At 37.3% G+C, this 144,179-nt stretch overlaps 2 protein-coding genes across 2 annotated transcripts in view; both read left to right on the top strand.

Annotated features, from left to right (window-relative positions):
- Positions 1–26,404: 26,404 nt before the first annotated feature.
- On the top strand, positions 26,405–93,716 carry LOC145999201 (uncharacterized). The gene is made up of 6 exons (XM_083136133.1): positions 26,405–26,556; positions 36,868–37,031; positions 40,501–41,045; positions 81,508–81,555; positions 91,716–92,053; positions 93,652–93,716. The coding sequence occupies exons 2-6, from the start codon at positions 36,951–36,953 to the stop codon at positions 93,714–93,716; spliced, it is 1,077 nt and encodes a 358-aa protein (XP_082992259.1). The 5' UTR covers positions 26,405–26,556; positions 36,868–36,950.
- A 28,591-nt stretch (positions 93,717–122,307) lies between these two features.
- LOC145999200 (uncharacterized) overlaps positions 122,308–144,179 on the top strand; it is a 139,322-nt gene continuing 117,450 nt past the window's right edge. Inside the window, exons 1-3 of the mRNA XM_083136132.1 lie at positions 122,308–122,535; positions 132,574–132,737; positions 136,206–136,750. Of these exons, the coding sequence (XP_082992258.1) occupies positions 132,657–132,737; positions 136,206–136,750 (626 nt within the window). The 5' untranslated portion in view covers positions 122,308–122,535; positions 132,574–132,656. The remainder of the gene's footprint in view (positions 122,536–132,573; positions 132,738–136,205; positions 136,751–144,179) is intronic.

The following is a 144,179-nucleotide window of genomic DNA, read 5'->3' as shown; positions in this document are numbered from 1 at the left end:
TAGCATCGTTGCCTTGTACTCAAGATGTCCCAGATTTGATACCTGGTGGAGGAACATAGTGGTTCGGATCCCACTTTAAACTGTAGGTCCAGTCTCGATTACCCTTACTATGCATAAAGTGGACCTAAAACACCAAAATAAATCAATCCACATAATTTAAAGTAACAAATTTTTATATGCGACACTTACGTCATTACGAATGAGTAATGTTTTAATTATATCTGTCAATGTAATTGTAAGAGATTATTTCATTACATAGCTAGCTGTTCTAGGTACACAGATATTTCATCTGGTTTGCCGGCAGTCGTGATCCTACTTCCCGGCATGCTAGCCACTGCTCCACTGCCACCTCGGATTGAATGGCACTGTTGAAAGCTATAGTAGTAGATGCTGGTACCTGAAGTAAGAAAACGTTCACTGGTGGGATACAATGCACTGACCACACATCAGCCAATAAAACAATTTTTACTAGACCTTGACCTTTTATAACATATTTGAAGCTTGGAGTTGAGTTTAGTTACTTTTTACTACAACAAATTTTATATAGTTGTGAAAATGCATATTTTTTATACCCACAAAACTTGTTTTAATATCTTTAAACTGCATTGCATACCATTCACTTAGTATTAGGGGTCTCCCTGATGGCACAGTGGTAGCATCGTTGCCTTGTAATCAAGAGAGCATGGGTTTGTACCCATTGGGGACACACAGTGGTTCAGATCCTACTTTAAACTCTAGGTCCAGTCCCAATTAACCTTTCTGTGCATAAAGTTGACTTAAAACAAAAATTCAATCAATCAATCAATGTTAGAAGTTTGATTGAATAGAGAAAAGTGAGGTAGACAATGTGTCACTATGGAAGTACAGTAAATGTAATTTTCATTTCTAAAATTTAGGAATATTTTTTTTTCGGTAAAGCTTTCAAAGCCAGGAAATGTCTGTAACTCGTTTATTCTGTAATTGTTGACATTCGTACTTACCTATTCTGCATTGTGAAAGATTGTTTAACAAGGGATTTCACTTTTTTTAACGAAATTAGTATCTATTGTCGACATATCGAGTAATTATTGTTCGATCTTTTATCGCTTCCTGAACACGCAAGATGGCAGGCAAATCTTGACTAGCATTGTCGATATGCTGTGTTTCAAATGGCAAAGCAGTGTTTCAACCTTCTTAACAGAAAAATTCCCGCATAGCCCCACGCACCATCACTGTAAGGTTAGGTTAGATTGCTTTGGGTTGGGCAATATAGTGAAAAAACTGTGTGTTTGGAAACACTTACCGGGGATTACGTCATCAGATGCTCGCAACATCTGGTTCAAGTACATGGATGGAAATGCAAGCAACAGCTTTCGTGCATCGGATGGGCATTATTATAGAAAAATACATGAATTAGCGGCCAAATACATTGAAAAATGCGAGAAAACGCTTCTACGAAATTCCACAGAAACTCAAGTCTGTAAGTACTTTCTCCTGTAAATTTGAAGAAATCATTTTTACCTTTTTTTCTTCAAAGAAGAGTGTTTTGTGGAAGAGATACTGTGAAACTAAATAGAATTTGTGCTTTCTTATAGGTTTCCAGTTCTGTGTTAATTTTCTTGAACATCTCAAAACATTTAATCACAGCTGTATTTCTGATTCAAAATTTGCTAGATTTGTCTGTTTTCATAGATTTAGTGTTTCCTTGTTGTTATATATGTGGATCACAACGATCAGACACACCCATTCCTCTTAGAAATGTTGATATCTTGTTCCTTTACGTTTTAAAGGCACTATTGAGGGCCAGTACAGTAAATGCATTTGAGGTTGTGCATGTTCAGAAAAATTCAAAGGAGGAGAAAGAGAGTTTTCAGCTGAACTCTCCCTCTGCTGTTTCCCCACACACTCTAGGACACAGTGCAGTGTGGATAACTATCAAATTTTATTCTCCATGTTAGAATGAAAAAAATTAACTGCTCAAATTTCGAAGCACCATGACAGAGCCAGGAAGTTACATTGTGCAATTTCTGAGGTCAGCAAACATTAAAGTACAGTCAATTTCTTGTTCCCTTAAAGTTCTCTATACTTGAGATATTAGTAATTATTTTAGAAGCAAACTTACATTTGTATGTTCAATAATTTTTTTCAGGTACTTGAACAAGAGCTACATGGAAGAATAGTTCCAAGATGTTCCAAAGTTGTTTATCTATTTGCCAATACCTGCAAGAAATTTAAGTGAACAAGAGCAACCAAAAGATAATCCAGAATCTCTAATTGAAGAAGGAATAGTAAAGAATGAACTTTCACCAAAATCCTCTGAAACCAAGGGAGACATTGAAGATACCAAGAGTGATAACAGGAGAAAGCAATATATATGTTTCTTCTGCAACAAATGTTTCTCCAAAAAAAAAGTTTTGAATAAACATATGAGAGTTCATACAAAAGAGAAGCCTTTCAGTTGTTCAATTTGCATCAAACATTTTGCCCGTAAAGGTGGCCTTAATGTACATATGAGAATGCACACAAAAGAGAAACCTTATAATTGTTCTATTTGCAAGAAAGATTTTGCCTATAAAGGAGATCTTAATACACATGCGAGAGTTCACACCAAAGAGAAGCCTTTCAATTGCACAATTTGCTACAAAACGTTTGCTCGTAAAGATAACCTTAATATACATATGAGGATGCACGCAGAAGAGAAGCCTTTCCGTTGCTCAATTTGCCAGAAAAAAATTTGCATATAGAAATAGTCTTAATATACACATGAGGACACACACAAAAGATAATCCTTTTATTTGTTCTATTTGCAGCGAAGCGTTTTCTTACAAAGACACACTTAATATCCATGTGAGGAGACACACAAATGAAAAACCTTTTAAGTGTACAATTTGCAACAAAGATTTTGCCTGGAAATATTTCCTTAATATGCATGCTACAGTACACACAAAAGACATAGCTTTTAATTGTTCAAAATGTGACAAATATTTTACCCGTAAAGATATACTTACTGAACATGTGAAAAGGGTACATAGCAAATAGAAACCATTAGTGCCGTAGTGGTTTGGGACCGTGAGTGTTTCTGAGTAGATATCACTGGGAAGAATTGTAGTTAAGTATGGTCCCCAGTCGTTGTTGTGGGTCTCCATGACTGGGTTATGCTACTCATTCATAGCTCCCGAATTTTTTCAGGATGATGGGTGGCCATGGTCCATGCACTGGCCAAAATCTAATGAGAAAAGTTGTTACACTTACCCCAGGAAACTTGAACCACCATGCTTTCCAAACCCTGAGCCCAAAGCCTGTCTTAGACAACACGGCCACAGTGTGGAACAAATGCATTTGCTAGTAGGTATTGACAAAAGAGTATCCTGAAGTTGATGGAGATGGCCATTTTTGAGATTGCCTGGATAAACGTGTGATACTTGTGGATTGATCATTTCACTAAACTGAGAACTTTTTTTAAAAAAAAAAGATGTCACACTAATATTTTAAATATCAGAATACTTTATCCAGAATTTAAAACTCAGGGAGGTGGGGACCGAAATAAAGGATCACGTACAAGCATTTTGAAATCTCAGAAAACCTGAAATATGTGAAACTTCATTTTCCAATTGCCGAATGTTTTAAAAGAGTTTTGCCCTTTTTCTAATTTTACCTGTAAATATATAGAGATATTCATAGAAGCAGTTTGTAATTTCTGTGGCATTCATGTTGGCAAGGAATTACAATCTTGAAAGCATTTGTAAAGAAAGATAAGGGTGAACGGAAACATGTATTTGTGCCTAATAAATATTATTGCATTGAACATAGTGTGTAGCTGAAAATGTCATGTGAATACAACACCTAAATAATTTTCTGAATTATTTGAGGCATCCTCCAATTCCGACTATTGTGAATGAATTACTCTTCCCTCCCTGAAAGAGACTTACAAGAGTGAGGTCTTATATAGGACCAGAGGTTGACCAGGGTTGCCTGCATGGGTGGCTCATGACATGCCTGGATCATGGGAATTTTTTGGGGGGACAAAATTTTATACAGAGTTTAGCTATCTATTTTCACACAAAAATGGGGAAATCTTTTAGTTTGATTGACTTGTTATTGATTTTTAGTTATTAGCTTGTCTTCTTACCTGTAGGTGATCGCAGCAATTGGGTTGAAATGAAACACCACCACAACTTATGCCTTTAAAATGTGTTTGAAAGGGAGGGGCTGAACTGTTTCGCAGCATTAACACAAGGTTAGTCAAGCAGATAAACTGATAAGAATAAAGTTCAGTACACTAACAATGACAGTAAGCCTGAGCAGTTGTTTACGTTTTATGAGCCAGTTATTCACGGAAGCTGAGTTAATTGTTGTTCCTTGTGGCAAAAAGTCCAGTAACAAAACACCCTGCCTGTCCCAAAACACAGTTGCCATGATGCTGCTCAAAGAATGCTGGGAGCCTGCATGCAAACTTATTCCCACGGACAATTTCAAACGGTATTCCCAAACAGACCTTGCGAATAGTGACTACCACCTCTTTTGCCATTTGAAAACTTTCCTGGGTGGCAAGAATTTAGATACTGATGATGAAGTGAAATCGATCGTGAGTAACTGGCTATCATCACAGGCGGCAGAGTACTATGAGGAGGGTATCCAAAAACTCGTAGTTCATTACGATAAATGTTTAAACTGGCAAGGAAGTATGTAGATAAATAGAGAAGTGTATGTAAATTCAGAAATTTTTTTTTTGAAAAACATTTACTAAAAGAAACATTTACTTACTTCATTTTTTTTTTTTTGCAAAAAGGACCTTACTTAAAAAATAACTCTCGTACATTAAATTAGGCACACACAGGAGATGTACTACATAGAACTTTCAACGAAAAATGCAGGCTCGACTAGGACTCCATGTATTCCACACAGGCAAAATAGCGGAAGCGAAAAATCAGGCGAAGCCAGTGCGACTCGGTAGCTCAGTGATAGAGCAATGGCATGAAATGCCAAGAAACCCATGTTCGAGTCATGGTCGAGCCTGCATTTTTTGTTGAAAGTTCTACGTACTATTATACATGTATTTACCTTTCCATGAGTACGTCCCCATCAACAGTCTATTCTCCTCTCCTTTCTTTTCATTGATTTGCACATGTATTCTCATTATTTACTCAGAAAGTGAAACTACATTTGTATCAATTCTTTTTCAGCTACCTGATCAAGAACTATGTGGAAGAACAGGTACAAGATGTCCAAAGGTCAGTTCCACATTTGCCAGTCTCTGCAAGAAATTTAAGAGAAGAAGAGCAGCCAAGAGAAATTGCAGAATGTATCACTAGTGAAGAAAATTTTGAAGCTGTACCTTCACCAAAATCCCTTGCAAGCAAGACATGTGTTGATGTTCCCAAGACTAATAACAGCAGAAAGCAATGTATAAGTCCCATCTCCAACAACACTTTACCGGACAAAGGAGATTTGATAGCCCATGAACCAGAGACTCTTTTTAATTTTTCAGTTTCCAAGAAAACTTTTGTCCATGAAGCTGAGTGTAATACATTTATAAGTGTTCACACTAAAGAGAAAATTTTCAATTGTTCAATTTGCAAAAAATATTTTGCCCGTAAAGGAGATCTTAGTGTACATATGAGGGTTCACTCAAAAGAGAAGTCTTTCAATTGTTCAATTTGCAAAAAAGATTTTGCCCGTAAAGTTCATCTTAATGAGCATGTGAGGGTTCATACCAAAGAGAAGCCTTTCAATTGTTCAATTTGCAACAAAGATTTTACCCGTAAAGATCATCTTAATGAACATGTGAGGGTTCACACTAAAGAGAAGCCTTTCAATTGTTCAATTTGCAACATGGATTTTGCCCGTAAAGGAGATCTTAATAAGCATATGAGGGGTCACACTGGAGAGAAGCCTTTCAATTGTTCAATTTGCAACAAAGATTTTGCCCGTAACGATAATCTTAATAAGCATGTGAGGGGTCACTCTGGAGAGAAGCCTTTCAATTGTTCAATTTGCAACAAGGATGTTGCCCGTAAAGCAGATCTTAAATTACATATGACTGTTCATACTAAAGAGAAGCCTTTCAATTGTTCAATTTGCAATAAAAATTTTGCTCGTAAAGGAGAGCTTAGTGTACATATGACTTTTCACACTGGAGAGATGCCTTTCAATTGTTCAATTTGCAATAGGAATTTTGCCCGAAAAGGAGATCTTAGTTTACATATGACTCTTCACACAGGAGAGAAGCCTTTCAATTGTTCAAATTGCAATAAAAATTTTGTCCGGAAAGGAGATCTTAGTGTACATATGAGGGTTCACTCAAAAGATAATCCTTTTAATTGTTCAATTTGCAACAAAGATTTTGCCCGTAAAGATCATCTTAATAAGCATGTGAGGGTTCACACTAAAGAAAAGCCTTTCAATTGTTCAATTTGCAACATGGATTTTGCCCGTAAAGATCGTCTTAATGACCATGTGAGGGTTCACACTAAAGAGAAGCCTTTCAATTGTTCAATTTGCAACAAAGACTTTGCATGTAAAGGAGATCTTAATGAGCATATGAGGGGTCACACTGGAGAGAAGCCTTTCAATTGTTCAATTTGCAACAAATATTTTTCCCGTAAAGATAATCTTAATAAGCATATGAGGGGTCACACTGGATAGAAGCCTTTCAATTGTTCAATTTTCAACAAGGATTTTGCCTGTAAAGGATATCTTAGATTACATATGACTGTTTACACTAAAGAGAAGCCTTTCAATTGTTCAATTTGCAATAAAAATTTTGTCCGTAAATAAGAGCTTAGTGTACATATAATATTCACACTGAAGAGAAGCCTTTCAATTGTTCAATTTGCAATATAAAAATTATGTCCCGAAAGGAAATCTTAGTGTACATATGAGGGTTCACTCAAAAGAGAATCCTTTTAATTGTTCAATTTGCAACAAAGATTTTGCCCGTAAAGATCATCTTAATGAGCATATGAAGGGTCACACTGGAGAGAAACCGTTCAATTTTTCAATTTGCAACAAGGATTTTGCCCATAAAGGATATCTTAGTGTACATATGAATGTTCACTCAAAAGAGAAGTTCAATTTGCAACAAAGATTTTGCATGTAAGGATATGCTTAATGAGCATGTGGGGGTTCACACATAACGGAAGCCTTTCAATTGTTCAATTTGCAATAAAAATTTTGTCCATAAAGGAGATCTTACTGTACATGTGAAGGTTCACTCAAAAGAGAAGCCTTTTAATTGTTAAATTTACAACAAAGGTTTTGCTCCTAAAGACCAACTTAATGTGCATGTGAGCATTCACACTAAGGAGAAGCATTTCCATTTTTTAATTTGCCTAAAAGTTTTGTCTGGAGGTGTACACTTAATGTACACATAAGGCTTGACAGTCAAGAGTAATATTTTAAATGTTCATTTGCAACAAGGTTTTGGAGATGAAAGACATCTTAATTCGCATATGTACATTCATGCTAAAGAGAAGCCTTTCAATTGTTCAATTAGTAGTAAATATTTTGGCTGGAGAGAGAACTTTAATAGACATATGAGGATATTTGATCTCAAAGAGAAACTGAATTTGTGACAAGATTTTTGTTTAAAGATAACTTCAGAGTACATGTGGGGATACACACATGAAACAGAAATATATTGTTTAATTTGAATCAAATATTTTGTCTGCAAGCATCAAGTTATTATGCATGTGAGGAATTACACACTAAACAGAAGTCATTAAGGAAGTATTGCAAATAGTAATCTGTATTGAATGTGTAGAAATCATACCATCAGTGTTTCAAAATGGATTTCGAAATAGAAATATCTTAGCTGTGTGCACATCTCACATGCTTTAGGATTGTGATGTTTAGATTTTGTAACTCTCGCAAACACCACAGTTCCTATATGAACTTAAGTTTACGAGAATAAACGAAGTTCTCATTTTCATCGTCACGTGCCCTCTGTAGTGGAACCACGAGCAAAACAACTTGCGCAGACCCGCGGCTCCTGTGCACCGTACCCCCGCGAGTAGGAGAGGGGGAGAGTGGACAATGCTTCCTTATGGCTCGAGGTGGAGGGAAGAAGGGAAAGCTGCACAGGGACTTCTCGTCCCAAGGTTTTTTTCCTTGTGGTTGATCTATAGTAGTGTTGAAAGGAACTTCATGCATACACGTGGTTGCAATATTCCTTATCACTACGTACTCAGATTCTATGCAGTCAACATCTAATATTTAATGATCAGCTATTTCGAGTTGTCCGAGCGAGGCAACAAGGACCTTTTCTTAATGGCATTTTTACAAACTTCCTTCAACTAAAATGCTGTTGAATATATTGCAAGGTATGTAGATTTTCCTCGAGTGATAAGAACGATATGTACTCATGTATTACAAAAACTTGTGCTGTGTTTAGAACTTTTCACATTGAGACGTAATCATGTGACTTGAGATACGTTTAATTAATGAATTATTTCTTGAAAGAGCACAAAATTGAACATGCGTATTGTGACACAATTCTTCGGCGAATCTTGTTTATTCAAGAACTAACAAAACTTGAAATTACACGTTGAGCAAGTTGAAATACGGAAAATGAAAATGGCCACCACTTTTTGCCTTGCTGAACTGAATATTTAGATGTGACCGTATGATTATTGCCAAGCCTAAATTCATCGAACACGATACTAGTGAAAATCTTGCTTGCAAATTTTTGTGATTTACGTGTTGTTTTTCGCTTCACCAAGAATAGCAAATTACCAAGTGCTAAAATGAGTCAATTGAAAGGTTATGTAAATGCTCAATCGTTGACCAAATCCCACCTGTAGCATCAATTAACTGTAGTCTAAGAATACGTATGTGTCAGTAGCGTTATTTAGTACAAATAAGAGTAATGAAATTTATGTGAGGTTAAAAATGAAATATGCATAGTTGTGGTTGAAATACCATATATGCGGATTTATTGAATATTCCTCATTTATCAATATTCACTAACACTAAACGGAAAATGGAAGATTTGGCTTTTTTAATTCAGTAGGTATTTGACTCTTTTTATCATAAGTCGCATTGGTTACAATAATATAATGGTTTTAATTTTGTTTTACTCCCATAACAAATAAAATAATTTTCCTTCATGTTAGGTGCTTTAATTTTTCCAGCATTAGTAGAGAGAATGATATGTTTGAAAATATTTATTTTGTATTTATTCATTTTGCCCCAATTTCAGCTAATTTTCCAAGGGGAAAATATCCAAAAAATCCAAATTTTACTATTTTTATAGCATAAAAAATAATTATGTTTTTTCATCAAAGTTCAATTACTCAATTATAGTGATGGGCGATATAAACATAGATTTTTTAAAAAACAGTCCGGAAAAAAATGAACTAAATACAATTCTAACCTCCCATAATTTGATTGCAGCAATAAATTCACCAACAAGGATAACGCCAACAAGTAAATCATGTATTGATCAAATAATAATTAACCAAGATTGTTTTGACTACACCACATCTATTTTACCTTTAGCCTTGTCCGATCATGAAGCAGTTTTCATAAGTGTCCATATACCAGAGAATATAAAAGAAAAAACTGCAAAACATATCACTACTATAGAAAAAAGAAAATTCACCAAGGAAAATATAGGAAACTTTTTATATTCATTAAAGAAAGAAAACTGGACTGATGTGCTCATGGAGGAAAATTTAAATACGAAAGTAAGCTTATTCACAAAGACAGTAAAATATCATTTTGAAGTAGCATTTCCATACAAAACATACAGACAACCCCTAAATCAAACAAAATCAATTTCCTGGATAACTAAAGGGATAAAAAAGTCCTGTGAAACAAAAAGAAAATTATATAAAGAAATCCAGAAAAACAAGAAACCCATACTTAAAGACCACTACAAAAAATATGTAATTATTCTCACGAAGGTAATAAACAATGCTAAGAAATTGGCCATTGCAGATAAAATACGCAAGTCTGCTAATAAATCAAAGAAACTATGGGAAATTGTTAATGATGAAACTGGTAAGAAAACAAAGAATGTGAATGAAAAGATAGAAATTATGGCTGATGGAGAGAAAATAAGCAATCCCCTTGATGTAGCACAAATTTTTAATACATACTTTGTGAACATTCCCAATACCGTAAATAAAAATGTAGTAATCTCTACACCTAGATTAAGAACATATTTCAACAGTCCCAGAAACACAAACACTATGTTTCTCACACCAGTAACTGAAGGACAAGTCGAGAAGGTAATTATAAATTCAAAAAAATAAGTATTCATCAGGGACAGATGAATTTTCAAGTTCTCTACTAAAAAAAATGTGCGAATAGTATTTTACAACCACTAGTAAGTATTTGCAACACATCTTTAGAAACGGGTATTCTTCCTAGTGAGTACAAAATAGCAAAAGTGAGACCATTATTCAAGAAAGGCAACAAACAAGAATGCTTAAACTATAGGCTAATTTCTCTTTTATCGGTCTTCTCTAAAGTAATAGAGAAAATTATGCTAAATAGATTAGTAACTTTCTTAGAAAAATACGACATTTTATCCAAACATCAATTTGGATACCAAAAAAGTATGTCAATATCAGAAGCTATTTTTGAATTTACAAATAACATACTAAAATCGAGAGAAAAAAATGCATGTGCATGGATTATTTTTAGATTTCACCAAAGCATTTGATTTGGTTCAGCATGACATTTTACTAGATAAAATGGACCATTATGGTACCAGAGGTTTAGCAAAGAAATGGTTCACCTCTTATTTAAAAGACAGATGTCAGTATGTAGATATTAACAAAATCAAATCAGACCAACTGTTCCTCAATACAGGTGTACCGCAAGGCTCAATTCTAGGACCAGTTTTACTTTTACTCTACATAAATGATCTTCCAGAAACCTTATCAGAGTCTCAAACAATACTTTTTGCGGATGATACAAATATCATAGTAAAAAGCCTGGAATATGAGCAACTTCAAAAGAATTCCATTTCAACAACAACACAACTAAACACCTGGCTAAACAACAACGAGCTTTCCCTGAATGTTAATAAAACATTTCTAATAAATTTTAATCCCGCAAAACAAATAAAAAACTTAAATGTGATTATTAACAAAGAAGTTATCAAAGAATGCAATGCAATAAAATTCTTAGGAGTATGGATAGACACAAACCTGTCTTGGGACATGCATATTACTAATTTAACTCAAAAGTTAAGCAGGCTCTGCTACATGATGAGAATTTTGAGAAATGTTTTAACTTTGAATGATTTAAGGACAGTATATTTTGGACAGATTCAACCTGTACTCACATATGGTATCTCTTTCTGGGGCAGTTCACCCAAAATGCAGAAAATTTCTATTTGTCAAAAACGCATATTAAAAATTATGAAGAATGTATCCCTCTCAAACCCAACAAAACAAATTTTCAATGAAATTCAAATATTACCTCTTCCATGTTTGTACATATTAGAAACGTTGTACTTTATGCATACAAATTCTAAAATCTTCTCAAAATATCTGGACATACACAAGTACAGCACTCGTATGCATAACTCGCTCCACCTTTCTACTGTCCGCACATCCAAAACACATAGTGGTCTAGGATTTCAAGGTGTAAAACTCTGTAACAAGCTGCCAGAGGAATTCAAGAATCATATTCCAACCAAATTTAAAATAACAGTAAAAAGCTTGCTTATGAAGTATTTGTTTTATAGCACAGAGGAGTACTTAGATCATATTTTTCATTAATAGACATAACCTTTGACTTTTCTTGTATTTTTATGTTCACTAATAGTCATAACCTTTGATTTTTCTTCTATTTTCTATGTTATTCCATACTCAAGGTAAAAAGTTAAAGTGCTCCCCTGTGCAAAGCACCATGCCATGAAGGCGTATAGGGGGTGTGGGGGTAACGCCCCACACTTTCTTGACCCGGTCGTGATTGGGGGTGATGTGATCAGCATCATGCCCCTGACCGCCTTTACCCCCCAGGGTTTCCCCCAGGTACCCATGTTATTCGACGCTGGGTGGGCGCCGGGACCGCTTCCATCGTTAGAAAAGTTCCCGGATATGAACCGGCCGGGGATCGAACCCGGGACCTTTAGTATGGTAGTCAGACGCGTTACAGACTGAGCCACCGTGGCCACCTTATTCCATACTCTCTTATACTTTTTAATATGCATAAGTATGTGTTAATTCCTTTGTACTCAAAATTATACATGTAATTGACCTATCTCATATCATAGTGCTATTTGTACTCATATGATCAAGTGGATGGAAATAAATCTTATCTTATCTTATCAATTCTATAGGCCAAAATTCACCCCACGAGCCTAAATAAATATATTTTTATACATACATTTACAATTATCCAGATTTTAAAAGTTAATTGCAGTATAGTATATATAATTATCTCCAACATATATTTTTTGTGAATTTTTTTAATGTCTGAAAATTATATATTTTTTAAAAAAGAAACTTATAAAAAATATATACGTACCTCGGATGTAAAGCATTCAAAATTGTGTGTAGTGATAAGCTAATTTTAAATATATACATATGTATTGAACAATAAGCAAATTGCGAAGCAATCAAAAGTTTTTTTTTTTAAAAAAAATAGTATTAGTGCATCAAAATTGTTTATCTTTAAAATATCAAATTTAAGTACCAGTATATATCAAAGCTACCTTGAAGAGGTTTTTAAAATTTGAAAGATTAAGAAAATCTTGTAGAAAATTTTGAAGAATCTTGAAAGTATTACAAGTTAAAGCTGGTAAATTTTAATCACACACACAAACCAGCATCAAAGAAAGAAATTCACAAGTCAAAGAGTGCATCAAAATTGTTGCTCTTTAAAATATCAAATTTTAAGTCCCAGTATATATCAAACAACCTTGAAGAGGTTTTTTTTAAATTGAAAGATTAAGAAAATTTTGCAGAAAATCTTGAAGAATCTTGTACCCAATTGTATAAAAAAGTTAGTAAATAATTATGTAAATTATTACAAGTTAAAGCTGGTAATATAATATTTCAAACACACAAACAAACCAGCACCAAAGAGAAATTTCACAAGTCAAAAAGCTTAACTTTCAGCTTCATGCTATGCTGACAAAAGCTCGGATAGAGCTTGTTCTTTGCTCTCATGGAGACTCATGCTCTGATGGAGCAAGTTGTTGAAGCTCTGAACTGTCTCTAGTATATATATATGTATATATTTTTAACATGCATTTTTAGTTTTAGCAAGCATATCTACTCAAGAGTGCATACCAAAATAAAATAACGGAGATAAGCACATGCAAATACCTTTATACCCACGAACACAATAAAGCAACAGGTTTTTCCTCGTTTAAAAAAAGCTCTTCGATTGACTGCTTATGATGTCATGAAAGAAGGTGAAAAACATGACTGAGAAATATGCGTCTTTCCCCCATGGTGTCAACCAACTTTCTGACGTGGGTTTGTCAATGATTTGTTGCAATCAATGGTTGACGGGTGAATACTCCTTTACTGAGAGGTTGCTCTTGTGGTGTCAACCAACTTTGTGGCGTGCCAGTAAGTCTGGAAAATAACTGCGGCGAATACCGCATTCTAATCAATAGTTGTTACAGTAAACAGTACATTGTTTTGCATGACACGCAACTCGCATGATTCTCTGAACTCATTTAATATTCTACCATGTATAGATTAACTCCATGTGTGACAGCTCATGAAGGGCTTTTGGGTCACATACAGAGTGGCACTTTCCCTCCTATGCTTTCTTCGTCACTTTTAAGTGTGGAGATTTTGAACTGGTGCTGGAAATAATTGGGGGTCAGCCAATGTATCCCCCCACCAATTATAGTAAGTTTTTACGACCAGATTACTGTTGCTACTGACCCCATATACAGGTCGTAATTTACCGAGACTAAACCCCCAGGGATCGAACCCATGCCATCCTGCAGCCCTCGTTCAAAGCAAGGTGCCTAAGATCGCACGGCTATGGAGGAGGAGCACCTGTGTATGGATTGCAACATTGTATAATAAATAACCCAATAAAAAAATGCCTATGAATCTCTTTGCATTTAAGAAAAATATTCAACTTGTAGAAATAAGAACCCCAATAAACATGGATGTGATTAGGGAGATTCATCGCCAATTAAAAGGTGTAATTATTATTCATCTTAATAGTATCTGGTATCAAGTGGATGAAGATACAGGTAAACAATTGCTTGTATTCAACAATAATTTATCGTCTTATAAAATTCCCGTCACAGGGAAAATTCATATATCTGTTTCTCCCTCTGTCTCGCTTCAAAGGGGGAGGGGGCAATTGTACACATAGGACGAAATTTGTACAGGATTAAACATAATAATATGATTCCCAACCCAACATACGAGATAGAAAAAGGGGATTTTCTATATGCTGAAATAATTGGGAAGTATGATAAATTAATTCCTCTTTTTATCGAAATAAATATAATTTATTCTCTCATGAATATATAAAATACATACAAAAAATAAAACAAATCAAAAATTTAAAAAAAATAATGGATATATTTGGAAATAGAAGGCTACAAGAGATACCAGATAATTCCAGCGACATTGCCAAATTAGACGAGCGTCTTAAGAAACTAAAAGCTGATTTATTAATTTTACAAAATTCACAAAATTCAAATATACAAGCTGAGATTACAAATCTCCAAACTGAATTAGTTAATCCCATTGTTAAAATTGATGGCGAACTTAAATCCCTACTCCAAAAATATACCAATTTAGCTTCAATTGACAATGTTCAAAACTTGGAGGAGGGTATAGCCAAGTTAAAAAATGATCTTGAGAAATTCCGACAAATCCAAACAAGCACTTCAGAACAATTAAAACAAGATTAAACAATCAAGCAAATACTATTCCTAGCGAACTGCTTTCTATTATTCAAAATATCAAAACGCAAGAGCAAAACGAACAGGTCAATGCTAGTATTCACGAATTACGAGAGCAAATTCAATCTTTCGAAATTCCTACACTAGAAAATATTAAAACTGAATTGCAAACAGATGAGTTACGCAGGGCCACAACAGAAATTCAAGCCAAACTACAAACGTTGGAAGATTTTATCAATAATTTACCTTCATCTTCCGAATAAAAAACGCCATCGCACGCAGTGTTACCAGTATCAAATTATAGTTGGAGACATGAAGATTTCGGGAAGATACAGGGTACCATAGCTCATATTGAAGACACTTTGACAACCATGAGAAATGAATTGACAAATGTACAGGAAACTCTGGAATTCAAGTTGCCAAGCATAATAAACATAATTCAACAACAGATTACCAAATTAGAAAATCTGAATATCGAATCTGAACTATCCCATTTTCATCATCTCATAGATGATATTCAGAACAAATTACAAATATTACAACAACCTACGCCTACACAAGATGACATACAACAACTTAAAAATGCTTTGAGCAATGTTGCAGATACTACGGAGTTGGATGCTGTCAAACAAGCTTTGACCATACTTCAAAATACTGTAGCTAATTTACCCACTTTCCAGGAGTTAAGATCTGTAAAAAAAAGCAGTAAATCGAATACTCAAGTCAGAGGACATCAAGAACATTCAAGCGGAAATTTCTGTAATTCAAGACACCATCACTACTTTGCCTACCAACCAGATAGTTAAGGAACTTCATGCATTGTTTGATGTAATCAGAAGTCAGGTACACGATCTTGCCAGCTAGAGTACTAAATTGAAACTTGTAGAAAGTTTACAAGAGATTATTTCTAACATTAATCTACAAATTAAGGTGAGAATCATAGAACTTAAGACCTTCTGTGAACAAAAGCACGTGTACCCTAACAGTGTTGCAAACTTATGGAAAACAAATAATCCACATAGCATACAAGGTGTAAAAACATTCCATTTGTCAACAGATGCGGAATAAGCAGTGTATCACTGAGTGATGACCTGTTGAAAGTTATTGAATGTATGTTAAAAAAAAAGTTTAAAAAATGTACATCTTGCCTGGTGGCCGATTTTCAGACTTATCACCGAAATTCCCTGGCTCGAATCCCGGCATGGGTGTTATTTGTGAGTATCCATTCATCAATTTCATCTGACGATCACTCATTCTCATCGTCGGGATTAGCCAAAAGTGGAAGAAAAGCAACGCTAAATTAAAAAAAATCAAATACAAAATGTACATCTTATCCCCCAGAAGTAAGACGGTTCCGTACCAAAGGATTAATTTTCTCCCATATTTTACTAAAAAAAAAACGTTGCTAGAAGAATCTGACACACTGAGATAAATTACGTTTTGAAACCGGGGTTTCTTCATTAAATTTATTTGATGTTGGAAAGTGTTATGATTTATTATTATAGATAATGAAAGTAAGCTAATACATATGATTTGTTTGACTAAATTAATAATTATGCGGCAAAGACACCAAAGGAAACAAAGACGGCAAGTTAGAGAAGCATAAAAGTGGGGAAAGAAGACTGTAGAATACAGAAATATTTTGAGGCAGTCACAATATATTGTACGCTACATATAAAATAAAATGCATATTTGGGGGTGAATTTTTAAATATTGTCACATTTTTCTTCTCTATTGTTGTGAGGTGTTCATTTTAAATCAACCTCCCTCGTCCTACGGCCTGCCCTCCTTCACCCGCAAAAGTATTCCGGAGTGTGAGGATGTCACCATCCGGATGGTAAACACCTCTGTATTATAGATCGACTCCTGCGTCCCACCCCCTTCCCCATCCCCGGAGGATCGTCACTGCCAATGTGAAATCACACTATCATATGCCGACAATCGACATACCACTTCCGTTTCTGTACTTGACTTAGTGAGAAGTATTGTGGTTGGAAAAAGCCTAATAACGGATTTCTTCTGCATCATGTAGTCCGTTCTATGAAAGTACGCTAATGGAAGAAAAACGTGTAAATTACATTGGATTATACATTTTAAAATATATTTTCATTAAACGTTTCTGTTTATAATAATAATACTTGATTATTGTATAAATTACAATCGATCACGTGAACAGCTAGAAAATAGCGCCAGTTTCGAACATGGCGACTTCCATGCGTGCAGGAAGGTCTCCCGTGTTTTCAGAGTAGTCTTTCGGAAATACAGCCGTTTGAAAAGTGGCAAGAAGCAGGTTAGTGAAGTTGGTGTCCAAGTGTAATTGTGTGTCTACGTCTTTGTGTTTTCGGTGTGGTGAAAGAAAGGAAAACGACCGGTCAAGTTGTGAGTCCCGCGAAAAAAACACGTTGTTGCTCGTATAAACAAGTACAACGATTTTGAGATAAGCGCAATACAACGCAAGGTCCTTTCGTATCCTTTCAATCAAAGAGCCGCCCTGTGGAGAAGATGTCCCAAATTTTAGCAGTCGACATTAAATCGCCTCTTGTGCCACGTTGAATTCCATTTTGGCAAGCAAATTTGACAGACCATACTCTGACAGGATGATATCTAGCGCCGAAAATACCTCAAGTTCAAAAAGGAAGTACTGAATCAAGGTAAGAAAATACAATACTTGCATGAGACGTGCGTAAATAATGTGCTTATTATCGTCTTCTTGTTTTCTAGTGCACGAGAAACCAAGAGAAAGATAAACAATCTCTTTTTATTCCCCGGCTTATCTTTGTTTAGTTTCTGCTAAAACTGGCGGTATATTTGTTGCACAAAGGAGAAAACAATACTCCACATGTCAACAATGTTGGGCAATAATTTGGTGGAAATAAAACCAAAAGGCTTGAATTACTGAAACGAATCTCTCTCTCTCTCTCTCTCTCTCTCTCTCTCTCTCTCTCTCTCTCTCTCTCTCTCTCTCTTGTATAACTCTGGCGCTGTCATACTGAGAGAGGAGGGAGGAAGGGGGATCTGTTAACCCATTGTCAGATAAATTGAATTTTTTGCGTAGAAAAATATGTTCATTCTTGAACAAGAACACGTATTTAATCACTTGTAGAAAATTTATTGTACTTCAATGTGTAGATTATCAGTTACAAGAAGGATACGTTTTTCCATGTTACGTAAAATTAAAGGTTGCGAGTGAGCAGCATATGATGGCCGCACCATTCTCGAACAGCTGGCGCGAAGTAATACGTTACTCGAAGTGAGACGGTTGTTTACAGAAGGTCGGAAGGTTCGTGATTCTTTAGTACCCTCGAAACAAGTCAAGAATCTGCTTTATCAAGTTTTACCTCACAACTTCATGATCTCGAAGAACAATCTAAACAATTCAATGTCGATGTGAAAATCAAACCTAGCCACCATGAAGTGGTACGCACCATAAACGAATATCAAGAATCAGTATTAAGCAGATTAGACGATCTTGAATTACGTCAATTTTTCACTGTTGAGATAGTTAGACTTGGAGTGTAGCAAATGTACGAGGGCACTGGACTTATGTTAATGCAGGTAATGTTTACAAATTGTATCCCTACAGTCAGTCTCATTATTTTTTTCTTGATGGTAATATTAGGTTTTTAAAATTTGGCTATGTAAAGAAGGGAAAACACTTCAGATACCTATTGCATATTGGGATGAATCTGCAAAGAAATATAAAATACATGAGGATGAAGAATTATCTGGTTTTCATGTGAGAACTGGTGACCAATTATTCTTTGAAGTGAAACAATTATACCCTGAAAATAATCCATTTTATGTCATATTTTCTTATAGCACCCGATGTCAAGACAAGATATAGTTAATGAATTACATAAAGCAACACGTCGTTGTGTGGTAACGAAAGGTGTAGATGATTTGTTTCAAACTGATCTGATAGAAATGAGCACAGGAACTTTAAAAAATTTACATAAGATAAATCATGGTTACAAATATATGCTCACAGTTATTGATAGGTTCAGTAAATATGCATGGGCTATTCCTCTAAAATCCAAGACAGGTACTTGTGTTACTGAGGCTTTAAAGTCGATATTTAGTGAGGGTAGGATACCAAAATATTTACAGACAGACGGAGGAAAATAATTCTATAATTTTAATTTTACCAAGTTAATGCAACAATATAATATTAAACATTATTCTACATACAGTGATTTGAAAGCCAGTATAGTGGAACGATTCAACAGAACATTAAAAAATCGCATGTGGGACAATTTACTCTACAGGGTAACTATAAATGGGTACAAATTTTACCCGAGCTAGTTCATAATTATAATTATTCAGTACACAGAACTATTCACATAAAACCTGCTGAGGTAACCAAGTCTGATGAGTCTAGGTTGATTTCTACTGTTTATTGTCAAAAATATAAATACATTACCAAGAAACCAAAATACAAAATAGGAGATCAAGTGAGAATTAGTAAATTTAAACATTTATTTGAAAAGGGATTCACTAAAAATTGGAGTACAGAGTTATTCACTGTAGTTCAAGTTTTACCAGGGAAGAGAAATACATATATCATAAAAGATAATCATAATATAACATTGAAGGGGAGATTCTATGAAGAGGAACTCAGTAAAATAAAATAACCAGATACATATTTAATTGAGAAAATATTACGTAAGAAAAATAAATTGTATGTTAAATGGCTAGGACTAAAAAAAAATTGGATAGAAGCAAACCAGGTGATTCTTTGACACCAACATGGAATGTGGTACAGCGTTTACCAGATTTAGTAGAAACTAGTAAAAAAAATGGGGAGTTGTTGCCTGATAATATAAGGTGCCTTATTGTAGGTCCCTCTGGTGGTGGAAAAACCGCTCTGCTGGTAGATAATTTCCTGCTCGCCCCTAATTGGATAGATTGGGAAAATAGACACTAATTTGAAACATGTATATGATGATTATGTAGGGGTGACTTAAGTTATAATCAATTTTCAAAATTCTGTTCATCTTGTTGGAACAGTGATGATTTTGGATTTGTTACCATTGACATGACTAGAAAACCTAACAATGGAAAATTTAGAAATAAAATCAACGACTTTTTGAACGTTGAAATGATATAAAATAACCTCTAATCAAAAAATAAATATGTCAAAACACAAAATTGAAGGCAATTTGAAATTATGTGATTACCTGACCAAACGATTTAAAGGCTGGAAATCACAGAATCGAAGATTCTATGAACAACACAAACGTCAAGACCAACCAATTATCGATGCAATCAGTGGTCTCGGTAAAGAGATTAAGGGTGTCACAGAACAAAATAAAAATCTCATAAATGAATTGGTACCTCTTAGTGCTAAAAATTATGCAGATTTTCCTCCTACACCATTATCTAGTATTCACACATGTCTCACCCTCCAACAACCACCTAAAGCAGCCATAGAAGAACCAGAGAAAATCGAGTTTAGTCCCTCGGCAAGAGATTACCTAAGTACAGCCAAATTTGAAAAAGATGAGGTCTTTGGCTAGTATCCAACCATGCAGCCCAATGAAGGAGTGGTTTTGAAAATTGGGAAATCTAGAGTAACATTCGAAGGGGACAACATAAAAATCAATTTAGGTGGGAAAAATAGATGGTCCAGATATCCTGGCTTTCCTGGATTATGGGAGCTCATCACCAAGAAACAACCAAAACATTTTACAGAAGAAGATTAACAGAGTTACTCAGATATTTTGATACTATCTGATGCCTTATATCAAAATAACGATGTCACGCAAAATCGTGTTAAATCGAGCAGTGGGGACAAATACAAGAATCTTATTAAACCTCTCTCGAACCAACTCAAAACTGGTAGTGGTATCAAACAATACAATACTTTACCTAAAGAATTTGTGTGGGTAGATGATGTGAGAAAACTCATACATAGATTGCTGGTTATAGCAGGATAGGAAAATGCTGGAAACAACAACTTTTACAACAAAAGAATGGGTATTGTAGACTTGATTAGCAATAAACTAGCTCATTTTATTGAAAATGATCCCAAAGGTATAGGATACTTAATTGATATTATTAATACTCTACCCCCTAAATTTTGGAATGTAGCGGAAGGTCGAGGTTTGGTAAATGATATTATTAATAAGGTCCCATTTGAGTTACACGTACCTGGTTACCAATACTGTGGTCCTGGGACAAAACTTGAGAAACTATTAAAAAGAGGGGACAGGGGGATCAATTCTCTTGATGCAGCTTGTAAAGAACATGACATTGCATACAACACACACAAAGATCTGGATGCTTGTCACGTGGCTGATCAAAAATAGGAAGAGACTGCATTTGGAAGATTAACCAGCAGAGATGCATCATTAGGTGAACGAATAACAGCATTGGGTACAACCATTGCTATGAATACAAAACAAAAATTAGGATGGGGTCTGTAATATATATATAAATATGAATACCCTGAAATAATAATAATAATAAAAAAACAACAACATGGAACCTAAAGGAATTGTGTACCAAATTCCATATCATGATCTTAAAAATTTAAAAATGAATCCAATTTTAACTAAAAAACAACATGAAAAGAAGAGACAATGTATAGCCAAAGGAAATGGAATGAAATTATTAAATAGTACACCACAATTAAAATGTTTGCAAAATACAAGAATAAATCACATAGTGGAGGATTTATATTTAGCATTCCAGCGGCTTTAGGGGCAGTGGGGCTATTGCCAAAACTGTAATTGATTCAAAAAAGAATAAGGCAGAACTAGAAGAGCAGAAGCGTCATAATCTTGCAATGAAAATAAAATTAGGCAGTGGTGTGAAGTCCAGAGCACTCAGAAAATTAAAAAAAGAAAAGAAAAGAAGAAGCACTCACAAACCAAGACATTGAATCTTTAGTTAAAATATTTAAAATTCGACATTTCAAGGGGGTTTTCATGTCTGATTCTCTCCCTAAAGATAGTCCCCCTTTCTCACGAGAATATAGCGTGGTGAATTTGGACATGTCGAAAAATATCGGTACCCACTGGATATGTTATTATAAACAAAATAACAATGCTTTTATTTTCGATTCTTTCAGAGGGGTACCGCCTACAGAATTGATTCATTATTTAAAACATGTTAAGATTTATTACAACGACCAACGTATTAAAGATTTCGATCAAATTATACGTGTTCATGTTTGCATCACGAAGCTTAGAATATTAAATAAAATGCATAACATCAAGTTACAAGATTTTCAAAAAGCAGTGTGGAATATTAAATATGGGAATTTTTCATCTCTCCAGCAAGACTTCGGTCTTGAAACTACATCTCCACGATGATATTATCTATCCAAAATCCATAGCTCTGAGAGCCTTCTACAGTATGTATCTGATTCCAAATGTAACTATAGTGCAGGAGGCCTTAGAAAGATCGCTTCGCGGGCTTACAGCAGACGACAATATGGGTGTGTGTCTGCGAGAACCAATCAGGTCCGCGAATGAGCGAGCCCGGTTGCCACAGCTAGCTCGCTGCACCCTTCTGGAAGGGGTGAATGGCCTCTGCCTCTTGCTACCTCGGCCTGTTTGTTCGGCAGATGAGCAGACGACACGAGAGTATTGGCAATAGTGTGCGAGCGACGTCTGCTGTTAGCCCGCGAAACGCTCTTTCTAAGGCCTCCTGCACTATACCTACAACAATTCTATATTTGTAGGCAATGAAAAAATTATTATTCCTCTTGGACAATATAATTTATCTACTTTACAATCTGAACTTCCTAACACTGTATTGCTATCTCAAAACTCTGTAACACACAGAGTGGAGATCGTATCTACCAGAGAAACAGTAGATCTATCTACCATGGGCGAACTTCTAGGTTTCCCCAACAATAGCAAATTAGAAGCAGGTATTAGGCACATAGGTATATTTATACCAAAATTCGTAGCTATAGAAACAATAAATATTCACTGTAATATTGCCAAAGGAATGATTATCGAAGCTGAAGAAAATTCAGTTGGTAGCCACAAGGAGACAGGTATCTATCATTGCTACATTTAAGCCAAATTCAGAATTTATGGAACCTATCATCTATTCCCCAATCCCACCAGTCTATTTCCCTGTTTCTCTTGATAAAGTTAATTACATAGAGATAACAATTACAAATGAGAAAAATGAGATAATCGATTTTGCCGGTGCTAATACCACTGCAATAACAGAAATTAATATTTAAAATAAATAAATAAATACCAATGAAAAATATCGAGAGTTATGAGTTGCAGTCATTCCCTCCAAACAGAAGAACAGTTGCTAATCTTAATGAACCGAATAAGGAAATTCAATTTGATATTACAGTAGGCGATGGTTTTATTCATCCACATAGATCAGATCTGTATATAAAATTTGATATTGTAAAGAAAAATAATAGTGTAGAATATCAAGTTACTGCTAATGTAAAACTTATAGATAATTTTGTTCCATTTTTATTCTCACAAATTTAAATCAGAAAGCATGGTACAGTCATTCATAGAATTGATTTTCCTGGAATTACATCCACTACAGTGGGGACATTAAAATTATCCAAATCAGAGAGTGTGTATTATAAAGTTGGTGGATTCGAGGCTGGAACAAAAATCATAACAAAAAATCACAAAGTACTGTTTCCCATGAGATTGCTATTTGTTTTTTTTTCTCTGATTATAAAGTAATTATGTGGAAAGGTGGTTTAAGTATCATATTTAGCAGATCACCCAATGATCATAATTCAATAATGAGATACAAAACTTTGAATTCAGATGGAACAGCCAATGATGCTAGTTTACCCGAAGCTGCAAAATGTGTGATTCAGTCCATGGAGTTACACATGCCTATAGTTGAATATGAATCGTATTAGGCTCTCAAATACAAAGCCACAATTTTGAGAAATCCTCAAATTCCGATACAATTTTATACATATCAATGGATACAGAGGCCAGTGGAGGGTAAATTTTTTGAATTCGATATTACTAATCAGTTTCAATCTCTACAATACGATATCCAGAGTTTGTAGCTGTATTGTTTCAGACAGGGAGAGATGGCAATCAGGAAAAAGATAGCAGCCAGTTTGATAATTGTATAATTAAAAATTTATATCTGAAGAATGGTCGAAATGAGGCATTCCCACGTGAAAATTACAATTTAAACATTGCAGATCAAGATTATTTGAAATTATATGATGTTTTTTTGTTTTCTCACCAATCGTGGTAGATTCTGTATGAGAATAATGTTTTTTGTTTCCTTTTGTAACATACAATAATCTAATAATGTATGCACCATCTTCTGGTATATAAATTCCATCTTTTTTATTAATACCATAAACGTGCACAGCTATTGGTCGATTGTAGTGTTGTTGATATTGTTTTTCAAATTGATTGATAGCTAAGATATCTACTGGAAAGTTTATGCCTGACATAGGTTTTTTTAAATTTTGCTATGTATTCAGAATAATTGTAATTAGATACACGATATTTATTGTCAGAAACTGGATGAAAATAGGCTATGAGACACCATAAAAAACATTTATTGTCATTATTTTGAATATTTATTACAGCATTCTTGTTTTTGATCTGGTTGGGTAATTCAATATAACTAGATCCACCCCCAAGAGGGACATATTTTACTATTTTTAATTCAAGTTTATGATTTGTGTCACAAGGTGACCAACCCGAACCTCTATCTTGGAATTCTTGTTGTTTTAACTTAAGTTCTTCACAAATTTTATCATAAATATCATACAAACAAAGAATACCATCAAAATGTAAAATTAACACATGGGTACGATGAATATATTGTTCTTGTTCACTATGAGAATTTATATACATTGAGAATAGATTAAAATATACTTTGAGAGAACATATTTTAAGTTTTATTTGAATTGCATCTATAATTTTTTGTTTCAGTTTAGCTAGAATATCTGGAATATACTGATTTAGGCTCTTGGGGTGAATTTTGGCCTATAAAATTGAGTAATTGAACTTTAATAAAAAAACATAATTATTTTTTATGCTATAAAAATAGTAAAATTTGGATTTTTTTGGATATTTTCCCCTTGGAAAATTACCTGAAATCGGGGCAAAATGAATAAATACAAAATAAATGTTTTCAAATATATCATTCTCTCTACTAGCATTATTATTCTGAACACCAGTAGCAAGAAAATAAATTATGAAAAACGCAAAAAAATATATTATCTTGCAATGGGTAGATATGCACACTTTGAAATTTCAACTATATTTGCAACCCATTGTTCAAAATCCAAATATTCTTTTGAAATATGGTTCGTATCGAATTTTGAAGCGCAGATGCTTACTTTAGGTAACATAAATTTGTACTTTGGATAGATAAATTGATCTGGAGAATCAATTAAACACTGCAAGTTGTTTTCTCCTATATAAACTGTTCAGGCAGCAGGAAATATTTCACCCTGATTTTTCCACGACAAAGATAGCAATTCTACAATATTTAGTTTCTTGAAATTTAGATGGAATATGAATCCTAACCTACTTCAGCAGTGGCGGGAAAAGGAGGGCTATTACTCCCTACATTTGTCCCTGAAGTAGAGGTGAGCGGGATCCTGAAAAGTCGGGACCGGGAAAATAATTCCCGTCCCGATCCCAACTTCTGGAAATAACTTCCCGACTTTTAGAGGTCCCAAGCAGTAGGGAAATACAGAATAGTCATTTTAAAAAGTTGTCAATTCTCGACATTTTCTTCATTGTAAATGTATGTCTGGAACGTATAGGAAATTGTTAGTTTTTGTACCAAAAGTGCAAAAACCAGCACTTAAGATAAAAATTATGTGTAGAATTCGAGATGTGAAGAGCTTCGAGAAATTTCGAACACACCCCTATTTTTTTCTTTAACGACTTTAACTATAATTTACTGGGTAAAGGTTGCCTTACTTTTGTTTAAAACATGTGATTTGTTACATACAACATTACCATGATATCAGTACAAATACATCCACTTGATTACTTATTTGGGATGCAGTAAAATTAAAGTTACAAGTATATATTATTACATATCGGTTTGATTACATTCATGCATGTAGCAGTTATGGTTACAAATATATATTATAATACCCTTGATAACATATTTGGGATGTAGATCAGCATAATTGAGTTACAAATTTATATTATATCCACTACATTACATATATGGGATGCAGGTCAACATAATGAAGTGTAGAATTAGAGATTTCCATAGCTTCGGGAAATTTCGAACATTTCCCGTCCTGAACATTTTCTGACTTTGTGGGGAAATTGAGAATTTTCCCCGTCCGAATGTCGGGATTTAAAAAATGTCCCCTCCCGATCCCGTTTCGACCCAAAAAAATCTGTCCCGCCCATCCCTACCGGCCACAGACACAGGCACAGCTTCAATCGTGTGACGTCATATCCAGAGGGGAGGACTTTTCTAATTTTGATCTGGCAACACTGCAGCCATTTTAGATCTATGGTTAGTGTTTTGTTTCTTGTTTACCTCGTTGGAACGCATGGAGTTGTGTCAGGTTGGTTACCTTGTTCCCGTGTAAGAAAATTAGTACCTTCAGTGTATCCGTGCCAGGGGTTTATGCAGAATTTTTCACCTGTGTGCGTTCTTTAGAGGGGCGAAATTAACATTGAATTCAAGCTTGAAGAGAGCGAAGCCTAAAACTAAGGGGCCCAAGTTTCTTTTGTTTTATTCTGATTTCGTCATGGTACCAATGCAATTTTTGGTAAAATGTAAGTATCCCCGAAACGCATTTCTTCAAATTTACAGGAGAAATTACTTACCCAATGCAATTTCTTTAGTATTGTGGAATTTCGTGGAAGTGTTTTCTCGCATCGTTCATTCAATTTTGCCGGTAAATCATCTATTTTTCAATATAAATATGTGACTGATGCACGAAAGCTCTTGCATCCATATACTTCCAGGTGGATGTAGCCTGTGTGTGATGAACGTAATCCCGGTCAGTGTTTCCAAACACTTGTTTTTGTAACTGAAAATGGTACGTTTCCGCAAATGGTTTGTGTGGCTATGTGTCAATGGTTCGTGGGGCTATGCGAGAATGGTGTGTAGAACTACGCAAATTTTTTTCTAAACCCAATTTGGTACTATTATCGTATGAGGGAAACACCTACGAATCATATATTTCGGACTTCTTTATATTGTTAACGTGTTATTTTCGAATGCGGAACATGTCTTAAGGTGAAATAATGCATTTCTAACTAAGATAATGTCTATTGCTTACTTGTTGTTTCGAATCTGTAACACATTATGGCCGTGATAGCATACTGATATAGGGGTGTTTTGTCGATTTATGCAGTGTTGCAAGCTCGTTAACCGGAAAATATCTACTTTCGTGCCCGGATTTGAAATTATGCTAATATGTCGCAAACCATTGACGTTAGCCTCACAAACCATTGACGTTAGCCCCAAAAACCATTCACGTTAGCCCCAAAAACCATTTTCCGTAATGTTAGGTTAAGTTAGGTTAGGCAAGCATAGTTAAAAAAAAAAATTAAAAATACTCGACGTCATGTTCTAGTGAAAATATAGATTATTTCCGTGAAAAAAACGATGGCACCTTCAAGAATCTTTAGGAATGCAGAATACGTAAGTACCAATGTGAAAATGAAGAAAATAAGGAATTTCAGGTGTTTCGGGGATACTTAAAATTTAATCAATTTTTACATGGTTCAATTGTGATTTACGTCTGTTGACATCAGTGACGTGCGGTAACCTCGACACTTGAGGTAGCGTTGGTATGGATCATAAAGCCTTCCTACCACCCACACACGCACACACACTTTAACGCCCAGTATTCCTGAAAATTGAACGTCAAGGACAAGAAAAGATTGCAAAATGAGGTATGACTACTAAAAAAAGTACAGGTAACACCAATCCCTTTCAAATATCAAAAACAATTTGATTTGACCACTAAGCCAGGGATCCTGGTTTCGAATCCTGGCTTGACATGGGTGTTATTTTTGTGTGTGAGTGTCCCTTCACAATTTTATCATATCATCTTGGCGATTAGCCAAATGTGGCAGGAAAGTGAAGTAAAATAAACCAAATCAAACCATGATTTGATTTTTGATTACTACTTCGATATTGCCCCAACACCTCTCACTCGTTTATTTCGTCATTTTGGCCCAAGTTCCTTTCGTTTTATTGCGATTTCATCATCCTACGAATGCAATTTTTACATGGTTCAATTTGGAGTTATTTCTGTTAACACATACTGCACAGTTTTAGCAATAACGTACTGGGTTTTTGTTGACACAGGTTTTTCACTTCCGTATACTCCTATGTAATCTATGGTTGACAACAGCCATTTGATTACTATCGTCTTTCAGATGAACTTCTGCTTCTCTGTGGGTCACATCTGTGAGGTACAAAGGGGTTTTCGTCATCGGTTCACTGATCCTAGTCGTTTACGTGCAGGGTTTGAATGTGTACTTTCGTCTGGCAGGGAAAATGTTCGGAGATACATGGAACCGGTACAGGTTTCATGAAACTTTTTCAAACAACTCTATAGCTTTTCAGTGGTGTGTCGACAATTGTTTCCTGCACAAATGTCGTTCTTGTCCACACCACAAAACACCGATGAAGTTATACAGTCCCATATCGAATTGAGGATTCTGGAAATTTGTATGCCAAAGGAAACATCCAGGTGGGGCTAAACATATATTTTTCCAGGGCCAAGGGAACGTGGCTCGAAAATGTGATTTAACAACTGTGTTTAGTCTTATGTATAGTTTCACGAACGATGAGTGCTACGAAACTGCTATTCAGGGAGCCCGAAGACCTGGTTCTAACATGCCTTTAAAGGGAATCTATAGAAAAAGGTGGGGCCAATTACCCCAGGGACGGAGCCGGGAATTAGTGGGCATTTTGGGTCAATTTTTATGATTTTTTTTTGTTTAGCCCTGAAAAAATGACTGTTGTATATCCATCAGTACGGGTGGGGGTGGCTGCTGGAAAATTTTCAATGTTGCCCGTCTTGTCATGAATTTGCGAATTTTTCCCGTTCCAAATGTCGGGATTTTAAAAATTTCCCATCCCGTACACCCCTACTTACTACTAGATATTGCTACTGCTTCTCTCAAACACGAAACCCCTTTAGACATGCTGCGAACATCCAGGGAGAGAGGAACAGCTAGCGGTTGTAGTCAGTGTCATGCACGAAGTTTGCGAAAAGGTGAGTTTTTGGCAAGGTACTTTTAACATCATATTTTTCACATAATTTGTGTTTCCTTCAGGAGATATCTGTGCTAATTAGCTTCCGTAAAGTTTAAATTACCTCAGCAGTACTTTACGATGCTTCCTTTCGCTTCCATGAACGGAGAATGCCTTGCATATCGGGAGGAGACAATTGTTGTGTAAGGAATTTTTAAAGTATTTTTTTCAAGAATAACAAGTACTTTTCTGATATCGAAACACTGCTAAATACTTTAAGAAAGGTTCAAATTTCGTGTGACGATGATTGCCAAAGTCCTACGTTAGTTAGTGTTTCTGCTACAAGATTTTGAAAAAGAGCATAACACAATCGGAACCGTTACCGGCGAGACAACCTGACTAGCATGGTAGATCATCTGTGGGTATGAAGTGTTTCCAACCTTCTCAACCGAAAAATCCCCACGAACCATGCACGGATAGCCCCAATTCTTGAATAGCCCCACAAACCATGTACGGATAGCCCTACAAACCGAAGAATCCCCACATACCATGCATGTGTAGCCTTACAAACCATTCACGGATAGCCCCAATTCATGAATAGCCCCACGAACCATGCACGGGAAGGTTCGGTTAGGCAAACATAGTTAAAATTGTCATCTTCTTGTAAAACAACGGTGTGGTTGGAAACACTGACAGGGGGTTATGTCATCAAACGTACACAACATCTGGTTCACGTAGTGGAAGGAAATGACAGCAACGGCTGTTGTGTGTCGGAGAGATATTTCTGTTGAAAAATTCATAGATTCCACTATGAAAGAAAATACCTCCATGAACTTATATATGCTACACAAACTCATTTCCGTAAGTAGTTTCTTCTGTAAAAATGAAGAAATCCGTTGGGACAATATCGAAGTGTTACCGATTTTTGTTACTTAGCATCGCCTTTTTTCACATTCGGTTAATTGCGAAGATGATATGATGAAATTAAGGGAGGGACAAACACAAAGAACACCAATGCCCAGGTGGGGGGTTTGAACCTGGAACTCCTTACATCATAGTGCACTGTGATAACCACTATCCCACGGTTGGTTGATTCGGTGTTTTAAGCCCACTTTATGCATAGAAAGGCTAATCGGGACTGGCCCTACAGTTTAAAGTGAGATCTGAACCACTATGTGCCTCCTACGGGTAGTGATCCAGGACCACTTGCATTCCCCCACGGAGGTCGGCTAACAACAAAGACTAGATGAAAGGGCTAACCATTCGGATACGTGGATATTGGTAAAGCAAACTGCATTTTCCCTCAGTGGTAATTTTCAATTGGATTTTTTAAACACCATCTTTGTGTATGATTAACGTTTTTTCAAAAATTTTGCATTGCTTGATTTCCCCTAATTTCTCCATCTTACGATTTCATTACTGAAGGGTCCGAGTTCAAGCCCTGGTCTGTGCATAAGTGTTTCTTTGTATCCACCCTTCACCCATTTAATTTAATCAACGTTCATCGTTATGACAGAAGTTAGGTAAAGTGATGGAAGAGCAATGCTAACATTGTCGCGATTAAATCTATACAGCTAGAAAAAGTGATGGGAGGTGGCAAAAATTCAATATATTGAAGGGATAAACAGGTAACGATACGCACCTTTTTGTAGTTTCTTCAATAATATTCATTTGGCAATTCTGGAAGAAATTTTTCATTCCAAATGATTTCATTATTCACTGCAGAGTCAGTCACGGACACTGCCAGCTTGTAACGATTCCATTGAAAGTCAAGGTAGTCATGACAAACTGGCAGTGTCCCATTACAACACACAGGAACAAGATTCACGTGTTTGAATCCCAGCCTTCATCAATTCCATCATATATCACTCTCATCCCCATTTTCGTGATAACCAAATGTGGCAGAAAAGGGAAGTAAAATAAAGCTAAACAACAAGAATGGATGTTCTCTTGCCTAAATAAATATGTCTGTAGTTATGACTGTTTAGCTTACCCAATTGTTTTCATAGGAGGCCAAGAGATTAGTATATTTAAATTAAACACTACTAAAACGAGAGTGAGAGAGAGAGTGTGAGCAAATATTTGTTATTTAATCATTATATATTCCATATTTGAAAAAAAAAAGAAAGAAAGCATACCATTTTTGTCTGCACATAATAAGTTCCCATTTCATAAATATTGAAAATGCATCCCATGTTATACATACACATTGTACAACATGTAAAAATTTGTGGTGTAAATACAGAGAACATAAGTACTGCACAAATTTCACCCTGCCCGAGTTCTTTAGAGGATTTACAATGGAATCAAGGATAAACGAATCCCCTATCTGTTCATATAGGAGATAGACTGGAGCACTTGAAACCATGCCCTTTCAACCACTACAGGGGGGGGGCAAGGAAGGTAGAGGTAGAGATATTCCCTTTCCCTTCCGTTGTCTGTTTCTACATGGAACTGGTGAGGAGGAGGAAAATCCAGCTGTGTGTGTGTGTACATATGCCATTTAAGAGGGAGAGGGACAATTTCCCCTAGGTCTTTTTCACTGGGGCAGCTGCCGATTACTGTTTGCCAACTTCGCTCTTTTGGAACCAGGTCTGGCTCTTTCGTGCACTCGTTTGGCTGTGAACTGTGGCACTCACCCTCTGCCCCACTATGATGCCACTACTGGCTCCGGCCCATAAAGACCAACTTTTGCCATTAGCGGATGTGATATACATATATAGGCTGCGTCACCTGACCCCTCAAATGAAATATACATATATAGGCTGCGTCACCCAACCCCTTATATATATATATATAAGATGAAGATGACAATATTGTTATCCGGGAATCCTTTATTTTTGATTTTATATGAGCATTAATGGATTATTGCGATGGATGATGGCTGCCAAATCTAGGTGGTGAAGACTAAGAATAAATTGTCATCACTTTAAAGCTAACGGTAATAGCAATGCCCCCATCCCTCTGACACCTAAAATTACCCTAGGAGGCACTTTATGCAGCCTTCGTTAATCTATCTCCTTGAAAGTCATCTTTAGCTCTTTTATGCACATCAGGTTTGGCAAGACTGACAGGATGACCGTAGGAGGCAAGGAGAATGCGTTAGGTTTATGGGGCCATTATTTTTTCGGGAATATCAAACATCCAATGACGTAGAAACATCATGTCTAGCTTACTAATCAACTTGAAAACAGTTTTCACTTGCAACATGGAGAGAAATTCATACTCTCTTTCATACTAAACGCTTTTTTTAAATAGGAGTGCCCAATCCAAATGTATTGAAATAAATGCACAACTGGTGCGTAATTGTCCTCCTTCGCCTTAATAGAATTATGTAGTATTTTGTGGATGCATTGTTATCACACAGACCCTTTATATTGTTATTATATACATGGGTCATTTCATAAATAATGCACACTAATTATATCTCACCCATATGTTGCTGTGGCAGCGATGTCTCTTCACAGTCCTTCAATGTAGTGTCCCTGCTTGGCAATGACCAAATCCCAACTCGAAGCTTTTGTATGCCATCCAATACGCCATCTTTGTTCAGCTGTTGAATGGCTTGGATAACGGCAGTAGAAAGCTTTTTCAGAGAGGAAAAACGACGTCCATGCAAAGGCAGTTTCAACTTTGGGAAGAGGTGAATGTCAGGGGGACTCATGTCTGGACTATACGGAGCATGGGGTATCACATCCCAACTGTAATCACCTAGTTTTTCATTGACAACATACCTGATATGCGACCGAGTGTTGTCTTAAAGAATGAGTGGACCAGCCTCGAGTAGCTGAGGGCGTGTTTTGTGCATTTTTCTTTGCAGATTTTACAAGAAATCATGGTAATACACTGCTGTGACATGTGTGCCACATGGATCTCTCTCTGTGAGGATTACTCCCTGATGACCATAAGCAAAAATCATCATTTGTTTGAAATTTGATTGTGCATGCTGAATTTTTTTGGGTCGTGGTGAAGATGCAGTCCACTCGTTTGACTGCATTTTCAGTTCCGGTTCAAAGTCCCTGATCCACATTTCATCAATAGCAACAATCCGATGCAAGAATGCCTCTCCTTCAATGTTGAATCTTTGTTTCAGCACGGTTGCATTGTCCAGGCGTGTCTTTTTCTGTGCAGCTGTCATGAAGTGGGGGATCCAGCGTGCCAAAATCATTGATCAAAATGCTGTATACAGATGTTGGTGGGATCCCTGTGGTGTCTGGAAGTTCTTCACAAGTTGCACGACGATCTTCTTCTAGAGCTGCTGCCATGAGTTGCACAGATTGTTAATCAGTTGTTGTTTTCGACCTTCCTGGTCTTCCATCATCTGTATACTCGCACGACCACTATGAAAATTATTTGACCAACGAGACACTGTACTATATGGTGTTGACTCACCACACACTTCCAGTAACGCTCTGTAGATTTCTGTCTGGTTTTTGCCACGTAGAGTTTCAATTGTAATAGTATCCAAGACATCTGCAGCCTCCATTTCCAATCCATCTCACAGTCACACTATGTAAAGTAAAGTCTAGAGCTCATGAACATATGGCTGGCTGCGTCATGCCCTCTATGTAAAATGATGCCAGTCTTACTTCGGTTGCATCATCCACTCTGCAGTGTTGTTACACTGTGCATTATTTATGAAATGGCCCATGTATTTGTGTGTGTGTGTGGTGGGGGGGGGGGGGATGAGAGGTGGTAATATGTAATGTTGAAATACAGAAACATCTGCTTATACCCTTGAATTTTTATGGAAAGTTCTCCTGAAACCAGAAATTATACTTGAATTTTATCCTGGTCCAAGATTGGCCACCCTGAATAGGAAATGTGAATGTAGCTAGAGAAGTGAGGAAGTGCAAGTTGCACCGGCTTATGGCGATGCGTGACAAAGCATACACCAAATATAGGAAGGGGATCAAGGTTGGTGATCATAACACATCCATCTTTGAAAATTACAGAATCCTGAGGAACCGTTGCACCCAGGAAGTACGAAAATCAAAGCGCTGATTCGGGTCTGAACTACTAACATACGAAAGCACACTTGACGTCCTCTGGAAAAAATTGAAAATACTGGGAGTGGGGAAGCGGAGAAACCACAAATCCATTAATAAATTTCCACCGGAAGTATTGAACGATCGCTTTTGTGATCTTCCGATCGTCGATGATAATGTGAAACACGAAACGATTCGTAACATTGAAACATGCTCCACAACTGGTCCAAAATTTTGTTTTTCTTATTTTTCGCCAGAACAAGTAAGAAAATCGTTACAGAAGATAAAGTCATCGGCCGTAGGAGTAGATGAAATTTCTATCCTCATGATTAAAAAAATTCTCTACCAAGTACTTGCTCCTATCACTCATATTTTAAATTTTTCTTTAATTACCGTCGCATTTCCCTCATCTTGGAAACTCGCCCTTGTACGCCCTATACCTAAAACAAACAACATAATAAACGTCAACGATTACCGACCAATCAGCATCCTCCCAGCCTTGTCTAAAGCCCTAGAGCATCTCGTCAGCAATCAAACCCGGGACTTTCTAACGCGAAATAATTTAATAGATCCTCTTCAGTCTGGCTTTGGAAGTAACCACAGCACTGCACGGCTCTTGTCAACGTAACCGATGACATGAGGCTAGCCATGACAATAAACAACTTACGATTCTGGTACTTCTAGACTTTACAAAAGCTTTTCAGACAATTGATCATGAAATTCTACTCGCTAAATTATCATCGATATTCAATTTTTCTGACTCCGCGGTTAATTGGTTCTGCTCCTATCTACAAGAACGTCGACAATGTGTCGTTGACCTATATGGAAAATCGTCATGGAAAACCATTCCTTGTGGTGTCCCCAAGGCACTGTACTCGGCCCCCTCTTATTTGCTCTGTATATAAACGACCTCCCGACGGTGCTTAACTGCTGTAAATACCATATCTATGCCGACGATTTTCAGTTATATTTCTCTTTCCCCCCGCAAGAAATACTGCATGCAATAGAAATTGTGAACAATAACCATAAACAAATAAGTACTTGGTCTGCACACCATGGCTTACATCTAAACCCGACTAAAACCCAGTGTATTCTTGTAGGTTCCCCTAGAATTTTGAGCAAAATAGATAAATCTAGCCTCCCTAGACTCAACGTAAATGATATTCATCTGCCCTTCTCCACTACTGTTAAGAATCTGGGTGTGATACTCAACCACCATCTCACCTGGGCAGAGCAAGTTAACTCTGTATCTAGAAGAGCTTTCGGTGCATTGCATTCACTCTATCGGCTCAAAAGCGTCCTCCCTGAATGCATAAAAATTAAACTGGTCCAATCTCTTGTATTTCCCATTGTTGACTATTGCGACATTGCTTTCTTGGATGTCAATCACGAGCAAGCTAAACGACTGCAGCAAATTCAAAATGCCTGCATTCGTTTCGTTTTCGATCTAAAATATTCAGAGCATTTGACATCGTACTTTGCGAAGGTTGAGTGGCTTAAATTAAGCGATAAACGTAATTTTCATAAGTTAATTTTACTGTACAAAATACTCCAAATAAAAGACCCGCAATATCTCTATAACCGATTTCAACATCTTTCCGACTTTCACAGCTGCAACACCAGATCGCGCGAAAGGTCTTTGCTGTCCATTCCACTCCACAAATCCAACGTTTATGCAAATTCTTTTACTGTTACCTCAGCAGGCCTTTGGAACAAGTTGCCACCTGAAATTCATGTCTCTTCCTCAATTGTGACGTTCAAAAAATTGTTAAAGTTACATATATTATACAATGAAAATTAAATGTTTGATTTCCCTAATAATATGGCGGGTGCAGAGAATGATAGAAGGACGTAAGGCACAAAAATTATTTAGCGTAATAGTTAAGATGAATTATCGTCAAAGTATATCGTTTTGGACTGTTTTTTAAGTATGTGTAATATTGGACTGTGCTTAAGAAAGTGTAGTGTTATGTATTTGCTTGTACGTGTGTAAGGGCAAAAATATGTATGTGTGAGTGTGAGTGTGTGTGCCCGTATCTATAGGTTAGATTACCTTTCTTATATGTAATTTTTCTTTGTATTTTTTATTTCTCTGTAATTTTTATATATTTTTTCTTTTTTTTTCAATATTTTAATTATTTCATATTCAATTTTTTTTGTAAACATGGTCAAGTGGAAGAAAAGGCTCCACAGCCTTAACTTCGCCATGTAAAAGAAGACGAAATAAATAAATAAATAATACTGGAATCACCAAAATATAATAGGAATAGAAATATACAAAGCTTTGTATAATTTAAAAATACATTGTACAGTAAATTTTACAATTCTGGTATGGATTCCAGATGTTCAACTGTAACAGTTGCAAAGAGGAATGTTTATATTTTTATCTCAAGACAAAATATAAAGGGAACATTTAATTTGTAATAAATATCTACTTTTGAGGTAGATAACTAAAAATGAAAGAAAGACAAAGTTATCCCTGTGTATTGTGCACACATGCTGTGAAGGCACATGGTGTGATGTGGAGTTATAGAGCTCCACATATTCTTGATCGTGGCCATAGTTGTGATTGCCTGACTACCTTTACTCTCCAGGGTTGCCTTCCAGGTACCAATTTATACGAGGCTGGGTGAACCTTAGAGCCATGCAGAAACAGGGAAATGACTGGAAAATTTCCTTGTGCAGATCACCTGCCATGAGATGAGCCTAGGTCTTCCGAGTGATAACCAGATGCTCTACGAACTTAGCTATGGCGGCTCTTGGTAGATAACTAAATGTTTAATAAATACCCAGTATTTAACCAAATTTTATTTAGCTACTCAGTGTCTAAATACCCATGTCCCAACCCTACCCTACTTATGACTTCAGTTTTCTTCATTCTAGGTTTCAGAGGATGACAGTGTGCCAAAGTTCGTATGCTCTTCATTCATATACAAGCTAGATGATCTAGGCAGGACTTCCATAACATGTCTTCTGAATCGGAAAACCTTCTGAAGGAAATCCCATCATCTGCAGAAGAGAAGCAGAGAGGGGAGATGGGCTTTGAGGTAAAGTTAATTTTTTTTACTTGAAGTTGTGACGTACTAAAATATGCAGTCAAATCTTATTTGTTCTTGGGGTGGTAATAGATGTATTTGTAATGAATAGAAAGTATTATTTTTACATTACTAATAATGGAATCCTGTATACTTTCTTGAAGAACTACTGTGACAGGGATATGTAAGTATCAAGGTTCTTGTGAATAAAATTGTGTTTCATATTACACTATTCTCTCCTGTTTTGCACAGCAAATCAATTTTGTGTGTGGCATTGACCTCATTGTAAAACTACTTTCAAATTCATGAGGAATGGTGTATGTAATCATCAGAACAAGATATTGCCTTGTTTAAAGAAATATTTAAAATTCAATTGAGTTACATAATGTGTTCATTATATTTTACCATACACTTTTGATAAAAGTATGTGTTAATGCACTCATCATAATAAAATAGGGTAAGACTGCAGAGTAGGGCTGCTTAGGAGGAACACAGTTCATAATTTTTTGGTAATGTTTTGTTGTTAGTAATCGGGAAATGTAACTTTGAAGGTGCGGAAAAAAATTTTCTTAGAAAAAAAACGAGAAATACGTATCCAGGTTGGATGCTCTTGGAAGAAAAAAGTGACATGGTGGCTCACATTCCTGTACAACTCTAGTGAAAGCAAAAAATGCCTACGTTGTTAGGTAGCTATGTTTAGTTCTCTCAGCCTGAATAATAATTTGTCATTGTATTTATGCTAATGAAACCTAACCTAGCCTTGTAGGCATTCCTCGTCGAAATAGTGAATGAATAGAGAAATGCATTATTTTAGTAGCAGGAAAAACATTTTTCATTGTATTTATGCTATTGGAACCCACCTTGTTAGCATTCCTCATCTGAAATAATGAAAGAAACTGTGTGTGTGTGGGTGGGTGGAATCCGGAGCGACAAATCAACTCTAATTAAGGGAAACGAAGAGTCTCACTTATCGCACAACACTTGAACAAGCATTTTTATTTTAGGCTAGCTTGATTTAGTTCTCTTAGTCCAAAGAATAATTTTTCATTGTATTCATGCTAATGGAAACTAACCTAACAGGCCTAACTTAACCTCGTAGGCATTCCTAGTCTGACGTCGGAACACAAGGTAACAAAACTCTTGTACGGAGAAGACCACGAAACAAATGACAGCAACTGTGCATAAACAATATGGATGTGAACAAATGGAGATATGCATTGGTTTTAGCAGTAGGAAAAACATTTTTTACGTGCAATAATATAATAGTAATCGGAAAAGTAACACCGGATAATGGAAGTAGAAGGTACGTACTTTCAGGGGATATAAATTTTGTTCGTCTATTTAGAGGAAAAAAGCAGCCCATGTTCTGCAGTGAGACCTAAAATAGTATAATAAAAGCTGTACCTAGAGTGGGTAATAAAAAACACCACATTCAACTTATCAATCTTATAACATGAGTGTTCATCTGGAACTTTGTAAAATGAGGAGGTTGAAAGGCTAATTGTAGGACAAATGTAAGTTTTTTTATATAACAACAATAACAACATTCCTGATGGAAACCTTTGTCTAGATCAAAACACTGCATTTTATCTTTTAATAACCAGTCCTAGAAGGTCTTTCATAGCTATTTTATATTTTATATAGTAAAATCAGATCACACACACACTGGAACCCCAATTTTAACCTTAGAACACTACCGTACGTAAAATTTACGTATGCTTCACGCTCAATTCCCTCCCCTACCTCCCACATCACACCCACCTACCCCTCCGCCTATGGTATTCCTCTATCATTCTGTCAGGTGCGTGGCAGCACTGTGGTAAGGAGGGTGGAAGCAGTGAACGTCTTTAGTTTGTGCGTTATGTGAGACTGTACGTCAATAATACGTAGCGATAGTAACAGAAGAAAAATATTGCACGTAATTTTGACGTGCATGTAGTAATATCGCCATTTGTATTCACGTAAGATTTGCGTGAATTTTTCTATAATATCTCATTTTTCTATAATATGATCAACATCGCAGCGATCAATGGATACATTATTCACTCTCACAACTTGTACAACAATCAGGGCAACTCAGAAGAGAGACCATTCTCACGAATTCAGTCCATGCTTCACCTCCATGAGAACTTGACCAAGATCTGGCAGGAGCAAAGACTAATAAATCCTGGAGTGTCACAGGAGTTAAGAAAGTTAATTTTGAAGGTACTGGGGAAGGAAGAGACAAGAACAGTAGCAGCCACGTCACAAGGGAACTGAAAGTATTGCAGTTTCTGCAACTACAAGAAAAGGAGGATGACAACTACGTACTGCTCCTGTGGGAAGCCAATTTGTGGAACACTACCGTATGTAAAATTTACATATGCTTTGTGCTCAAATCCCTTCCCTACCTCCCACCTCGCACCCACTCACCCCTGCCTAGCAGTGCCTCAAGTTGTCTGTCAGACATAAGGCAGCACTGTGGTAAGGACGGTGGAAGCGCTGATCGTCTTGATGTCGTTTATTATGATGTGCACTGTACGTCAATTTTACGTAGCTGTGTAAAACGAGAAGTATCTTCCACGTAATTTTGAAATTTGTAAATTCGATTTGGATACTTAGATTTGGAAAACAAAAGTTTATAAGCATGCACTATTTTCTTGTAAGACTTTAAAATTACATTTGTTCCTTATTTACAGCGTTATGAATAATTATTATTGTTTGCTTTTCATTGTTCGAACTTTTCGCCTTCATTCTTAATGTACGAACGGGCTTGTCAAGCAAGACGTTCTCTTAAAATATTCTATGTTTAATAAAACCATGCTTATGCATTTTAAAATGAAGAATAAAATTCCAATATAAGGAAAAATAAACAAAATAATGTTCACAATGAATAGAAATTTGTTTCATGATGTAGAGGTTGTTTTAAAAATAGATGTCTTCATTTACGTAAAATTTACGTAGCGGTAGTTACACTGTAATATTGGAACGCGGTAGTGTTCTAGGGTTAAGTTCCTCTGTATTATTTTTTTCCTCAATTTTAGTTTAGCTCTGTAGCTACTGCCCCCTGAGGAATATTTATTCTAAGTTGTACTGCAAGTGCAATTACTGTTATGCATTTTCTGTCTTGGAGCACCATGAAATATTCAGATGCAGCATGGACAAAATGAACCAAAAAAATATTTATCACTGTTATATTAGATTGCTCTATTGGAACATTCTGACTGTCTTCTGTATTATTTCAAGTATTCTGCCGAGGTGCTAGATCTGGTTATAGCCAATTTTCTTTGTCCCTGTATCCGCTAGCATGTATCAAACCTCACATCCGCCCTTTTTTTTTAAAGTCTAAGGCTTACAGTGTGCAGAAGTTTGTGGGGTGTTTTTTTTAATGACCTGTGATTTAAATATAAAAATCTGACTATTTTTTCTTTTAAAAAAGTAAAAAAAAAATTTAAATTAGAGATCAGGATTTTAATCCACACTGCGTGTGATTGTATTTCAGAAGGCTTCTGCATCCTGGGCTGATGATAGTCAAGAAAATTTGTCTGCTCCAATGTCTGATACGTGTTTCTCTCCAGTGGAAGTGCTCATAAAGTCTGAAGCAGAAAGTGCTGATCCATTAGTTTGTGAACAAACATCTGTGGAGAATGTGTGGCTTCCGGATGAGTCGTGTGTCAAGACTGAAACAGAATCATTCGAGGAGCCTCCTGATGTTGATATCTCTGTTGACATCAAACCATCTAATGAGTGCATACAGGATGCTTCTGTTGACATCAAACTATCTACTGAGAACATGAATGAAACTTCAGTTTGTAAAGTGGAAAGTGTGAGTGGTGATAGTTGGATTCATTTTGAAGACCCAACTCTGGAAGTATTTAGTGGAAAAAATGTTCCTAAAAGTGCATGTGACCATGGACAATTTGTTAATGAAATGCCAGCTGAGGACGGTGACAATAGTGAATTAATTTTAAGTGAAGATAAAGACATGAAGTATAGTGTAGAGAATCCTGATGAAGTGGAAGGCAAAGTGGCAGATTCTGGAGAAAGGTAGGTGAAGGAAATTTTAGTACAAGGATTGAAAATGAGCATGACAGTACTATGGTTCAAAATTGGACCTTATTTCGTGTAGGTTATGATGCTTATAATTTACTGTATTGTGTCACCAGTGCTGCAGGGTTACTGGGCATACCATACAAGATTGTCCAGCAGTGTCCACCACCAGGTCAGATTAGGATGAAATTTGTTACATGATATCCTTGGAGAAATATAAGAAAAAACATATTTTTTGCTTTGGAATATCAACTCTAGTTTGGAATTTATAGTCCTTTGAAATTTCCTGCCATGTGGTGCATTTATTTTGTGGATCAATCCATGTATAGAGTGGCGAGTCCAGGATTTTCGAAGAAAAAAACGGGGTGTTACGTTTGCTCTTTTGGTAGTCAGCACTCATACCAGGTGTGCCGGTTAATAATTCTTAATTTCGTCACTGGATGGTGCTGGAAGCAAGGGTTGGTGCATAGTCCCAACTGTTACGTCAGTGTGTTGCCAGGACAGTACCTGGCAACACACTGACAGTACCTGGCAAGTAATCATGGTATTGGGTTTGTGTGGTAAACATGTCGACCTTCAAACCAAATAAGGAGCATTTGCGGCACGTTCTGCTTTTCTTGTTCAATCAAAAAAACAACGTGAGTGAAGGCCATTGTATCCTTGTGGAAACATATGGTGACAATGTCCTAATGCAAGACACATGTGTGTGTTGGTTTCGACGATTCAAAAGTTGTGATTTCGACTTGAAAGATAAAGATTGGCCAGGGCAGCCAAAAAATTCCAAGATGCTGAATTGCAAGCAATGTTGGATGAAGACGATATGCAAACGCAACAACAACTGACAGAGAAGTTAAATGGTGGTCGCCAAACCATATCTGATCATCATCATGCCATGGAAAAGATCCAGATTGGGCGACAACACATGGAAGAGTGATTTTGCAGCACGACGTCTCATCACAAACAGCGAAAGGCGTCGGACACACCATTTCTGCACTTGGCTGGGAATTTTTGCCCCACCCGCCATACGCACCAGACGTAGCCCCTTCAGACTACCACTTGTTTTCATCGATGTCTCACTCACTTTCCCAGCAACACATCAACAATTACGAAGATGTCGAACAATGGCTTGGTGACTCGATTTTTCTGGTAGGGCATCCACAATTTGACGGACAGATGGGCAAAATGTATAGCTAGCGATGGCGCATACTTTGAATAAAGCATTTGTTACCATTTGTTTTCTTTTGGATCAATTAAGAATTATTAACTGGCACACCTGGTATTGTCTTCTTTTCCTGCCTTTGATTTTTTTTTTGGTACTATTATAGTATAAGGGAAACACCTATAAATCATATATTTCGCACTTTTTTACATTGCTAACGTACTATTTTGGAATGCTGAACATTTCCTAAGGTGAAATAATGCATTTCTAACTAAGATAATGTCTATTTCTTACATTTACGAGTACTTACTGTTACTTGTTATTTCGATTCTGTAACACATTATGGTGGGCGATAGCGTACTGGTTCAGGGTGCATTGTGCGAGTGTTTTGCCGATTTATGCAGTGTTGCAACCTCGTTCACCAGAAAATATCTACTTTCGTGCCCGGATTTGAAATTATGCTAATACATTGCAAACCATTGACGTCAGCCTCACAAACCATTGACGTTAGCCCCACAAACCATTGACGTTAGCCCCAAAAACCATTCATGTTAGCCCCAAAAACCATTCACGTTAGCCCCAAAAACCATTTTCCGTAAGGTTAGGTTAGGCAAGCATAGTTAAAAAAAAATAAAAAATAAAAATACTCGACACGTCATGTTCTAGTGAAAACACGGCGAGGCTGAAACACTGACTAGGGTTGCATCATCTTAACACACAGAACATTGTACTCTCGTGCAGAAAGCAAATGGCGGCAGCAGAAACTGCTTGTGGGACAGATTTTCGCAGAAAAAGACATGTTTTCGCATTAAAATGGATCAAAACTAGATTCACGAACAAGGTGGGTTGTGACCCCTGCCAAGGCCCCCCTCCTTTCCTCCTTGAGATTACACAGCATATGAAAATATTCTGGTTGCCTGACTGTGGATTTAGACACTTGCATGATGAGATGTGACGTGGCATTTCCCCTTATACTATTTCAAATAATTAAAAAGATAAGTTTGACGCAGCATGCCTATCACCATGCCCAGGGCTCGAAAAATCCCAGTCACCAGGTCGCCATGGCGACTGTGATCTTTTGCTGTAATGTTGCCGTTCTTTTAAGTTTGCATGCACGAAATTTTGAAGATTCTAAGTTCAAATTGCAGTATAGGAAGTTAGCAAATAATTTTTTGAAAAACTCAATATGCTGACCAAGGCAGAAATATATTTTATTTTAAAACATAAACTAAACGTAACGTTTCAACCGTCTTACAAGGTCTTCTTCAGACTCTGCACCAAGAAAAGTCAACGGCAAAGATAATGGTAAGCAAATTGTCCACCGCTATTTTATATACTTTTTTATTGTTGTTTTAAGGAATGAAACTATGTTGGTTCGAAGCACGCATTGTTCTTTGCTTATTGAAGTTATTATTTCAATTCAGTGTCATCATGTCGTGTAATTCAGACCGAATGAAAATGGTGGTGGACAATTCGCCTACTGTTTCTTTCGCCGTGTATGCACAATTGCCAGTAGGTGGTTTCCAAGCGTCTGAATTTCAGAGCTGGCGCCTAGCTCTGATAAGATTTTTCGAGCACTGACCATGCCAAACAACAGAAATGTTAATAGCACTGTTTTAAGCAAAACGGTGCACACTTGAGATGAGATACCACATTGTGGCATTACGTGCATAGTTTTGAACACAGAAATGGCATTGATGATGTAGTCTTGTGCATTCTCGCAAGTTTCATTTTGTAGACATTTATTCCTATGTATTGTTTACATTATAATTTTACCTCATGAAACTAACCTGCTTTCTTCTCCCTTGATGTGATGGTTATAACCAAAATCTCATCAGAGAATTCAAACCACCTTAACTATTAAGTAAAGTGTTCCCCTGTGCTTAGCACCATGCCATGAAGGCATATAGGGGGTGTGGGGGTAATGCCCCACACTTTCTAGATCCGGTCGTGAGTGGGGGTGATGTGATCAGCATCACGACCCTGACTGCCTTTACCCCCCAGGGTTTCCCCCAGGTACCCATGTTATCGACGCTGGGTAGGACTCACATTTTTTCACTTAATTTTTATTTAATTTTCCAATTCTCAAACAGAGATTTTACATATTTGTTGTGCAAATGAAATAAGGGACATGTTTTTAGTAATAACTCCTGTGACCAGACTGAAGCATATAATTTGACTTTACAATTTTGACTAGTAATTCTACCTTCCATCCAAAAATTACTGATATAGAAGCAAGCATGGACCCAGTTGCCTACATGTATATGTGTGTGTGTGTGTGTGTTAAACAAGGGAGGTGCTGCACGAATGACAGAGCACACTGAAATACATTGACCAATATGATCCACAATTTTTGTTTTGCACTTCAGTGGGTTTTTTTTAATAATAATAATAATGTTTAATCTTCCAGTACACTTTATTTTCATGTTCTTCTAGCACTGATTGTTGTAATCACTGAATTTTAGCAGTAACACAATAAAGAAACATACGGTCCAGACTCACCTTGAGGGAAGGAGATAAAGTTATGCACTAATTGTGCATTGATTTCAGTATTACCCGAATGGGCACTGCTACTGTGTCCAAGAGTATGAATTTCTCTCCATGTTGCATGTGAAAGCATTTTTTTATGTTGATTGTTAAGCTGGACACCATGTTTATAAAATATGATGAATAAGAATTTTCGGAATCCCATGTATTCCTTAAGGAAATCAACTTCAACATCAAGTTACGGCTAATCAAGTGGAAGTTTCGACTTTTCCGCTGGTGAAAAGCATCTTCAAACTGCCCTCTTCCCTTTGATATCTTTCTCTATTCCATCGGAAGTTTGATATTTGCAAGAGAGCAAATCAAATAATGCTCTCCATAATGTCAATGCATTTCTCTTTGCCTCCTATGGCTATCCTGGCAGTGTTGCAAAACCTGGTGCATATAAAAGAGCTAAATTTCACCTTAAATGGAGTTGAAACTGACTTTCAAGGATCTAGATTTACAGAGTCTGGATAAAGTGCTTCCTAGGGTAATGTTAGTTGTCGATGGGGTGGGGTGCTGATATTACCGTTAACTCTAAATTTATGACAATTTCAGTTTTCACCATGTAGATCCATTATTTAGTTATTCTTAAATTAAGAGAATGACTCTCAGAGATAAATCATCAATAACAAAATCTAAAAGTTCTAATATTTAATACAGGAAAATTTGCTGATGATAGAATTAAGAAAGATTATCAAATTAAACTGTCAAATAGACTCAATATTTTCCAGGATTTAAATGATGATGAAAATATAAATGAAACAGACGTAAATAAGAATTGGGAGCACATACGTACTGGAATAGAATCAGCAGCTAAAGAAAGTATAGGATACCATAAACCAAGGATAAGTAAGACATGGTTTGATAATGAATGTCATAATGTAATACAAATAAGAAATTAGGCTAGACTTAGGTGATTAAATAACTCTGATGATACAAATTTAAGCAATTATGATAGAATAAAGCGAGAAGTTAACCACACGTTTAGAAGTAAAAAAATAGATTACTTGATAAGCAAAATTAACGAAATTGAAACAAACAGCAAAAATAAAAATATCCGAGATTTATATGAAGGTGTAAATTAATTTAGAAAGGGGTGGCAACCTAAAGTAAGCTTGATAAAAGATAAAAACAGCAATTTTTTGTCCGAGTCAAGCGATATTTTAAAAAAACGGAAGAACTATTTTAATGACCTTTTAAATGTTTATGTAGGAGATAAATCAGAAGTAAATGAAGTACACACAGCAGAACCTTTAGTTCCAGAACCTAACTTGACTGAAGTTAAAGATGCTATTACAAGGCTAACGAATAACAATGCACCTGGCATTAACTTAATACCAGCTGAGTTAATGAAATATGGTGGAAATTTGTTAATATGTCAAATTCATAAATTAATGTGTTTAATCTATATACAGGGTGTTTCTAAAATAACAACCCATTTCTGTGAAAACACCCTTTAATGAAAGAAAGACAATCACAGACAGAATGTACAGTCCCACTAGATCTACGTTCACCTCAGTTCAACATGGCTACCCTGCATGTCAACACAGAAACCCCCACCTTTTGACATTGCCCCTAAAAACCCTGTCCAGCATTTGTGCTGTAATGTTATTCACATTCACTGCATGAATAATTTGTCCCTTGAGTTGTTCAACGGAGTTGATCTTGACTTTGTACACTTGCGATTTCATAAAACCTCAAGCAAAAAAGTCCAAGGGTGTGAGATCTGGTGATCTTGGTGCCCATATCTGTTGTGAACCTCGTCTAATCCAGCGGTCTGGAAATGTTTCGTCAAGATAATCTCTCACAATGTGAGCAAAGTGGGAGGGGCACCATCTACTGTTGGTAGAACACAGTACCCCTTAGCAACTGAGGTTCCAAGAAGAGCTAAGCATGTCCAGGTATGCATTGGATTAAATTGTGTCCTCTGCAAAGAAGAACGGCCCGTACACCCTCCCTTTCATGATCCCTAACCACACATTAACTTTCGGCGTTGCTCCTTTCCTACTCCGTTGTTTCATGTGGCTGCTCATCTGCCCAGATACGGGTGTTATGTCGGTTCACCATCCCTCAGATGGAATGTTGACTCATCGCTAAAGAGTGCATTTGTCCATTAGTTTTTCATTCGCAACACTGTCAAGGAGATCCGCGCACATCTCCTGCCTTGTGGCTTAGTCCTCAGGTTCCATGTGGTGCAGTACCTGCACATGATAGGCCCTTTTTTTAAGGGTATAACGAAGTATGCACCACACACTGGTGTGGGAGATCTCTGGATGCTCCAGACTTAGCTGACGAGTAGATGCAGTAGGGCTCCTTTCAACGAATGGTCTGGATATGTTCCTGTGTGTTTGGCAGATGACCTGGATGTTGCACATCGTGGATGCTTCCCATCGTCTTGAATTTGTTAATCAGAAGACGGATATTCTCCCTCGTTGGTGCCTCCTTGTTTTATCGTTGCCGAAACCTTTCCTGGACGGCTGCAAAGGTTTAGCCAGCTAGTCTCCAGCATACAATACTGGTCCTTTCTTCTATGGTGAGCATCTTTCCATTAGACCTAAAAGCAAAAACAGATGTCAGGTTTTTCCATGAAATAGTTATTTTAGAAACACCCGGTATATAAAAATGGATGTATGTGTGTGTATGTTTGTTCCGGCATAACTCTCGAACGTCTGGAGCGATTTCAACCAAACTTGGTACACATATCACAAATATCAGGGAATTTAGCTTGTCAGGGAATTTTGCAGAACATCTGGAATTTACGTACATTTTGGAGTCTGCAAGAGAAAAAGCTGCAAAAAAAAAGTCAGTTTAGAAACTTGTTTCTTTCATTCTTATCATTCTCAGTCTTGTGCAAATTTATGGCTCCTCTGTAAAAAATTTCACGTTTCTAATAATAGATATTAGAAAGAATATCAAAGTAAAACTTGCAGTCCAGATATCTGATTGATAACTAAAGTACATGACAATATGATCATAATTATCTGAAAGGTTGGTGAAGATGAATTTATCGTCTATTATTTTATAGATCTTAGTCTTGTTGGCATTTCGTATAGAAGTCCTATATGCAACAAGAAATTCTCCAGATGCTGTGTAATGTAATGTAAGCAAAAAAGCAGCATTTTCTACAATACTATAAATCCGCCAGAAAATTAAACATTGTGTATGGTTTATGAACTTTTTCTGTTGTTTTTATATTGTGGAGATCTGTTAATGGTGAAAAATGTACCTCTCTTATTTTTGCCTGAAGGCTAGTTACATGTGATTGTAGCATCCAATACATTTGATGCCAATTGTAATTTTACGTTGTACTCTTCGAATTTTCACATGTTCTTGTGTGTGTAGAATGAAATTTGCTAAAAAAAAAGCTGTGAAAGTGAATATTCATAATAATTAACGGATTATGTATTTAATTGAAAAACACAAGGTTCAAAAGAAAAGATCGTGATGATATACATGACTGGAAGAAAAATCATTTTTGGACTGGAAAACCTTGAAGTGTCAGGGAATTTCATAATCAAAAAATCATAGCAACCACGGAGAAGGATGGGGATGATTTGTTTTCTCACATAGTGACTGGAGACAAAACCTAGATATCTTACGTCACTGGTGAGTCAAAGCAGCAATCCATGCAATGGTGTCACTCCGGTTCACCAAAACCGAAGAAATTCAAGCAAACACCATCACATCGCAAAATCATGGCAACCGTGTTTCGGGACCAAAAAGGTGTAATCTTCGTGGAACTCCTGGATACGGGACGAACCATCACAACAGATGTGTATTGCCAAACACTATCTAATCTGCAATGTGTCATCCAAAACCGGCGAAGAGGAATGTTACGGTCTGGAATTCTGCTCATTCATGACAACACCCGGCCACACACAGATGACCTTACTGTTGCGACATTTCACAAATTCCGATGGGAACGTACATACCATACAGTCCCAATCTTGCCCCAAGTGATTATTTTTTGTTCCTTTATGTCAAAAAGTGGCTTTTTCGCAACGTTTCATGATAGTGAAGTTCTCAAGAAATCAGTTCTCGACTGGCTGAGACCCCAGGCGGCAGATTTCTACACAGAGGGTCTATGTAAACTTGTTCCACGGTACCACAAATGCTTGGAGCATCATGGCGACTATGTAGAAAAATAGCCAGGGCATGCACTGGTGTAGCATCAAAATATAAATTTTCTTGATTAATTTTATTCTCTGTAATAACCAATTGGCCCATTTTTTTACATGCCCCTCATATATTAGTCGAGTTTTGAATACCTAAGAAGCTTGTTAATATGATAAAAGTATGCACCAGTGAAACAGAAAGTAAAATTCGTGTGGGTATAAATATGTGTGACAAATTTACAATTCATAGATATGGAGAAACTAGTACTCACTTTATCCACGAAACTGTTCCTCATATCTCTTTTCCCAATTATGAATTACAATTCATGATGGGTTAAAACAAGGAGATGCATTATCTCCATTGCTCTTTAATTTTGCCTTAGAATACGCTGTTTGGAAGGTAAGAGAAACTAACGAAGGACTAAAATTAAATGGTATGACTCAGCTGTTAGCATATGCAGATGATGTAGACTTACTGGGGGATGATGTAAATATAATTAAGAATAATGCTAAAATATTTTTGAAAGCAGCTAAAGAGATAGGTTTGGAAGTTAGCAAAGAGAAAACTAACTATATGCTTACAGGCCGAAACCAATTGTTAGGTAATAATCAAAATCTAATTAAAAGATGAAGTTTCCGAACTGTTCCAGAAATTCTTCAGCCATTAGACAGCTCCATTCAAACCAAAAACAGAACAGGCACTGGTACCGAAATACTAAGACTTCCCCATCGCTGACAACTACATCAAAGGGCTGTAAAAGTTTTACAGAGGTCTCTCTTTCATATCATTTGTAAATTAATAGTTGCCACTATTAAATTTCCAACCCACGTATTATGCATTAATTTGTGGCATTTTTTTTAGAAGGGTTGTATCATGTGGTTGAGCCAACTTCAGCTGACTAAAATATTTGTACAATACAGTTTATGTGCAGCTTATGGAAAATTGTTTTTTATATGCCATCTTGACATGCCTCATCAAATTTTGCTTGCATGCAATACCATTGCAGTTCAGCAAGTATTTTAGTTGAATAAAAAATTATCTAAATTTTGATAAATTTACGGTAGTTATTGTAGTTACTAAATAGATGATGTGCAGCCAAAGTTCCCACATGAGGAAGTGATTGGTAACCAAACTTCTACCACACAAATTATCTCAAAATTTTAACTCTGTTCAACCTTATTCTGGAAATATATACCTTTTTTGTTGTTATTGAGAACAACCCATTTTAGCATGATTTGAAGAAAATTGCCTAATGGATAAAACCTTCTGATTTGTTGACTTTCACTATCTTAATTATTGGGAGTGCTGCAATCTCTGCTAAGTCTTTTTTTTTCTCCCTCTAACTGTTGACAATCATTGATCCTCAAAGCATTTAAAACAAGAAGACCCAGCCAACTCTGAGATCCACGAGGAAGAGCATACAATTTACTAAGAAGGTGAAAAAAATTGTGGATATTCACAACCCTTCCTTGATTACAAACTTAACATGTCAAATGTGATAATAGTTTTTTTTTTTCAACAATTGCCCCAGGTTGATATTCTTTTCTTGAGTGATCTGCATGGATTGTGAATCAAATCTCAACCCTTGCCCCCCTCTCCTTGCTGGCTTACTTGTTTAAACTCAGCAAATTTTGCCAAGGGTGATTCAGTTATAATTACTGAGAAGCTTTTGTTATCATCTTTTCATCATAAAGAAACCAGGAAGATGGTATTTAGTGAGATTTTACACTGTAACAGTCCACGTATGCTAGAAGAGCTTCCTTAAATATAAAAGCAAACCTACTTTCATACTGCCATGCTCACTTTTAGTCTGTTATTTGAGGTGTTGTAATGTTGATCTTTTTCTCTTGTTTGATGTGTCTGATTGGAAAGGGGCCAATAGGATCTCAGTGGCCACAGTGCAGACTAGGGTAGTGGGTGGAGTAAGTCATCAAGCAATCGGTGACATTGATCTACCCCCAAACATTGTGTAGCAGCAGCCAATCGTGCCCATTTGTAGCAGGTAGCAGATAGGAAATATTGTGGGCTGTTTACCCACCATGCCCCCCCCCCCTCAAGAATTACGTTGACATTTATATTACTCGACAGATTTTGATGTTTTGCATAATATAAAATTAGTTCCAGCACACGGAAAACACAAATAGCTGAGATATTCGATCACAAAATATGACCTGCGTAAGCAAAAACGTGCCATTTCGGAGTGCTTTCGCTGCTTTTTATTATTAAAACCCTTTGTATGGACACTCAAATAGCAAAACAACACGTCAATAGTAACTATTGGTACCAAACCTAACAATCCTAACCTAATTATTATCTAATACTACAGGGTATACACATGTAATAACTTTATGACTGAAAAGAGAAACTTGAAAACATTAATATCACATGAACTTTTGGATATAGAAATAGGGTAATCTGAAATGGTATAGTTGCAAGGTGATCCTTTTATTTCCACATTTACGGTAATAACCATGTATTTTGAACATCATTAAATTTCCAAATTACCAAGTATGTCTCAATATCAGCAGAAATTGGTATGAGCAATATTTTTATTGGTTCAAATTGTTATTATCTCAACCCTAGTACTTTTACTGTGCTGTATACGAAGTACTTATGTAGGATGGAATTCAATGGGTTTGTCATATTTTCTATATGATTTTGTCAAATAGGTGTTATTCTGTACAAGAGTAGCAGTTCTGCTAAATTCATTGACCCTGAACTAAAACTCATTTTATTATTAAATTAAAATATCTGAAATAAGGACTGTCAAAGGAAGGAAGTCTTCTATACAAAAATTGAGAGGAGTAAGTTCTTCACGATTGACTGTTGTTCACTAGATTCTATAATGGCACTTAGGTTACTCCACCACTTATCATTTAGTTTCCAATCTACCCACCTGCACTATGCCCTTAGACTAAGGCATGGGCTTGTCTATAAGTAAATAAATAAGGGTGTTTGAAAAACTTCATTTCATTTAAGGTAAGTCATGTGATGAAAAGGAGAAATTTGATTTCCATGTTAGTCTATAATTTCATGACAATATCACTTTTGTTTGTGAATGCACTTTACTATGAAGATGTATCTGTAATGCTGTATTAACTGTAGTGACGAAATTGGGTAAAAGGTTTGCAAGCACAGGATTCAACTTCATACTATTCGACACTCAAGCACTACATGGGATGTGAAAATTTACTTCCACAGTTTTATTTTTTATCAGGTAGGCTACATATTATATTCCTTTGTAGATTTGCAATTTTAATTTTTATGCATCTTCTTGGGATTTTTGCATATGATTTTACAGTCACATATTTGCATTTTATAACATTTGAAAAATTGACCCTGTAAGTAGTAACAATTATGAACTTATGCCATAATTCATTTTAATGAATTTAGAAATTCTACCCATCACACATGTATTTTTCATTGCTTAAAAGCAAGACATACTCATTTACATTATATATTTGTTTGCATTTAATATGTATACACATAGATGGCACTCATAGCTCCACCTTCTACACCATACTAGTGCAATCTGGAATGGGGATAGCGAAATCTGGATAAAATTTTCTCTGGATATCAAATATTTAGGTATCGGACATACTGATATTGAGATATATGTCCAAATATCTGAATGTGTGCATTATCCAGGCAGTTTTACCATTTATCAATTTTACGGGCTATCCAATTCTTTTATTCGTAATATTCATATGTCACTATATGGATTTCCTAGAAATTGCTCATCACATGTGTACTATCCAAATCATCTGGATATTTGGATATCCAGATTATTTGTTGCATCCAAAATGGATCTTAGATTACACAGTGCAACAAATTTGAACTTTGTGTCTTGCTGCGAGATGAAAGAAGTTCTTTACTAAATAAAATACGCTGATTACGGAAATGAAATCGGAAATGTTCCATCACGTACCAATTTTCCTGGAAAAGATATGCTACATGTACCACTTAGCCTATATTTCATATAGTAAACAATATATTGTAAGTCATGAAAAGCAAAGTAACAACTTTCACGACACTTGGGAACAACTCCATTACATTACAGGAGGAACCTGTAGCTGGATAAAATACAGATCATGGAACAAAATTAATTGTTTGTATTACAAAACAAAAAAAGGTATGAGAAAGCTGCAAAAAGCTTAAAATGTATTTATAAGTTAGAAACATGTCCTGGAAATTTTCCGTTTGTGGGTGGATGGTGAAACTTCTTGTAGGAGTATCCAGCAGTAATCTGCCAAAAGGTCTGGTGACCATCTTCCCTTATATCGTCTTTCCATGGCATATCTTGGTGAAATCGCTCACCATATTCGTCACTCACATCTCCGAGATTAGGCAGGAAAAAATCCAAATGACGATGCAGGAAATGTATTTTGAAAGACATGTTGCACCCCATAGCCTTGTAACAGTCCAGCATGTGTTCCATCAGTTCCCTGTAATTGTCAGACCTGACGTTACCCAAGAAATTGTTACATATATCTTTGAAGGCAAGCCAAGCTACCTTCTCAGTATCTGTCAGCATCTCTTCAAAGGTTATGTAATTCATCAAGCCACGAATCTGAGGACCAATGAAAATACCTTCTTTAATTTTTGCAGTACTAATCACAGGCAATTTGGACAGTAAAAATTAAAAACCCTGCCATCTTTGTCCATTGCTTTCACAAAATTCTTCATGAAGCCCAATTTCAGATGGAGCAGTGGTAACAGCACACTGTCTTTGTCAATAACAGGTTTATGCCAATTCTGCCTGTGACGATGGCTGTGGTTGGGGCTGTGATGTAGATGGCGTGCTATCAAGATCTTCGTGATCTATTGGTTGGTCACTACCAGCATCTGTTTCATCTTCCAGTGTCCATTCCATTGGTGGTTTTGGAACTGGGAGAGAATTGGAATGCGGAACTGGCCACACTGCAGTTTCCAAATTTGGATATGAAACTGTGTGTTTTGATTTACTTGATTCCAGTTAGTTTCATTAAACAAAAGTAGCAATCTGTTATGTGGTCTCTAGGTTCCCTCCACAACTGTGGTACAGCAAATGGCATAGGTGGGTGGGTTCCATACAACCAGCCCCTTAAATAGCAAGAGTAACGTGAGCAACAGTTCTGTGGTGCCCTCATCTACCTTTGATTCAAAATACAACTCATATGCCTTTTTGACAAGTGTGGAAATGGGATGTCTTTGGGACTTCGTCGTAAACTCACCACACACATAACAGAAAAGGTTTGATAAATTAACACACTTCCTAGCCATCGCTGAACACAAGAAACACATAACACGCACATAGTATTCTTCACGTTAGGGGTTTTGCATGACACACAGTGCAGGAACAGACACTGCGTGATCCCACTAGCAACTGACTGATGCAAATAACTGCAACTCCATTATACCTTACTATACCTCAGCCAAGTGGCTATCTATCCCTTTTCTATCCACCCCCTCCCCTATGCAGCCTGTGCTGATAAGTGCCGCGATAACAATAACATGCAGTCGTGAGCTGATAAAATTGCGTTTCCAGAGAAAAGTTTAGGTGATAGCGAAAACCGGTTTTCGCTATTGTCATCAGGGCACTGAACTCCATAGGAATCACATGTTTTTGTTCTGCGGCAATTTTCATTGTCGCACAGTGTTATTTGAAATATGTATCTCCATTATCTGATTTATGTGGCCATCCCTGATGTGGAGGTAGGTCGCAAACTTTAAAGAATTTGAACTATCAGACAAGTTCGTGTTCTCACTCTGAATTAAATACATCACAACCACCTCTGTGGTTAGTTACCTAAAGCCGGCCTGCCTATCGGCAACATTACACTTTTTCCGAAACCAATTTTGGCACTGTCTACAACCCGATGATCTGGTATTATTAAACTTCACACTTCTATGCCAAGAATTGCATCGCTCTTTGTTCAGCCCATGCGTGAGTCTACCTTGACACTTCCGTCTGCATGCCGAGGAGAAGCAAGTTGCCAGCTGCCAGCACTACAATTGTTCTCTAATCAGTGAATTGAAAAGACAATGCTGACTTGTTTCCCATTTTTTTCTATCTGAAGACATTTTCCACAAGAGGCTCAACTTTGTCTAAATATTTCAGGTAACTTAGCTTCATTATTTTTAATTTTTAGTTGTTGCATGGAATTTTATTACTTTGATTCTCTGTAAAAATCCTTTCCGTGATGGTCAAAAATTTTGACAAAGAGCAACTTTTCATAGTTTCTGAGATTCATAGTATATCTGAAGTGACTCAAGGGACAGGAAGTAAATGTCTTGTGTCTTGTAATCTCTCTTCTTGATCCCCTGCTTATGTTCAGGTCATACTTACTATGGTCTAGCACAGACTGAAGAGTAACTTCAATATCTGATTTAGTTTTCATGAACTCCTTCTTGATAGCACCTCTTCTTGGCTTCCAGAACCTGTTTATATGAAGAGTGCATGTTTTGCTGAAAGATTGCTCAAGGTGTTAAATACGAACAAGCAGTTTTCTTGGAAAAATATCATGTATTCAATAACATTTTCCATTTTATTACAAAGAGCAAGAATGAATGAATCTTGAAACTTGAAACATTACGCTAACATTCTTAACTTCTGGTTGTTTGTTGTTTTGTTACTCTATTCACAAACTTGAGTTATGGCATATTAAATATGCAACACTTGATAAACCAGATTATGAAAACATCACTTTAGAATTAGAGCCTAGAAGTAGAAAAACTAAGTTTTAAACTATAATTGTCATCAATAAAGGTTCATAAAGACATGCGGCTAACTGGATGAAAAAGTCTATACTATTACAGATTAAAATAGATCACATCATCAGAATATGACTCTCAGCTTATAACCACAGGTAGTTTTCAATTCTAGGATTCTTATATTTCAATAGCTTTCTGTTCTTGAACCACAAGTGTACTGAATCTATTTTCACAACTTCTAGTTAATGGTGAATTTCCTTGGATCACTGTGCAATGCGTGGCCCTGGAGAAAATTTTACTTACTGTAAGTTTGTGTGTGTGAATTTATGTCGTCGTATAATAGCTTATTAACTTTCTATACCAATTTACAATATTAAAGAATAGTTGAACAAATCAAATGAGTAAAAATAAATTATGCAATCAGAGCCACACATGTCATCAAAAGATTTCAAAACCTGGCTTAAATTCTGTCTTCACACAGCAATCTTCTTTATTACAAAACTCAACTGTAAATATTTTTTTTATGTACATTCCCAGAAAATGTGCACATTCCACAATTATCTGATTATTCAGACATGCAGTACTATCCATAACAAAACACACAATATTGTCATATAAATTATTTTATTCATAATTGGGAAATGAGAGATGCGGTAGTAGATAAATACAGAGAAACTAGTATTCACGTTATTCGCAAAACTGTTTTTCCTATGTTCTATTAATTTTAGTGGCCACTCCCACCATCCTCATTGGAACTTGTTGTACTCTTGCTTGGCGTGCTTCTTTTATTTGTAGTTCTCAGACTGCCGCTAGGTGCGCTGTTGTTAACTGTTCATCTGCGTCCATGTCGTCCACTATTTCCAAACGCTAACTGTTGTAGTTGGAGAATCCAAGTGTGGTGTGCCTATCCGCTATCTACATGAATTTGCATTTAATTATTATAATGTAAAAATATTGAAATTTATATTCAAATCTATGACTTTGGATGTTCAAACTCTCTCAAATATAATAATAAATAAGTAATAAAATTCAATCTGCTACCACCTGAAAAAATGTAACTTTTCATGCAAAGGATTTTAGAATTAATTATAAAAAATGAACAGAATTGAGTCATCACCAGAGGCCTGCATGAAACCTGGAAGACTCCTGTCTACAAGAAGTTGCACCTACTATCCGTGACAAAAATATTGAGCCCTCAGTTTGCATGCGTGTAAAATTGTACTCTGTGGGAGGAAAAAAGTGAAATATACCTCATTGGATAGCTACAAGTGTCTGCTTTTAGACAAAAGCAGGACACAGTAATTTTAACTGTCTGTTTTCTATTCAGATAAAAATGTTTGTAAACGTGTAGTTTTTTCAGGTGTTTGTTACATAAGTCTAATTTAATTGTGTGTAGCTTCGTGTAAAACCGTTGTAAAAATATGATTTTTTTTGTGATTGAATCTTGTTTATGTGGAAATATCTCAGCCAAACATAAGGGTACTATCATCTTTGGAACAGTCACAATGAATTGTTAATTATGATGTTGCAACCTCGGTAATTGTCAGCCCAGTGGTCATGAAGGTGTCCACGGTGGCTCAGTCGGTAACTCGTCTGACTACCATGCTAAAGGTCCCGGTTTCGATGCCCGGCTGGTTCAAATCAGGGAACTTTTCTAACGGAAGCGGCCCCGGCGCCCACCAGCATCGAATGACATGGGTACCTGGGGGAAACCCCGGGTGTAAAGGCGGTCAGGGTCGTGATGCTGACCACATCACCTCCACTCACAACCAGATCAAGAAAGTATGGGGAGTTACCCCCCACACCCCCTTTATGCCTTCATGGCATTTTGTTATGCACAAGTACCTTTACCTTTGATGGACAAGAAATGCATATCAAAATGATGGCTGTGGAATAAAAATAAAACTTTCATATCTCATTCTTGCACACTGTGTGAATTGAAAGCAACTATCTTGGCAACCGGTTCCCGGGCAATTCACATCGTTGCTAAGAAAGCATGTAGAGTGTTGCCAGGCGTTCTCGCTTGCCCTTTAAACTCCGCATCCAAGCAGCTTTCACATGGGAAATGAGCCGAAGCAATGTGTTGTGCAAAGGAAAGCATTGTAGAGATGCCGAAATTTTCTTTTGCCACTTCTGTGTTTACATTCCTGCCATGAATTATTGCCTGAACTCCCACATAGCCATAATAATTCTTACTTATGTGCATTCTATCCAGGCAGTCGGTCTCTGACAAGTTCATGTGTTTGTTCGTACGCACTGTATTGAGTGATGGCGGTTCTGTGAAGTGATTTTTTGTTGCATGAAAATGGGAAGACTTTAATATCATAGTTGTGCAAAAGAAATTATAGTCAGTGCCAAGAGATATTTTGACGAGAGGAAATGAATAGGCGCATCTCACGACATAAACCGAGCTGTGAAATGTACGGCGGAGTGTTGGGGGATTGCGTCAGCACAGTGAAAAAGGTATCTAAAGGAAAAGGGAACAACAAAAATATGTGGGCGAGTATTTCCAAGGTGTGGGGAGAAGAAAGATACACTACTTTTATTTTAATTATCAAGTTCAACAGAATCCATTATGAACAGCATTTTATACTTTTACCTTTCACTCATTTATTGAAAATTTATTAATGTTTTTAGTCCTTTTGTCTCCCTTAATGAACCCACAACTGCTTGCTTATTACAAGAGTTGCAGCTGTGAAACAGACCAAAATATAAAAGCAATATTTCAGGTGTGTTAAATGCTGAAACCACCACCAAAACTATATATGATGATTAAGTGAATTTTGCAAGATAAACACAATTTACAAGCGTTTTTGCTCGAAAGAGATTTTATTAAAATGTTAGTTGGTGTGAAGGTTTCAAATGCGCAATTTTCTTAATATAATTTCTATGCGCCTTGCTCCGTTTCCCTTTCTTATGAAATCGCTGTACACAGTAGGTGCGTTATTTTTGTATACAGAGAAGACTGGATCTCTCAATGACTTCAAATCATCCTCATCGAACATCGTTTTACTCAATATATCTGTTTAAATGTGCGACATAAAATAATACTGGGATAATTATGTTCTCTTTAAGTCCACTTCGGGTACCGAAGGAAACTATGTTCATATGAAGATAAAAGCTAGAAAAAAATGGGAAAAAAACCTGCAGTACATCAGTACTCCATTTGCAATATGATAAATATTTCATTCATTATTTTATGCTGCAACAATACTTTGTATCAGCTCGACTGAACACACTTGTGCAATTCTCGCAGCGAAGTGGCAACACTGCCTGAGAAGTCTGAGATTGGCCGCACTCTGCCATACATCATGCACCCATTTACCATATTAGGAGTGCGAAAGAATACATAATATCGAACCATATTTGATGTACACATGCCAAACTTCTCAGATTTGATCAAATTGCGTTATATCAACATTTTTTGCAATTTCATTGAATTTGTAATTACGCACTTCAAGTTTGCACGTTTCTCTAAAATGTCAATTTTTGAAGTACCTAGTGAAAATATGCATTTGATTTTTTCTACAAAGGTGCAAAAATAATCAAATTTCGAGTACACAAAATCTCAAGATTATATGGACAGTCAATTATGAACTGTATGGTGTTAAGTTCCCCGTTAAGAAGAATTTTCAGATAATGCTTATTAAAAAGTAGATACTTGAAGCTTTCCAATGAGGTATATTTTACTTTTTTCCTCCCACGGAGTACAATTTTACAAGCTCGTAAACCGAGGGCTCAATATTTTTTTCACGGATAGTAATACAAGGGTCGTTCAAGGTTGACCGGGATTTTCGTACGTAAAAAATCGATGGATAGCCGGATCATGATTAAACGTGCGGGTGACGTAATGTATTCCTTCGCGAGTAACTAGCGCCCGGCATGACGTATTTCACGCATGCGCAGCAGTTGCAGCGAACATGGCGGCAAGCAGTGTGTCTGTGGCTGTGGAGCAGCGGTGTGTAATCAAATTTCTCGTGAAGGAGAAAGTGAAACCATCTGAGATTTTCAGACGATTGCAAGCACAGTATCGTGAACAAACGATGTCGCGGACAAGAGTTTACGAGTGGTGTGACCAGTTTCGCGAAGGACGAGAGCTGGTGACAAATGAAGTGCATGGACACATTCGCCCGACTTCAGTCACACCAGTGAATATCGTACGTGTTGAGCAAATCATTCTTGAAAACCGGCGAGTAACAGTGCGGGATATTGCTGCCGAGGTGAATATCAGTGTCGGGAGTGTTGAGACAATCATTCACGACCACTTACGCTTCCGCAAAATCTGTGCAAGGTGGGTTCCCCGCCAGCTGACATTCGATCAGAAGTGGACACGCAGGACGGTCTGTGAACAGCTTCTGAATTGGTTTTGAGCAGAAGGTGATGAATTGTTGCAATCCATCATCACGTGTGATGAAACATGGTTGCACAATTCAACCCCAGAGACCAAAAGACGCAGCATGGAGTGGCGGCATAAAGGTTCCACGCCCCCCAAGAAAAGCAAAACGCAGCCGTCCGCTGGAAAGATCATGGCAAGTATCTTCTGGGACATGAAGGGCGTTATCCATGTGGAATTTCTGGACAAAGGGAGCACGATTAATGCCCAGTATTACTCCACATTGTTGAGTGGTGCTGTACGAAAGTCCATTCGCAAGAAACGACCTGGGATGTTGTCTGGAAATGTCATTCTTCTCCATGACAATGCCCGCCCTCACACAGTCAATGTGACAACAACAACTCTGGCCGACATGCGCTTGGAAGTTCTACCCCATCCCCCCTACAGTCCGGATTTAGCCCCAGTGATTATAATTTGTTTGCACCCCTTAAAGACCATCTGGAAGGGAAGAAATTCACGACAGACGAAGCACTGCGGAGCGTTGTCCTCCAGTGGCTACCACAACAACCAAGTTCTTTTTACGCCAAAGGAATTCGGGAGCTGCCAGAACGATGGTAACGGTGCCTCGGCGCGCACGGAGAATACTTTGAAAAACTGACATAGTTTGGTGTTTCTTCTGCTACCTATTTCCTCTGCAGAAATAAAAGTCCCGGTCAACCTTGAACGACCCTTGTATAATATGCAAAATGCATGTCAAGCAAGCTGTTGACAATTGTGTAAGCAATCTACCCTACACAAGAATCCACATCCCTCGAGGAGTGCCAGAGTTTTCCTTTTTACATGGTAGTTACAGGACTAGGAAGTCATTTGAAACTTGATGGTGTTTCGTCAGTCCAACATTAGAACCTCTGTTAATGTGGCCGATGTGAATTAGTTTCACATACCATCAAGAAATTCAATTTATGTAAGTCACAGGGACCTTGAGATTATTAACGCTTATCCTTTTGTAACATTTGCGACTATTTTACTCACGAAATCTTACATGTAAGTAAATTGAACGTCTTCACCTACTGAACACAAGATGTTCACTTTACGGCCATCAGATGGCATCCCAGTCTGACAGCTCTTTGCTGCCACCTAATGGCGACATTATGCACTAAGTCTGGTTGGAGTGAGTCGTAAGTTTTTTAATTTACTTCGGTCACAGGAATCGTGCAGACTACTCCACTTTCACTCGTACTCCAGCTTTCCGTGTCCAGCCAAGCCACGTACCATGCAACGGTCTTTCCAACCTGCCTTGACGTGAAGGCAGCCATTTGCATTTCATGAAGGACCTTATGCAATTGATTATGTGAGGTTAGGAATTTGGCAGTTAATTCAGTTATGGTACGCCAAGTTTCATGTAAGAAACCCAATGTAAGGTACATAAATCTCCACTGAGAGTTTTTGGAACTAGAAAGTGATTATATAAGAACAGTACAGAACATATGTTTATTTTTGAGTGAATTACTATGATTATGTAATTTTTGTAACATGCGAAATTTTGCTTAAAGACTTTGAATTCTTGCACGAATAATGTTCGCAATTTAAAATAAACGAACCATATTCAACGATCATACAAATCTTTCAACATTCTTTAGACGTGATTGAACTTAAATGTGTCTTTACCTAGAAGACTATGAACTGAATTTGAAAATGCATAATTTTGACCACGTAGTATGCTTCAAATAAAAGAATAGTGAATTTTTGACAATGCAACTTCGTAGTGTGATTAAACTACAATGAACCTAAGCAAGAAGTATACGTATAACGCAAATTTTGCCTTTGCAATTAGCATTAATATTGTGCAGATCTGAATGCGAAGTTATTGCCAAGTAAGGTTCATGAATATGATATAAATGTGCAAGGTAGGTCAAGAATTAAAACCCAAATATAATCTTGGTTGATTTAAGAGCTAAATTAAATATTCTTGATTCACCAATCTTGCTGGCAAGATCCACCAAACAATACGTACGTCATCACATGAGTAAAGTTGAATTAAATTATTTTGTAAGATTGTTTCTTGTCAAACCTCTAACAAATTGTTCGTGTGGTAAGTGTTTACTGTCTCCTTCATTATTTGTATTTATCCGCCCTTCTGGCATCATTTCTAACCCTATTGCTGTGTGTATATATATATATATGGTTACGTGTACACGCTGGTCGTGTGTGTATCTGTTCGATGATACAAAATATTGAATGTTAATGAATGTTGTGTTTTGCAATGTTTTGGCATTAATTGTGTTGATGTTTATGAAAGATTAAAATGTTCCTGTTTACGAAGAATAAATTGCATGTTCATTGTTAAATGAATTCCTTGTTGCAATTTTTATAAAGCTATTTGCCTTATGCCAGTCAAGTGCAAGGATTAAACTAAGTACATGCGTCACACACAAGAAAGGTATCGACGTGTGGTTGATGCAAAACATTAAGTGTGCTTTTCACACCCAACCTAGATCAATCGCTACGAAACAAGAGTGAATGATAACCACAAAAATTGAATTGTGCAATGGTTATTTTAATTAGCAGTAGACTATAATAATACATACAGTGTGTATGAATACAATTCTATTTGTGTTGTTTATCTGACAGTACAGCAAATGGGGAAACGTTAAATTAACCAACTGTTTAGTGATGATTACAATGGAGAAGGTGTAATTGCTATTCATTGTCGGACCCTTTACAAGAGATAGGGCTTACCTCGTGCTTTTCATTAATTTTCCTTGTAAACTCCTGTGGAAAGTACATCGAAATATGTACATTTGTGATTGCTCGACCAGGTTTCTACCATGTTGAGTCATTATCACCAATTGCATGCTTAATTGTATATTGGCTGACTTCAACCAAACCCAAGTCCAGCATTTCACTTTGTAACTTTAACATTCACTATTTTTCCATAAGAATGTGTCACGATTATAACAAACTGACTACCACATATTCTCCTAATTTATTTTGATAGACTTGAAATATAGGTTTTTGTGTTTAGGTTATTGTACATCACTTTTCTGGCCTTAAAAATCATATATCGTCTCTTGGTTTCATTTTGACTATTTTTTTTCTTCCACTTCCACCTGTTTATTAAAATGTGTGGGTGCATCGGGAGTGCCAGCTATTTGCATCCATCTCGAAGATACTAACTAACCAAAATTTATTTTCCATCATGTTACTATCAGTGCAGTCTCTAGAACTAGATAACTTTGCAACAATTTGGGCAAATGAATTGTTGAAAAGAAACTTCACATTATTCCCAGAATTCAGAGAATTCCCGTTCAGTATACAACCTCTTCTGTATTGGTAATTACACAATGCCACCTTGATGATTGAGTGTGATGAGTGACAAATGATCTCAGCACAGAAGGTTCCAGGCTTCATTGTCTTGATATCCAAAAAGAAAACAAACCTCACATTAAATAACAAAAATTCATATACTTATATAATGCGGTTGTTAACATTTTATGCTAACATTTCCCAAGAATTTACCAATCATTCACTTTCTGAATATTCAACTGTGCAGTGGTATCCATTTAGAGAAATGCCTATTCATGTTCAAAGAATGTTATTACAATGATAATAGAAATTAAATACAAAATATAAGTGTTGTTTACTAATACATCATAACTAGAGCTGAGCCGATGCCGATACCATGACCTATTCCTACTGATGCCGATACTTGTATAATTCCAGTATAAAATAACAAAGGCTAGTTACTGAGTCATACTAATTCTTCACATCACTAGGCACATACCTAAAAATATAATTTGGGGAGCCAGTCCGAGTGTTTCTATTTATACGTTAAAATAATTATAGGTCGATTCATAATAATACGTAAATTAATGAATTAGTACTTAATTTCTCCGATGGATATGTAACCACAGACTAAGAAACTGAGGAAAGACAACGCTAATACCTATTTTGTTCTTTGTTCTTGACTAAAAAATATTGTTATTACATAAATAGTAAAAAGACGCTATAAAATCAGAGATGAAACAGCAAATATTTTCCACCTAGCTTACGTGTAATTGACTGCTAAAATTTGTGTACTGACAACTGTCATGGCAAGGAAATTAATGTCAAAGAAGTAAAAAATTGAATATTTATTGAATAAGAAAAAGACTGATGGTACGTCCATTTGATGAAAAGTAAGGTTTGTCATATATATATTTTACGTACATTATTGTAAGTAGTGGTGTACATAAATCTTTATAGGTAATAGTGGTAACTCCGTCACCTTGTAATCAATAGATCCTAGGTAAGATACTCAGTGGAGGCACATAGTGGTTTGGGTCCCACTTTAAAATGTGGGTCAAGTACCAATAAACATATCTGTGCATAAAGTGGATTTGAAACAAAAACACAATCTTCCTTAGTACTATCATTCAAAGTCGTATGTTCCCAATCTAATCTCGGCAAAATAAATAACCCTCATTGGCCGACCTGTAGTCACACAAAAGACTGACACAGATGGGAAGTTGACAAGAAGAAATGGCTGAATCCCCTTAATGACATTCTGTTCTACTATGCCTTCTTCTGAGTGATCTGTAAATATCTCTAATTCTTTTTTTTTTTCCTTCAGATATCTGAACAAGAACTACATGGAAGGACATAACCAGGATGATCCAAGGTCAATTACGCTATTACCTTCAGGAAAATTAATTGTACAAGAGCAAGCAAGACACAATACAGAATGTGTCAATAGAGAAGGCAACTTTGTACCTGAACCTTCACAAAAATACTCTAATTCCAAGGCAGATATGGAAGATACCAAGCACTGTAACACGAAAAAACAACATATATCTTCAATGTTCAACCAAGTTTTCTCCAAGGAAGGAAATTTCATTACTCATTCAAATGTCCATGCAAAGGAGAAGTTTTTTAATCACTCAGTTTGGAAGAAAAAAAATATTCCTGAAGATAACCTTTACACAAAGGTTCACACCAAAGATAAATATTTTAATTGCTCAATTTGCAACAAAAATTTTACCCGGAAATCAAGCCTTAATATTCACATGAGGGTTCACACGAAAGATAAACCTTTTAATTGTTCAATTTGCAACAAAGATTTTACCTGGAAATCTAGCCTTAATATTCATATGAGTGTTCACACCAAAGACAAACCTTTTAATTGCTCAATTTGCAACAAAGATTTTACCCAGAAATCAAACCTTAATATTCACATGAGGGTTCACACGAAAGATAAACCTTTTAATTGTTCAATTTGCAACAAAGATTTTACCCGGAAATCTAGCCTTAATATTCATATGATGCTCCACAAGAAAGAGAAACCTTTTACTTGCGCAATTTGCAAAAAAGAATTTTCCCAGAAATCTTATCTTAATCTGCATATGATGGTCCACAACAAAGAGAAACCTTTTTGTTGCGAAATTTGCAAAAAAGAATTTACCTGGAAATATTACCTTAATATACATATGAGCCATCACACTGAAGAAAAACCTTTTAAGTGTTCTACCTGTGGCAAAGATTTTGTTTGTAGAGGAAGTTTTAATCGTCATGTGTTTGTTCACAGCAAAGAGAAGCCTTTTAAATGTTCAATTTGCAACAAAGATTTTTCCCGTAAAGCAGACTGTAATGTGCATGAGAGGTATCACAACAAAGAGAGGCATTTTAAGTGTTCAATTTGCAACAAAAAATTTACCTGTAAAGAAGATCTTAGTGTGCATTTGAGGGTTCACATAAAAGAGAAACCTTTTAAGTGTTCAATTTGCAACAGAGAATTTGCCTGGAAAAATAACCTTAATTTGCATATGAGGGTTCACACCAAAGAGAAACCTTTTAAGTGTTCAATTTGCAACAGAGAATTTGCCTGGAAAAATAACCTTAATTTGCATATGAGGGTTCACACCAAAGAGAAACCTTTTAAGTGTTCAATTTGCAAGAAAGATTTTGGCCGGAAAGATTATCTTATTACACATATAACACTGCACACCAAACAGAAACCTTTCAATTGTTCAATTTGTAACAAAGATTTTACCTGCAAATCTTCGTGTAATATGCATATGAGAGTCCACACTAAAGAGAGTCTTTTTAAGTGTTCAATTTGCAACAAAGAATTTGCTCATAAAGGAGATCTTCGTGTACATGTGAGGATTCACACCAACGAGAAACCTTTTTAAGTGTTCAATTTGCGAAAATGGTTTTGCCCAGAAACAAGATCTTAGTGTGCATGTGAGCAGCAGCGTAGCAACATATCGCAAGGCCCTGGGTGAGATTAGAATGCGAGGCCCCCATCTATTCTTTAAATTTGAAATCTCAATGTGGATCGATACAAAATCTTCAGGGATACATCAGCAATTTATCACATTAAATAACAATAAATTACTGATGACTATTATATTTATTATATTTATTATAATAATTTCACTCACCCTAAAAATGCCTTTGTCTGTTTTCCGGGATTTGAAATCTGAAGCTGTAGGACAGGCCCGTACCCAGGGCAGGGCCCATGATCCCCCTCGAACCATGAAAATTACGAAAATAACATTGACGATTTTTCAGATTGTGCAAGAATTTCGATTTCGTCCTTTCATATATAAATGAGTTTTTGAGGAGTGAGGGAGGCTCTAGAAGTCTGCAGTCTTTAACAATGAGGATTTTTTGTTTTATAACCATTGATGTAAGTCTACAAGACATCCCGATTTAGTCACTCACATTAGACATGTTCTTTATTTTAATAACCATTATGAATACGAATAAGTGTTCTCGGGTTACCAGCCAGATTAAATTTGAGTTGGCTTCCAACGTTTCGAGGGCATACATTGCTCTCATCTTCAGGGAATGTATATACAGCAGAATGGATACCACATCAGAGATATCAACAGAGCCATCAACAAGGCAGTTTCATTTCAGCAGACCAAGCACGGACAACAGTGTGGCCCTTAGAAGGGCCGATTCTTCACAGCCAAGAGAAGCTGAGCATGAGGACGAGCCCCTTACAAGCCCCTCTACCAGTAGCAACATAGGACAGGATCACCCTACTGTAACAGTTCTACCATTCATAGGACACACCTCTGGGAAGTTAAGAAAGAATTCTAGCCAGGCACGGGGTGAAGATCATTCACAGGCTGCCACTGAAAACCAAGGCCCTACTCCATTCAGTCAAAGATGACCTGGAACTCCGTATTCCAGGATTATAACGAATACCCTGTGAGTGTGGGACACCATACATAGGCCAAACAGGCCGCACCATTGAGCAGTGGCGGAATGAACATCAACATAATATCTGATTATTCCAACCGGAAAAGTCAGGACTTGCGGAACACAGCATCACCTAGGGACACAGAATTTTATTTGCCAACACCAAAATAATAGCCAAATGTGCCGGTTACTGGGACTGACCGGTAAAGGAAGCCACGGGAAAGCACCAATCTCAACAGGGACGTGGCACTCCAGCTCATTCATGCCTAGAACCCACTCCCCCGTAAAAACAAGACACCAACCAATGTGAACACCAGGATCCAGAGAGAGTCAATAGGAAGACAGAATCCAAACTCCGCCACATTATAGTAATGTATATTAACCTACACTGGTCTCCATGCATGCCCTCGAAACGTTGGAAGCCAACTCCAATTTAACCTGGCTAGTAACCCGAGAACACTTGTTCTAATCACGTCAGAAAGCTACAATTCCCATTACGAATACATAGGGTAAGCCGGCAGAATTGGGAGGTATGTTTTTTAAAACGAAGCATTGTAGATTTTGATACTTGTTTTAAGACTTTGGACCCAATTTATTATCTTGAGAACCTTCAATTACCATCTCTTAAACACACTTTAATTTTTTTACCTCCTTATTTTATGCATTAAAAAAATTAAAAAGGTAATTTACAACCCAATTACCCCCATGGGGGTAATGTGGAGGTATACCTAGAACTCTCAAAATCACTGCTCTACAAAATGAAACTTTTTGCGAGCTGTTTTCCGGTTAAGAGGTGATATGAGATATTTCAAGTACGCTGATCACGAATATGTTATTGGTTTTCTTCTATCATGTCAGAATTTTTCACAAAATAGAAATAAAATTTCAGTTCGAGAGCGGTATTTACATACGAAAATCAAGTTACAGACATTAGGGAAATATTACGCAAGGAATGTAAATCTCACAACAAATAGTCATAAAAAGTATACGAAATGTATAATTTGAATTAGATATTTACCTCATTTCTTCTTTTTCCCTATTTGGAAGCTTCGAAGATTGGATTTTCTCTTGTGAACGGTGTTTGGTTCCTCACGTAGCAACGTCCAACAGTAATCTGCCATCATTGTTGTACTCCATCTTCCTTGGTATCAGTGCTCCATGTCGCTAATATCTTGATGGAAACACTCTCCATGTTCCTCACTGACTTCACCTAAGTTAGGAGGAAATCTGTCCAAATGCGAGAACAGGAAATGAATTTTAAGGCTCATGTTGCATCCTAAATTTTTGAACTTGAGCAGCATATGAGACACGATGCTCTTGTAATTTTCATGTCTGTTATTACCCAAGAAATTTTCACATACGCTTCCGAAAGCTGTCCAAGCTTCCTTTTCCATGTTGTTCATGCATTCTTCGAAACTGGAATCTTGAAATGACTTTCGTATTTGAGGTCCTATGAAAATTCCCTCTTTGAACTTAGCATGTGAGATACTTGGAAATTTTTTGGTGAGGTATTTGAAACACTCTCCATTCTTATCGAGAGACTTAACGAATTGATTCATGAGACCTAATTTTATATGTAATGGAGGTAATAGTATCCTCGCAGGGTCAACTAGGCTGGGGTTTCGCCACATTTTTACTGCCCTGGATGCGTTCGTGTCTTAGAGGCCAATTTTTTTTGTGTCCTGTGTTTCTCTCTATCTCTACTGTCCCATTCGCAAATATAACATGGATATTTTGTGTATCCTAGTTGATGTCCCATCAATAAACAAATAACTTTTAGGTCACCACACAAAACCCAATTCTGTTCTCTTCTGCAAGAGCAGTGACATATTTTGGTAATTCTCCTTGAGGTGTACGGAATATGCTAATGGCACAGAAGGGTATTGTTTTCCATTGTGTAATACGACAGCCTTTAAACTTAACTTGTTTGAATCTATGAATAACCTCCAATCCTGTGCAGAATAGCCATTCCCTGTAAGTCTCATCATGAGTTTGGTCGCATCATTACAATACACCAAATCTTCTTCCGCAGAAAAGTATTCCTGTTCCCGATGCCTAAATAATGTTGAAGATGTCCCTGCAGCAAGTAAATTTTTCTCTTTCAATCTCGATCCTAAGAGTTCAGCAGCTTGCTTTGATAAATTCAAATCTCTCACCAAATCATTAAGTTCTGCTTGCGTAAAGAGCTGGGGCTCGTTTCCCTCCTGAACGCAGTAATCATCATCTTGTGTGTCGCTCATGGAATTAGAATCCGAACCTAGCTGTAAACCATTTGGTGGATCAGGTACCGGGACATCAGGACCGTGAGGTACAGGTCGCATTGCCGATCGCACATTACGATACTGTATTGTTTTTTTTTTTTTTGTTCTTTGCATTAAAACCTTTCACTTCACAAGAACAAAAGTAACAATCACTGCTGTGATTAGTTGCCTCCCGCCACTCCATAGGGACACCAAAAACCATAGCTTGCTTCTTACCTTTTGTCCAGTTCCTTAAATCTTTTACACAAACTCGGCACACTGTGTGGGGTGCAAATGATTTATCTTGATACCCTAGTTTAATCCCGAAATAAGCATGATATGCTGCCTTAACAAATGACGTAATTTTTTGCCTTTGCTTCAACACCACGTAACTTCCACAGATGTAGCAAAAATTATCGGGATTGTTTTTGCACTTCCTACGTTCCATTTTCCTACATGTACACTCAATCAACCGCGCAACAACTAGAGATGACAACTAATGTCACATTGGTGGGAAACTTTTGTCGCATCCACCAACTACTGCCATCTAGTATTTCGCACTTCGTGATACTGTCTGCTGCTGCCATCTGCTGTGAAATTCATGAACTAAGTACACTAACAGGTTACTCTGTGTATGTCGCATGAGCTGTACTGTTTCATTTGCAAAAAAGAAGATATATTTCATAAATATCTGTTAAAAACGAATACGTCCATATTGAAATATTGGCATTATTCAATGTAAATATCAAATTTCTGAACTTCGAGTTTTGTGCAAAAACTGTACGTGATGGAGCAAAACAAACATCATTTCCACATCGAAATCATTAAGAAAATGTCAACATTTCCCAAACAGCAAAATCACTGTAGAGCAGTGATATTAGTGCTACAGTCTGTGGACACAAGGGTGTTAAAGAATAATGTAAAAACTACATTTTACACTCAGTTTTAATAGGAGAAAAAAATTAAAAATACTTTTTTAAATTACAAATGTTTTTAAGAAAACTTTGCAATTTTCTTAAAACTAAATAAAACAGTATTATCCCAGTATTCTAGGCCTTTAAAAAACCCACTGCTTACAGTTTATATATGTAGGTAAATGATAATACATAAAGTAAATTTTTTGGTACAACCTAGAACTTTTTAGAGTATCTCAAAACTTTGGAAAACATGTGGGTAATTGGGATGTAGTTTTCTCCCCTCTTTAACCCCCTCCCCCCATTTAAAGTGCATGTGTTAAGGTTTTTAAAAATACTTCATACTCCTTGGAATATATTTACTTGTTTTAAGGCTAAAAATCAAACAATTCCCACTTGACAGGAAACTAGTGTTACATTTAGTTAGGCAGGACAAACATAGTTTTTTTTACTTTTAAAGTCAGAAAAGTGCAGTAGTCGAAACAATATTTTTTTACTTGCTAGAGAATTGAAGCAAAATGCTGAAAAAATATAATTAGTGCCAAATGAATAAAGCTATCATTCCATGTACTAGTTATTGTTTTATGACAATACAGGAAATAAATAAAAATAAAATAACATGATACCACCCAGTTACCCCACCCACCCAATTCCCCTCGCTTACCCTACCATTTAATTTATTTATAAATATTTATAAATATATTGTTTCCTAACTCTTCTAGGTGTGATTATTATGACTGATTATGACTGTTCAATGGTGCCGGTGAGTTGATTTTTTTGTTACTTTAGACCATAACATTGCAACTCTACAATTGTACAGCCAATCACACAGATAATAAATAGTAGGCCAATTTATCATCACTATTTTCATTATGTTTTACTCTAAATCTTGTGTTGTTATAAGAGATGAAATTCTGTTGATGCAAAGCTAATGTTGACATCTGCTTAGTGACCGTTTTATTTCAACCCATTAACGCCACACTGTGGAAAACACAGTGAGTGAAAATAGTAATGGACATGTTACTTTTGCCGTTGTGTGTACACTTAGCACTAGGTGCAATACTACCATAACATTGGAGGTCACATCTAATACTCAACAGCATTTTTACGACCTCCGTGATGGAGTGGTTAGCACAGCGTGATATGATACCATGGGCACAGGGTTCGAATCCCGGGCTGGACATGGGTGTTCTTTGTGCGGGGTCCTTTATCAATTTCATCATATCATCACTCTTTCTGATAGTAGTGATTTGCCAAAAGTGTCAGAAAATCGACGGAAAATAATCAAAATCAATTCAAGAGCATTACGGATCTTCCCTTTGTTCCACATTTTTGGATCTCCCTCCCCGCTGCCTCAAAAAATCCTTGGTATAGGCGTACTGTAGGAAGGACGGAAACAACGCAAGCATTTAAATGCCTCACACTTGCTTCATGTAGTGCTTTATTTTTAACTTATTGTAATTCAGAGTGCAAGGTCAAGAGAAGGAAGAAAATACAAGAAAAAGTGCATTTTATTCCATAAAATAATAAATGAGTAAAAATGTCCAATCAAGTTATCGTGAATTTTTGCGTAAATGTTTCACTTGAGAAAGACTACGATAATTTTTATTTCTTTCAGGCCCCCTTAGGCTTAGGTGCCGCCAGCTTGTTGTTACGCTTCCTGATTTGACGTATCCATTCAAATTTTAAGGTTTAACTAGAAATTAAACCAGATAAAAACATAATGTTTTACAATTATTGCCCACAAAAATTAGGCTTTTCTATATATATTTTTTTCTCACTTCTATTTATTACATGTTTCATATCATCCCCATGAACGTGAGGGCCCTTAAGGTACGAGGTCCTGGGCAGTCGTCCACTTTGCCCACACCTTGCTCCACCACTGCATGTGAGGATTCACACCAAAGATAAACCTTTTAAGTGTTCAATTTGCAGTAAAGATTTTGCCCATAAAGGTAAACTTGCTCTTCATATAAGTTCTCAATGAGAAACCAGTAAGGCTATGCTGTCAAGGTAAAGATTGATTTTTTCAAACTGCGCAGTCTTAAAGGATTTAAAAATATCTCATGGTAGTGTTCCTAAATGTAAATTACATTGAAATGTCTTAAATTTGTATGCATCTCACTTGCAGTAGGATGCTGATCTGTGTGTTATAAAAATCAGTTGTTGCCATCTACAAGTCGAGCTATATTTTTTTTATCCAGCAGAGATCTCACCTATCCTTTCAAATGGCACCTTGTAAATTAGCAGTACAGGGTGGCTCAATAAGTCACTTAACACCCTCAGTACAAGGCCACTGCGGCATGGAATTTGAAATTGGCGATGACCAATCGTTATCTGGCCAAGGGGGAACCACATTGACGCCACCCACACGGTCGGCGGCCATCTTGAATTCAACTTCAGAATTTTAAATGGGAAGGGGGTTGTGCGAAATATCAAAATGGGCTAGAATTTCACGAGAAATGCAATGGTGAAGGTTTTTTCGACGTATCTTTAACCAGTAAAAAGTTATGACTGAATTCTTGTACCAATTTGCTCCTTTTCGAGTTGTTAGAAAAATGCCTTAAAATTTGTTTAGCGCTTCGGTAATGCATCGAGATCAAAGTGACGTCTATGGAGAGACGTTCGCATGCCATTGCACATTATTTTAATCGGATACATCCATGAAGAGCTGTGCATTATGAATGGTTGTCGCGAACAATTTACAGTGTGACGCTTCCATTGAATTAAAAGTCCTTCACAGTGACAAGGCTAATGTTTATGTTCATAAGGAAGTTCATAAACAGAATATTCGATGCTTTTTATCTGATAACCCATTTTTGACAGATCAAAGCTGAATGGTTATTGCTGGTAAGTTAATGGTGTGGCGTGCTGTGTGGAACACGATTGGTTAGTCAATTTTCCATCAACGGAACTTTAAATGCTTTGGGCTACTTGGATTTGTTAAATAAACAGTTTTTTTCATCCTTGCTTATGGAAGAAGGTACTTTTTACAGAGTTTTTTCAATAGGGAAGAACACCAGAACACTTATGGGAATGTTATGAACCAGTTTTTGTCCAAAGTTAGTTATCAGATGACAAGGGTCACATATTCTGTTTATAAACTTCCTTATGAACGTAAACATTAGCCTTGTCACTGTGAAGGACTTTTAATTCAATGGAAGCGTCACACTGTAAATTGTTCGCGACAACCATTCATAATGCACAGCTCTTCATGGATGTATCCGATTAAAATAATGTGCAATGGCATGCGAACGTCTCTCCATAGACGTCACTTTGATCTCGATGCATTACCGAAGCGCTAAACAAATTTTAAGGCATTTTTCTAACACCTCGAAAAGGAGCAAATTGGTACAAGAATTCAGTCATAACTTTTTACTGGTTAAAGATACGTCGAAAAAACCTTCACCATTGCATTTCTCGTGAAATTCTAGCCTATTTTGATATGTCGCACGACCTCCTTCCCATTTAAAATTCTGAAGTTGAATTCAAGATGGCCACCGACCGTGTGGGTGGCGTCAATGTGGTTCCCCCTTGGCCTGATAACGATTGGTCATCACCATTTCCATGTTGCGCGCTGCAGTGGCCTTGTACTGAGGGTGTTAAGTGACTTATTGAGCCACCCTGTAGTTGTAAAATAGAAGTCGTAAATTGCATGCTGCTTGCTTTCTAACAGGAAGTGATTTTTTTACACCTTTCCTGATCCAAGATACAAAACAAGGAAGGAAAATACCACGTCAGTCAACCTAGATTATGTAGACAGTTCATTGTGATTAAGGACTGTACATACTGCCAGTTTGATACCATGTACAGTCACGGACACTGTCTGCTTGTAATGAATACAAGCTGACAGTGTCCGTGACTGTACACAAAGCCTTAGATGCAACATGAAACTTTTGAAGAGAATTGAATAGTGAAAATTCAAGTTGGATTCTTTCCTCCATTAATCAGGCTTGTTATGCATCTGGAATACAGAGAAATGTCAGGGAATTTGACTTGTCTGGAAAAATCAGGAAAATGTCAGGGAATTTTGCAGATTGTCTGGAATTCACATGCATTTTGTAGTCTGCAAGAGAAAAAGTTGCAAAATGAACAAGCAGTACACTTCACTTCTGGATTCGGTTCTTGTGATTCCACTTCCAAATGAGATTCAGTTGAGAAACTTGTTTCTTTCGTTCTTGTGATTCTCAGCTTGTGTAAAATTATCGTTCCTTTGAGTTTCTGTAATAAATGTTTACTTTTATAATACTAGATATTAGAAAGAATATTAAAGTAACACTTGCAGTCCAGATATCTGATTGATAACTAAAGTACATTGACAATATCATAATTATCAGAAAAGGTTGGTGAAGATGAGGTTATCATCTATCATTTTATAGATCTTAGTCTTGTTGGCATATCCGATAGAATTCCTATATGCAACAAAAATTTCTCCAGATGCTGTGTACTTATAAATGTAAGCAAAAAACCAGCATTTTCTATGACATTATAAATCCACCAGAAAATGAAAAGTTGTGTATGGTTCTAGATGCACGTGATTGTAACAGCCAATGTATTTTATGCCAATTGTAATTTTACATTTTACTGTTCGAATTTTCACTTGTTCTTGTGCATGTAGAATGAAATTTGCTAAAAAAAAATAGTTGTAAAAGTGAATAATGGATTATATATTTAATTGAAAAACACAAGGTTCAAAAGCAAACATCCTGCCTGGAAAGAAAATCATTTTTTGACTCAAAAACCTGGAAATGTCAGGGAATTTCATAATCAAAAAATCGTAACAACCTTGATTAATGCACTGACAAAAAATACTGAATATTGAATCATTTTGATTATTTTCTGAGTACATTTTCTGTGTACCTTGTAATGATTCACAAAATCAGCAGTGCTACAGAACCTAGTAGACAGTTTTTGTTGTAAGAGGAACAAATCATGAAAGTAAGTAGGTTTTCTTGGTTTCACACAATGGTACTTGGAAAAGGATCTTGTGACATTTTAAACACTTGTCAGGGTGTCTACCAGTCAGGAAAGATGGGTAAAGGTCACTGTGGAATTCATTTTGTTTCATCTACATTCAAGCAGTACAGATTGAACAATTTCTTATTGTACTCTTCCCTTTTGTGTAAGTCTTTTAAGAAGGGAAACGTGTGTGACTGTTGGTATTGGCCGATACCTCGGAGACTTATTTTATTGCAAATGACAGAGAATGATGGACAGTATTGCATAAACATGTGTCATTTTAATAACTGCATTAGCATATAGTAAAACAAATCTGAAAAAATTATGCGTGAAAGTGCATCATTATAACACCAGAAGACATCATAATGTAATTGCAACTACAGTCTTGAAATCCAACACTTGGATGGACAAATTGCTATCGTTAGTGCAGGTGAATGTCCCAATCTATGGAAATTAAATTTGATAAAAATGTAAGCTATATTAAGAACAATTATGTTTTAACTTTTATATATCTTCTTTTTTTTAAATTTCTGATGTATATATTGAATGTACTGTATATTATTGCAACCCTCTTTTATGTATTCTAACCTTATTTTGTAAAATAGTTTTATGCATATGTGTTAAACACACAGTGTTCTATTAAGGTTAATCTGTTAACAACACTTAAATAAATACATTTCAATTCAATTCAATATATTTTTACATTGCTATTCTCCATGTCCAGGTTAACCCAAACAAGAAGAACGAATAGTGTTTACATGAAACTGAAGAGGAGACACAATTCATGTTTTTTTTTGTTTTTTTTAACTGCAACATTTCAAAAACCTCTTTCTTTGCATCCTCTGGCTCTATAGAGATGTTCAAAAATTACCAAATGTCACAAGACATTTTAAAGTGTTACAATGCTAAATGATATTAATTGGGAGTTATTTAATGTCATTAAAGGAATGTGATGTGATGAGCAATAAAACCATTTCATGTTTTGGATTTACCCATTACAAGAACTTTTATAATGTAATTAATCTGAGGTAGAAAAATATGCCAAGTTGCAGATCCATATCTTTTGTTTAACCGAAATTACAGGGGTCCAAAATGTGCAGTTTAGATCATTTTTTTTCAACATCTTGTTAACTTTAAATTCCAATATTTCGTTCATCAGAGTACCTATAGAAGTGATTCAGGTGGTAGCCATTTTCTCAAAAATGGGTCTTTTTAACTATTAAAACAATTATATTTCATACATGCACTATTAACACAAAGCTGTACCAAATTTAGAAGTGGGATTTGGGGTTATGTTTAACTTCGTATAGAGTAGGTTAGGTAATGCATAATAACTAGGGGCAGATTTTTAGGTTCTGAGAAATAGGGATTTAGGAATTCATAAACTCCATTTTAGGACTGTTAGGTGCTTATAATCTATTAATAGCTACAATTATTAATTAATAATAATTTTGTGAAATACCTAATATTAGATGCAATTTGTATAGAAGAAGCACTATTTTCATGCAGTGAATTTTATTCTTTGATTATAAAAATATACCATTGTCCAATATAAAATCTTTATCATATTTTGAAGTGCTGTAGCACCATACCTAGACCTGTGGTACAGTGTCTATAGGGTTTTTGAGTTATCCAACATTCATTCATTCCAGGCCTCCCTGATGGCATAGTGATAACGTCATTGCCTTGTAACCAAGATGTTCTGAGTTTGATACCCAGTGGAGACACATAGTAGTTCAGATGCACTTTGAACAGTACGTCCACTCCTGATAGTCTGTGTGTGAATAAAGTGGATTTAAAAGTACAACTTGAAACCAATATTCATCCGTCACCATGACCTATCACATATTCAGCCCAGGAAATCTGGCTTGCTTAATGAAAGCCAATCTAGGTGTGGAATGAAAAAAAAATTAAATTAAATTTTTTTTAATACATAGTACGATTGAACTATGGTAGATATATGTGTAGTTAGAAAGCCCATGGTGTCTGGGGCAGAGGGGCATCTGACTGCCATGTGGGAGACTTGCTTCAGTTTTCCCAGAAATATTTCCAACAATGTCCATGCAAAAGGTGGGCTCACCTAGCCTAATACGAGGGTCACTATTTATATTTTGAGCCTAACAATGAAAAAACAGGAATTTGGCATTGAAAACTGCTTTATTGTTTTTCGAAGTATTCTCCTTTATGGTCAATACACTTTTGCATTCGTTCGAACCATTTGTGAAAGCAGTTTTTCCAATCTTCTTGAGACACCTCCATAATATGGTTTTTGAACGCATCAACAGCGTCTTCCGCCGACGAAAATCGTTGTCCACGCAATTTATTCTTGACATTCGGGAACAAGAAGAAGTCATTGGGTGCCAAATCAGGACTGTACGGCGGATGACCCATCAATTCGATTTTTTGACTGTTCATAAAGTCGGTTGTTAGACGAGATGTGTGACAGCTGGCATTGTCTTGATGAAGAATGATCCGACGGTGTTTGTTTGTTTTCCGTATTTGACCGAAGACCTCTGGCAAACAAATTGTTGTGTACCATTCAGAGTTGACCGTTCTACGTTCCTCTAAAGGCACAGTTGCCACATGACCAGTTTTCCCGAAAAAACAGGCGACCATTTGTTTCGATGTGCTTCGAGCACGAACAACTTTTGTTGGATTGGGTTCATCTTGAAACACCCATACAGTCGACTGCTGTTTACGTTCCGGCTCATATGCATATATCCATGATTCGTCACCTGTTACAATCTTATATGCGTCTTTTGAAGCACCACGATTGTATTTATTGAGCATTTGTTTGCACCAATTGACGTGAGCGTCTTTCTGAGTTTTTGTCAAATTGTGTGGGATCCAACGAGAACATACCTTTCTCACAGCTAAATGATCATGTAATATTTTATATATGCTGGTGGAACTAATGCCTATGGTTGCCTCAATCTCACAGAATGTCACATGACGATCTTGCAGTATTAGGTTTTGCACAGCATCAATGTTTTCTTGAACAACAACTGATTTTGGACGACCTTCGTGAATCTCGTCGGTGAGCGAATGGCGGCCACGATTAAATTTGTTATACCAGCATTTTACAGTGGCAAAGGATGGGGCTTCATCGCCAAATGTGTAAGTAAGTTGATCGATGCACTCTTGTCTTGATAATCCACGTCAAAAATCGTAAAAAATCATCGCACGAAAATGTTCAATCTGGGATTCTGGTTTGGCATTCACAAAAAAAGTAAAAATTGCATTAAGCAGTTTTAAATGTGGAATTTCTAGAGTTTTAAAATATTATATAATTTACGTTCAATATTGTGGATCTTAGTGTTGTGAATTTATACAGATTATACCAATCAATTTCCCAATATTTTGTTTGGAAATCACATAATTGTGTGTCAAAATAGACAAGGATTTGCTGAAAGACCTGTTCCCTCAAGTTCTGAAAGCTGTAGGATTTTCCGCTTGTGCTGCTGTCATTTCTCAACATACAACCATCTTACGTGTAGGACGTCCATTTGTGGCTTATTCTCTCATGTCCCTCCCAGCGGGGATAAGTTTCACCAGGCAGTTTGTAAGCTTATCTTGGTTTGCTGTGTGTGTGTATGTTTTTATTATTATTATTTTCCTGGCAGAGACCTTGGGGAAATCATGTAACTGCATTCCTTCAGTGGCTTCTTTCAAAATACAAGACAGGCAGTCTTGTTAGTCGAAGCCGGAATTGTCAGCAATTATTGTAGTTTACCCAAATTACACTAGTTTATGAATTTGATCCGAGACAAGAAGACAGGTAGCGGAGTTCTTGGAAAACAGGGATGAATGTCACTGTGAAATTAGCTTTGTGTTATCTACGTTTAAGTGGGATGGGGAATCAGCAATTTTACTTATCCTCTTCACTTCTGTCTAGCGTGTGACCTCTGCCGGCATCGGCCAATGAGGGTTGAAGCGCCTCCAAAGATTTATGTACTCCACTACTTACAATAATGTACATAAAATATTTATCAGGAACTTTACTTTTCATCTAATGGACATATCATTATTTGTTTTGTTATTCTATAAATTTTCAATTTTTTACTTCTTTGACATTAATTTCCTTGCCAGGACAGTTATTTTTACACAAATTTTAGCGGTCTTAACTACATGTAAGCTAGATGATGATTATTTGCTGTTATATCTTTAATTTATAGCGTCTTTTTACTATTTATGTAATAATAATATTTTTTAGTCAAGGTAGAAAGAACAAAATAAGTATTAACTTTGTCATTCCTCCGTTTCTTAGTCTGTGGTTACATACAACAATACTCCATTCACATCGGAGAAATTAAGTACTAATTAATTAATTTACATATTATTACAAATCGACCAATAATTATGTTAACATATTAAATAGAAGCACTTTTATTATTATATTTCTGAGACACTTGCCTCAGACTGGCTAGCCAAATTATATTTCTAGATATGTGCCTAGTGATGTGAAGAGTTAGTATGACTCAGTAACTAGCTTTTGTTATTTTATACTGGAATTATACAAGTATCGGTATTGGCATCGGTGGGTATCAGTATCGATATCAGCAAATGGTGGTATCGGGTCAGCTCTAGAAACAACCAAAATTTCCTTTTGTTGTGGGATGTAACGAATATCATATAATTGTGAATGTGAGAATTGTGATGGTAAAATTGTTAAAAATTCTGACATGATGCGGGAAAATGTAGTATATTTCCATGATCAGCATTCAAAATACTTCCAGAAACAGCTATTGATTTTAAAACATCTGAACTTTTTCTCAAAATGTCAACGAGTATAATTATTGACTAACCCTAATATGTTTGGTCGAAGTTGGGAGAAAAATCTACTATCTATAGTGGAACCACAAGGAAAGAAACCTGCGCAGACCCCATCGCGCTGGCAGGTGGGGGAAAAAGACAGGAGGAAGAAGCCTTCAGAGTCGCCAACGTCAGTGTTGCCAGACCTATTGATTTCTCGGTAGGATTCCATAATAAACTATTGCTATGGCACCTCCGACGGCCAGCTCAAAAACACGTTTCCTGCTCATCTTTACTTGAACATGGAGGGGAGATGTGGAGTGGAACTCCACTCAGCCCTGAAAAGTGCTGTTTGAACTGTGAAATTATGTCAAACGCTACTCAATTGTGCTAGGACATTATTTTATTACTTTTACTACATTACTATTTTTAGATGGTTGTATTTTATCCCACCCAAAAATCTATTTCTATTTTAGTTATTTTACGTCGCTTTTGTGCCTCTACAGGTAAGTACAACAATATGGATGAATGAAAAACTGATGAAATGGATGAAGTGACACAAACACAGTGAAACGTCCTTGCCTTACGAGGTAGAAACACTGACTTCGTAGCGTGGGCAAATTATGTTATACATGTATGTGTTTGTGGGTGTGTGTGTGTATTTCTAGCAGATGGGAGGATGGGTGGCACCCTAGCATAAGCGTTGCTATCTTGAATTATTGAGGAAGACATGCTGTCTAATTCACCAAATATATTTCACATACGTAATGCATTTTTTCATTATGGTGCAGGACGCGTGCCCACCCCTATCGATAGCTGCACACGAACACCATCAGAAGGCAAATTGATTTGTTATTGTTAGCATTCGACTTGAAAGATTGTGGAAAATCGCTGACAACGAAAGGCGGCACGTTAGCTTCATCTGTGAACACAACTTTCTACCATTTCCTGTCATAAAAATTCCTCGCGATAATAGAGGCATCCCAACCCCTTGTGTCAATGCTGAGAAAGGGCAAATTTGAGGGTGTTTTCCACGCACCCTCTAACCGGAAAATGCGAAAGAGATGAAAGGTGTTGGTCGGTTCCTTCGGGCGGTTTACTTTCTTTTGTTTGAAACATGTCCACTCCTGAAATGGAGATCTTCGGTATATTTTCGCCGAACACAGGGTGCTGGGTTTAGCACCATTGTTACAAAAGTATCTGTGACGTTTACACCGTAAACAATGCGCGCCACTCCCCCTTGCCCCCCCCCCAGTGCGCACAACTATGCCCCCCCCCCCAAGAACGTCGTTCATCCTCTTCTATTAGATCATCGGATTTTGTAGCAGAACTTCTGGTTTCCAAGGAACAATCTCCCGAATTTTTCAAATCTGACCTGGCAACACTGCCCCGAACACCGATAACGGCAGGGAAGTTGCGCGAACGCTTTGGACGGAAGGTTTTTTTCCTTGTGGTCGAGCTATACTATCTATCTACAGTCTAATCTACTATCCTTTCTTTTCAGTCATCTCCGCATCTTGGTAATTAGGAAGCAAAACTACATTTGTAAAATATTCATTTTTTTTTTTTCCAGATATCAGAACATAAACTATGGGGAAAGGCAGAGCCAAGATATCCCAAGGTCAGTTCCTCGTCTCCTAATATCTTCACGAAAATTAAGTGAACAAGAGCAGTCAAATGGCAATACAGAATGTGTCAATAGCGGAGGAAATTTTGAGCCTGAACATTCACTAAAATATTCCAAAACCAAGGCATATATTGAGGATTCAAAGTGTGTTAACAGCAGAAATCAGTGTGTATGTTCCATGTGCAACAAAGTTATTTCTGACAAAGGAAATTTCCATGCAAAGGAGAAGCTTTGTAATCACTTAGTTTCCAAGAAAGAAATTATTAATCAAGATAATGCAAATATGCATAAAATGGTTCCCACCAAAGAGAAACATTTCAAGTGTTCAATTTGTGACAAACATTTTACTCGTAAATATCACCTTAATATGCACATGAGAGTTCACACCAAAGAGAGGCCTTTTAAATGTTCAATTTGCAACAAAGATTTTGCCCGGAAAGATAACTTTAACATTCATATGACGGTTCACACCCAAGGGAAACCTTTCCTGTGTTCATTTTGTGACAAACGTTTTACTCGAAAATATTACCTTAATATGCACATGAGAGCTCACACCAAAGAGAGGCCTTTTAAGTGTACAATTTGCAGCAAAGATTTTGCTCGGAAAGATATCTTGAATATTCATATGAAGGTTCACACCAAAGAGATACCATTCAAGTGTTCAATTTGTGACAAACATTTTACTCGTAAATATCACCTTAATATGCACATGAGAGTTCACACCAAAGAGGGGCCTTTTAAGTGTTCAATTTGCAACAAAGATTTTGCCTGGATAGATAACTTTAATATTCATATGAAGGTTCACAACAAAGGAAATCCTTCCAAGTGTTCAATTTGTGGCAAACATTTTACTCGTAAATATCACCTTAATATACACATGAGAGTTCACACCAAAGAGAGGCCTTTTAAGTGTACAATTTGCAACAAAGGTTTTGCCCGGAAAGATAGCTTTAATATTCATATGAGGGTTCACACCAAAGAGAAAGCTTTCATTTGTTCAATTTGTGACAAATATTTCACCTGTAAAAGTTACATTTATAAGCACATTAAACTTCACAACAAAGATTTTGCCCAGAAAGGAGCCCTTAGTGATCATGTGAGGCTTCACAACAAAGGGAAACCTTTTTAAGGTTGAACACTTTTTAAGTGTTGAATTTGCAACAATGCTTCTGCCGAGAAAGGTTGAATTTGTGACAAGGATTTTGTCTGTTTAGGAGGCGTTAATATGTTTCTGAAAGTTCTTCACACCAAATACAGACCTTTCAATTTTTGAATTTGCAAGAATAAAGATTTTGCCCTTAAATGAGATCTTTATGTGCATTTGAGAATTCACTCTGAAGAAAGGCCTGTTAAGTGTTCAATTTGCAGCAGAGATATTAAGCAGAACTGGATTTTGAATGTGCATTTTATGCTTTACAGCAAAGAGAAGTCTTTTCATTGTTGAATTTGCAACCAAATGTTTGCCCATTGCGGTAACCTTAATAAACATATGAGCTTCATAAGCAAAGAGAAACCTTTCAATTGTTCAATTTGTTACAAAGATTTTGTCTGTAAAAATTACTTTAATGCACATGTGAGGACACATGCAGGAGAGAAACTCTTTACATGTTAAATTTTTGACAAACATTTTGCCCTATAATACACATATGAGGAGACACACAAAAAAAAGAGAAACCTTTTAAGTGACTAATTTGCAACAATGATTTTGCCCATAAAGATAATCTTTCTCTACATGTGAGGAGAATACACCTCAAAATGAAACTTATATTAGTAATTAAAGTTTTTAAAAAAAACTTATGCCTTTTGAAGTTTCATGTAATTGATATCAAGAAGTTTTTTTTTACATAAGTATGTATTACTATTGAAACATGAAAGTGTCAACAAAACACAAAATAAACTTTATTAAAAATGGACAAGCAACCAATAATGGATGGGGAACACTTTAAGTAGAAGGCAAGAGAGTGCCTTCTTGGCTAAACCTGTTTGTGGAATATTTTAAATGCTTCCATCATTTTGAAGTATATTTCTATCGACAATCCACTAAGAGAGATGAATCCAGAAGCACTTTTGGTGCTGTACCAATTTTTGGCTTTATTTAATCTGCAGGGTACCTGATAATTCAATACCCATTTTGAATTTGGTAATACATAATGTAGAAACCATTGTATGATGGCCACTATATCAGGGAATGAAAATTGATTCAGTACCATTTACATTACTGGTGACTGACCATGCCACCAACGCTTAGCACAGAAGAGCAAGCGAAAATTGCTGCAAGGTACGAGGTATGCTAAATCTTCAGAAGTTTTATACTTTGTATAAACATTGTGTATGCTTCCTCTAAGAATATGTATAGCTCTGATAATACACTACTTCCCCTACAAAAACAATGCTAAACATTGATTACCCTTGAAAATTGAATCAGGTTTGGTCCTAAATTCCAGCCATTTGCATTAGAGATGGTGAAAAAAGGCACAGAACATAAAATGTAGCTTGAAATGTAATGAAAGCAATGCTTTTTATCACATATTTCTGTCATTTTTCGTAGATGAGTTATCATAATTTTCACAACTGCCTGCACAGGACAAAAATGTGGCAAGTCATGAAGCAAAAATAGCCACTATTTTGAAACTAAGCCAAGTTTTAGAAAAAATATGTCTGTTTTGAACTATCTTTACATAGGGTTTACCACAACAAAAAAATGAAAATTTTAAAAATGGCTGTGAAACCAGTGCTGGGTTATTGGGTATGGATAGACCTTGAAATTTTCCACAATGTCCAAACAATGTAAAATTTTATTTACAAGGAGTAAATTTTATTCTTTGGGGGGAAAGAGCATGTCTTTGCAATGATTTTCAACATCAAGAAGTTTCAAGAAGTTTTGGTTCCATCATGCCCACTTGCTGAAAATTCAGGTTTTCATAACCAAGTTGTCCACCACAAAAATTACGCTATAAGTAAATTATTAGTCTTTTTTGAGGCTTTTATAAAAAAAAATATTGCTGATGCATTTTTTTTTTTCTGAAATCCTCATTATTTCATTGAACGTTTTGTAAAATTTCAAAGAGATTTGATCATTGGTAAAGGAGGAAAAAAATAAAATGTAAGCAATGTTGTCTTGTGTCGAGTGTCTCAAGAGTGGCAGACAATACTAATTTAATTAAATTTTAAAGTACTGTAAAATGAAAACAGTTTGAGATAGAGTGAAAACATTTTAGGAGGTTTCTTTCACCGATAATTGAAGAGTGTACACCAAATTTCATCAAAATCTTAGATGGTGGTGACAAAATCTTTGTTTTTTTGAGTTGCTTTGATGTGAAAATTGTAGCACAGATTTTGTCTCATTGTCCTAGGACTTACCAGAGCTGAGATAAAAGAGTCGTAGCTGATGCTTACAAATGGAGAAAATGACACGTGCCATGATAAAGTAAATGTCCACCATCTTGAAATCAGTGATAGTAAAAATAAAATAACAGTGGTTCCAAACTGTCAAGAAAACACAACTACCATGCTGAAGGTCCCGGGTTCGATCCCCGGCCGGTTAAAATCCAGGAACTTTTCTAACGTTGGAAGCGTCCCTGGTGCCCACCCAGCGTCGAATGACATGGGTACCTGGGGGAAACCCTGGGGGGTAAAGGCAGTCAGGGGCGTGATGCTGATCACATCACCCCCACTCACGACCGGATCAAGACAGTGTGGGGCGTTACCCCCACACCCCCTATATGCCTTCATGGCATCGTGCTCAGCACAGGGGAGCACTTTACTTTACTGTACTTTTCAACCAATATTTTCTCTTCTGTACCACTTGATATGGATTGACCCTTTTGTAAGGAATCCAACTTTGTAAATTAAGTTGCATTCTTTTTTTAGAGTTTTACATAATATGTGCAATAAGTATGCTCTGATATGCTTAGCAAATATCAGTGTAAAAAATGTAACATCTTGATATGTATTAATCTTTCTTTTATTATTTAAAGGTATGAATAATTGAGGTAATTAGTTAAAGGCTCAGTGTTTTTTCTTCATTTTTATAGGTAATTAATGCTTCAATTTGGTGTATTAATGTATCATTTTTGTGAATGATAACCTGCATTTATTTGCACAGAACTTTGTAAGCAAGAAAGTAACATTATATTTAGTGACTTCCATGTTTCAACATTCAGCATCATAATATGAAACACATAAAACATATTCAAAAATATGTTTCGTTGTATTTTACCTTCTGCATGGGATTTCAATTAATTTTGTAATAAGACAATCCATATTTTTGAGTAGTTTCTACATTTAGTTTGTTAAGACGAGGTTTGCAAATGCTGTACTGTTCAAGCTTTTGATGCAAACACTTCTTTACGTATAAATGTGGTGAAAAATGTTGAATATATTATTTTTTATTACATTACTTGCTCTTTGAGTTGTATCTAAATGGAAGAATTGTGTAAACAAAATTGGAAACATATTTTAGAGATTTTCATGTTTGAACATCCAATATCATATTTTTGTATATAAATTGTTATATTAAAACCATTTATACAGCAATATTTTGTGTTTTATTAAGAATATAACTGTACTTGGAAGATTTAGATTCATGTGAAATATGTAGATTCTAGGGCTAGCGGTATCAGCATCGGTGAGTATCGGTACATTTTCTTTTACCAATACCATCCAATACCAAAGCTTTTCAGTGGCTAGCAGGCAAAGGCAAAGGCAACGCTCGTCTCAACATTTGTCCTTTTTAGAAGTTCGTTCACTCTTCCTTGTGACAGATTGGGAGACCAGCACAAGAAGTTCCATAGATTTTCCTAGAAACACTGACTGAATGAACCCCCACCCTCCTGGGAAGCAGATGGCAAGATCAAAGGTATGGGAAAGTGAAAGCTGAACCCAAACGTGACCATAAAGGCATGTAACTGCTTAGTTAATACTGTGAGAAATAAAGCATTCATTGCTTGAAGATAGTGGTCGTAAGATAGGTGGATGTTTTTAAACCCCTCGCAGCACTAACTCCATTTCAGGTAGTTGATACCTGTTGGAGAAACATAGTGGTTCGGATCCCACTTTAAACTGTAGGTCCAGTCCCGATTAGCCTTACTATGCATAAAGTGGACCTAAACACCAAAGCCATCAATCCACATAATTTAAGGTAACAAATTTTTATGTGCGACACTTACGTCATTACGAATGAGTAATGTTTTAATTATATCTGTCAATGTAATTGTAAGAGATTATTTCATTACATAGCTAGCGGTTCTAGGTCAACAGATATTTCATCTGGTTTGCCGGCAGTCGTGATCCTACTTCCCGGCACGCTAGCCACTGAAGTAAGAAAACGTCACTGGTGGGATACAATGCACTGACCACACATCAGCCAATAAAACAATTTTTACTACACCTTGACCTTTTATAACATATTTGAAGCTTGGAGTTGAGTTTAGTTACTTTTTACTACAACAAATTTTATATAGTTGTGAAAATGCATATTTTTTATACCCACAAAACTTATTTTGATATCTTTAAACTGCATTGCATACCATTCACTTAGTATTAGGGGTCTCCCTGATGGCACAGTGGTAGCATCGTCGCCTTGTAATCAAGAGGGCCTGGGTTCAATACCCATTGGGGCACATAGTGGTTGAGATCATACTTGAAACTCTAGATCCAGTCTCGATTAACCCTTCTGTGCATAAAGTTGACTTAAAACAAAAATTAAATGAATCAATCGATATTAGAAGTTTGATTGAATAGAGAAAAGTGAGGTAGACAATGTGTCACTATGGAAATATGGTTAAAGTAATTTTCATTTTTAAAATTTAGGATTATTTTTTTTCTTAAAGAAGAGAGTTTTATGGAAGAGATACTGTGAAACTTAATAGAGTTTGTGCTTTCTTGTAGCTTTCCAGTTCTGTGCTAATTATTTGGAACATGTTAAAGCATTCGATCACAGCTATATTTCCGATTCAAAATTTGCTAGATTTGTGTGTTTTCACAGATTTAGTGTTTCCTTGTTGTTATATATGTGGGTCATGATGATCAGACACACCCATTCCTCTTAGAAATGTTGACATCTTGTTCCTTTACAGTTTAAAGGCACTGTTGAGGGCCAGTACAGTAAATGCATTTGAGGTTGTGCGTATTCAGAAGAATTCAAAGCAGGAGAAAGAGATTTTTCAGCTGAACTCTCCCTCTGCTGTTTCTCCACACACTCTAGGACAGAGTTCAGTGTGGATAACTATCAAATTTTATTCTCCATGTTAGAATGAAAAAATTAACTGCTCAAATTTTGAAGCACCAGAACACAGCCAGGAAGTTACATCGTGCAATTTCTGAGGTCAGCAAATATTAAAGTACAGTCAATTTCTTGTTCCCTTAAAGTTCTCTATACTTGAGATATTAGTAATTATTTTAGAAGCAATCCTACATTTGTATGTTCAATAATTTTTTTTTCAGGTACTTGAACAAGAGCTACATGGAAGAACAGTACAGTAATGAGAATGCACACAAAAGAGAGACCTTATAATTGTTCTATTTGCAAGAAAGATTTTGCCTATAAAGGAGATCTTAATACACATGTGAGAGTACACACCAAAGAGAAGCCTTTCAATTGCACAATTTGCCACAAAACTTTTGCTCGTAAAGATAACCGTAATATACATATGAGGATGCTCGCAGAATAAAATCCTTTCAGTTGCTCAATTTCCCAGAAAAATTTTGCATATGGAAATTGAGGACACACACAAAAGATAAACCTTTTATTTGTTCTATTTGCAGCAAAGCGTTTTCTTACAAAGACACACTTAATATCCATGTGAAAACACACACAAATGAATAACCTTTTAAGTGTACAATTTGCAACAAAGATTTTGCCCGGAAATATTTCCTTAACACATTCGGGTCTCTCCTCATAATACAGCATTTTTACCTCAGGCCTGTGATTTTTGGTTGTTTTTAAAAAAATCATAGAAAAAATATTTTTAATTTGTTTTTATTTACCACACATTTCTCAAATCTACAAAGCTTCCTCTTTTCAATGAACAATAAATTTTCTTTTCATTTTCAGACATTTTTGAATATTTTTTTCAGCAATGTTTTGTGAAAAAAGAAAAAGTACAACATTGTAACAAATGTTAATATAGAGATATTTTAAGTTCGTAATCTGGAAATTTCAATAATTAACAGTGCAAAAACTACATGAACTATCAATACATCTTTTGAATTTTGCATAAGAATACTTCTGATGTGCACATAACAAAAAATAATTACAAATTACAGGTAATTAGCTTTTGTATGAAAAAGTTCGAAACATTCAGGAATGCAGAGAGCAACATCACTGCTGGGGCAGTAAAATGTTGTGTCTTTTCTTGCCCACTTGCCAGTTTCTTTTTTGTGCCTGTCTCCACAAACTTTACATGACCTACAGGGCCTTGACTTTTTCTCTGTAGGGGGGATTTTCCTTGGAAAATGGTGGCCTGTTAGCCTATCTGCTGTAGTTGACATTGATGTTTGACCTTGAATATCTTCGCCTGCTTTGATGAGTAGCACTTCCCCTACTTGGATGATGAACTGTTCCAGAGACATATTATGATTTTCCCTGTTTACTTTCTTATAAATTACATACGCATTCACCACTGACCTAAGGATGCCATTCTAAACAATGCAACGTACATCAACCCGACAACAAACAGTCGCAGGTGCGAGATAAAAATAGGACATGAGTCACCTAACGGTCGGAATTTCAACCAAGACTCTTGAAGGAACATGCACATGAGACGAACTACGAACATAGCTCGTAGTTCAATCGGCAAAGCGATTGCATACCGCAGGATGGGCTATACCCGTCTTTCGTCCACATTGACTTTAAGTGCACTGCGGGCTATGCCCGTCGTGAGACCCCAATGTGTTAATATGCATGCAACAGTAAACACAAAAGAGATAGCTTTTAATTGTTCAAAATGTGACAAATATTTTACCCGTAAAGATATACTTACTGAACATATGAAAAGGGTACATAGCAAATAGAAACCATTAGTGCCATAGTGATTTGGGACAGTGAGTGTTTCTGAGTAGATATCACTGGGAAGAATTGTAGTTAAGTATGGTCCCCAGTCATTGTTGTGGGTCTCCATGACTGGGTTATGCTACTCATTCATAGCTCCCGAATTTTCTCAGGATGGTGGGTGGCCATGGTCCCATGCACTGGCCAAAATCTCATGAGAAAAGTTGTTACACTTACCCCAGGAAACTTGAACCACCATGCTTTCCAAACCCTGAGCCCAAAGCCTGATGTCTTAGACCACACGGCCACAGTGTGGAACAAATGCATTTGCTAGTAGGTATTGACAAAAGAGTATCCAGAAGTTGATGGAGATGGCCATTTTTGAGATTGCCTGGAAAAACATGTGATACTTGTGGATTGATCGTTTTACTAAACTGAGAACTTTTTTTTTTTAAAGAAAAAGATGTCACACTAATATTTTAAATATCAGAATACTTTATCCAGAATTTAAAACTCAGGGAGGTGGGGACCAAAATAAAGGATCACGTACAAGCATGTTGAAATCTCAGAAAACCTGAAATATGTGAAGCTCCATTTTCCAATTGCCGAATGTTTTAAAAGAGTTTTCCCCTTTTTCTAATTTTACCTGTAAATATATAGAGAATATTTATAGAAGCAATTTGTAATTTCTGTGGCATGCATGTTGACAAGGAATTACAATCTTGAAAGCATTTGTAAAGAAAGATAAGGGTGAACGGAAACATGTATTTGTGCCTAATAAATATTATTGCATTAAACATAGTGTGTAGCTGAAAATGTCATGTGAATACAACACCTAAATAATTTTCTGAATTATTTGAGGCATCTTCCAATTCCGACTATTGTGAATGAATTACTCTTCCCACCCTGAAAGAGACTTACAAGAGTGAGGTCATGTAAGACCAGAGGTTGACCAGGGGTGCCCGCATGGGTGGCTCATGTGGTGCCTGGATCATGGGAATTTTATACGGAGTTTAGCTATCTATTTTCACACAGAAATGGGGAAATCTTTTCGTTTGATTGACTTGTTATTGATTTTTAGTTATGGTTATTAGCTTGTCTTCCTACCTGTATGCGATCGCAGCAATTGGGTTCAAATTAAACACCACCACCATTTATGCCTTTAAAATGTGTTTGAAAGGGAGGGGCTGAGCTGTTTCGCAGCATTAACACAAGGTTAGTCAAGCAGATAAACTGATAAGAATAAAGTTCAGAACACTAACAATGACAGTAAGCCTGAGCAGTTGTTTACGTTTTATGAGTCAGTTATTCACGGAAGCTGAGTTAATTGTTGTTCCTTGTGGCAAAAAGTCCACTAACAAAACACCCTGCCTGTCCCAAAACACAGTTGCCATGATGCTGCTCAAAGAATGCTGGGAGCCTGCATGCAAACTTATTCCCACGGATAATTTCAAACGGTATTCCCAAACAGACCTTGCGAATAGTGACTACCACCTCTTTTGCCATTTGAAAACTTTCCTGGGTGGCAAGAATTTAGATACTGATGATGAAGTGAAATCGATCGTGAGTAACTGGCTATCATCACAGGCGGCAGAGTACTATGAGGAGGGTATCAAAAAACTCATAGTTCATTACGATAAATGTTTAAACTGGCAAGGAAGTATGTAGATAAATAGAGAAGTGTATGTAAATTCAGAAATTTTTTTTTTGAAAAACATTTACTAAAAGAAACATTTACTTACTTCATTTTTTTTTTTTTCAAAAAGGACCTTACTTAAAAAATAACTCTCGTACATTAAATTAGGCACACACAGGAGATCTACTACATAGAACTTTCATCGAAAAATGCAGGCTCGACCAGGACTCCATGGATTCCACACAGGTATAATAGCGGAAGCGAAAAATCAGGTGAAGCCAGTGCGACTCGGTAGCTCAGTGATAGAGCAATGGCATGGAATGCCAGACATCCGTGTTCAAGTCATGGTCGAGCCTGCATTTTTTGTTGAAAGTTCTACGTAATATTATACATGTATTTACCTTTCCATGAGTACGTCCCCATCAACAGTCTATCCTCCTCTCCTTTATTTTCATTGATTTGCACATGTCAGTCATTCTCATTATTTACTCAGAAAGTGAAACTACATTTGTATCATTTTTTTTTCAGCTACCTGATCAAGAACTATGTGGAAGAACAGGTACAAGATGTCCAAAGGTCAGTTCCACATTTGCCAGTCTCTGCAAGAAACTTAAGAGAAGAAGAGCAGCCAAGAGAAATTGCAGAATGTATCACTAGAGAAGAACATTTTGAACCTGTATCTTCACCAAAATCCCTTTCAAGCAAGACATATGTTGATGTTCCCAAGACTAATGACAGGAGAAAGCAATGTATAAGTCACATCTCCAACAACACTTTACCGGACAAAGGAGATTTGATAGCCCATGAACCGGAGATGCTTTTTAATTTTTCAGTTTCCAAGAAAACTTTTGTCCATGAAGCTGAGTGTAATACATTTATAAGTGTTAACACTAAAGAGACAATTTTCAATTGTTCAATTTGCAAAAAATATTTTGCCCGTAAAGGAGATCTTAGTGTACATATGAGGGTTCACTCAAAAGAGAAGTCTTTCAATTGTTCAATTTGCAACAAAGATTTTGCCCGTAAAGTTCATCTTAATGAGCATGTGAGGGTTCATACCAAAGAGAAGCCTTTCAATTGTTCAATTTGCAACAAAGATTTTGCCCGTAAAGATCATCTTAATGAACATGTGAGGGTTCACACTAAAGAGAAGCCTTTCAATTGTTCAATTTGCAACAAAGATTTTGCCCGTAAAGGAGATCTTAATAAGCATATGAGGGGTCACACTGGAGAGAAGCCTTTCAATTGTTCAATTTGCAACAAAGATTTTGCCTGTAAAGATAATCTTAATAAGCATATGAGGGGTCACACTGGAGAGAAGCCTTTCAATTGTTCAATTTGCAAATAAAATTTTGTCCTTAAAGGAGATCTTAGTGTACATATGAGGGTTCACTCAAGAGATAATCCTTTTAATTGTTCAATTTGCAACAAAGATTTTGCCCGTAAAGATCATCTTAATAAGCATGTGAGGGTTCACACTAAAGAGAAGCCTTTCAATTGTTCAATTTGCAATATGGATTTTGCTCGTAAAGATCGTCTTAATGAGCATGTGAGGGTTCACACTAAAGAGAAGCCTTTCAATTGTTCAATTTTCAACAAAGACTTTGCATGTAAAGGCGATCTTAATGAGCATATGAGGGGTCACACTGGAGAGAAGCCTTTCAATTGTTCAATTTGCAACAAAGATTTTTCCCATAAAGATCATCTTAATAAGCATATGAGGGGTCACACTGGATAGAAGCCTTTCAATTGTTCAATTTTCAACAAGGATTTTGCCTGTAAAGGATATCTTAAATTACATATGACTGTTTACACTAAAGAGAAGCCTTTCAATTGTTCAATTTGCAATAAAAATTTTGTCCGTAAATAAGAGCTTAGTGTACATATAATGTTCACACTGATACAAACTAAAGGTTAAAAGATTAAAAATCAGTAACTTACGTGTGTGAGCATGAGATTTATCAAACTACGTTTCGAAGGTTATACTACCTCCTTCTTCAGGTTGAAACGATGTTTTCAGACACCTGACATGGTGCCTCGTCGAGAAAGTGATGGTTGAGGATTTAGGTTAAAATGGTATAGGAAAGACACTTTCTAAAAAAAGAATGTAAAATACTTATACTAAAACCGCGCAATACTCTATAAAAACAAAAGAACGTTCAAAGCTGATGACGGCGAACTGCCGATTGGTGCTCGGGGTAGGCGAATGCACGGTGTCAGCTCATACCTGGAGAAGGAAAACTCCTCCCTCCCAGTCTTTCCTCAACTGGGGCTCGTGAGTCACCAATCCAAGGTGAATTCAACTTCCACCTCGGCAGCTTTCCTAACCTCAGGGGTAACATGGAAGCCCATCTCGTCTCTACTCCCGGCAGCTTTATCCCATTTTTTAAAAAAGTTTATCCAGCCGTCTTCCAAATTCCCATCATCCCTATTGAGTTTATTCCTATTATCCGTGCATATATAGGCTGCCTCATACACATTCCTGTCACACTGAAGAGAAGCCTTTCAATTGTTCAATTGGAAATATAAAAATTATGTCCCGAAAGGAAATCTTAGTGTACATATGAGGGTTCACTCAAAAGAGAAGTTCAATTTGCAACAAAGATTTTGCATGTAAGGATATGCTTAATGGGCATGTGGGGGTTCACACATAACTGAAGCCTTTCAATTGTTCAATTTGCAATAAAAATTTTGTCCATAAAGGAGAGCTTACTGTACATGTGAAGGTTGACTCAAAAGAGAAGCCTTTTAATTGTTAAATTTACAACAAAGGTTTTGCTCCTAAAGATCAACTTAATGTGCATGTGAGCATTCACACTAAGGAGAAGTGTTTCCATTTTTTAATTTGCCTAAAAGTTTTGTCTGGAGGTGTACACTTAATGTACTCATAAGGCTTGACAGTCAAGAGTAATATTTTAAATGTTCATTTGCAACAAGGTTTTGGAAATGAAAGACATCTTAATCATCGCATATGTGCATTCATGCTAAAGAGAAGCCTTTTAATTGTTCAATTAGTAATAAATGTCTTGGCTGGAGAGAGAACTTTAATAGACGTATGAGGATATTTTATCTCAAAGAGAAACTGAATTTGTGACAAGATTTTCCTTTAAAGATAACTTCAGAGTACGTATGGGGACACATGCTTGAAGCAGAAATCTATTAATTGTTTAATTTGAATCAAATATTTTGTGTGCAAGCATCAAGTTATTATGCATGTGAGGAATTACACACTAAACAGAAGTCATTAAGGAAGTATTGCAAATAGTAATCTGTATTGAATGTTTAGAAATCATACCATCAGTGTTTCGAAATGGATTTCGAAATAGAAATATCTTAGCTGTGTGCACATCTCACATGCTTTAGGATTGTGATGTTTAGATTTTGTAACTCTCGCAAATGCCACAGTTCCTATATGATCTTACGTTTACGAGAATAAACAAAGTTCTCATTTTCGCCAAAGTTCTCATTTTCATCGTCAGGTGCCCTCTATAGTGGAACCACAAGCAAAACAACTTGCGCAGACCCACGGCTACTGTGCACCGTACCCCCGCGAGTAGGAGAGGGGGAGAGTGGACAATGCTTCCTTATGGCTCGAGGTGGAGGGAAGAAGGGAAAGCTGCACGGGGACTTCTCATCCCAAGGTTTTTTTCTTTGTGTTCGATCTATAGTAGTGTTGAAAGGAACTTCATGCATACACGGAAGTGGTTGCAATATTCCTTATCACTACGTACTCAGATTCTATGCAGTCAACATCTAATATTTAATGATCAGCTATTTCGAGTTGTCCGAGTGAGGCAACATACCTTCTTATTCGTTCCGAATGCATTATGGGCAATGACCAGGAAGCCATTATGTGTTAAGGCAAAAACCATGTGCTTAGGAAAGAAGGACCTTTTCTTAATGGCATTTTTACAAACTTCCTTCAACTAAAATGCTGTTGAATATATTGCAAGGTATGTAGATTTTCCTCGAGTGATAAGAACGACATGTACTCATGTATTACAAAAACTTGTGCTGTGTTTAGAACTTTTCACATTGTGACGTAATCATGTGACTTGAGATACGTTTAATTAATTAATTATTTCTTGAAAGAGCACAAAATTGAACATGCGATTGTGACACAATTCTTTGGTGAATCTTGTTTATTCAAGAACTAACAAAACTTGAAATTACACGTTGAGCAAGTTGAAATACGGAAAATGAAAATGGCCACCACTTTTTGCCTTGCTGAACTGAATATTTAGGTGTGACCGTATGATTATTGCCAAGCCTAAATTCATCGAACACGATACTAGTGAGAACCTTGTTTGCAAATTTTTGTGATTTACGTGTTGTTTTTTGCTTCACCAAAAATGGCAAATTACTAAGTGCTAAAATGAGTCAATTGAAAGGTTATGTAAATGCTCGATCGTTGACCAAATTCCACCTGTAGCATCAATTAACTGTAGTCTAAGAATACGTATGTGTAAGTAGCATTATTTAGTGCAAATAAGAGTAATGAAATTTACGTGAGGTTAAAAATGAAATATGCATAGTTGTGGTTGAAATACCATATATGCGGATTTATTGAATATTCCTCATATATCAATATTCACTAACACTAAACGGAAAATGGAAGATTTGGCTTTTTTAATTCAGTAGGTATTTGACTCTTCTTTATCATCAGTCGCATTGGTTACAATAATATAATGGTTTTAATTTTGTTTTACTCCCATAACAAATAAAATAATTTTCCTTCATGTTAGGGGCTTTAATTTTTCCAGCATTAGTAGAGAGAATGATATGTTTGAAAATATTTATTTTGTATTTATTCATTTTGCCCCAATTTCAGCTAATTTTCCAAGGGGAAAATATCCAAAAAATCCAAATTTTACTATTTTTATAGCATAAAAAATAATTGTTTTTTTTATCAAAGTTCAATTACTCAATTCTATAAGCCAAAATTCACCCCACGAGCCTAAATCAGTATATTTTTACACATACATTTACAATTATCCAGATTTTAAGTACCAGTATATATCAAAGCTACCTTGAAGAGGTTTTTAAAAATTGAAAGATTAAGAAAATCTTGTAGAAAATTTTGAAGAATCTTGAAAGTATTACAAGTTAAAGCTGGTAAATTTTAATCACACACACAAACCAGCATCAATGAGAGAAATTCACAAGTCAAAGAGTGCATCAAAATTGTTTTTCTTTAAAATGTCAAATTTTAAGTCCCAGTATATATCAAGCAATCTTGAAGAGGTTTTTTAAAATTGAAAGATTAAGAAAATTTTGCAGAAAATCTTGAAGAATCTTGTACCAAATTGTATAAAAAAGTTAGTAAATAATTATGTAAATGATTACAAGTTAAAGCTGGTAATATAATATTTCAAACACACAAACAAACCAGCACCAAAGAGAAATTTCACAAGTCAAAAACCTTAACTTTCAGCTTCATGCTATGCTGACAAAAGCTCGAATAGAGCTTGTTCTTTGCTCTGATGGAGACTCAATTGCTCTGATGGAGCAAGTTGTTGAAGCTCTGAACTGTCTCTAGTATACAGGGTGATTCTAAAGGTATAGTACAAACGAAAACCACAGATACCTCCCATGAAATAGAGACGAAAGTTCCCCTTCCACTTTGCCGAGAGATGCCTCCGTGAGGAGCTAGACAACGCCGAAAACGTGTGAAAATGAACTTCACACCTCTGTACAGCCAGTACCAGTGAAGATAGAAAGGCGGAACAAACGAAGTCAAAAGGAACACCAAAGTCGCCCATCCGAAAAACACTAGGCGGCAGCTGCGCAACGCATGCACATGGGGTTCCACAAAGGAAATAGGAGTGTCCCGCAAGACAAGTGAAGGGAAAGGGTAGCGATCGACAACGGTAGGGAGAAAAGAAGCAATGAAGCATGAAGTAACAATTGCACAGTGGGAAACAAACACATGCAGTGCGTGGGGAGTCCCCAAACACAGTGGGGAGAGACAGCAGCAAGAACAGAGCACGGTGCAACAAAAGAGAAAGAGGACCGGACGGGGAATGGTACCTGCCAAGGAGACAACAAATGCGGGACGAGGGATTCCCTGTAGCAGCACCGAGGGGATGTCACACAGAGGTCGTGCGCCAGCAGGACAAATGCAGCAACTACGGGCACAGGAGGTTTATTGCCACTCAAAGGTGCACTTACAGATAGGAATAGTACGTAGTACGTAGTCGTACCCCGGACTGACGTTGTTACAAAAGTTGCTCAAATTGACGACCACCACATTCAATGCAGGCATTGCAGCGTCGCAGGAAATTCTGGCGAACCCTATCAAAAATCCCTGGCATGGTGCACACCTTGGCCGATGCTGCAAGTATCCGCGCTACCAATGTTTCCTTGTCAGGCACCGGGGTCTCATAGACGAGTGTTTTCACATGGCCCCACAAGAAGAAATCCATTGGTGTGAGGTCAGGCGAACGGGCGGGCCAGGGGACGGGGCCCTCTCTGCCGATCCAGCGCTGTGGGTAGGTATGGTGCAAAAAGGGTTCGCACTGTGCCATCAAAATGTGCAGGCGCTCCATCCAATTGAAACCACATACGATGTCGCACGTTGAGGGGTACATCTTCTAGCAGCTCTGGAAGGACTGATGCAAGAAAGGTGCGATAGAGGCGACCATTTAAACGTGGTGGCAGCAGGTATGGACCGATAATCTGTTCATCGATGATACCTGCAAAGATATTCACTGCAAACTGGGTCTGATGGTGCACCTCGACTGCTGCATGTGGATTTTCATAATCCCACACATGGCTGTTTCGGCAATTGAAGATGCCCTCACGGGTGAATGTTGCCTCGTCCGTGAAAAGCACATGGCGCAAAAAACGGGGATCGTCGGTACAAAACTGCAACAGTCGTTGACAGAATTCCACACGTCGTGGGTAATCCCCAGCCTGCAACGCGTGGACTCGCTGTGGATGATAGGGATACAGCAGATCATCATGAAGGACACGTCGACTGTGACACTCCCACTGCATGTGCAATGCTACGGGTGCTAGTGGACGGTGTGTCGTCCACGCGAGCAAGTACGTCCTCCTCGACCGCTGCGGTGCGCACATGTCTTGGGTGACCGACATGATGACCTGCACATAACACACCCGATTCACCAAGGGTACGGTGCACGCTCGAAAACAACCTGCTGTCGGCTTGTCGCCTCTCCGGATACCGTCCGCGATAAAGGTGTGCAGCTGCTCGGCCATTGCCATCTGCAAGGCCGTAGACAAAATGCATATCCCTCAGTTCTACAAATGTGTAACGTTCCATGGTACGGTGAGGATAGTGCCAATTATGGAATACTGTACTGCAGTACACAGGGTACACACAAACACACACTGGTCACAACGGCTTCGAAACAACGTACTCAATTGTCGTACATCAAGCACACCACCACCGCACCGGCTCTTTCACTGACACGCTCCCTGACGCTGCACTTCCAATCAGCCCACACGTCCACACGGCGCTGTGGTACAATCAGCTGACGTTCCTGATCCACCCGTGCCTGTGATCTTCACTACCTGACCACTGCCGTCAGGTGGGGCCATGTACTCTGGGGCCTTGTCATCGTGGAACACATGTAGCGTCCCTCATTCTTGCCCCATTCACCCACAACACGTACTTCGTCCGTCTTGCTCGAGCCGACGGGGAGCACTACGTACGATCGTGTGGTGTTTGTGTTCACCAATGTGGGGTAACCCAGCAGTTGAACAGACGTGCATACCCCCACGTAGCTTCATTACACGATTGTCCCACGCAGTTTATCTGTCCAGCCTTGCTCGACCCGGTCTCACACCCACGTGGCAGTGTGCTGCTGCGGTGGTGTGAGGCCACGCTTGGTTTCGGAGCGGAAGGCTGTGGCCGAGGAGAGACTCGAGTTGTTCGGCTGGGGTTGCGCTCTGAAGCAAGCAGCTGCGTCAGGTCTGGGAACGGTGGACCTGGTGATCGGGATGGAAACATTCCGACCTCGTCCATTAGTGTCGTCCACCGTACGGAGTGGTGGGGTCCATACGACACTCCAGCAGCCTTTTGCCCGCTCCCACCCAGCGATATGCCTCCGGCTTCATTTCTAAGAGGCCGATTGGGCCCCATCACGACGTTTGTTACAACGTCAGTACGGGGTACGTGGTCCTATCTGTACGTGCACCTTTCATTAGCAATAACCTCCTGTGCCCGTAGTTGCTGTGTTTGTCCTGCTGGCGCACGACCTCTGTGTGACATCCCCTCGGTGCTGCTACGGGGAATCCCTCGTCCCGCATTTGTTGTCTCCTTGGCAGGTACCATTCCCCATCCGGTCCTCTTTCTCTTTTGTTGCACTGTGCTTTGTTCTTGCTGCGGTGTCTCCCCACTGTGTTTTGGGGACTCCCCTTGCGCTGCACCGCCAGCGCCGCCATTTCTGCCCCAAACCATGTACGCGTCTGTTGCCCGTCGAGTGTCACGGACCACTTTGCTTGCATTCTCAGTGTGTTTTTACATCCTACGTCGTCCTCCCGTGGTTCTGCAATCCCGCACTACTTTTCTCGACTGCACTGCTTCAGTCATGGTGTTTGTTTCCCGCTGTGCAATTGTTACTTCATGCTTCATAGCTTCTTTTCTCCCTACCGTTGTCGATCGCTACCCTTTCCCTTCACTTGTCTTGCGGGACACTCCTATTTCCTTTGTGGAACCCCATGCGCATGCGTTGCGCAGCTGCCACCTAGTGTTTTTCGGATGGGCGACTTTGGTGTTCCTTTTGACTTTCTATCTTCACTGGTACTGGCTGTACAGAGGTGTGAAGTTCATTTTCACACGTTTTCGGCGTTGTCTAGCTCCTCACGGAGGCATCTCTCAGCAAAGTGGAAGGGGAACTTTCGTCTATTTCATGGGAGGTATCTGTGGTTTTCGTTTGTACTATACCTTTAGAATCACCCTGTATATATATATATATATATTTTTAACATGCATTTTTAGTTTTAGCAAGCATATCTACTCAAGAGTGCATACCAAAATAAAATAACGGAGATAAGCACATGCAAATACCTTTATACTCACGAACACAATAAAGCAACAGGTTTTTCCTCGTTTAAAAAAAGCTCTTCGATTGACTGCTTATGATGTCATGAAAGAAGGTCAAAAACATTACTGAGAAATATGCGTCTTTCCCCCCTGGTGTCAAACAACTTTCTGACGCTAGTTTGTCAATGATTTGTTGCAATCAATGGTTGACGGGTGAATACTCTTTTACTGAGAAGTTGCTCTTGTGGTGTCAACCAACTTTGTGGCATGCCAGTAAGTCTGGAAGATAACTGCAGCGAATACCGCATTCTAATCAATAGTTGTTACAGTAAACAGTACATTGTTTTGCGTGACACGCAACTCGCATGATTCTCTGAACTCATTTAATATTCTACCATGTATAGATTAACTCCATGTGTGACAGCTCATGAAGGGCTTTTGGCTCACATACAGAGTGGCAGTTTCCCTCCTATGCTTTTCTTCGTCACTTTTAAGTGTGGAGATTTTCAACTAGTGCTGGAAATAATTGGGGGTCAGCCAATGTATCCCCCCACCCATTATAGTAAGTTTTTAGGACCAGATTACTGTTGCTACTGACCCCATATACAGGTCGTAATTTCCCGAGACTAAACCCCCAGGGATCGAACCCATGCCATCCTGCAGTCCTCGTTCAAAGCAAGGTGCCTAAGATCGCACGGCTACTGAGGAGGAGCACCTGTGTATGGATTGCAACATTGTATAATAAATAACCCAATGAAAAAATGCCTATGAATCTCTTTGGATTTAAGAAAAATATTCAACCTGTAGAAATAAGAACTCCAATAAACATGGATGTGATTAGGGAGATTCATCGCCAATTAAAAGGTGTAATTATTATTATTCATCTTAATAGTATCTGGTATCAAGTGGATGAAGATACAGGTAAACAATTGCTTGTATTCAACAATAATTTATCGTCTTATAAAATTCCCGTCACAGGGAAAATTCAAGTATCTGTTTCTCCCTCTGTCTCGCTTCAAAGAGGGAAGGGGGCAATTGTACACATAGGACGAAATTTGTACAGGATTAAAGACAATAATATGATTCCCAACACAACATACGAGATAGAAAAAGGGGATTTTCTATATGCTGAAATAATTGGGAAGTATGATAAATTAATTCCTCTTTTTATCGAAATAAATATAATTTATTCTCTCATGAATATATAAAATACATAACAAAAAATAAAACAAATCAAAAATTTTAAAAAAAATAATGGATATATTTGGAAATAGAAGGCGACAAGAGATACCAGATAATTCCAGCGACATTGCCAAATTGGACGAGCGTCTTAAGAAACTAAAAGCTGATGTATTAATTTTACAAAATTCACAAAATTTAAATATACAAGCTGAGATTACAAATCTCCAAACTGAATTAGTTAATCCCATTGTTAAAATTGATGGCGAACTTAAATCCCTACTCCAAAAATATACCAATTTAGCTTCAATTGACAATGTTCAAAACTTGGAGGAGAGCATAGCCAAGTTAAAAAATTATCTTGAGAAATTCCGACAAATCCAAACAAGCACTTCAGAGCAATTAAAACAAGATTAAACAATCAAGCAAATACTATTCCTACCGAACTGCTTTCTATTATTCAAAATATGAAAACGCAAGAGCAATACGAACAGGTCAATGCTAGTATTCTCGAATTACGAGAGCAAATTCAATCTTTCGAAATTCCTACACTAGAAAATATTAAAACTGAATTGCAAACAGATGAGTTACACAGGGCCATAACAGAAGTTCAAGCCAAACTACAAACGTTGGAAGATTTTATCAATAATTTACCTTCATCTTCCGAATTAAACGCCATCGCACGCAGTATTACCAGTATCAAATTATAGTTGGAGACTTATGAAGATTTCGGGAAGATACAGGGTACCATAGCTCATATTGAAGACACTTTGACAACCATGAGAAATGAATTGACAAATGTACAGGAAACTGGAATTCAAGTTGCCAACATAATTCAACAACAGATTACCAAATTAGAAAATCTGAATATCGAATCTGAACTATCCCATTTTCATCATCTCATAGATGATATTCAGAACAAATTACAAATATTACAACAACCTACGCCTACACAAGATGACATACAACAACTTAAAAATTCTTTGAGCAATGTTGCAGATGCTACGGAGTGGGATGCTGTGAAACAAGCTTTGACCATACTTCAAAATACTGTAGCTAATTTACCCACTTTCAAGGAATTAAGATCTGTAAAGAGAGCAGTAAATCGAATACTCAAGTCAGAGGACATCAAGAACATTCAAGCGGAAATTGCTGTAATTCAAGACACCATCACTACTTTGCCTACCAACCAGATAGTTAAGGAACTTCATGCATTGTGTGATGTAATCAGAAGTCAGATACACGATCTTGCCAGCTAGAGTACTAAATTGAAACTTGTAGAAAGTTTACAAGATATTATTTCTAACATTAAGCTACAAATTAAAGTGAGAATCATAGAACTTAAGACCTTCTGTGAACAAAAGCACGTGTACCCTAACAGTGTTGCAAACTTATGGAAAAGAAATAATCCACATAGCATACAAGGTGTAAAAACATTCCATTTGTCAACAGATGCGGAATAAGCAGTGTATCACTGAGTGGTGACCTGTTGAAAGTTATTGAATGTATGTTAAAAAAAGTTTAAAAAATGTACATCTTGCCTGGTGGTCGATTTTCAGACTCATCACCGAAATTCCAAGGCTCGAATCCCGGCATGGGTGTTATTTGTGAGTATCCCTTCATCAATTTCATCTGACGATCACTCATTCTCATCGTCGGGATTAGCCAAAAGTGGAAGAAAAGCAACGCTAAATTTAAAAAAATCAAATACAAAATGTACATCTTATCCCCCAGAAGTAAGATGGTTCCGTACCAAAGGATTAATTTTCTCTCATATTTTACTAAAAAAAAACTTGCTAGAAGAATGTGACACACTGAGATAAATTACGTTTTGAAACCGGGGTTTCTTCATTAAATTTATTTGATGTTGAAAAGTGTTATGATTTATTATTATAGATAATGAAAGTAAGCTAATGCATATGATTTGATTGACTAAATTAATAATTATGCGGCAAAGACACCAAAGGAAACAAAAACAGCAAGTTAGAGAAGCATAAAAGTGGGGAAAGAAGACTGTAGAATACAGAAATGTTTTGAGGCAGTCACAATTTATTGTACGCTACATATAAAATAAAATGCATATTTGGGGGTGAATTTTTAAATATTGTCACATTTTTCTTCTCTATTGTTGTGAGGTGTTCACTTTAAATCAACCTCCCTCACCCTACGGCCTGCCCTCCTTCACCCGCAAAAGTATTGCGGAGTGTGAGGATGTCACCATCCGGATGGTAAACACCTCTGTATTATAGATCGACTCCTTTCGTCCCACCCCCTTCCCCATCCCCGGAGGATAGTCGCTGCCAATGTGAAATCACACTATCATATACCGACAATCGACATACCACTTCCGTTTCTGTACTTGACTTAGTGAGAAGTATTGTGGTTGGAAACAGCCTAATAACGGATTTCTTCTGCATCATGTAGTCCGTTCTATGAAAGTACGCTAATGGAAGAAAAACGTGTAAATTACATTGGATTATACATTTTAAAATATATTTTCATTAAAGGTTTCTGTTTATAATAATAATACGTGATTATTGTATAAATTACAATCGATCACGTGAACAGCAAGCAAATAGCGCCAGTTTCGAACATGGCGACTTCCATGCATGCAGGAAGGTCTCCCGTGTTTTCAGAGTAGTCTTTCGGAAATACAGCCGTTTGAAAAGTGGCAAGAAGCAGGTTGTTCTTAACGTTTATGTGACGTTGTGTCTGTGCTATCCTGAGCAAGCAGTGAAGTTGGTGTCCAAGTGTAATTGTGTGTCTGCGTCTTTGTGTTTTCGGTATCGTGAAAGAAAGGAAAACGACCGGTCAAGTTGTGAGTCCCGCGAAAAAAAATATGTTGCTCGTATAAACAAGTACACTGATTTTGAGATAATCGCAATACAACGCGAGGTGCTTTCGTATCCTTTCAATCAAAGAGCCGCCCTGTCCACTGTGGAGAAGATGTTGATAGGGATGATTGATGACGATCTCCCCAATTTTAGCAGTCGACGTTAAATCGCCTCTTGTGCCACGTTGAGTTCCTTTTTGGCAAGCAAATTTGACAGACCATACTCTGACAGGATGATGTCTAGCGCCGAAAATACCTCAAGTTCAAAAAGGAAGTACTGAATCAAGGTAAGAAAATACAATACTTGCATGAGACGCGCGTAAAAAATGTGCTTATTATCGTCTTCTTGTTTTCTAGTGCACGAGAAACCGAGAGAAAGATAAACAATCTCTTTTTATTCCCCGGCTTATCTTTGTTTAGTTTCTGCTAAAACTGGCGGTATATTTGTTGCACATGTCAACAATGTTGGGCAATAATTTGGTGGAAATAAAACCAAAAGGCTTGAATTACTGAAACGAATCTCTCTCTCGCTCTCTCTCTCTCTCTTGTATAACTCTGGCGCTGTCATACTGAGAGAGGAGGGGGATCTGTTAACCCATTGTCAGATAAATTGAACTTTTTGCGTAGAAAAATATGTTCATTCTTGAACAAGAACACGTATTTAATCACCTGTAGAAAATTTATTGTACTTCAATGTGTAGATTATCAGTTAAAAGAAGAATACATTTTTCCATGTTACGTAAAATTAAAGGTTGCGAGTGAGCCGCATATGATGGCCGCACCATTCTCGAACAGCTGGCGCGAAGTAATACGTTACTCGAAGTGAGACGGTTGTTTACAGAAGGTCGGAAGGTTCGTGATTCTTACTTTAGTACCCTGGAAACAAGTCAAGAATCTGCTTTATCAAGTTTTACCTCACAACTTCATGATCTCAAAGAACAATTTAAACAATTCAATGTCGATGTGAAAATCAAACCTAGCTACGATGAAGTGGTAAGCACCATAAAAGAATATCAAGAATCAGTATTAAGCAGATTAGACGATCTTGAATTACGTCAATTTTTCACTGTTGAGATAGTTAGACTTGGAGTGTAGCAAATGTACGATAGCACTGGACTTATGTTAATGCAGGTAATGTTTACAAATTGTATCCCTACAGTCAGTCTCATTATTTTTTTCTTGATGGTAATATTAGGTTTTTAAAATTTGGCTATGTAAAGAAGGGAAACCATGTAGAAGTGCCAAATTTCACCATACAGAGAAATGATTGTGTGTACAGAGCACTTCAGATACCTATTGCATATTGGGATGAATCTGCAAAGAAATATGAAATACATGAGGATGAAGAATTATCTGGTTTTCATGTGGAAACTGGTGACCAATTATTGTTTGAAGTGAAACAATTATACCCTGAAAATAATCCATTTTATGTCATATTTTCTTATAGCACCCGATGTCAAGACAAGATATAGTTAATGAATTACATAAAGCAACTCGTCGCAACTACAAACGATTGAGTGTGGTAACGAAAGGTGTAGATGATTTGTTTCAAACTGATCTGATAGAAACGAGCACAGGAACTTTAAAAAAATTACATAAGATAAATCATGGTTACAAATATATGCTCACAGTTATTGATACATTCAGTAAATATACATGGGCTATTCCTCTAAATTCCAAGACAGGTACTTGTGTTACTGAGGCTTTAAAGTCGATATTTAGTGAGGATAGGGTACCAAAATATTTACAGACAGACAGAGGAAAAGAATTCTATAATTGTAATTTTACCAAGTTAATGCAACAATATAATATTAAACATTATTCTACATACAGTGATTTGAAAGCCAGTATAGTGGAACGATTCAACAGAACATTAAAAAATCACATGTGGGACAATTTACTCTACATGGTAACTATAAATGGGTACAAATTTTACCCGAGCTAGTTCATAATTATAATTATTCAGTACACAGAACTATTCACATGAAACCTGCTGAGGTAACCAAGTCTGATGAGTCTAGGTTGATTTCTACTGTTTATTGTCAAAAATATAAATACATTACCAAGAAACCAAAATACAAAATAGGAGATCAAGTGAGAATTAGTAAATTTAAACATTTATTTGAAAAGGGATTCACTAAAAATTGGAGTACAGAGTTATTCACTGTAGTTCAAGTTTTACCAGGGAATAGAAATACATATATCATAAAAGATAATCATAATATAATATTGAAGGGGAGATTCTATGAAGAGGAACTCATTTAAACAAAATAACCAGATACATATTTAATTGAGAAAAATTACGTAAGAAAAATAATAAATTGTATGTTAAACCAGGTGATTCTTTGACACCAACATGGAATGTGGTACAGCGTTTACCAGATTTAGTAGAAACTAGTAAAAAAAATGAGGGGTTGTTGCCTGATAATATAAGGTGCCTTATTGTAGGTCCCTCTGGTTGTGGAAAAACCGCTCTGCTGGTAGATAATTTGCTGCTCGCCCCTAATTGGATAGATTGGGTAAATAGACACCTGTATGTATTCTCTAAAAGTTTAGAACAACCGAAATATCAACAACTCATGAAGCTGTACGAGGGACTTAACATAGCTACATTTGCATCAAAAATAAAACCTCTCAATGATTGTTTGAAAAATTCTGTTGTAGTTTTTGATGACGTCATTCTAGAAAATCAAAACGAAATCCGAAATTTCTTTACACACGGTCGTCAAAAAAAAATAGACTGCTTTTATTTAGCTCAAACTTATTCCAAAATTCCTAAACAATTACTACAAGATAGATAATACAAACCTAATTTGTTTGTTTCGTCAAGATCACACTAATTTGAAACATGTATATGATGATTATGTAGGGGTGACTTAAGTTATAACCAATTTTCAAAATTCTGTTCATCTTGTTGGAGATTATTTTGGAATTGTTACCATTGACATGACTAGAAAACCTAACAATGGAAAATTTAGAAATAAAATCAACGACTTTTTGAACGTTGAAATGATATAAAATAACCTCTAATCAAAAAATAAATATGTCAAAACACAAAATTGAAGACAATTTGAAATTATGTGATTACCTGACCAAACGATTTAAAGGCTGGAAATCACAGAATCGAAGATTCTATGAACAACACAAACGTCAAGACCAACCAATTATAGATGCAATCAGTGGTCTCGGTAAAGAGATTAAGGGTGTCACAGAACAAAATAAAAATCTCATAAATGAATTGGTACCTCTTAGTGCTAAAAATTATGCAGATTTTCCTCCTACACCATTATCTAGTATTCACACACGTCTGACCCTCCAACAACCACCTAAAGCAGCCATAGAAGAACCAGAGAAAATCGAGTTTAGTCCCTTGGCAAGAGATTACCTAAGTACAGGCAAATTTGAAAAAGATGAGGTCTTTGGCTAGTATCCAACCACGCAGCCCAATGAAGGAGTGGTTTGGAAAATTGGGAAATCTAGAGTAACATTCGAAGGGGACAACATAGAAATCAATTTAGGTGGGATAAAATAGCTGGTCCAGATATCCTGGCTTTCCTGGATTATGGGAGCTCATCACCAAGAAACAACCAAAACATTTTACAGAAGAAGATTATCAGAGTTACTCAGATATTTTGATACTATCTGATGCCTTATATCAAAATAACGATGCCACGCAAAATCGTGTTAAATCGAGCAGTGGGGACAAATACAAGAATCTTATTAAACCTATATCGAACCAACTCAAAACTGGTAGTGGCATCAAACAATACAATACTTCACCTAAAGAATTTGTGTGGGTAGATGATGTGAGAAAACTCATAGATAGATTGCTGGTTATAGCAGGAGAGGAAAATGCTGGAAACAACAACTTTTACAACGAAAAAATGGGTATTGTAGACTTGATTAGCAATAAACTAGCTCATTTTATTTTAAATGATCCCAAAGGTATAGGATACTTAATTAAAATTTTGAATGTAGCGGAAGGTCGAGGTTTGGCAAATGATATTATTAATAAGCTCCCATTTGAGGTACACGTACTTGGTTACCAATACTGTGGTCCTGGGACAAAACTTGAGAAACTATTAAAAAGAGGGGACAGGGGGATCAATCCGCTTGATGCAGCTTGTAAAGAACATAACATTGCATACAACACACACAAAGATCTGGATGCTCGTCATGTGGCTGATCAAAAATTGGAAGAGTCTGCATTTGGAAGATTAACCAGCAGAGATGCATCATTAGGTGAACGAATAACAGCATTGGGTACAACCATTGCTATGAATACAAAACAAAAATTAGGATGGGGTCTGTAATATATATATAAATATAAATACCCTGAAATAATAATAATAATAATAAAAAAAACATGAAACCTAAAGGAATTGTGTACCAAATTCCATATCATGATCTTACAAATTTAAAAATTAATCCAATTTTAACTAAAAAAAAACAACAGGAAAAGAAGAGACAATGAATAGCCAAAGGAAATGGAATGAAATTATTAAATAGTACACCACAATTAAAACGTTTGCAAAATACAAGAAAAAATAGTGGAGGATTTATATTTAGCATTCCAGAATATACAAGATTTTTTGTTTTTGGTTTAATTTAATTTTTTGTTATTCATTTTTTATGATTTGTGTGTGTGTGTGTATATATATATATATATATATATATATATATATATATATATATATATATATTTAAATGTTAGGTTTTATATATTTATTTATTTTAAAAAAATGTTAGAACAATTTATACTTAATAAAAATTAATTACAAATTTATATGTTATTAGTATTCTACACACCGAGGTGCGTACATATATATTTTTATATAGCTTTCCTTCTAAAAATATTATATACATATTAGACGTAAATTATTAGAATACATTTGAGAAATAATTATATATACTGCACTGCAAATAACTCAAATCACTATTAACACATCTATTTTCTTTTAAAATCTGGAAAATTGTAAATGTATGCTTAAAAATATACTGATTTAGGCTCTTGGGGTGAATTTTGGCCTATAAAATTGAGTAATTGAACTTTAATAAAAAAACATCATTATTTTTTATGCTATAAAAATAGTAAAATTTGGATTTTTTGGATATTTTCCCCTTGGAAAATTACCTGAAATCGGGGCAAAATGAATAAATACAAAATAAATGTTTTCAAACATATCATTCTCTCTACTAGCATTATTATTCTGAACACCAGTAGCAAGAAAATAAATTATGAAAAACGCAAAAAAATATTATCTTGCAGTGGGTAGATATGCATATTTTGAAATTTCAACTATATTTGCAACCCATCGTTCAAAATCCAAATATTCTTTTGAAATATGGTTCCTATCGAATTTTGAAGAGCAGATGCTTACTTTAGGTAACATAATTTTGTACTTTGGATAGATAAATTGATCTGGAGAATCAATTATGACACTGCAGGTTGTTTTCTCCTATATAAACTGTTCAGGCAGCAGGAAATATTTCACCCTGATTTTTCCACGACAAAGATAGCAATTCTACAATATTTAGTTTCTTGAAATTTAGATGGAATATGAATCCTAACCTACTTCACCAGTGGCGGAAAAAGGAGGGCTATTACTCCCTACTTTTGTCCCTGAAGTAGAGGTGAGCGGGATCCTGAAAAGTCGGGACCGGGATCGGGAAAATAATTCCCGTCCCGATCCCGACTTCTGGAAATAACTTCCCGACTTTTCGAGGTCCCAAGCAGTAGGGAAATACAGAATAGTCATTTTAAAAAGTCGTCAATTCTCGACATATTCTTCATTGTAAATGTATGTCTGGAACGTATAGGAAATTGTTAGTTTTTGTACCAAAAGTGCAAAAACCAGCACTTAAGATGAAAATTTACGCGTAGAATTCGAGATGTCAAGAGCTTCGGGAAATTTCAAACATATCCCGTCTCGATTTTTTTCCCCGATCCAGGTCCCAACTTTTCGGATCCCGCACACCCCTTTTCTTTTTCTTTAACGACTTTAACTATAATTTACTGGGGAAAGGTTGACTTACTTTTGTTTAAAACATGTTTTCTAACTCCTGTTTAAAACAAAAAAACATGTTGAAACAAAAAAGAACAGTTTGTTTTGTTGGTTTTTTTTAAAAAAAAAACACAAATTTTGCCAACCCTGTGCAGCAGTATAGAGCACGTCATTTGTTACATACAACGTTAGCATGATTTCAGTACAAATACATCCACTTGATTACTTATTTGGGATGCAGTAAAATTAAAGTTACAAGTACAGTTGGGAGCTGAGAAGACTAGGGGGTGCTCGTTCGACGGCGCAGATCGTATGCGCAGTTGTCCGTGGATGCATGACGTCATCATCGAAACACTCGGCACGGATAAGGCTGGTTCCTTATGCAAAAATTGAGATATTTGACAACGAATATCTTCTAAAATATAGTAGCAGGGGAAGAGTTACAACTTTTACTGTTAAGATTCATCCTTTTTAATCAATTTATCACAAAGTTGATTCAAATGTGTAAAATGGTTTTCAAGAAATCGTGTTACGAAGGAACCCCTATTTTGTTCTCTCCAGGCTTCCAATGTAAGGGAGTTTTAACTTAAGCGCGTTGGATTTCTTTTTTCTCTATGTTTTGAGATAAGATTATTTTGTTCTTGTCAACTGAAATCATGCCTAAATGCTGTGGAAAGCTGTGAAAACTATTATCAGAAAACTAACGGAATAAATCTAAAATATCACAGCTTGACTTATATAAAAAATGCGGTATTGCCCATTTTTGTGAAAAAGGCATTGTGCGAGATCTAAAAACAGAACTTTTTAATATTGTATATAAATGTAAGGATGTAATAAACGTGACTGCTTCCCAGGCACGTATCCAAGGGGGGGCTTAGGGGGCTCGAACCCCCCAAAAGTTTTCGGTTTACACTTGATAAAATGAATTTTTTTGTTTCTTGTGGTGTCAAATAAAATAATGTGACGTTAATTTAAGAAGATAAATAATTATCGAGGCAAGACGGAGAATATTCCATAACCCTGTTATTGGTAACAGCTCGTATTCAAGGTGGAAATCAGGGGGCTCAAACCCCTCTTTAGAAAATTTTCAGTTTACGCTAGATTAAATTAGGTTTTTGACTTCTTGAATAATACGTATGGTGATAATTTGAGAGATAATTATCTAGGCAAGACGGAAAATGTTCTATAAGCCTGTTATTGTTAATAGCGCGTATCCAAGGTAAAGATCAGGTGGTTTGAGCCCCCCACCCCACCCCACCCCGCTCCACAAGGAATTTTTTCAGTTTACACTGATAAAATTAGGTTTTTGACTTCTTGAATAATGTGACGATAATTTAAGAAGATAAATAATTATCGAAGCAAGACGGAGAATGTTCTATAACCCTGTTATTGTTTATAGCGCGTATCCAAGGTGGGGATCGTAACTCGTGTCCCCCCGCCCACCAGGAAATTTTTCAGTTTACACTAGATAAAATTAGGTTGTTGTCTTCTTGAATAATGTGACGATAATTTTAGGAGAGAAATACTTATCAAGGATAGACGGAGAATGTTCTATAACCCTGCTGTTGATAATATTGCACGTAAACGTTTCTTACACTTTCGGTGTTGTCGTAGCGAACTTGAACTCTATGTAGAGACTTGTCAGCATTTGCAAGCTGCACAACAGAGGTAGCGCCACACGTAGGGCGATTCGGATTCATTGTAATTTTTTAATCTCCGGAAAGCGCGAGAGGGAATGTTCAGAGAAGGAGTCGAACTACTGGCAATATTTACGAATCGTTGTATCTGCGGAACGTTCTAGAATATAATGAGGATATTGATACGCGGCTTCAATTTCCCGGTTGATCTGTACAACAGAATAGGTGGAGACTTCAGAGGTAAGTATGACAATTCATACAGTCGATTAGTGATCAGTCAGTGTCCATTGGTTGATTTATAAGTTCTAGTGATTCGAAAATGAAATGGACTAAATACCGTAAAGTAACGAAGTCTACTGCTAGTTCCAGTTCGGTCCCAAAGCTAAAGACATTGACGACAGCGGAACTTCGAGTAGTGCTACGAGTAGTTCGGGTCGAAAGACGAAGAGATCGAAGGTCTCTCTCCCTAAAGTGAATATTTCGGCAGTATCGGGCTGGGCATTGGAGCGATATATTAAAAAAGAAATAAGCTGCACAGATAAACTGAAAATCAAAGTTTTGAGTGATGATTTGGTTGTGCCAGGACCAAATTTTGTGTATGCAGTCCGAGAATTTCATGGCATAAAAAAATACTTTTGTTTAAGGCTACTGGGTTCGACACACACTCAACAGACAATTTTGAACACTTGCGAGTGTTTAGGCCTGAATATGAACAATTTGGTGGGTTTCGGCTTTTATAAGAGCTGCAAACATGGGAGGACAAGGCACATTAGTGGTGTTCAGGCTCGAATGAGAGAGAAATATTCGTGAACTGTCTGCGACCAGTTCACACAGTTTGAATCTCGCGTTGTCGAGTGGATTGTGCATTCCGTGCATGTGTAACACCTTTGTAAAAATACTTCTGGTACATAGATGTTTTGATGCCTGATGAGAAGAAATGGACAAACGCACATACTGAGATGGTTCCGGCTCACCATGTTAATGCATGGAAACAGAGGAGTTGAGTGGTAGAAAATGTCCCGATTTCACGTTCTGATTAAAATGACAGCCTTAAACAGTGGCGACGATTTAGGAGATAGTTGCTCCCCATTCTTTTGCCTCCACACTATCACACTATGGCCTCTTAATGCTTGTCTCCTTGTCCTCCCCCCCCCCACACATTTTGGAACCCAATTGCCACCACTGGTCTTAAACATACAATTGTGATACCCCTTTAAAAAATGGTGTTCAGCCTCCCACCCAAAAGGAATCCCTGGATACGTGCCTGCTGCTTCCCGTAAAATATCACTGCACTCTGCACGTTTCTCTTCTGTCTTTTCTTTGGCGCCGTCAATAGCTTCAACACGTTGTTTTATATATATATATATATATATATATATATATATATATATATATATATATATATGTCACATATTTGTTTTAATTAGTATTCTGCTCGTTCCGCCACCTGAACGTAGCAGCTAGGGCTCAAAGGGCAGTGCAGTTACACCGGAAGAAGGCTCGGAAATGGCAGGCTTCAGAAGTTAACTCATCCAAATTAAATGTGCTCTCTCTAAATTTAAATCATAGTTCACAAATAATTTGATTAAAAGTTTTAAAAGTATCTGTTTTATTTAATAGTGTATTAATTGGTGCATTCGTCTCCAGCATAGCAATAGGCAGTGACCACACTACAGGGGGGAGGCAGGAACGCCCCCCCTATTCTCGTGAAACAATTTTTCTCTCTCTCTCTTTATCTCTCTCTCTCTCTCTCTCTCTCTCTCTCTCTCTCTCTCTCTCTCTCTATTATCTGCCCCCAGTAAAACGACAAAAATAAATAAATGAATGAATGCTCTTTTAGCTAAAAATATGCATTTTTGTGTCGTATGTAACGGAATAATAAAAATGATTGCCCCGGGAAAATATGATTTACCCCTCCATCTTTACTATTGCGCCGTCACTAGCTACAACATATTTTCATTTCTATTGTTCCCACATATTTATTTTAATTTTAGTATTGTGAATCATATTCCACTGTGTTACCTCACGTAGCCACCCCCCACCCCCCCACACACACACACACGTACGATATCAGTTGTAAGTTTTAGACTAAGCTTGCCAAATGTCCACTTATATCTTTGTATTCTTGAGCCATTTAAAAAAAAAAATCATTTCGCCCCTTCTTCTGGACTATTTCATAGCAATGTTTTCCCACTGGAAGCCCCATTGCAGATCGATATCCGGGGCTATAGCCTTCCCAAGCCACTGTCCCCTCCAAATACTCTCTTGGCCTCATGAAAGAAAAATATATGTATTTATACGAAATATTAATTTGACTTGGCAGTTTCTTTTTACGAACAGGAATAAGCTTCAAATTTTAATAGCTTATAAATTTACACTAGCAATTTTGAGTAAAGGTTTTGCGTAACCCTAAAAGTACATTTAGAGACTGCAAGGTCAACTCTCGACATTTCAGATATATTAATTTTCATCACAACGTCTTGTATAATTATTTGTTACTTCAATAACCTCCTCGCAAATGTTTCTCGCATATTAAAACATATATGCCATTTTCTGTTTATTTCCTTGTAATGCTGACCTCCGTGGCGAAGTGGTTAGCACAACGCTTTACGATGCCAAGGGCCCCCAGGTTCGAATCCCCGCCCGGGCATGGGTCTACTTTCCTCTCTTCAATTTCATCATGTCATCACGCATCCTCATCTTTGCGATTAGGTGACAGATAAGCGAAGTAAAATAAACTAAGTCTATTAATCAATTATTTTATTAAACTCTTTAATTCTTCTTTAGCATGCCACGTTTTTGTTAAAATTATATTACAATTTGTAAAATGACGAAATTCTAAAGGAGAACACGCACCTTTCTTTGTAGCGCATCGATCAGAAAGTTTCAGGAATATGTATTTTCAAAATACATTTTTTGACATGTACTTTGCCCCCTTTTAAAAGTAGCGCGTTTTCAATTATGTTACTAATCATTAAAAGGATGCCTCAATACCATCTTGGAGGATGACAATTAATATTTCCCCCCTCCTAAAAGTAATAATATACTTTCGCTCTCTGAATCTCCCATATAAATGCTAGGGGCCGTCTGCTTCAGCCGAGCTCACTGCTTCTCCGGTGACGTCACACGTTCGTGCAAGATCGGCAATCTTCGGATGGCTTTACCTAATCTCTATTGGAGAAGACTGCCAGTGCGGGGTGAGGTTCGGGGGTGAACGGAGAGGAAGTGTGGGGAGGGAAGCTTCGTGTTCAATTTTTCAGTGTTGCCAGACTTGCAGACGTCCCTGTAGGAAAGGGTGAGAACCAAGGTCCGTTGACCTGTGTTTGCCGCTCGCTTTGGAAGGTCCGTTCATAACGCGCCTTTTGAGCAAGCCGAGGTGGTTGTAAAACTGTGACGTCATAGACATGACAGAACGCTGGGGAAAGTTTAGTATCCGCTAGTTTTAGCAGGGGAAACGTGTTTCTGTGTTCTTTCATTGCTCTTGTATTCGTGTATTCGCGTGTATTTTTAGTCATTTCGTTGTGTTTTTCATATTGTAGTGTGAGTGATAATAATAATGTCTAATTGTGCTGTTAGCACATGTCGAAACTATCTCAGGAAAACTAAAAATTTTGATATTGTTTACCATAAATTTCCTCCCAACGAGAAGTTCCGAAAAATTTGGGAGAGCAAATGTTATCGAAAAGACAAATTTCAGGTTGCTAACTCGAGTATTTGTTCTTCACATTTTTCACCAGAATGTTACGAACGCGATTTAAAATCGGAATTATTAGGAATTACACCAAAGAAGAGTCTGAAGAAAGATACCATTCCTACATTGTTACTTCCAGTCACACACGTGCAGGTCACAACGGTGTCCGGTAAAAATGGCAACGGAAAAAATGGCCAAGTAAAGATGGCAAACGGAAAAAATGGCAAAGGTAAAAATGGAAACGGAAAAAATGGCCAAAGTGAAAATGGCAAGTTTTCTTCTTTGGCAGTTGCCCTCTCTCAGCGTGCAGAATGATCGCTACCACTGCTTCATTTTCTTGCTAGATGCACCTGATTAGCTTCCACAATAAGCCTACAGTCTTTACTCTGTAGGATGTTTGAATTTGAATTGCATTACTCCATATAAACCATATACCGTGCGTTCATTTCGATCTGCAGCCGAGAGATCGGGAGAAGCGTGTCGGGCGGCGCTCACGCAGATGCCGACATTTGCGGCCTGTAATGCCCGCTTATTTTTATGGACTAATGCAGACATTTATATAAATATTGCAAAACGAGCACTAACCTGTGTTATAACACGCAAAAGTTCTTCTGTAATTCATCACACAAATAAATACGCTTTAGAAACGATGTTAAGAGCCACAGATAATACAACATTTTAATCATAGTTTTGACCAGTAACGTCCTGCTTAAGTTTATATCCTTGAAAAAGTTTTGTATCGATGGGGATCGTTTGGAGGTTTCGAATGTGCAACACTGTATCAAGATTACGCTGCAGACGAAACCGTCAAAAGTCAATGGTTTTCGTGAGCTTCCTTGCAATCCGAAATTTCCGAGCTCGAGTTTTTGTTCCTTCACGACTAGATGAAGACAGAGCTGTGAATATAGTGGCGAGCAGATGTATACCAAGAGCGTGTTAATTTCGTACTGTGCGCAAGAGTGTTATTCTTGGTTACTTGTCGTTACTTGTGTTATTGCAGTGTGTGTGTGTGTGTGTGTGTTGTGTCAGTGAGACGATTGGAATGCCAGCTCAAGTTTCACTTTAGAACAAAGAATTTTTATGTATGACACTTACGTGAAAACAGACTCGTGTCGGGAAGTGTGTAGGCAATTTGTACATAAATTCCCAAGCGTTTCACCTCCACATAGAGATACGGTTAGACATCTTGTCCTTAAATTACGATAAACTGGATCGTTAAATTTTAAAACACCTAAGCAAAAACGAGTGATTCTAACCGAAGCAAAACTCGATGAAACTGGTGCAGCGTTAGAACGTTCTCCAAACAAACCTCTACGCCGTGTTTCACAGGAGATGGGCGTGTCAAAATCATCAGCACATACAGCCACTAAGGTACAAAAATTAAAACCGTACTCTTATAACAAAGGTTAGTGCTCGTTTTGCAATATTTATATAAATGTCTGCATATGTCCATAAAAATAAGCGGGCATTACAGGCCGCAAATGTCGGCATCTCCGTGAGCGCCGCCCGCCACGCTTCTCCCGATCTCTCGGCTGCAACGCACGGTACATTGGTATTTGGAGGGTTCAGTACAGTTCAGATAAAAAATATAGTTACAAAATTTCTATAATTTACAATCTAGATGTTCACTAACTCTATAATATTCCTTATTAACTAATAGTTGTTTTTTTTTTAATTTGTTTTTGAAACTTGTCATATTTCCTGCTTTAATATCATTTGGTAGGTTATTGAATATTTTAATTGCCATATGTTTGGGTTCCTCTTGAACTAATGTTAAACGTTGACTGCCAGGTGAGGTGAGACACGCAAGTGGGTATCACGGCTTCATGAATGACGATACTTGAGACCCACTTTTGGGTCTCACGGCAGTCAACGTGTTGTGAAGTATGGCTTTAGAAGCTCATTATTTCGGGTGTTATATGTATATTCTATTGAACTTCGTAGCGCAATATTTTTTTCTCGCATATAATGACATTTCATATGAAGGGAGGGTTAATATTTTGAATTTCTTAAACCTTCACAGCATCATATTCAGGCGAATGATTATGGTCATAGGAACACACAGGATTTTGTTTCAATAATTTTGTTTTTAGAATTCCTCGACATTTGAAATTGTTCCTCCACCTTATAACATTCTTCAGATCAGACTGTTGTAGAAAGAAGAGCTTATCTCCAGCTTTCCAAGATTTAACAATTTTCATTTTAAAAAAGTAAACAAGTTCGTCCCTCTTAGTGCGAGGGGGTTAGATAAGGGCTGACTTGAAGTCCTACTAGTATTGAATTGAATTTTAATTTCAAACTGTGAAATGCATGCAAGACACATAATTTCTCAATTTTCACGTAAAATCGTAATAGGTATATTGTATTTGCCGTTTTTATTCTTGCCATTTCTACCGTTGCCATTTTTACCGTTGCCATTTTTTCCTTTTGCCATTTTTTCCCTTTGCCATTTTTTCCGTTGCCATTTTTTCCTTTACCATTTTTAAATAAATTCACGACAACAGCGTTCGTGCAAGACGTGCAAAGGCAAGATGTGCTAGGAAAAGGGTTCTCTCTAAGGTAAGTGAACAATTATTTGTTAACAGCAGCGTGCCACCTCAAGAACAAAAGCCTTTATCTGTGTGTCATTCGTTTGTTCAATAGAAAGTGAAAAAATCGAAAACACAAAACAATTGGAAGTGCTTCGTGGGGAAAATGAAAAGCTAAAGACAGATCTTAAAATCAATTTGCAAAAATGGCAAGCAAGGTATAAGAAGGTATTGCAGTCAAAAGTGGCTTTAAAAACAAGGGAGCGGAAGAACTATCGTGAACAAAAAAGTGAGACAAATTTTTAGCAAAACCTTTAGTCCAGGGCAAATCAACTAGTGGCGTGCCCAGGATTTTCGAAAGGGAGGGGTTATGTATACTTTTTCTTGGTAGTCAGCTCTCATTTTGTCATATTTTCCTACCTTTGACGTTCTTTTTTTAGGAATACTGGGCGAAAGAGGGAGGTTATAACCCCCATTAACCCCCCTTGAGCACTCTACTGAAATCAACATGTTAATTAAGGTTAAAAGAAAGCAGAGGTGGAAACAGGAAGATATAATTCCTGCATTAACACAAAGGACGATCAGTGAACGATCGTATACCCACATGAGATCAGAGGTCGGTATTCCATTACTAGTGTTGCCCAGGAGACGAGACTTTGGCCTGTCTCGTCTCGTGGAAATGCTGTGAAATGCTGTCTCGTCTCGAATTTTTAAAAGCCTGTCCCGTCTCGTCCCGTGGGCAACACTATCCATTACCCAGCATTGTAACACTTCGTCGCTGGGCGCAGAAATTGAGACTCCCACCGGGAATTCTTGCACCGGTTTTGAATATTATGAAACAGCAGGGACAGTGCTTGACTGAAGTGGAAAAACTGAGTGTCCTGTTGTTTGATGAAATGAATGTTAACAGACGAGTGAAAATGACAGAGTCCCCATAGAAATGTTGCAATGCTTCGAGGATTGACAGGTGAATGGAAACAGCCAGTATACTATAACTTTGATACGGCTATGATCAAGGCTTTGTTGTTTGATCATATATCAATGGTTGGGGTAGCAGGGTATAAAATAGTCGCTATAGTTTCGGATCTAGGTGGAAGTAATAGAAAGCAAATTAAACAAAAACAATGGACCCAGAGCTGCCCTTCTTCCAGTTCTTTCCAGCACTAGCCGTGGGTAAGTTTATGCTTTTACATACTTGTAATTCTTCTATACGCCATTACTTTCATGTATTCTGTGTAAGTTGTTTTGCGATGCTCTTCAGTATGTGTTTTTCCTCTTAAAAACAAGAGCGTTGTATGCTTTACAGTGCTGAAAATAGCAGACACGCAGAGAGTATCATGCTGATCACGTCACAGAACCCAGCCGAGGTTGTAAACACGAGGATTGACAAAAAGGCGTGTTATGACCAGACCTTCTAGAGCGGGGAAAAGTGGGCTTCGACGGACCTTGGTGAGAACCTGATAATGGAATCGGGACTTATAGTGTGAGGTGCAGTCTGGCGTTCGGAACCATTCGTGAACCTCCACGGATGATGTCAGCCACGGGACATCTCAAAGACCAACAACGGCATAGGAATTCACACTTCTTCCGTGTTTTCGGAAATAAATTTGTTTTAAAAATCGAATGAATGTTCTGGCGTGTGTATATAAGTAAATGTATATGTATAGAGCAGACTATATCTAGTAAACTGGGTCGCTGAAGGTTAACTATCAATAGAATTAACATGCAACGAAAAGCGGGAAAGCCGGCTCGGGGGTTGAGCAAAGGTTTATTCAGATTTTTTTTTATTTGAGGGGTGTAAGTTTGTGTTTATGTGTGTGAAAAGGTATACTTAGAGCCAAAATGACCATAAATTTGTCCTTTTATAAAAATTGTGTGGGGTGTTAGGGTGTAGTTGGTGGATAAATCAATGGGGCCGAGACAATACAACTTCATGTTCCATAATCCGAAAGTTACAGAAAAGCGATGCTACATACCAATATGTAAATACAAACAAGGGAGAAAATGTACTACCCTGCATAAGTTAAAATTAATTGATCCATGTCCAGGAAAGAAGCATTAACAAGACGCTAGGAAATACAGAAAAAGCACGCACACACCCTTACTTTCTTAGTCACGTTGGAAGCAGATTGCTTTGATTTGTGAAGTTTTATTCCATTATTAGTATTGCTTTCACCATATTATTACATATCGGTTTGATTACATACATGCATGTAGTAGTTATGGTTACAAATATATATTATAATACCCTTGATAACATATTTGGGATGTAGATCAGCATAATTGAGTTACAATGTATATTACATCCACTACATTACATATAGACGGTGTTAAAGGCGGAGCTACTGCGGAGCATGCGCACTCGTCTGGTCCCCCTCGAACATCCGGTTACGCTTAAGGTGCTATGGACGTTAATATGAAAAAGCAAGGTGGAGATTCTTTTACAAGGAAATAGGGTGTCAACTGTGTAGTATATGGTTTCACAGTTAGATCGGGAACAAATTTATTGAGTCAAGTATCACTTCGTAGGTTTCCGAAGGACGTAGAGAGACGAAACCTGTTGATACAAGCAGAACGAAGAAAGGATTGGTACCCGGAAAGTATTTGTACGACTTGCATTTTGTTAAGCATGTTGATCGTTTATCTGCGTATTGTGTTGTGGTGAAAAGCACGCCTCTTAGTGAGGTTTCAAACCGAAGCGACACGCGACAGCAGTGGTTCGTACCGAAGTGACAAGCGACACAGGCCCATTTAGTCTATAAATAAGCATTTACCGCTCATGGGAAATCAAGTCTCAGGCGGCACAATACACGTCATTGGGAATCTGAGCGACACGGGCAGCTCGTGTCGCTTCGGTTCGAAAAATTTCATTGATCAGATTACACCCCGAAGCGACAAGCAACAGCCCCTTTACTCTAAAGCAAACAATTCACCTTGCATACGAGTACAACAGACCGAGGCGACACGATGCATGGTGCTGACAAAACAACAGTCCAGTCCGAGCGACACGTGCATTTTCTCGTGATGAGTTGGTTCGAAAGGAAGCTTTCAGACTGCAGCGATACATGTTTCTTGGAAACCAACATTCAAAAATAAAAAAACACCTTCCGAATTATAGCGACACGACAAATTGGAGGTGTAGCTTGTCACTCGGACTGGGCCGTTTTATCAATACCGTGCATTGTGTTGCCCCGGCCTGTTATTTGCGCAAGCGTGGCTGGTGAATGGTTTGCTTTAGATCCAATGCTTCTGTGCGAAATCCCGATATCGCTTGTCGCTTCAGTCTGAAAACTCCCTTGTTGCTTGAAGTATATTCGTGCGAGTGAAAGTGGCATGCCATATCATAGGTTTTCCCTAAATCCCTCAGGAGGAAAGGCGACGTTGAAAGCACATATATTTACTTTAGCATTTGTTATGTGTCATTACTTCTGCAGATTTGTTGGCAAAGATTCACTTAAGCTTTACTTTACTCTACTTTACTTTATAATATAATAATATCACTAGTTTTATACAATTATCTTTCCCTCACTTTTTTATTTACAAAATAATTGAATATATCTAAACTTGTGTACGTTTTGAGTTCGTCGTGCGTGTACATGAGACACTTGTATGTAGTATGCTATACAACTGGCGGCCACAAAGACACGTCATATTTTAATAATCTGCTTTGCAGTTGATCATCCGACGGATTCTAGACGTCCACTCCTTCATAGTAGAACTTTAACAAATACCTTTCTTGACTATCGTCAAACAACTGATGAAAACAGGCGCTCATTTCTTACTTCGTATGCCGGGGAATCTGCACTGGCAACAACGGGGACTGGCCTAAACCGGAAGTTCCGGGGGGACCGGGCAAGACCTCGCCAATGTTTATGTTTACATTTTTAACACCGTCTATATGGGATGCAGGTCAACATAATGAGGTGTAGAATTAGAGATTTCCATAGCTTCGGGAAATTTCGAACATTTCCCGTCCTGAACATTTTCTGACTTTGTGGGGAAATTGAGAATTTTCCCCGTCCGAATGTCGGGATTTAAAAAATGTCCCCTCCCGATCCCGTTCCGACCCTAAAAATTCTGTCCCGCCCATCGCTACCGGCCACAGACACAGGCACAGCTTCAATCGTGTGACGTCATATCCAGAGGGGAGGACTTTTCTAATTTTGATCTGGCAACACTGCAGCCATTTTAGCTCTGTGGTTAGTGTTTTGTTTCTTGTTTACCTCGTTGGAACACATGGAGTTGTGTCAGGCTGGTTACTTTGTTCCCGTGTAAGAAAATTAGTACCTTCAGTGTATCCGTGCCAGGGGTTTATGCAGAATTTTTCACCTGTGTGCATTCTTTAGAGGGGCGAAATTAACATTGAATTCAAGCTTGAAGAGAGCGGAGCCTAAAACTAAGGGGCCCAAGTTTCTTTTGTTTTATTCTGATTTCGTCATGGTACCAATGCAATTTTTGGTAAAATGTAAGTATCCCCGAAACGCATTTCTTCAAATTTACAGGAGAAATTACTTACCGAATGCAATTTCTTTAGTATTGTGGAATTTCGGGGAAGTGTTTTCTCGCATCGTTCATTCAATTTTGCCGGTAACTCAACTATTTTTCAATATAAATATGTGACCGATGCACGAAAGCTCTTGCATCCATATACTTCCAGGTGGATGTAGCCTGCGTGTGATGACGTAATCCCGGTCAGTGTTTCCAAACACTTGTTTTTGTAACTGAAAATGGTACTTTTCCGCAAATGGTTTGTGTGGCTATGTGTCAATGGTTCGTGGGGCTATGCGAGAATGGTGGGTGGAACTACGCAAATTTTTTTCTAAACCCATTTTGGTACTATTATCGTATGAGGGAAACATCTACGAATCATATATTTTGGACTTCTTTATATTGTTAACGTGTTATTTTCGAATGTGGAACATGTCTTAAGGTGAAATAATGCATTTCTAACTAAGATAATGTCTATTTCTTTTATTTACGAGTACTTACTGTTACTTGTTGTTTCGAATCTGTAACACATTATGGCTGTGATAGCGTACTGGTTTAGGGGGCGTTCCGAGAGTGTTTTGTCGATTTATGCAGTGTTGCAAGCTCGTTGACCGGAAAATATCTACTTTCGTGCCCGGATTTGAAATTATGCTAATACGTCGCAAACCATTGACGTTAGCCCCAAAAACCATTCACGTTAGCCCCAAAAACCATTTTCCGTGAGGTTAGGTTAAGTTAGGTTAGGCAAGCATAGTTAAAAAAAAAAAATTACTCGACACGTCATGTTCTAGTGAAAACACGGCGAGACTGAAACAATGGCTGCGGGGTTGCATCATCTTAACACACGGAACATTGCACTCTCGTGCAGAAAGCAAATGGCGGGAGTAGAAACTGCATGTGGGACAGAGATTTTTGCAGAAAACAACACGCATTCACATTAAAATGGATCAAATCTACATTCAGGAACTTCCACAATGCTAAAGAAAATTATTTCCGTAAGTACTTTCTCCTGTAAATTTGAAGGAATCCGTTTCCTTCATACGATAATGTTACCCCAATTTTTAACTATTGCGTCCTAAATGTGACCCTACCTAACCTAACCTTACCGGAAATGGTTCATGGGGCTATGTATGAATGGTTTGTGGGGCTACGTAGGTATTTTTTGGTGGAGTGGGGTGGAAACACTGCATGCCGACTACGGTAGTGAAACTGTGACCACCATTTAGCATGTTACTGAAGGGAAAAAGAAACAAACAAAACTTTCTTCATACGTCGAAAATATAGATTATTTCCGTGAGAAAAAGGAAATGGCACCTTCAAGAATCCTTAGTAATGCAGAATACGTAAGTACCAATGTGAAAATGAAGAAAATAAAGGAATTTCAGGCATTTCGGGGATACTTAAAATTTAATCAATTTTTACGTGGTTCAATTGTGATTTACGTCTGTTGACATCAGTGACGTGCAGTAACCTCGACACTTGGGGTAGCGTTGGTATGGATCATAAACCCTTCCTCCCACCCACACACACACACACACACACACACTTTAACACCCAGTATTCCTGAAAATTGAACATCAAGGACAAGAAAAGATTGCAAAACGAGGTATGACTACTAAAAAAAAGTACAGGTAACACCAATCCCTTTCAAATATCAAAAACCCGGTTTCGAATCCTGGCTTGACATGGGTGTTATTTTTGTGTGTGAGTGTCCCTTCATCAATTTTATCATATCATCTTGGTGATTAGCCAAATATGGCAGGAAAGTGAAGTAAAATAAACCAAATCAAACCATGATTTGATTTTTGATTACTACTTCGATATTGTCCCAACACCTCTCACTCGTTTATTTCGTCATTTTGGCAAAAGTTCCTTTCGTTTTATTGCGATTTCATCATCCTACGAATGCAATTTTTACATGGTTCGATTTGGAGTTATTTCTGTTAACACATACTGCACAGTTTTAGCGATAATGTACTGGGTTTTTGTTGACACAGGGTTTTCACTTCCATATACTCCTATGTAATCTATGGTTGACAACAGCCATTTGATTACTATCGTCTTTCAGATGAACTTCCGCTTCTCTGTGGGTCACATCCGTGAGGTACAAAGGGGTTTTCGTCATCGGTTCACTGATCCTAGTCGTTTACGTGCAGGGTTTGAATGTGTACTTTTGTCTGGCAGGGAAAATGTTCGGTGATACATGGAACCGCTACAGGCTTCATGAAACTTTTTCAAACAACTCTATAGCTTTTCAGTGGTGTGTCGACAATTGTTTCCTGCACAAATGTCATTCTTGTCCACACCACAAAACACCGATGAAGTTATACAGCCCCATATCGAATCGAGGATTCTGGAAATTTGTATGCCAAAGGAAACATCCAGGTGGGGCTAAACATATATTTTTCCAGGGCCAAGGGAACGTGGCTCGAAAATGTGATTTAACAACTGTGTTTAGTCTTATGTATAGTTTCGCGAACGATGAGTGCTACGAAACTGCTATTCAGGGAGCCCGAAGACCTGGTTCTAACATGCCTTTAAAGGGAATCTATAGGAAAAGGTGGGGCCATGGGACGGAGCCGGGAATCGGTGGGCATTTTGGGTCAATTTTTATGATTTTTTTTGTTTAGCCCTGACAAAAAGACTGTTGTGTATCCATCGGTACGGGTGGGAGTGGCTGCTGGAAAATTTTCAACGTTGCCCATCTTGTCATGAATTTGCGAATTTTTCCCGTTCCAAATGTCGGGATTTTAAAAATTTCCCATCCCGTACACCCCTACTTACTACTAGATATTGCTACTGCTTCTCTCAAACACGAAACCCCTTTGGACATGCTGCGAACATCCGGGGAGAGAGGAACAGCTAGTGGTTGTAGTCAGTGTCATGCACGAAGTTTGCGAAAAGGTGAGTTTTTGGCAAGGTACTTTTAACATCTTATTTTTCACATAATTTGTGTTTCCTTCAGGAGATATCTGTGCTAATTAGCTTCCGTAATGTTTAAATTACCTCAGCAGTACTTCACGATGCTTCCTTTCGCTTCCATGAACGGAGAATGCCGTGCATATCGTTAGGAGACATTTGTTGTGTAAGGAATTTTTAAAGTATTTTTTTCAACATTAACGAGTACTTTTCTGATATCGGAAACACTGCTAAATACTTTAAAAAAAGGTTCAAATTTCGTGTGACGATGATTGCCAAAGTCCTACGTTAGTTAGTGTTTCTGCTACAAGATTTTGAAAAAGAGCATAACACAATCGGAACCGTTACCGGCGAGACAACCTGACTACAGCCGGGAAGAAATAACCTGGCAGTAACGTCACTCCCTGCTAAGTCAGCGTTGCCAACTACTATGAAAGGAACCATAGCACGAGTAAGAGTATGAGCAGCAAGGATCGCGGTGCAAACTACCAATCTTCAATTTAATGTTAGCACTGCTAGATGTTTATTTTATGTTTGTTTATTTTAATTATTTCATATAATTCGGCTTTCAGCAAACCTTCTGCATGCGGAATATTGTGAGATGATAGCCACGACTTCATTTCATCCTTCTGCTGTTTGATGTTGGGATTTTTTTCAGTAACTTGTTGTGGTATGGAGGATTGTCACACACAGTAACAAGTTTGGGGGCAGATTGGAAAGAAGCTGTTCTTCGAACCACAACATAAAATGGTTAGCGTTCATCTCCCCATGATAGTCACCAGAAGTTGTTTTTGAAAGGAACACTAACTTCGCCCCTCCACAAATCCACTTTCACCACCGGCATGCACAATAATAAACCTGGGACCCTTTCCTGTTGGTACTTTTAACCCCCCCCCCCCCCCCCGAATCTTTGGAATCCAGCCAAACTTTGGGGACAGTGTGGTGTGTGTTCACGAAACTTTCATCCATATAAATGGAAGACCGGCGGTTTGCTCTGTGCGCAGTTCTTTAACTTCACGCAACGCAACGATGCTGTTTCGTTCAAGGAGTAGCTTCCTGCTGTTTACGCTGTGCTTTTTTAAATCTGAATCCTAATTTTCTTATGATCATACGCAACGACCAACGCGAAACCTTAAAATTAACATTTTCTTGCAGTTCCTTCATCAGTTTATGTATGGTGACAACAATGCCTTTCGTGTATTAAACAATGGATTGTTTGGCGCACGACTGCTTCATCAAAAGAATCCAGATTTGTGACACGTTGCTGGGCGTTCGGTCGGTTTTTGCCCGCCGTGGAAAAAGATTTCCCGCTCGCAATCGCAACACTTTTGTGTTTCTTCTTCAAAATTCTCCACACAGATCTTTCACTGACACCTGTCGCCACGGGCGTTCTGTGAACAGCTGTGGTTTTGTTTTCATCGCAATCAAAGTACTTATACACATTGAAAACTATTTCTCTTGTATCGCTGTGCAAGGGCTTACCTTTTACTCCACTGCTCATTCTACAACAATGACAAAACCAACCAAAAAACCCTCCCTAACAAAGAAACAAAATAGCCTGCAATCCCTCGCTCGTAGCTGCGGTTTGTTAGACTAATTAGCAGTGTGGGGGTTTGCACGCCTGCATCACCCCTCTCGGAATGATTTCGATTGGTTTGCACGCCACCTTGTCGTCCGCTCTAGCGAATGAGCCTTCGCTTCTGGAAGGAGAGGTGAAGGTGGGAGATGACGTCACTGCCAAGCTATTTCTTCTGCGCTGTAGCATGGTAGATCATCTGTGGGTATGCAGTGTTTCCAACCTTCTCAACCGAAAAATCCCGACGAACCATGCACGGATAGTCCCAATTCTTGAATAGCCCCACAAACCATGTATGGATACCCCTTCAAACCGAAGAATCCCCACATTCCATGCATGTGTAGCCTTACACACCATTCACGGATATCCCCAATTCATGAATAGCCCCACGAACCATGCACGGGAAGGTTCGGTTAGGCAAACATAGTTAAAATTGTCATCTTCTTACAAAACAAGGGTGTGGTTGGAAACACTGACAGGGGGTTATGTCATCAAACATACACAACATCTGGTTCACCTAGTGGAAGGAAATGAAAGCAATGGCAATTGTGCATCGGAGAGATATTTCTGTTGAAAAATTCATGAATTCCCTGTGAAATAGATTCCACTATGAAAGAAAATACCTCCATGAACTTATAAATGATACACAAACTCATTTCCGTATGTAGTTTCTTCTGTAAAAATGAAGAAATCCGTTGGGACAATATTGAAATGTTACCGATTTTTGTTACTTAGCATCGCTTTTTGTCACATTCGGTTAATCGCGAGGATGATATGATGAAATTAAGGAAGGGACAAACACAAAGAACACCAATGACCAGGTGGGGGTTTGAACCTGGAACTCCTTACGTCATAGTGCACTGTGATAACCACTCTCCCACGGTTGGTTGATTCGGTGTTTTAAGCCCACTTTATGCATAGAAAGGGTAATCGGGACTGGCCCTACAGTTTAAAGTGAGATCTGAACCACTATGTGCCTCCACCGGGTAGTGATCCAGGACCACCTGCATTCCCCCACGGAGGTCGGCTAACAACAAAGACGAGATGAAAGGGCTAACCATTCGGATACATGGGTATCGGTAAAGCAAACTGCATTTTCCCTCAATGGTAATTTTCAATTGAATTTTTTAAACACCATGTTTGTGTATGATTAAAGTTTTTTGAAAAATTTTGCATTGCTTGATTTCCCCTAATTTCTCCATCTTACGATCTCATTACTGAAGGGTCCGAGTTCAAGCCCTGGTCTGTGCATAAGTGTTTCTTTGTATCCACCCTTCACCCATTCAATTTAATCAACGTTCATCGTCATGACAGAAGTTAGGTAAAGTGATGGAAGAGCAATGCTAATATTGTCGCAATTAAATCTATACAGCTAGAAAAAGTGATGGGAGCTGGCAAGAATTCAATATATTAAAGGGATAAACAGGTAACAATACACACCCTTTTGTAGTTTCTTCAATAATATTCATTTGGCTTTTTGAATTCTGGAATAAATTTTTCATTCCAAATGATTTCATTATTCACTGCAGAGTCAGTCACGGAAACTGCCGGCTTGTAACGATTCCATTGAAAGTCAAGGTAGTCATGACAAACTGGCAGTGTCCATTACAACACACAGGAACAAGAATGCACACTCGTCACGTGTTTGAATCCCAGCCTTCATCATTTCCATCATATATCACTTTCATCCCCATTTTCGTGATAACCAAATGTGGCAGAAAAGGGAAGGTAAATAAACCTAACCAACAACAACAACAAGAATGGATGTTCTCTTGCCTAAATAAATATGTCTGTAGTTATGATTGTTTAGCTTACCCAATTGTTTTCATAGGAGGCCAAGAGATTAGTATATTTAAATTAAGCACTACTAAAATGAGATTGAGAGAGAGTGTGAGCAAATATTTGTTATTTAATCATTATATATTCCATATTTGAAAAAAAAGAAAGAAAGCATACTATTTTTGTCTGCACATAATAAGTTCCCATTTCATAAATATTGAAAATGCATCCCATGTTATACATACACATTGTACAATGTGTAAAAATTTGTGGTGTAAATACAGAGAACATAAGTACTGCACAAATTTCACCCTGCCCGAGTTCTTTAGAGGATTTACAATTGAATCAAGGATAAATGAATCCCCTATCTGTTCATATAGGAGATAGACTGGAGCACTTGAAATCACGACCTTTCAACCACTACGGGGGGGGGGGGGGGGGGGAGGCAAGGAAGGTAGAGGTAGATATATTCCCTTTCCCTTCCATTGGCTGTTTCTACATGGAACTGATGAGGAGGAGGAAAATCCAGCTGTGTGTGTGTGTGTACATATCCCATTTAAGAGGGAGAGGGACAATTTCCCCTAGGTCTTTCTCGCTGGGGCAGCTGCCGATTACTGTTTGCCAACTTTGCTCTTTTGAAGCCAGATCTGTCTCTTTCGTGCACTTGTTTGGCTGTGAACTGTGGCACTCACCCTCTGCCCCACTATGATGCCACTACTGGCAATGGCCCATAAAGACCAACTTTTGCCATGAGCGTACATTTTGCACGTGACGTGATATACATTTATAGGCTGCATCACCCGACCCCTCACGTGAAATATACTTATATAGGCTGCGTCACCCAACCCCTCTTTCCTCCCCAGCTATTTTTATATATTGTGCTGTGCATAAGATGAAGATGACAATATTGTTATCCGGGAATCCTTTATTTTCAATTTCATATGAGCATTATTGGATTATTGCGATGGATGATGCCGCCAAATCTAGGTGGTGAAAACTAAGAATAAATTGTCATCACTTTAAAACTAACGGTAATAGCAGCGCCCCCATCCCTCTGACACCTAAAATTACCCTAGGAGGCACTTTGTGCAGCCTTCGTTAATCTAGCTCCTTGAAAGTCATCTTTAGCTCTATTAATAGTGAAATTTAGCTCTTTTATGCACATCAGGTTTGGCAAGACTGACAGGATGACCGTAGAAAGCAAGGAGAAATGTGTTAGGTTTATGGGACCATTATTTTATTCCTTCTCTTGGGAATATCAAACATCCAATGATGTAGAAAAGTACATGAACAGAAAAGGACACATTGAACTATGTCATAGTAAAAGAAAAAGTCAAAACTCCCAATTGATTAGCCTGTAACTTAAAGTTCAAGTTGATTTCCCATAAGGAATATATGGGATTCTGTAAATACTTATTAATCATATTTTTCAAACATCATGTGTAGCTTACTAATCAACTTGAAAATAGTTTTCACTTGCAACATGGAGAGAAATTCATACTCTCTTACATACTAAACGCTTTTTTAAATAGGAGTGGCCAATCCAAATGTATTGAAATAAATGCACAACTGGTGCGTAATTGTCCTTCTTCGCCTTAATAGAATTATGTAATATTTTGTGGATACATTGTAATCATACAGACCCTTTATATTGTTAATATATACATGGGTCATTTCATAAATAATGCACACTAATTATATATCTCACCCATATGTTGCTGTGGCAGCAATGTCTCTTCACAGTCCTTCAAATGTAGTGTCCCTGCTTGGCAATGACCGAATCCCAACATCAAGGAAGCTTCTGTATGCCATCCCATACGCCATCTTTGTTCAGCTGTTGAATGGCTTGGGTAACGGCAGTAGAAAGCTCTTCCAGAGAGGAAAAACGACGTCCATGCAAAGGCAGTTTCAACTTGGGGAAGAGGTCAAAGTCAGGGGGACTCATGTGTGGACTATACAGAGCATGGGGTATCGCATCCCAACTGTAATCACCTAGTTTTTCATTGACGACATACCCGATATGTGACCGAGCGTTGTCTTAAAGAATGAGTAGACCAGCCTCGAGTAGCTGAGGGCATGTTTTGTGCATTTTTCTTTGCAGATTTTACAAGAAATCACGGTAATACACTGCCTTGACACGTGTGCCACATGGATCTCTGTCTGTGAGGATTGCTCCCTGATGATCATAAGCAAAAATCATCATTTGTTTGAAATTTGATTGTGCATGCTGAATTTTTTTGGGTCGTGGTGAAGATGCAGTCCACTCGTTTGACTGCATTATCAGTTCCGGTTCAAAGTCCCTGATCAATTGCAACAATCCGATGCAAGAATGCCTCTCCTTCAATGTTGAATCTTTGTTTCAGCGTGGTTGCATTGTCCAGGCGTATCTTTTTCTGTGCAGCTGTCAAGAAGTGGGGGATCCAGCGTGCCAAAATTATTCTCTTCCCTACATTGATCAAAATGCTGTATACAGACGTTGGTGGGATCCCTGTGGTGTTAGAAAGTTCTTCACAAGTTGCACGACAATCTTCTTCTAGAGCTGCTGCCATGAGGTGCACACATCGTTAATCAGTTATTGTGTTCGACCTTCCTGGTCTTGCATCATCCTGTATACTCACACAACCACTATGAAAATTATTTGACCAACGAGACACTGTACTATATGGTGTTGACTCGCCACACACTTCCAGTAATGCTCTTTAGATTTCTGTCTGTTTTTTGCCACGTAGAGTTTCAATTCTAATAGTACCCGAGACATCTGCAGCCTCCATTTCCACTCTGTCTCACAGTCACGCTATGTAAAGTAAAGTCTAGAGCTCACAAACATATGGCTGGCTGTGTCATGCCCTCTATGTAAAATGATGCCAGTCTTACTTCGGTTGCATCATCCACTCTGCAGTATTGTCACACTGTGCATTATTTATGAAATGGCCCATGTAATGTTGAGATAGAGAAAACATCTGCTTATACCCTTGAATTTTTGGAAAGTTCTCCTGAAACCAGAAATTATACTTGAGTTTTATTGTGGTCCAAGATTGACCATCCTGAATAGGAGATGTGAATGTAGCTAGAGAAGTGAGGACGTGCAATATGTAATACTGGAATCACCAAAATATAATAGGAATAGAAATATACAAAGCTTTGTATAATTTAAGAATACAGTTTACAGTAAATTTTACAATTCTGGTATGGATTCCAGATGTTCAACTGTAACAATTGCAAAGAGGAATGTTTATATTTTTATCTCAAGACAAAATATAAAGGGGAACATTTTATTTATATTAAATATCTACTTTTGAGGTAGATAACTAAAAATGAAAGAAAGACAAAGTTATCCCTGTGTATTGTGCACACATGCTGTGAAGGCACATGGTGTGATGTGGAGTTATAGAGCTCCACATATTCTTGATCGTGGCCATAGTTGTGATTGCCTGACTACCTTTACTCTCCAGGGTTGCCTTCCAGGTACCAATTTATACGAGGCTGGGTGAACCTTAGAGCCATGCAGAAACAGGGAAATGACTGGAAAATTTCCTTGTGCAGATCACCTGCCATGAGATGAGCCTAGGTCTTCCGAGTGATAACCAGATGCTCTACGAACTTAGCTATGGCGGCTCTTGGTAGATAACTAAATGTTTAATAAATACCCAGTATTTAACCAAATTTTATTTAGCTACTCAGTGTCTAAATACCCATGTCCCAACCCTACCCTACTTATGACTTCAGTTTTCTTCATTCTAGGTTTCAGAGGATGACAGTGTGCCAAAGTTCGTATGCTCTTCATTCATATACAAGCTAGATGATCTAGGCAGGACTTCCATAACATGTCTTCTGAATCGGAAAACCTTCTGAAGGAAATCCCATCATCTGCAGAAGAGAAGCAGAGAGGGGAGATGGGCTTTGAGGTAAAGTTAATTTTTTTTACTTGAAGTTGTGACGTACTAAAATATGCAGTCAAATCTTATTTGTTCTTGGGGTGGTAATAGATGTATTTGTAATGAATAGAAAGTATTATTTTTACATTACTAATAATGGAATCCTGTATACTTTCTTGAAGAACTACTGTGACAGGGATATGTAAGTATCAAGGTTCTTGTGAATAAAATTGTGTTTCATATTACACTATTCTCTCCTGTTTTGCACAGCAAATCAATTTTGTGTGTGGCATTGACCTCATTGTAAAACTACTTTCAAATTCATGAGGAATGGTGTATGTAATCATCAGAACAAGATATTGCCTTGTTTAAAGAAATATTTAAAATTCAATTGAGTTACATAATGTGTTCATTATATTTTACCATACACTTTTGATAAAAGTATGTGTTAATGCACTCATCATAATAAAATAGGGTAAGACTGCAGAGTAGGGCTGCTTAGGAGGAACACAGTTCATAATTTTTTGGTAATGTTTTGTTGTTAGTAATCGGGAAATGTAACTTTGAAGGTGCGGAAAAAAATTTTCTTAGAAAAAAAACGAGAAATACGTATCCAGGTTGGATGCTCTTGGAAGAAAAAAGTGACATGGTGGCTCACATTCCTGTACAACTCTAGTGAAAGCAAAAAATGCCTACGTTGTTAGGTAGCTATGTTTAGTTCTCTCAGCCTGAATAATAATTTGTCATTGTATTTATGCTAATGAAACCTAACCTAGCCTTGTAGGCATTCCTCGTCGAAATAGTGAATGAATAGAGAAATGCATTATTTTAGTAGCAGGAAAAACATTTTTCATTGTATTTATGCTATTGGAACCCACCTTGTTAGCATTCCTCATCTGAAATAATGAAAGAAACTGTGTGTGTGTGGGTGGGTGGAATCCGGAGCGACAAATCAACTCTAATTAAGGGAAACGAAGAGTCTCACTTATCGCACAACACTTGAACAAGCATTTTTATTTTAGGCTAGCTTGATTTAGTTCTCTTAGTCCAAAGAATAATTTTTCATTGTATTCATGCTAATGGAAACTAACCTAACAGGCCTAACTTAACCTCGTAGGCATTCCTAGTCTGACGTCGGAACACAAGGTAACAAAACTCTTGTACGGAGAAGACCACGAAACAAATGACAGCAACTGTGCATAAACAATATGGATGTGAACAAATGGAGATATGCATTGGTTTTAGCAGTAGGAAAAACATTTTTTACGTGCAATAATATAATAGTAATCGGAAAAGTAACACCGGATAATGGAAGTAGAAGGTACGTACTTTCAGGGGATATAAATTTTGTTCGTCTATTTAGAGGAAAAAAGCAGCCCATGTTCTGCAGTGAGACCTAAAATAGTATAATAAAAGCTGTACCTAGAGTGGGTAATAAAAAACACCACATTCAACTTATCAATCTTATAACATGAGTGTTCATCTGGAACTTTGTAAAATGAGGAGGTTGAAAGGCTAATTGTAGGACAAATGTAAGTTTTTTTATATAACAACAATAACAACATTCCTGATGGAAACCTTTGTCTAGATCAAAACACTGCATTTTATCTTTTAATAACCAGTCCTAGAAGGTCTTTCATAGCTATTTTATATTTTATATAGTAAAATCAGATCACACACACACTGGAACCCCAATTTTAACCCTAGAACACTACCGTACGTAAAATTTACGTATGCTTCACGCTCAATTCCCTCCCCTACCTCCCACATCACACCCACCTACCCCTCCGCCTATGGTATTCCTCTATCATTCTGTCAGGTGCGTGGCAGCACTGTGGTAAGGAGGGTGGAAGCAGTGAACGTCTTTAGTTTGTGCGTTATGTGAGACTGTACGTCAATAATACGTAGCGATAGTAACAGAAGAAAAATATTGCACGTAATTTTGACGTGCATGTAGTAATATCGCCATTTGTATTCACGTAAGATTTGCGTGAATTTTTCTATAATATCTCATTTTTCTATAATATGATCAACATCGCAGCGATCAATGGATACATTATTCACTCTCACAACTTGTACAACAATCAGGGCAACTCAGAAGAGAGACCATTCTCACGAATTCAGTCCATGCTTCACCTCCATGAGAACTTGACCAAGATCTGGCAGGAGCAAAGACTAATAAATCCTGGAGTGTCACAGGAGTTAAGAAAGTTAATTTTGAAGGTACTGGGGAAGGAAGAGACAAGAACAGTAGCAGCCACGTCACAAGGGAACTGAAAGTATTGCAGTTTCTGCAACTACAAGAAAAGGAGGATGACAACTACGTACTGCTCCTGTGGGAAGCCAATTTGTGGAACACTACCGTATGTAAAATTTACATATGCTTTGTGCTCAAATCCCTTCCCTACCTCCCACCTCGCACCCACTCACCCCTGCCTAGCAGTGCCTCAAGTTGTCTGTCAGACATAAGGCAGCACTGTGGTAAGGACGGTGGAAGCGCTGATCGTCTTGATGTCGTTTATTATGATGTGCACTGTACGTCAATTTTACGTAGCTGTGTAAAACGAGAAGTATCTTCCACGTAATTTTGAAATTTGTAAATTCGATTTGGATACTTAGATTTGGAAAACAAAAGTTTATAAGCATGCACTATTTTCTTGTAAGACTTTAAAATTACATTTGTTCCTTATTTACAGCGTTATGAATAATTATTATTGTTTGCTTTTCATTGTTCGAACTTTTCGCCTTCATTCTTAATGTACGAACGGGCTTGTCAAGCAAGACGTTCTCTTAAAATATTCTATGTTTAATAAAACCATGCTTATGCATTTTAAAATGAAGAATAAAATTCCAATATAAGGAAAAATAAACAAAATAATGTTCACAATGAATAGAAATTTGTTTCATGATGTAGAGGTTGTTTTAAAAATAGATGTCTTCATTTACGTAAAATTTACGTAGCGGTAGTTACACTGTAATATTGGAACGCGGTAGTGTTCTAGGGTTAAGTTCCTCTGTATTATTTTTTTCCTCAATTTTAGTTTAGCTCTGTAGCTACTGCCCCCTGAGGAATATTTATTCTAAGTTGTACTGCAAGTGCAATTACTGTTATGCATTTTCTGTCTTGGAGCACCATGAAATATTCAGATGCAGCATGGACAAAATGAACCAAAAAAATATTTATCACTGTTATATTAGATTGCTCTATTGGAACATTCTGACTGTCTTCTGTATTATTTCAAGTATTCTGCCGAGGTGCTAGATCTGGTTATAGCCAATTTTCTTTGTCCCTGTATCCGCTAGCATGTATCAAACCTCACATCCGCCCTTTTTTTTAAAGTCTAAGGCTTACAGTGTGCAGAAGTTTGTGGGGTGTTTTTTTTAATGACCTGTGATTTAAATATAAAAATCTGACTATTTTTTCTTTTAAAAAAGTAAAAAAAAAATTTAAATTAGAGATCAGGATTTTAATCCACACTGCGTGTGATTGTATTTCAGAAGGCTTCTGCATCCTGGGCTGATGATAGTCAAGAAAATTTGTCTGCTCCAATGTCTGATACGTGTTTCTCTCCAGTGGAAGTGCTCATAAAGTCTGAAGCAGAAAGTGCTGATCCATTAGTTTGTGAACAAACATCTGTGGAGAATGTGTGGCTTCCGGATGAGTCGTGTGTCAAGACTGAAACAGAATCATTCGAGGAGCCTCCTGATGTTGATATCTCTGTTGACATCAAACCATCTAATGAGTGCATACAGGATGCTTCTGTTGACATCAAACTATCTACTGAGAACATGAATGAAACTTCAGTTTGTAAAGTGGAAAGTGTGAGTGGTGATAGTTGGATTCATTTTGAAGACCCAACTCTGGAAGTATTTAGTGGAAAAAATGTTCCTAAAAGTGCATGTGACCATGGACAATTTGTTAATGAAATGCCAGCTGAGGACGGTGACAATAGTGAATTAATTTTAAGTGAAGATAAAGACATGAAGTATAGTGTAGAGAATCCTGATGAAGTGGAAGGCAAAGTGGCAGATTCTGGAGAAAGGTAGGTGAAGGAAATTTTAGTACAAGGATTGAAAATGAGCATGACAGTACTATGGTTCAAAATTGGACCTTATTTCGTGTAGGTTATGATGCTTATAATTTACTGTATTGTGTCACCAGTGCTGCAGGGTTACTGGGCATACCATACAAGATTGTCCAGCAGTGTCCACCACCAGGTCAGATTAGGATGAAATTTGTTACATGATATCCTTGGAGAAATATAAGAAAAAACATATTTTTTGCTTTGGAATATCAACTCTAGTTTGGAATTTATAGTCCTTTGAAATTTCCTGCCATGTGGTGCATTTATTTTGTGGATCAATCCATGTATAGAGTGGCGAGTCCAGGATTTTCGAAGAAAAAAACGGGGTGTTACGTTTGCTCTTTTGGTAGTCAGCACTCATACCAGGTGTGCCGGTTAATAATTCTTAATTTCGTCACTGGATGGTGCTGGAAGCAAGGGTTGGTGCATAGTCCCAACTGTTACGTCAGTGTGTTGCCAGGACAGTACCTGGCAACACACTGACAGTACCTGGCAAGTAATCATGGTATTGGGTTTGTGTGGTAAACATGTCGACCTTCAAACCAAATAAGGAGCATTTGCGGCACGTTCTGCTTTTCTTGTTCAATCAAAAAAACAACGTGAGTGAAGGCCATTGTATCCTTGTGGAAACATATGGTGACAATGTCCTAATGCAAGACACATGTGTGTGTTGGTTTCGACGATTCAAAAGTTGTGATTTCGACTTGAAAGATAAAGATTGGCCAGGGCAGCCAAAAAATTCCAAGATGCTGAATTGCAAGCAATGTTGGATGAAGACGATATGCAAACGCAACAACAACTGACAGAGAAGTTAAATGGTGGTCGCCAAACCATATCTGATCATCATCATGCCATGGAAAAGATCCAGATTGGGCGACAACACATGGAAGAGTGATTTTGCAGCACGACGTCTCATCACAAACAGCGAAAGGCGTCGGACACACCATTTCTGCACTTGGCTGGGAATTTTTGCCCCACCCGCCATACGCACCAGACGTAGCCCCTTCAGACTACCACTTGTTTTCATCGATGTCTCACTCACTTTCCCAGCAACACATCAACAATTACGAAGATGTCGAACAATGGCTTGGTGACTCGATTTTTCTGGTAGGGCATCCACAATTTGACGGACAGATGGGCAAAATGTATAGCTAGCGATGGCGCATACTTTGAATAAAGCATTTGTTACCATTTGTTTTCTTTTGGATCAATTAAGAATTATTAACTGGCACACCTGGTATTGTCTTCTTTTCCTGCCTTTGATTTTTTTTTTGGTACTATTATAGTATAAGGGAAACACCTATAAATCATATATTTCGCACTTTTTTACATTGCTAACGTACTATTTTGGAATGCTGAACATTTCCTAAGGTGAAATAATGCATTTCTAACTAAGATAATGTCTATTTCTTACATTTACGAGTACTTACTGTTACTTGTTATTTCGATTCTGTAACACATTATGGTGGGCGATAGCGTACTGGTTCAGGGTGCATTGTGCGAGTGTTTTGCCGATTTATGCAGTGTTGCAACCTCGTTCACCAGAAAATATCTACTTTCGTGCCCGGATTTGAAATTATGCTAATACATTGCAAACCATTGACGTCAGCCTCACAAACCATTGACGTTAGCCCCACAAACCATTGACGTTAGCCCCAAAAACCATTCATGTTAGCCCCAAAAACCATTCACGTTAGCCCCAAAAACCATTTTCCGTAAGGTTAGGTTAGGCAAGCATAGTTAAAAAAAAATAAAAAATAAAAATACTCGACACGTCATGTTCTAGTGAAAACACGGCGAGGCTGAAACACTGACTAGGGTTGCATCATCTTAACACACAGAACATTGTACTCTCGTGCAGAAAGCAAATGGCGGCAGCAGAAACTGCTTGTGGGACAGATTTTCGCAGAAAAAGACATGTTTTCGCATTAAAATGGATCAAAACTAGATTCACGAACAAGGTGGGTTGTGACCCCTGCCAAGGCCCCCCTCCTTTCCTCCTTGAGATTACACAGCATATGAAAATATTCTGGTTGCCTGACTGTGGATTTAGACACTTGCATGATGAGATGTGACGTGGCATTTCCCCTTATACTATTTCAAATAATTAAAAAGATAAGTTTGACGCAGCATGCCTATCACCATGCCCAGGGCTCGAAAAATCCCAGTCACCAGGTCGCCATGGCGACTGTGATCTTTTGCTGTAATGTTGCCGTTCTTTTAAGTTTGCATGCACGAAATTTTGAAGATTCTAAGTTCAAATTGCAGTATAGGAAGTTAGCAAATAATTTTTTGAAAAACTCAATATGCTGACCAAGGCAGAAATATATTTTATTTTAAAACATAAACTAAACGTAACGTTTCAACCGTCTTACAAGGTCTTCTTCAGACTCTGCACCAAGAAAAGTCAACGGCAAAGATAATGGTAAGCAAATTGTCCACCGCTATTTTATATACTTTTTTATTGTTGTTTTAAGGAATGAAACTATGTTGGTTCGAAGCACGCATTGTTCTTTGCTTATTGAAGTTATTATTTCAATTCAGTGTCATCATGTCGTGTAATTCAGACCGAATGAAAATGGTGGTGGACAATTCGCCTACTGTTTCTTTCGCCGTGTATGCACAATTGCCAGTAGGTGGTTTCCAAGCGTCTGAATTTCAGAGCTGGCGCCTAGCTCTGATAAGATTTTTCGAGCACTGACCATGCCAAACAACAGAAATGTTAATAGCACTGTTTTAAGCAAAACGGTGCACACTTGAGATGAGATACCACATTGTGGCATTACGTGCATAGTTTTGAACACAGAAATGGCATTGATGATGTAGTCTTGTGCATTCTCGCAAGTTTCATTTTGTAGACATTTATTCCTATGTATTGTTTACATTATAATTTTACCTCATGAAACTAACCTGCTTTCTTCTCCCTTGATGTGATGGTTATAACCAAAATCTCATCAGAGAATTCAAACCACCTTAACTATTAAGTAAAGTGTTCCCCTGTGCTTAGCACCATGCCATGAAGGCATATAGGGGGTGTGGGGGTAATGCCCCACACTTTCTAGATCCGGTCGTGAGTGGGGGTGATGTGATCAGCATCACGACCCTGACTGCCTTTACCCCCCAGGGTTTCCCCCAGGTACCCATGTTATCGACGCTGGGTAGGACTCACATTTTTTCACTTAATTTTTATTTAATTTTCCAATTCTCAAACAGAGATTTTACATATTTGTTGTGCAAATGAAATAAGGGACATGTTTTTAGTAATAACTCCTGTGACCAGACTGAAGCATATAATTTGACTTTACAATTTTGACTAGTAATTCTACCTTCCATCCAAAAATTACTGATATAGAAGCAAGCATGGACCCAGTTGCCTACATGTATATGTGTGTGTGTGTGTGTGTTAAACAAGGGAGGTGCTGCACGAATGACAGAGCACACTGAAATACATTGACCAATATGATCCACAATTTTTGTTTTGCACTTCAGTGGGTTTTTTTTAATAATAATAATAATGTTTAATCTTCCAGTACACTTTATTTTCATGTTCTTCTAGCACTGATTGTTGTAATCACTGAATTTTAGCAGTAACACAATAAAGAAACATACGGTCCAGACTCACCTTGAGGGAAGGAGATAAAGTTATGCACTAATTGTGCATTGATTTCAGTATTACCCGAATGGGCACTGCTACTGTGTCCAAGAGTATGAATTTCTCTCCATGTTGCATGTGAAAGCATTTTTTTATGTTGATTGTTAAGCTGGACACCATGTTTATAAAATATGATGAATAAGAATTTTCGGAATCCCATGTATTCCTTAAGGAAATCAACTTCAACATCAAGTTACGGCTAATCAAGTGGAAGTTTCGACTTTTCCGCTGGTGAAAAGCATCTTCAAACTGCCCTCTTCCCTTTGATATCTTTCTCTATTCCATCGGAAGTTTGATATTTGCAAGAGAGCAAATCAAATAATGCTCTCCATAATGTCAATGCATTTCTCTTTGCCTCCTATGGCTATCCTGGCAGTGTTGCAAAACCTGGTGCATATAAAAGAGCTAAATTTCACCTTAAATGGAGTTGAAACTGACTTTCAAGGATCTAGATTTACAGAGTCTGGATAAAGTGCTTCCTAGGGTAATGTTAGTTGTCGATGGGGTGGGGTGCTGATATTACCGTTAACTCTAAATTTATGACAATTTCAGTTTTCACCATGTAGATCCATTATTTAGTTATTCTTAAATTAAGAGAATGACTCTCAGAGATAAATCATCAATAACAAAATCTAAAAGTTCTAATATTTAATACAGGAAAATTTGCTGATGATAGAATTAAGAAAGATTATCAAATTAAACTGTCAAATAGACTCAATATTTTCCAGGATTTAAATGATGATGAAAATATAAATGAAACAGACGTAAATAAGAATTGGGAGCACATACGTACTGGAATAGAATCAGCAGCTAAAGAAAGTATAGGATACCATAAACCAAGGATAAGTAAGACATGGTTTGATAATGAATGTCATAATGTAATACAAATAAGAAATTAGGCTAGACTTAGGTGATTAAATAACTCTGATGATACAAATTTAAGCAATTATGATAGAATAAAGCGAGAAGTTAGCCACACGTTTAGAAGTAAAAAAATAGATTACTTGATAAGCAAAATTAACGAAATTGAAACAAACAGCAAAAATAAAAATATCCGAGATTTATATGAAGGTGTAAATTAATTTAGAAAGGGGTGGCAACCTAAAGTAAGCTTGATAAAAGATAAAAACAGCAATTTTTTGTCCGAGTCAAGCGATATTTTAAAAAAACGGAAGAACTATTTTAATGACCTTTTAAATGTTTATGTAGGAGATAAATCAGAAGTAAATGAAGTACACACAGCAGAACCTTTAGTTCCAGAACCTAACTTGACTGAAGTTAAAGATGCTATTACAAGGCTAACGAATAACAATGCACCTGGCATTAACTTAATACCAGCTGAGTTAATGAAATATGGTGGAAATTTGTTAATATGTCAAATTCATAAATTAATGTGTTTAATCTATATACAGGGTGTTTCTAAAATAACAACCCATTTCTGTGAAAACACCCTTTAATGAAAGAAAGACAATCACAGACAGAATGTACAGTCCCACTAGATCTACGTTCACCTCAGTTCAACATGGCTACCCTGCATGTCAACACAGAAACCCCCACCTTTTGACATTGCCCCTAAAAACCCTGTCCAGCATTTGTGCTGTAATGTTATTCACATTCACTGCATGAATAATTTGTCCCTTGAGTTGTTCAACGGAGTTGATCTTGACTTTGTACACTTGCGATTTCATAAAACCTCAAGCAAAAAAGTCCAAGGGTGTGAGATCTGGTGATCTTGGTGCCCATATCTGTTGTGAACCTCGTCTAATCCAGCGGTCTGGAAATGTTTCGTCAAGATAATCTCTCACAATGTGAGCAAAGTGGGAGGGGCACCATCTACTGTTGGTAGAACACAGTACCCCTTAGCAACTGAGGTTCCAAGAAGAGCTAAGCATGTCCAGGTATGCATTGGATTAAATTGTGTCCTCTGCAAAGAAGAACGGCCCGTACACCCTCCCTTTCATGATCCCTAACCACACATTAACTTTCGGCGTTGCTCCTTTCCTACTCCGTTGTTTCATGTGGCTGCTCATCTGCCCAGATACGGGTGTTATGTCGGTTCACCATCCCTCAGATGGAATGTTGACTCATCGCTAAAGAGTGCATTTGTCCATTAGTTTTTCATTCGCAACACTGTCAAGGAGATCCGCGCACATCTCCTGCCTTGTGGCTTAGTCCTCAGGTTCCATGTGGTGCAGTACCTGCACATGATAGGCCCTTTTTTTAAGGGTATAACGAAGTATGCACCACACACTGGTGTGGGAGATCTCTGGATGCTCCAGACTTAGCTGACGAGTAGATGCAGTAGGGCTCCTTTCAACGAATGGTCTGGATATGTTCCTGTGTGTTTGGCAGATGACCTGGATGTTGCACATCGTGGATGCTTCCCATCGTCTTGAATTTGTTAATCAGAAGACGGATATTCTCCCTCGTTGGTGCCTCCTTGTTTTATCGTTGCCGAAACCTTTCCTGGACGGCTGCAAAGGTTTAGCCAGCTAGTCTCCAGCATACAATACTGGTCCTTTCTTCTATGGTGAGCATCTTTCCATTAGACCTAAAAGCAAAAACAGATGTCAGGTTTTTCCATGAAATAGTTATTTTAGAAACACCCGGTATATAAAAATGGATGTATGTGTGTGTATGTTTGTTCCGGCATAACTCTCGAACGTCTGGAGCGATTTCAACCAAACTTGGTACACATATCACAAATGTCAGGGAATTTAGCTTGTCAGGGAATTTTGCAGAACATCTGGAATTTACGTACATTTTGGAGTCTGCAAGAGAAAAAGCTGCAAAAAAAAAGTCAGTTTAGAAACTTGTTTCTTTCATTCTTATCATTCTCAGTCTTGTGCAAATTTATGGCTCCTCTGTAAAAAATTTCACGTTTCTAATAATAGATATTAGAAAGAATATCAAAGTAAAACTTGCAGTCCAGATATCTGATTGATAACTAAAGTACATGACAATATGATCATAATTATCTGAAAGGTTGGTGAAGATGAATTTATCGTCTATTATTTTATAGATCTTAGTCTTGTTGGCATTTCGTATAGAAGTCCTATATGCAACAAGAAATTCTCCAGATGCTGTGTAATGTAATGTAAGCAAAAAAGCAGCATTTTCTACAATACTATAAATCCGCCAGAAAATTAAACATTGTGTATGGTTTATGAACTTTTTCTGTTGTTTTTATATTGTGGAGATCTGTTAATGGTGAAAAATGTACCTCTCTTATTTTTGCCTGAAGGCTAGTTACATGTGATTGTAGCATCCAATACATTTGATGCCAATTGTAATTTTACGTTGTACTCTTCGAATTTTCACATGTTCTTGTGTGTGTAGAATGAAATTTGCTAAAAAAAAGCTGTGAAAGTGAATATTCATAATAATTAACGGATTATGTATTTAATTGAAAAACACAAGGTTCAAAAGAAAAGATCGTGATGATATACATGACTGGAAGAAAAATCATTTTTGGACTGGAAAACCTTGAAGTGTCAGGGAATTTCATAATCAAAAAATCATAGCAACCACGGAGAAGGATGGGGATGATTTGTTTTCTCACATAGTGACTGGAGACAAAACCTAGATATCTTACGTCACTGGTGAGTCAAAGCAGCAATCCATGCAATGGTGTCACTCTGGTTCACCAAAACCGAAGAAATTCAAGCAAACACCATCACATCGCAAAATCATGGCAACCGTGTTTCGGGACCAAAAAGGTGTAATCTTCGTGGA

Source organism: Lepisma saccharinum, chromosome 15 (genome assembly GCF_977018435.1).
Source record: "Lepisma saccharinum chromosome 15, izLepSacc3.1, whole genome shotgun sequence".
Taxonomy (NCBI): domain Eukaryota; kingdom Metazoa; phylum Arthropoda; class Insecta; order Zygentoma; family Lepismatidae; genus Lepisma; species Lepisma saccharinum.
Note: the sequence above shows the minus strand (reverse complement) of the source record. Positions and strands in the feature narration are given on the sequence as shown.

What these genes read in the sequence shown, in the direction of transcription:
- LOC145999201 (XM_083136133.1), top strand. Translation starts at nt 36,951, where the DNA reads ATGTCTTCTGAATCGGAAAACCTTCTGAAGGAAATCCCATCATCTGCA. An exon ending in GAGGGGAGATGGGCTTTGAG is followed by an intron (nt 37,032 to 40,500) that starts GTAAAGTTAATT and finishes ATTGTATTTCAG; the next exon opens with AAGGCTTCTGCATCCTGGGC. An exon ending in CAGAGCCAAGATATCCCAAG is followed by an intron (nt 81,556 to 91,715) that starts GTCAGTTCCTCG and finishes TTTTTTTTTCAG; the next exon opens with CTACCTGATCAAGAACTATG.